The sequence below is a fragment of the Manis javanica genome, chromosome 17, assembly GCF_040802235.1.
Source record: "Manis javanica isolate MJ-LG chromosome 17, MJ_LKY, whole genome shotgun sequence".
Taxonomy (NCBI): domain Eukaryota; kingdom Metazoa; phylum Chordata; class Mammalia; order Pholidota; family Manidae; genus Manis; species Manis javanica.
In genome coordinates, this window is record NC_133172.1 from 7671387 (window position 1) to 7780953 (window position 109567).

General features: G+C 46.9%; 4 protein-coding genes and 1 long non-coding RNA gene across 6 annotated transcripts; 1 reads left to right on the forward strand and 4 right to left on the reverse strand.

Annotated features, from left to right (window-relative positions):
- The first annotated feature begins 3456 nt into the window (after positions 1–3456).
- BSPH1 (binder of sperm protein homolog 1) lies at positions 3457–37224 on the forward strand. Its single transcript, XM_073225976.1, has 8 exons — positions 3457–3564; positions 9524–9544; positions 10514–10543; positions 15756–15887; positions 30378–30410; positions 32519–32659; positions 32911–33058; positions 37070–37224. The coding sequence occupies exons 1-8, from the start codon at positions 3492–3494 to the stop codon at positions 37074–37076; spliced, it is 585 nt and encodes a 194-aa protein (XP_073082077.1). The 5' UTR covers positions 3457–3491; the 3' UTR covers positions 37077–37224.
- Positions 37225–47813: 10589 nt separating this feature from the next.
- TPRX2 (tetrapeptide repeat homeobox 2) lies at positions 47814–49745 on the reverse strand. The gene is made up of 3 exons (XM_073226369.1): positions 49721–49745; positions 48996–49162; positions 47814–48497 (listed from the first exon to the last, which is right to left on the reverse strand). Exons 1-3 carry the CDS (start codon positions 49743–49745, stop codon positions 47814–47816), a joined length of 876 nt encoding a protein of 291 aa, XP_073082470.1.
- A 7915-nt stretch (positions 49746–57660) lies between these two features.
- CRX (cone-rod homeobox) lies at positions 57661–64861 on the reverse strand. Of its 2 annotated transcripts, none has more exons than XM_037005845.2 (3): positions 64762–64861; positions 63900–64051; positions 57661–60555 (listed from the first exon to the last, which is right to left on the reverse strand). In XM_037005845.2, the coding sequence occupies exons 1-3, from the start codon at positions 64859–64861 to the stop codon at positions 59929–59931; spliced, it is 879 nt and encodes a 292-aa protein (XP_036861740.1). In that variant the 3' UTR covers positions 57661–59928. The 2 variants fall into 2 exon arrangements, with proteins under 2 accessions (XP_036861740.1, XP_036861739.1); XM_037005844.2 differs by having other exon boundaries at positions 63900–64096.
- A 26505-nt stretch (positions 64862–91366) lies between these two features.
- On the reverse strand, positions 91367–95530 carry SELENOW (selenoprotein W). The gene is made up of 6 exons (XM_017640862.3): positions 95361–95530; positions 93920–93944; positions 93786–93839; positions 93550–93624; positions 93353–93451; positions 91367–91696 (listed from the first exon to the last, which is right to left on the reverse strand). Exons 1-5 carry the CDS (start codon positions 95405–95407, stop codon positions 93371–93373), a joined length of 282 nt encoding a protein of 93 aa, XP_017496351.1. The 5' UTR covers positions 95408–95530; the 3' UTR covers positions 91367–91696; positions 93353–93370.
- Positions 95531–97240: 1710 nt separating this feature from the next.
- On the reverse strand, positions 97241–98638 carry LOC140847091 (uncharacterized). The gene is made up of 3 exons (XR_012126744.1): positions 98147–98638; positions 97882–98053; positions 97241–97617 (listed from the first exon to the last, which is right to left on the reverse strand). It is a non-coding gene; the product is annotated as an uncharacterized lncRNA (long non-coding RNA).
- Between the last annotated feature and the right edge of the window lie 10929 nt (positions 98639–109567).

Here is a 109567-nt window from a genome sequence, read left to right on the forward strand (position 1 = left end):
GATTATCTGGGGATTGGCTCCACCGGTTTGTTCCCAAACTATCTGTAGACAGACTGCTCCCCAAAGGAGGGCTTTCTGTAAGTGGTCCCCACCAGGGGCAGTGCAGGTGGGTTACTAGCCCGATGGCTGATGATGCGCCCCTGTGAGTTCATGCGTATCCACGGGGCCCTTAAAGTTCAATCAGGTGCTTGTTAACGGAGTCTTGCGGGGGCCCGGGGTCATGGGTAGGAACGTTAAGGACAAAGACGGAGGTGTCCCTGAATATTCAACTGCAAGGAAGCAGACAGGTTTCAGCTGACCAATGAGAGACAGAGACCCCTGGAGTCTCGAGGGGAGAGGGGGGGGCGGGAGAACCAAAACTAGCCTCTGAAACACACCGTCTGGTTTTGCCTAATTTTTAGATTATATGCTACCGTTCTGAAAAACGTTTAAGAAGCCCAGGAGTCTTCTTGGCACCTTCAGGATGGACACCACGGGGATTTACCAAATGGTACTGTTGACCCCAAACTGGACTCCTTGGGTTACAGATGGGGAAACTGAGGCACAGACGGGCTTCGGGACTTGCTGGAAGCCATACGGCAGATTGGTGGGGAGAGTGGGGCTTGAGGCCGTGCGTCTTGGCTCTCATTTCATCGTCGCTCTCATTTCACGGGTTTGGCTGTTGGCAGACGAAGAGGCCCGGAGGTCTTTGTCTTCTCCCCTGGCAGCCTCCTCCCCACTGACTTCTTTGTCTCTGTCCCTGTCCCCGCCTTCCTCTAGCTTGTGATTCACCCCCCTTTCTCGGTCTCTCTTACAGCCTCTTTCTTCAACCCCCCGCCTCTCTCTCTGCCCACCCCTTATTTTAAATAGGAATGTATATTGGAGTCACTGGAAGCTTTTAAGACTACAATCTCCCAGGCCCCAGCCCAGACCTTGGCGTTTGTATTTTTTTAAGCAGCTTTATTGTCGGTCCCTCGCTGCTTCTGACCCCTAGATAAGAGGGGAGACACGATGAGATATTGAAGATCTGAAAGGACCAGCCAGGGGGCTCGGGGTGTAACAGCTCAAGAGTGGTGCTGAGAGGGCACCCCTCATATTTATTGATCAAAGAATTGTACACAACAATGATCTAAGGGTGACTTAATACATAATGTATAACTAATCATAACTTGCTGTTCAACAGCCTCGAGTCTCATGGAGCGTAACGCTCTCAAAAACCTTTGGAACAACGTAAAAGCAGTCGCGTCATGGAAATGAGATTCCAGTTAAGGGAACTTGCATACATCGAGCGTTACAGAAAAACCAGTCAGAGCAATTGAATCATATATCACAGCTGATCATTGCTCTCCAGGCCCACCAGGCCCCCACTTTATGGAGGTGTAATCGGACGTGTCTACTGTACACACGTGGACGAATTTGCAGATACGCATGTACCATGAAACCACCGCCACAGTCCAGGTAACCGGCGTGCCCATCGCCTCCAAAAGCTCCCTCTGCGCCTTTGTTTTTGCTTTTGTGTTTGTTTTAGTCTGTGTGTGTGTGTGTAAGAACGCACCGTGAGCCCTCCCCTCTTGACACACTTGTCACACACAGTAGAGTATTGCTAACTAGAGCTTATTCCTTCTGCATGGCTGAAAGCTCACACATGCGGAACGCTGTAGAGAACCCCATCTCTGCGTTAGAATCACAGACATAAAGGGGGCCGCGAGTCCTCCTGGGAAGTCTTCCCAGCCCCATACGCTTCCACACAGAAATGAGTCACCGTCCTCTTTGCTAGAACCCAGACAGGGTTCTTATTTCAGAAAACCTTCCCTTCTCACTTACGGTGGCAACTTCATGAGGACAAGGGCTGTCTCTCTTTTCCCAAGCTTCCCACACACTGACCGACGACAGGGAAGTCCAGGTTTGATGTGCATGACTCTGATGGGGACAGTAGTGGCTGCCACTGGCACATCTAAGGCAGGACAGAAGACTTTCGGGGCCCAGGGCAGGTGGAGGCAAAGCACCTTCCCTGGAAAGCTTCCTGCCTCCTTCTGTGGTCACAGAATTTTCCTCGATCCCTTGGTTTGGGCTGTGAAGGGGAGACACCGACCCAGCACCTGGCCAGCCCCTCATCCACCGCAATGCGTGTGATCCCTAACAAGCCCTGTAAGGCAGTCACTGTTACCTCTGTTTTAGAGAGGAGCAACTGAGGGCTTGTTTCAGAGAGCACAGTGACCTGCCCGAGCTCACGCAGCTGGTCGCTGAGACCCGAGCTATGAGCCTGGAAGTCCTGACTGCAGTTTCGGTGCATTTCCCATCTTCCCGACCAGGAAAGAGGACGTGGATGCTCTGAGGTTCAGAGAGAATAGGTGTTTGCAGTATTTAAAGCTGACTTGGCACTAAAACCAAGGAATTCCTGCACATCGTAGGAAAGAGGCACAGAGCCCAGCAGAAACACAGGCAGAGGAAACGGACGGACGGTGAATGCTGAGGGGTCGACTTCACCGAGAAAGGAAGAGTTGCTCAGTGGCATTGTTACAGAAAACCGGAAAACCTGGACTGGATTGCTGGCGGAAGAACCGAGCGGCACCGGGAGGTCTTGGAGGGCGGAGGTTTATTTCATGCTGGCGGGCTCGGAGGAGAGTAACCTCCAAAGGCCTGAGCCCCGAGTACAGCAGGCCATGTCTTTTATACATTCACTACAAAGCTAAGCGGGGAGTCAGCACCCAGAAACCATTGCAGGAGGAGGTATTAGGTCACTATAGATGAATTCAGGATGCTAGTTATATTTTAACCCATTTCTGTAAAGGTCACCCGGTACCGTATTATAAACTAATGGCTTCCATGACTATGATTAACAAGCTGTTCCACACCCCTGAGTCCCGGTGGTGGGGTGGGGGGGAATATGCAGCTACATTGTCTCAATCCCGAGCACCTAAGCATCTTGAGATTCCTGTATGTTTCTGGAAGCCTTAACAGAAACTTTGTTTCCTTGACTTTCTTAAGCTTTCCTGGCTTCCTACCAAACCTGGAGCGGGGGAGGGGCCTGAGAACTTTCTGTATATTTCCTTATCAGCATTAGTGTTCAGAGAAGTGTAATTTGAACAAAAGCAAGGAATCCTCTGACATGATTAAAATTTGGTTTCAGTCTTGTTACTTTGCTAAAGTTTGTATTCAACTTTGACCTTGGCCCGTGGGCAGCCAGCCCTACTGCCTCATCCACTATCTTTCCTGGAAGCCCCAGATGCTTGTTTGAGCTGTGATTTTTTGTGATCATCTAGGCTGTTTTCATTTTAATATGCATAGAAGACATTTTTTTATGCCTCACAATATCAGTAATGTTAACAAGGTATGTTTTCAAGTGCATTTTAATATGTTACTATTCACCTTTAAATATGAGTTGCATTCTAGATGTAATTGGCAAGTGAAGGAGGGAGGAGGGGAGAGAGGGGCGGGGACAGGGAGCAGACAGTGGCGTGGCTATAAAACCCGGGATGAGCTGGTCGACCGCCTGTGCCTGGAAGGAGAGCATGGCGCTGCCCACAGGGCTTCTTCTGGTTTGGGCCTGCTGGCTTCCCAGTGTCTTTGGCCACTGGTATGAAGGTGAGGAGCAATGAGACTGTCTGGGTTGGGCGTTTCAAAACCGAGTCTTGCACGTCCACTGCCTTATGCAATCAAATCTGAGACACCACGGAGAACTAGGGTCACCCCGATTTCATGTGCCTGAGGAAAGAAAAACATACTTTCTCTGTTTTTCCAAGTATTTCCATTTAATAGATGTAAGCTGTGGATTGGCTTTTTAAAACAAAAAATATGAAGGTTCGGGTAAAACAGAGGAGTAGGAATGCAAATAGGAAAATTCTATTGACGGAAGTCGTGGCCCGTGGTGCCTGGGTGGTGTCCCCTCACTTTACACGCCTTACAGAGAGGCTTTGAAAGTGGAACTGAGTTTTGGAAAGCCCATTTTATTCCTTTGCCAAAATCATGTTGCCTTCAACGATTAGAAAGTGACAATATAAGACAGGATTTCATTATGGAGGCATTTCTGCCAGGTTTGATGAGGGTTGCATACAGTTGTGAAGACAATTTTTTATGGAATAGGCAAAAAAAACCCCAATAATCTTGCTTGTGCTACTGTCAAGTGTCCTTCAGGCCACCTCTACATGGAAAACTAAACCAAGCGCAGTGGTTTTTTTTGAAATCCATGTTTTTTAAAAAAGAAAAAGGGAAGGATGCTCCCAGTGTAACTATGACCACTGCTTTCTTATCTGTTAAAAATCTCTATTTTACACTTATTGAAAAATAACACTTCTGACTCAGACAAGATTTTGTATGAGTCATCATTGGGTACATACGTCAAAAAGACAGTGCAAGTCAAGAAGCTGGTTTAGATGATCCTAAAATTTCTCCACTTTGAGGGTCTGGCCTCCTGAATCACACACGTCATGTTTTTCCATATAACATTATCTCGTGCTGTGCAGTCTCAGCGATCCCAGCATTTCTCAGTCCCGGCGCGCAAAGGACTTAACACCCGCTGGTCCCAGGCACGTCCCCTGGGCTGTACTATGCAGCGCTGGTCTACATCTGGGCCTTTGGAACTGCTGCTTATTCGCGCTATCTCTATCCTCTCTCACGAGTATCTGCTCCCCTGAGGTTAAAAGGCCCCCTTGTGGTCTCAGGGAGTTTGGTCTGAGCCACGGATGTGCACGTGAGTTCTGATGCCGGCCTTTTGAATATCGTGGTATTCCATGTGGGCAATAAGAACCACGTCCCCGTAGCAGCCTGGCCTGCAGATAAGGAGCCGTCAAGACGAAGGAGCATTCTGTCTTTGGACGCATCCGAACATGGGTGGCATTGCATTTCAGCGTTTTAGAAGCGAGGAGATGGTAGGTTTCAGCTCCTGCTGGGTGCACAGGCTGCGGAGCGCAAAGGGCAGGAGTGTCTCCGCGGTGACTTCCACTGCCCGGGCTGGCGGGAAGACAGAGGAAACAGACCATTAGCAACGCATGCTAAACCGCCCGGACGCCTGGCGGGGGAGCGGAGAGAGACTGAGCTCGCAGCAGGGCTTCACAGAGGGCTGGCTGAGCGATCTTGTTCCAGCACTGGCCGTTTGCCATGCACAAAATGTGCTTTCTCCACTATTACAAGCTGCTGGGGCGTATTCAGGGATCACAGGACAGTGGGGTCCCCCTAGAGGGGGCAATCCAGGCAGGAGCCCCTGGCAGTGTGCACCCAAATTTTGGGGTCATCTGTTCCCTTTGACCATTTCGGCCTCCTGAGGGATAGGACTGATCCTTAAATTTCAGCAAAAGCGTGTGCTAAAATGTGACCCTTGCATGACAAAAGCCTTCATGACTTTATGGGGGTGAGGGAGAATGACCGCCCAGAGCTCGCTGAGGGCTGAGGGCTCCTCCTACCTTCTCTGTCCCACCCCCCTTCCGGGCAGGGGCTCAGAAGTGCCTTCTCCCTGGGGAGGCTCCAAGGCCAGCCTCCTCTGTGACCTCCGGCGAGGCTCTGCCTCCCTCCTGCTCCGAGTTCCCACATCTGAAACAGGAGAAGAGCGCTTCCTGCCGCCCCCCAGGGTCGCCTGCGTGGAGGGCAGAACAGGCCGTTCTCAGTACGCTATGGCAGCACTTGTGTCACAGGTACCGTTGCAGCTGTTAGGGAGGCACGGACCGGCCAGGACTCGGCGGTGAATATTCACAGACTGAGTTTGACTCTTGCGGATTCCTCTCAGCACAAGGTCCCACAGGTCTGTCTATGTTGTCGCCTATTATTTCCTTGTCTTTTAAGGCTGACTAATAAATACCCCATTATATGCATACACCACATTTGCTCTGTCCATTCATCTGTCCGTGGACGTGAAGGCGGTTTGGCTTGGCTATCGCGATTAATGCTGCGACGGACTGGGGTTCGGGTTTCTCTTTGAGACCCTGGTTTCAATGCTTTTGGACAACTATCCAGACTTGGGTTGCTAGACGGCGTGGTAGTTCTACTTTCAGCCTTTTGAGGGACCTGTCTACTGTCTCCCATACAGGCTGTACGAATGTACGAATTCACACTCCCACCGCGAGCACTCCGTGATTCTTGGCTGTTGTCATTCGGTCAGGGGTTTCTTTTTTAAATGTTTAAAACTTTTGTATTATGGAAACATTCCCACAGACTCAAAAGAATTGTCTCACGCCCCCCCCCTGGGGGTGGCAGAAAGAAAATCTAGGGTTCAGCAGAGAAGGATGTTAAGAGGAACACTCAGGTTATAATTTCATAGCCCAGGTGAGAGTGGGATATGTTTGTCTCATGCTGACTTTGCATTTCTTCCTAAGGCTGAATAATATTCGACTGTATGGCTCGATCATGTTTTGCTGATCCATTCATCCACTGATGGACATTTTGGTTGTTTCCACCCTTTGCCTATTGTGAATAATGCTGCTATGAACATGGGCGTACAAATACCTGTTGGGCTGGCTGTTTTCAATTCTTTGGGGTGTAGACCCAGAAGCAGAAGTCATTAGGATTTTTTAAAGCTCAGCTGGTGATTCTAATATGCAGCAAGGTTTATGAATGACCACACCGGTCCATCATGGAGATTCACTGAATAATGGGACTAAGGAATAAGTTTTCATTCCAAGCCACCACCGCAGCCAGGAATATTTAGCTGAAATGGAAACTTGTGGAATGAATAAACATGAACAAATAACAAAATAACCCATTATACACAATTATAATATATAATTACAACTATAGAATGTATAGGTATACTAAATAAAAACATAATTAATTCCTAATTGTCCTTAATAAACAGAATATAGACATAACAAATGCAAAATTAAAGCCGTTGCTCCTTTAGGTATTGTTACAAATTTTATAATATACAAAACTTATGAACTCATCTCAAATACAGCCTCTGCTGAATGTTAATGCTTTCATGGTAATGAAGGATAAAAGCAATTTACATTATAATATGCCTGTGTTCTCTGAACCAAACATGACATTTGTAAATTGATTTGTTGGTAAATTATGCTTCTCTATCTTACATAATTTTAATGTATATTAAGCAGTGTCTTGTCAGTGGGTTTCAGCCCCAGGCAAGTTCACTATGGATTCAGTGAGACAACAACGGAAGGGGGAGAAAGGGTTTATTGCCCAACTTGTTCTCCCAGGATAGGTCCAGCACTAGAATTACATCTGCATCCAACATGCAGGTCTGTAATCCCCCTTCCTCTCTGCCTCCACCCAGAGCCCTGGGCAGAGCTCTTTATATATAGTGACTCAGTCAGTAATAGCTTGTTGCCTACGGGCGTGGAGGCTGCAGCCTAGCAGCAGGCCAGTTACCGCATCAAGTAGTTAAGGTTCCGGCGCATCTCATGCTGTTTGGGAAAAATCAGACTTTTCATTCTGTATTTATTCTGAAATTCATTCTATGTTATATTTCACTATAAAATTATGACAATTTTTAAAGATTTAATGAAATTAACTTGATAACAAATATTTCCTGTTTGATTATAAGTATGTGCTGATTTGACATTAAATCATCTTTCCGTAAAATCACTTCATCAGAAACCATGCAAAATGACAAAACAAGAAAAGCTGAAGGTCTAGGAGGTGGGGGGATGAGTATGACAGGCTTAGAGGCCCAAGAAGGAAAATGGTTGAGAAGTGCAACTTTAAGGAAACAAGGAAAGCCGTCAGGCAATTTCTTCCACTCCAGGAATATTAAAATACTCTCCCTGGGGAGGATTTGACATCCTAAGGCCCTCTCCCATTTCCCAGGTGAGCAAAGTGAGGGAAACTACGTGGTAAGGGCTTGGGCCGGTGCTGGGGCTTGGGCCGTTATATGCACTGAATCATCTCCTCCAAGGGGGACTCATATTGAATTGCCAGATCCACTCAGTGATATTACAGAGTCAATTCTGAATCTTTGTTCTCTCCTCTGCAAGGTGATGAAAGTAACACTTGTGTCACAACATTGTTCTGATGCATTAAATAAAATATAGTGCTCTGCACGTAGATGATGCTCAATGCACTTGCATTCCTGACATACCCCAGTGGCATCACCTTTATTTTTTCCTCCTAGAGAGAGGAATTTCCATTTGGAAAGTGACAACTCCAAAGGTATGAATTTCTAATAGTAGAATTCAGGTGTGAGTGAGAAGTGGTGACATAAATTAAAAACGTATAGTGTTACATTATCAGACACACCACCAAGCTCTCCCTGAAGACTGGCCTGAATCTTACTAAGACTAAAGTGGTGAAATGATGGGGCACTGAAGATAGTTCAGTAGTTCTGTAGTGTTGATAACAATAGTGGTTATAAGCTCCTAAGTGCTTTTTTTTTTGTTCTAAGTATTTCCTATGCATAATACATCTGCTCCTCATAACAACCCCATGGAATAGGTACACTTATTGCCCTCATTTTATAGAAAAGAATCTGGGCACAGAGGGGCTGAGTCATTACCCAAAGTCACACAGCTAGCTAGTGACAACTGGGATTTGAACTAAAATTCCTAAGAAAGTGTATTTCTGTAGCCACATCTCTGCACTGTCAATTTATATTCTAATATGTGTCCTACTGGAATCCCTCCTACTTGGAAGTACAGAAAAAGTAAATCATTTCTTATTGCTTTCTTTATGTTATGTTTCCCACTCCCAGAAAAAGAATTTTTTGTTCATGTTTTTTGCAGGGTGCCTGTTCGAACTATACAAACAAATAGGTACTCATTGAGATCTGGCCTGTGTTCTGATCTTAGAGAAGAGCAGTTGAAGAGCTGGGAACAATGGACAATCCACTTATTATCAAATGTCTCAGCACTTTCTTTGAGATTTCTTGTAACTTCAATATTTGCTAGATACCAAAGTTTCCTAAACTTGGATGCTGGAGCAACTCTTAGTGGAAATAAGTTCTCTATGGTTTTTGAAAATCTACTGCAAACTTGAATGAGTCGTCCATCTGGTCAGGGAGAAAATAGTAATGATTATTATAAGGAGAGAAATCCTTATCATTGCAATAAAATTTGTTACCATATGCTAAACACTTGCTATGTGCTGTATACCGTGCAGAGCCCTGATACGTGTTTTCATATAATCCTCACAACAAATCTATGAAGTCGAACTGCAAAGACTCTTCTTTAACAGACACTGAAAGTAATTTGATCTCATTTTTAAAGCCAAGGACAGTTAAGGAAATCTTTGCTTCAAATTGTACCTTCCAGATAGTACCAAAAAGAAATCGAATAAACCCAAACAGAAGGGAATGGTGAAATAAAACACATTTTCCCTACTATACTGTGGTTTACTTTGTAGGAAAGTGTGGAAAAAGTAAATCCCTTGCTTGAATTTTTTGTGTTTGTTCTAAAGATTATTTTAATTGTTCCTGTGCATTAACCGTATTTGGAAAATACAGTCAAAGCAAAAGGAAAAACTAGCAATCACACCACTGAAAATGAGCATGAAGATGGATCACCTTCAAAATATTACTATTCTTACTAGAATCAAATTTGGTTAAACATTTTCTTTTAAAAGCTAAACCTAGTAAAACATATTTGTTCAAAATTGTGTCTTTCAGGTGAAAAGCCACCAACTGTAGGTAGGTGGATCAAAATTCTTTTGTTAGAGTTTCTTTTTAAATTTTGCAATAAAATGTGAAGCTGTACATCTTTTCTTGGTAAGGAATCGTATTTTTCACGAAAAACTACTATTTATGTCCTCGTATATAAGATAAATTCCATGCTAAAAAATAGTTATGGAAAAAGAAGAGAGCAATCTTAACGTTACTGCTGATTTTACTGTTCATTTTTTTGAATGATCAAATATTTCATTACATTCAGCTTCATAATTTTTTTTGCAAAAATCGAGTCTTATAAAGCACAATGAAATACAAAATGCCTTTTGTCACCTAAAGATGAAGTACAAATGTTTCCCTATCTATTTATATGCTCATCTTTGTTAATGCCTGTGTGATATTATAAGCTGTATTTTATTTTTAAATTCCCTTACTGACTGATACTTTTGGGCTATCCGTAACCATGCTAAAATGAACATTCTTAACCCAAATGTCATTTCAACTGAAACCAGGAAAACACGAACTTGTTTATTGTGACCAACACTGCTTAACATTATTGGACGGTGGGGGAAGGGGGTCCTAGCATTTGTAATATGGCAAAAAAGAAATAATCCATAAGCCTACAGAAAGTAACAAGCAAGATTCTGTTGTGATTATATACTTTAAAAACCCTAGGAAAACTACTAAAGATTACAAGTTTTAATAAAAGCATCTGGCTATGTGGCTAGATATAAGGTAGACACACAAGTCAATACTTTTTCTCTATACCCATAAGAACAAACTAGACATTGAAGGGAGGGAAATCATTCTCTTTTACGTCAATGACAAAAAACACTTTGGAGTTAAATCAACAAGAAATGTGCAGGACTTAAAGTAAGTGACATCATATTAAAGAATATAAAGCACGCTCTAAAAAATAGATCATGCCATGTTCTTGGTTAGAAGACATAAGAATAATGAAAATAAATGTCAGCTTTAAATTTTATTTTTCAGAAACTGTAACTCATTTTCCAGAAGTCAAAGGTAAGTTGATCCAAAAACTTTCACTACTAAAGTGCATTTTCTTTTAATTTTATAAAAATGGGGAAATTGGTGGGGTTTTTTCCTGGTAAAAAAAAATTTTTTTTCCTTTCATAAAATTGAATATATGTAACTTATAAACAGTTGAAGAAAAATGAGAACTAGAAGTCACCCTGAACTTTCTTTGGCACTGCATGAGTTTGCGTTTTAATTTCTGCCAATATAATAGAGAACACCTGATTTTAAAATTCATATAGAAAAATGTCCAATAGTAATTAGAAATATTATGAACAAAAATAGTGCTTGGGTGGAGAAACACCTTGTATTATCAGGCATTTTAAAAAAGCACAAATACAGTAATATAAATAGCATGGTATCAGCCTAGAAATCATCAAAAAATAATAATAACTAATATTTTCTGATGTTTGCTGCCTCCTGACATTGCTCATTTTATCACCACCTATCTTACCTCTCCAGTAATTTCAAGAAACTTCACAGAAAATACAGACGGGATCCCAGGATATGTTAGAATCTAATATATAGTTTTAAATGTGTGACTAGTTTATTTTATCATCAATTTGTTGTTTTTGGTTATCTACCTGGAAGAAAATTAAGGTGCACTCCCCTCTTGCATCCTATATGAAACTAAATCCCTGTTTAATCAAATTTTAAATGTAAAAGACACAAATCACTTAAGAAGAAAATGTAGGAAAATACAGGCATGCCCTAAGGACCAGGGGATCTTTTAAAGCAAGATAGGAATTACCTGTTTTTTTTTTTTTTTTTTTTTTGAGAGGGCATCTCTCATATTTATTGATCAAATGGTTGTTAACAACAATAAAATTCAGTATAGGGGGGTCAATGCTCAATGTACAATCATTAATCCATCTCAAGCCTAATTCTCGTCAGTCTCCAATCTTCTGAAGCATAACGAACAAGTTCTTACATGGTGAACGAATTCTTACAGAGTGAATAAATTCTTACATGGTGAACAGTACAAGGGCAGTCATCACAGAAACTTTCGGTTTTGATCATGCAATATGACCTATAAACCATCAGGTCAAATATGAATATTCATTTGATTTTTGTACTTGATTTATATGTTGATCCCACATTTCTCCTATTATTATTATTATTTTTATTTTTAATAAAATGCTGAAGTGGTAGGTAGATGCAAGATAAAGGTAGAAAACATAGTTTAGTGCTGTAAGAAGGCAAATGTAGATGATCAGATGATCAGGTGTGTGCCTATGGACTAAGTATTAATCCAGGCTAGACAAGGGCAGCAAGACATCCACGGATGCAGAAGATTTCTCTCAAAGCAGGGGGGGTGAGGTTCTGAGCCTCACCTCTGTTGATCCCCAAATTCTCACCTGATGGCCCCCCTGCGACTGTGCCTGTCTTAGGTTGTTCCTCCCTTGAGGAATCTTACCCGTCTCTGGCTAACCAGTCATCTTCCGGGGCCATACAGGGAAATGTAAAGTTGGTAAGTGAGAGAGAAGCCATATTGTTTGCAAAGGTTAGCTTTTTACTTCTTTGCAGATTTATGCACTGTGGCTTCTATGCCCAGCACTTGTCTCGAGGTATCTTTACCACCTGGAGGAATTATGATACTCGGTAAATTCGATATGAGGCACGAATTCTATTTAAAGTTTGTAATTAGGAAGGAAGAAGAAAAGCTATAGATGTAGCATATGAAGGAAACTTGGGAGGATTGATTATTTCTTTGACATATCTTCTTGTATAGTACCTTAAGTATGTATAGGTTTTAAACTACTAACTAATTTGCACACACATATTGACATAATAGGAATACGGTGACATAAACAAAGCAAATCTATAATTACCAGCCATCTCCAGTGAAGCCAAGAAAACCATTTAGGCACCCTAGGCATTTGTGAAAATTTATCTATGATATGATGGATATTTTCCAACTGTACTTGAACCATCAGACAAATTAAAGCAGCCCATTTCTGGGATCTGTTCACATCCCATATGTTCTTTTAACCATAGATAGTCTATAGTCATGAGATTTTGGGGTGCTACAACTTGCACCCCTCCCAACTCCTGGTTGAGTTCCAACAGTACAGATCCGGTCAGATTCGTTGTCTCACTGTATGCACATGCCAGCCTAGACATCTCCCTCCTCCTTCTTATGGCAAGTCCAGGAGATGGTGGGCTGGATGCAGCCACAACCGCAGCATCGTCCGGATCCCTGTGGAGGCTTTTTGATGATCATCCCCCGGCACGAGTCCTCCAGAGAGTGCTGATGCCGGAAGCTCCTCCTCATATCGTATCTTAGTTCATTTTCTGGGTATCCAAGCTAGGCCTTGATCTTCTGCATAGAAACAAAGAGACCCTTTGCCCACACTTTGACATGCCCTCTATACCACTGTGCAGAACTCATTGGAGGTCAGCACACAGTAACTGCTTTTTTTTTTTTTTTTTAATTAAGAGAAAGGAATATTATCAGAAAAGAGTACCTCCATAGCTGATCATCTGACACCCTTTAAGTGATCAACATTAAGGATATTTAAAGCATGCGTTGATCTTTGATTTACCAATAGTTTTATCCTGTTAAGGAGTAATCCCCCTTTTCTTTCTTTCTTTCTTTTTTTTTTTTTTTAAATTTTTAATCTACACTTACCTGAAGAATACTATGTTTACTATGCTCTCCCCTATATCAGGTCCCCCCTAACAACCACATTACGGTTACTGTCCATCAGCTTAGCAAAATGTTGTAGAGTCACTACTTGTCCTCTCTGTGTTGTGCAGCCCACCCTCCCCTTTCTCCCTCCCCCCCATGCATGCTAATCTTAATACCCCCCTTCTTCTTCCCCCCCCTTATCCCTCCCTGCCCACCCATCCTCCCCAGTTCCTTTCCCTTTGGTACCTGTTAGTCCATTTTTGGGTTCTGTAATTCTGCTGCTGTTTTGTTCCTTCAGTTTTTCCTTTGTTCCTATACTCCTCAGATGAGTGAAATCATTTGGTATTTCTCTTTCTCCGCTTGGCTTATTTCACTGAGCATAATACTCTCCAGCTCCATCCATGTTGCTGCAAATGGATGGATTTTTCCACTTCTTATGGCTGAGTAGTATTCCATTGTGTATATGTACCACATCTTCTTTATCCATTCATCTACAGATGGACATTTAGGTTGCTTCCAATTCTTGGCTATTGTAAATAGTGCTGCGATAAACATAGGAGTGCATCTGTCTTTCTCAAACTTGATTGCTGCGTTCTTAGGGTAAATTCCTAGGAGTGGAATTCCTGGGTCAAATGGTAGGTCTGTTTTGAGCATTTTGATGCACCTCCATACTGCTTTCCACAATGGTTGAACTAATTTACATTCCCACCAGCAGTGTAGGAGGGTTCCCCTTTCTCCACAGCCTCGCCAACATTTGTTGTTGTTTGTCTTTTGGATGGCAGCTATCCTTACTGGTGTGAGGTGATACCTCATTGTAGTTTTAATTTGCATTTCTCTGATAATTAGCGATGTGGAGCATCTTTTCATGTGTCTCTTGGCCATCTGTATTTCTTTTTTGGAGAACTGTCTGTTCAGTTCCTCTGCCCATTTTTTAATTGGGTTATTTGTTTTTTGTTTGTTGAGGCGTGTGAGCTCTTTATATATTCTGGACGTCAAGCCTTTATCAGATCTGTCATTTTCAAATATATTCTCCCATACTGTAGGGTTCCTTTTTGTTCTATTGATGGTGTCTTTCGCTGTACAGAAGCTTTTCAGCTTAATGTAGTCCCACTTGCTCATTTTTGCTGTTGTTTTCCTTGCCCGGGGAGATATGTTCAAGAAGAGATCACTCATGTTTATGTCTAAGAGGTTTTTGCCTATGTTTTTTTCCAAGAGTTTAATGGTTTCGTGACTTACATTCAGGTCTTTGATCCATTTTGAGTTTACCTTTGTATATGGGGTTAGACAATGGTCCAGTTTCATTCTCCTACATGTAGCTGTCCAGTTTTGCCAGCACCATCTGTTGAAGAGACTGTCATTTTGCCATTGTATGTCCATGGCTCCTTTATCAAATATTAATTGACCATATATGTTTGGGTTAATTTCTGGGGTCTCTAATCTGTTCCACTGGTCTGTGGCTCTGTTCTTGTGCCAGTACCAAATTGTCTTGATTACTATGGCTTTGTAGTAGAGCTTGAAGTTGGGGAGTGAGATCCCCCCTACTTTATTCTTCTTTTTCAGGATTGCTTTGGCTATTCGGGGTCTTTGGTGTTTCCATATGAATTTTTGAGGAATTACCTGTTTTAAAGGCAAACATTTAAAACTATAAATGCTTCATGCTGGTGAAAATTCATGTAAAAGTACATTGGTGGGAAAGATGAATTGCTCCTGTCCTTTGAGAAAGTAGTCCCCATTGATGTTAAAAATTTGTATACATTTTAACCTAATAACCTTGCTTTGGAGATTCCATTGTATAAAAACAAATGTTTCAGTGCGTAATGATTTAATATATGAAATGTTTTCTGCAGCTTTATTTACAGAGGGAAAAATCTGAATATTGGAAAGAGTAAATAAATTGTGGCAAAATCCATATCACAGACTATGAATCAGCAGTAGAAATGAGTTAGAGCTTCAAAAGTTAAAAGGAGGTGTGAAAAGGATCTCTGTGTTGTGTTAAGTTAGAAACTCAAGTATGGATATAAAGTATGATTCATTTTTGGATGGAGCAAAAATGTGTCTATGTGTGTCCATGTAATATGCATAGTTATACATACGTTATATGGTTCTATATATGTTGGATGGATGAATATATATATGTGCATATGGGCATGGAAAAAGTTTGGAAAGATACAAACTTATATACGTTGTGTGTATGTGTGTGTGTGTGCACACGCATGTGTGTATGTGTGTATGATTGTAAAAACCAGTGAAGAAAAAGGAAGCAGGGGTATTGTTTAATAGGTAAGTGCCCACATTCATGTTTCTTAAATTTAGGGTAGATTTCTGGAACTGGAAACAAATGTTAAGAAAAATGCCAAAAGTGCTTATGCCATGGAGAAAAGGGGGGCCTGGAGTAGGGGTTTAAACAAAAACCTTTATGAGTAGAGGCCCAAAGCTGTGGTAATATGTGACTCAATAATATTCAGTAGAACCCCAGACAGTGGCTTTGGCGTGGACCTGCCTGTGGGACGTAGGGAACACCCCAACTAACGCTCCCAGAGCCCCGTGAAGCCTTTTTGTTTTCTCTAGGTGCCAAGTGCTTCTTTCCATTCCACTACAGAAATGGGATTTTCTATGACTGCGTCAAATTCAAGGCTAAAGACAAGTGGTGCTCCTTAAACGAGACTTACCAGGGATACTGGAAGTATTGCTCTGAGGAAGGTGCGTGTCTTGTCTCTGAACACCTCCACCTGGTGCTCTTGGTCGTTGGGGCTGAGGTTTGGTGAGACCTGCAAGAGGGTTCTGGAAAGGGACTCCACAGTCAATTAAGTTGTGAAAATACGGTATGCACAGCCCTCTGACAGTATTTAGATCACGTGGCGCCAAAGATAGGTTGCAAATGCTTCGACCACAGTACCTTGAAAAGAAGCCTTGTAGCCGAACTTCAATCCCCGATACTGTTTCCACATGCTTTTGGTAGAACAGCGCAGAGCAGATGGTGCTGGAGGGGACGTGTGTGCGCGCCTGTGCGCGTCAGGGCGACGAGAAGGTACCAGTCAGACTCCTTATTCTGATTGCTTCTTTCTTCTCTGTAGACTTTGCAAAATGTGTATTTCCCTTCTGGTTCAGACGCATGATCTACTGGGAATGTACTGAAGACGGGAATGTGTTTGGGAGAAAGTGGTGTTCACTGACCCAGAATTTTAACAAGGAAAAGGTCTGGAGATATTGCAGTTGATGGTGAGACTTATCGGGGAGAGGACGCAGAGGTTTAATCATGTTCCTGGGAAGGTATCTTTTCTTTTGGGAAAGGAGGACCCTCATTACAAGGGTTTTTTCTGCGCTAGGAATTGAAGGTGATCTGGCTGTGAGTAACTTGGAGTTTTGATTATGGGTTACAGGTTATACAGGGGTTTTGCTGTGGAAACCGATAGTGTAGCCTCAGCATTTTTATTTGCTGACTCGGGAACATGAGGCCCTTTAAAGAAGAAGCGTGTGGACCTTGGGTGGTGGTGATGTGTCAGGTAGTTTTACCGACTTGACAAATGCCTCGATCACTCTGGTGGGGGGAGCCAGTCACAGGGGAGGCCATGGGGGTCGGAGGGCAGGGAATAGGTGGGAGCTCTCTATGTCTTCTGCTCATTTTGCTGTGAACCTAAAATAAAGTCTGTTTTTAAATGCACTACTGTAATTAAGAATTCTTTTTAAAACAGAAAAAATAAGTGATGGCTGAGGTGGGGTCTGAAGTAGGAATACAGGTGTTGGCAGGAGAGTGGTAGAGGGGGGCTCAGAGCAGCTCAGACATGCACCACTAAGGTGGGCTAGGGTGATGGGGCTGCCGGGAGCTGGGCACGAGGTGCCGCATAGGGCATTTATCTACCGTGGCGTCATAGGTCTCTGGAGCCATTCAGAAAATAAGCGAGTTTCATGTCTCCACAATTATAGGTTACTGAGCCCTTAGGACAGATACCATGCTGTGTGACTTCCACACGTCACTATTAACCTTTATAACAACCTTATGAGGTAGATATTATTGTCACCTTTTTCAGAAACCATGAATCAAATCGATTAACTTGCTTGCAGAGATACATGGCCATGAGACTTCTATAATATGCAAAGGTAATAAGATAAAAAGCTAAACATAGAATTGCCATGTAACCCAGAAATTTCACTCCTAGGCATATGCCCAAATGAATAGAAAGGAAAAACTTGAACAAATACTTCCAATGCCACTGAATTGTACACTTAAAAATGGCTAAAATGGCAAAATTATTATATGTATCCCCATAATTTTTTTTTAATTATAAGGAAAGAAAGGTAATAACATAATGACAGTGGAAAAGTTGGCATTTCTGCCTCCATGGTGTATTTGTCTTCTTTTCTGCTTCAAACTTTTGGGCCAAAAGGGGAAAAGATGTAGGGGAGAACTTCTCAGCCCTGCAGCCCTGCCCATAGGCTTGTTAATCATTAGAAAGTATTTTTGCAGTCTGAGATTTCTGCAAGTAACCCCTTACCCAAAGCTTTCTTCCTCCAAAAGATAGGGAAATACGTATGAAAATAAAGGATTGCCCTGCGAAATAGTTACAGGAACATGGTGACCATGCCTAGGTTGGTGAGAGTCAGTCACCCAAGGACGTGGAGTTCTCAGCTCTCATCAGACCCTCTCTGGAGCCCACATGCCTGCAGCCTTCAGTCACCCCTGAATCTGTTCCCCGTTCAGCTCCCCCTTTCCCTAGCATTAAAGCCTGCAATCAACCCTATATTAAAATGGTGCTGTAGGACATTAGTCTGCCACCTTCTTGGTCTGCTGGCTTTGAAAATAAAGTCACTTTCCTTGTCCCAGCACCTGGTCTCTTGACTGCTTGGTATGCTGGGCAGTGAGTGGCCCAAGCTTGGACGCGGTAACTCTGAGAGTTGTAAAGTTGAATCCTATCCTGGGATGCAGAAATTATACCTATCAGAAAATGGTGCATCTCACTCACAGGCACATGCTCATGTATTTATTAATCATCCTTTACCACAATAAGGATTATTTATTTATTGGGATCTCATTTATTAGTTTTCCATTAACTTGCACGCACATCCACATAGTATGGATTCTCATTTGCTTCAACACCATAGCAAAATGTAGATACCTTGAAAGATTTCCCTACTCCTTCCAGGCCATCCTTCCATGTGATTTATTGTTCCTGTCTGTAGTCTTCTCTCTGACAACTGAAAAGAAACATACGAAATGCCCCACCTGGGAGCAGCCTTCACCCTGAGGAATGAATGACCCCTTAGCTGATTTTCTGATTTCCACGCAATGGCTGGCCTTTCACTCAGGGCTACTGTCCTGTGATTGGTCCACAGACCCTTCACTTTCCCCTTCCATCCTACTCCCGAACCTTTGCATGAGCAAGAGATTGCATGAGAGGAAAGATTATGTACTGGAAACCTACTATATCCAAGGCGGGGTAACTACTGTGCTCCATACTTGGTCTCATTGACTCCTCAGAGCAAGCTTGCGAGTTTGGTACCATCCCCCTTTAATGGAAGACGAAATCAAGGCTCTGCAGAAATCACGTTAAGTAACTTGCATAAGGCCTTGTAACTCACACTAGAAAGGGCCTGGTGAGAGTCCTCTCTATGCTCGTTTTTCTTCCCTATCACTTCCACAGTCCCAGAGCAGCGGTGGGTTTGTGTCCCTCTTCCTCTGACCTGCTGTGTCATTCCCAGTGATTGTCCCTCAGAGGGAAACATATTTTTTAATTAAAAATGACAGTCCTTGATTAATTTTCAGAGTGTCATCTGTTCAGATACTTCCTTAGAATAGATCTGTTCACTTTTTGCAAGTGTTGTAGGAGCCATTTTTGAGATAAGTCTGATTTTTTTTCTTTGATCTATTCCTGTTTAAGAATTCAGGATCCTAAGAAAATATCAAAGTCCTTCCATAATGCAATTTACCTCCAAGGGTCAAACAAATCACCCAGATATTCCTGATGTAAGGGCCCAGGAGAAGCAGCTGGCTACATTTTCAATCAGCTACTGGACCGGCTAATGCAAATCTATATCCAACCGACACCCATTATTCTAAGGTACATTTAGGCTTTTATAAGCCTGAAACAGATTATTTCAATATCAAAAGCCTAAACAGCTCCTGGCATATGCAAAATAGTTCACAACCTCTACCTTCAAACCCATCCAGAGTAAGTCAGAAAATGCTGAGTGGTGCTTTTCGAATCTGAGTCATGATTATCAATTTGATGGGGCACGACCAACATTGTTTCAATTAAAAATGCTGCAGAATTGGACAGAAAACCACAAAGTATAGCATGTGTGTCTCTTTTCTAAGACTTGGGGGTTGATTTTATAAATAGATACCGATGCCTACAGACAGATACACAAATTAATAGGTCAATACAGGAAGGTTGCTGGGAGACTAGATCTTGAAAGTTCTCATCAGAGGAAAAAAAATTTTGTAACTTTTTATGGTGATACATGGTGACCGGACTTATTGTAGCGATCATTTCACAGTGTATACAAGCGTTGAATCATTACACTGTATACCCGAAACTAATACAATATTGTATGTCGATTACAACTCAATACAAAGGTATATGTATATATGTGCCACATCACATTTTAAAATGTATTCTTACAGTAGATCATAGTAAAAAAAAACGTTTGGAAACACTGTGGACCCAGAAGGCTCATCTTAATTTTCATGGAGAATAGGAGATCTTCTAAAAGGAAGGTTTGTAACAGGAAAAGTTTGGCATCTGCCTTCACACTGTATTTGTCTCCTTTGCTGTCTTAACCTTTGGGCCAGAAGAGGACAAAAGGGGGAGGGTTTCTGCTCAGCCCTGCAGCCCTGCCCACAGGCTTGTCAGTCATCAGAAAAAAGTTTTGCAGTCTGAGATTTCTGCAAACAGCCCCTTACCTAAAGCTTGCCTCCTCCAAGAGATGGGAAATGGGCATGAAAATAAGGATCGCCCTGCCAAATAGTTACAGGAACATGGCGACCATGCCTAGGTTGGTGAGAGTCAGTCACCCAAAGACGCGGAGTTCTCAGCTCTCCTCAGACCCTCTCTGGAGCCCACGTGTCTGCAGCCCTCAGTCACCCCTGAATCTGCTCCCTGTTCTGCTCCCCCTTTCCCTAGTTAAGAGCTTGCAATCAACCCTACGTTAAAATGGAGCTGTAGGACATTAGTCCGCCACCTTCTTGGTCTGCTGGCTTTCCGAATAAAGTTGCTTTCCTTGTCCCAGCACCTGGTCTCTTATTGGCATGCGTGCAGCGAATGACATGAGCTTGGACTCAGTAACAGGTTTTTGACTTGTCTTTCTAGTCTTTGAACACTGGAAGAAAGGATTGTCTTCAAAGTGGGCTTAATTATCTCAAAGGAAATGGGCAGAACCTACTGTGACTGAGACCTTGTGGTGGCAATGAACGCTTAAGCACAAAGTGATCACGGTTATTATACCAGGCAACAGGTAGTGGTTGGCCCTGAGAGACATCTGGTGGTGATAAATTGGTCATAGGCTTTTTCAGAAATAAAATCCACTGCTTGTTAAAGACTTTGACTGCCTGGAAGATCTAAAGGGCCAGACTTGCACCACCATGCTGGAGTCACATATCTTTTAGCTAATTTCCAGGCATGAGTCAGTTCACAGTCAGTGCCCCTCGAATGGAGGGGAACATGGATAACCATGACCAGACGCTGCTGGAACCCCACAGGCAGACAACGGGACGCCTTCCTGGTCGGCTTCCCCGAAGAGGCAGCGTGTTCAGGGAACCGGGAAAGGGAAATACACACATTTTCACGGGGTACTGAATACGGGTCTTGAGTGAAGGTTAATTTTCAAGGACTCAGAATATCACTGAGATTCAGTAATTGAGCGTGGAAGATCGTAGGAAAATGAGGTAGAGACCTGATTTAAGTTCACTTCTCTTCTGATTCAGTGTGATACCAAACGCTCTCTGTGATGATTTTCCAAGGTCCTGGGAGTATTAAAGTTTGAATCAATATTTCCAGAAACGTATACTATTCACCTGGGTTCCCTGACGGGTGGAATATCGGCCATTACGTAGGGGAAGCGTCACACTGCACGCCATCGCAGCTAGTCTCCTGCTAGAATGGTATATTCAAAGAAACATTCCCCTGGGAGCCCTAGAGATGAGTGGCACCAAAACAGACTGGAAAGGTTGTTGTTTTACAACCCTATTCATCTCTCTAAACAGGCAGCAACAAAGCCACTAGAGCTTAAAGAGTGGCCATGATTGATTGCACGTCAATCAAGCGGTGACACCTCCTGTAGCTGCTCTTCTAATTTCATCTCGCTACTGGAGACACTAGTTCTAGGTGAGCAGCTACTTAGAGAACATTGTTACACGGGCACATCTACAGCAAAGGTCAGTAAATACAGAGGAGCTGGCCAGCCACATAACCAGCTTCAACTGTATTGCTGTGAAAAATGGACTTCGGTAAACAGTCCTGGAACATATTGCACTTCGTAGGACTGGAAGAGCCTCTTGTGGTGGGATCATTCTATACAGCTGACGTCCCCCTGGGGCACTTAATATCTCCTGTGAAGTACCACAAAGACATTCCCAGTTCTGTGGGTGCCCGTGTTTAACACACCCGTGCAAAATTTTGTGCAGGATACTGTTGAACGCTCTGAAGCTATCAGCAGTTCAAAGAACACTAACGTACTTGCGAATGTCAAATCACATCAAAATGGAAAATTGAAAAAAGCAACCTTTAGAAAATGTCTGCTTCTTCAGGTCCATCGGTCTATGTGTCTGTCTTCATGTCAGTATCACACTGTTTTGATTACTGTAGCTTTGTAGTAAGGTTTCAAATCAGGAAGTATGAGACCTTCAACTTGTCCTTTTTCAAGACTGTTTTGGTTCTTTAGGGTCCCTTGAGATGCCATATGAATTTCAGGATGTTTTTTTCTATTTCTGCAAAAAATATGGAACTTGGGGAGAGATTGCATTGACTCTGTAAGTCATTTGGGGTCATATTGACATCCTAGCATTATTAAGTCTTCCAGTCCATGAACACAGGATATCATTCCATTTATTGGTGTCATATTTAATTTCTCCCAGCAACAATTTTTAGTTGTTAGTGTACACGTCTTTCACCTTCTTGGTTAAATTTATTCCTAAGTATTTTATTCTTTTTGATGCAGCTGTAAATGGGATCATGTTCTTAATTTCCTTTTCAGATTGTTCATTACTAGGGTATAGAAATGCAACCGAATGTCATGTGTTGTATTCTGCAACTTTGCGGAATTCACTTATTAGTTCTAACTGGTGTGTGTGTGTGTGTGTGTGTGTGTGTGTGTGTGTGTGTGTGTGTGTGTGATTTTTAGAGTTTATACATAGAAGATCATGTTGTTTATGGCCAAAGATAATTTTACTTCTTTGCTTCCAACTTGGATGCCTTTAACTTCTTTCTCTTACGTAATTGTTCTAGCTAGGATTTCCACTACTGTGTTGAACAGAAGCAGAGAAAGAGACATCTTTGTCTTGTTCCTGATCTTAAGGGAAAAGTTTTCAGTCTTTATTATTTGTGTATGATGTTAGCAGTGAGTCTGGCACTAACCCTAAGTTGAATATGTTCTGGTCAAATTTCAGGTTTAACTTTCCTTGCTCAGAATGAATAGTGATTCTGAGATTCTAGAACCAATATTCAACTAAGGTATCAAAATGTGTTCATGAGGTCATCATACATGTAAGACACAAACCCGGTCAGAATGATTAACTATGTTAATGTTTGCTCAATTTTGGTTATAAATTTGTGGAAATGAATTTTATTCTAGCAATATTTTGTGATTTTACATTGCAGGTCTGTTGATTTGGAACCATTAGCAGAGAGTAAAGCAATTCAACACTTATTTAAATTTCCTCCTTTGAGATCCTATGAATAAATAGACTGTGGGAAAAGGCGATCTGTACCACCGCTCATCCCTCCTCCCCTTCCTTCCTCTGCTCCTCCCATCCTTCCTGTTTCTGCAAAAAGTAAGCAGATGCACGGTTATTTACTATATATCCTCTTTTGCAGATTGCTTATTGCAAAGAAAGATCATTTTGCTTCTCCAATTTGTGTGCTTCTGATTGAGTTGTCTAATCGCATAGGATTCATGCCTCGGACAGAAGGGTAGATAGCAGCAGAGGTGTAGTGACCATTCCTGCCACATTCCTAATCTTAATAGAGAAAGCTCCAAATGTGCCCCAAACTTCTCTTGGTTGGAGAAAGTTTACTCTGTCCCATATTCATCAAGGCCTCATTTTCAAAGTATTGCCTGAGTTTTAAATCTTTAATATTGTTTATTTGTATACTTATTGCATGAATAACTTCCTGGATGAATATAGAACTTTTTGTTCCCAGTTTACCAGAGTTTTTTGAAAATGCCGCAATATTGTTGTCTTGCTCTGCAGCTGCTCTCGAGAAGTTTGAGGCCAGCCTGATCATCCTGCTCTTTTAAATTATTTGCTCTTTGTTGCTTTGTGTCTCTGAGGATATGTTCTTTACCGTGAGAATCTAGTAAACATACTACCAAAGATCCAGAAGTTATTAGGTCCCGGTAAAATTTCCCAGGTAATTGGTGAGTTCTTTTAATATGTAGATTCAGGGCTTCTTTTATTTTTGCATATTTTTTATTGATTATAGCTTCAAATACTACTTTTCTTCCTTGGTTTTGTTCTATGGTACATGTTCTATGCCTGTCTTTCATTCCAGTCAGTCAGTTATCCCTTTCATATCTTCATCTTCCATTCATTCTCGTGGTTGCCTTTCTGAAATGTCCCTCCTGGAGTCTGCACTTAGATCTGTTCTCCCTTGGACACATTTTAATTTGGTCTTCGTTTTGGGTATGACTTTTTAATTTTTTAGCCATCTCCTGCTTGAGCTCGTTGTTACCTGTTTTTTAAAACATATTTTGGTACTTGAACACGGCTCACTTCTACGCACTTCGGGACCGGCCTGAGGGTTTAGACGGTTTCTAGGATTCTAGCTCAAGGGCGCCCTCTGCTGTCTCTGCGGTGAAGGGCGGTTTAGCTCACAGCTGGCTTTTTGTTAGCGAGGACGCATGCGCAGTGGCGCCATCGGGTAGCGATCATCACCACGTAAAGTATTAAATCAGGTTGAGAGGGAGACAGAGCTACGGGGAGTCACTACTTTAGAAAGAGACGAAGAAATCCCTTTCTAAGCAGACGACATGGAACCACAGAGCTCTGAAGAAAGGGAGGGAGGGGGTCGTGCCTGAGAGAGCACTGTGGGGTGTTCAAGAAATAGAGGAGAGGCTGCTTGGCTTGAGTGAGGAATGGGGAGGGTCAGAGGTCAGATCGAGTAGGGGCCTTGGCGCTTTTTCCAAGAGTCACAAAAGACTATGGGATTCTCATCCAATCAGCAACATGCTCTCGCTCTAGCAACCACGCGGAAATAATGAAGGGGAGGCAGAGATAGGAAGCAGGGAGACAGGTTAGCAGCTGTCGGGGTGCGCTAGGAGAAAGATGGTGCTTTAGAGAGATGGCGTCAGCAGAAGTGGGGAGTGGCTGGATTCAGGATATATTTCAGTGGTCCAGTCCATGGGACTGGCTGGCAGGTGGGGTGGGAGAGGAATCAAGGAGGACTCCGGTGTGACGCAGGCATCCAGGAGCATGGCTGTGCCATTTATACTGAGATGGGACCACAGGATGGGAAGCTTGGTAGGGAAAATGAAGACTATTTCGATGATCCCAATTTTATGGATGAGAGAAATGAGATTGAAATAGGTTAAGCCAGTTGCCCAGAGTTTCATGGTGAGAAAGTGGTGGACATTAAAGTCAAAGCCAGGCGCTTCTGACCTTACGAGAAGCTCACCCACTTTCTCTTCCACGCCTCTCTGTACGCTGGTGAATCCCATCTCTAGGTCATCTTGAAACTCCCAACTCCATGCGAGCTACAGGTCAAAAGTCTACATGTGGTTCTGGTTCCACTTGTCCAAGATTTGAGATGGCCTTTGACTCTCGTTTCATGCCCATGATCTCAGACTTGCCTGTGGTATAAATGAGGCTGAAACCAACAGTCTCATTTTGCAGAGATAAATCAGGGTGCTATGGACTGACTCCAAAACGCCCCCTAAAATTCATATGTTGATGGCCCAAACGTGACTGTATTTGGGGATAGGGCCTATAAGGAGGTAACAGTGTTCGGTGACGTCATGAGAATGGGACCTTAATCCAATAGAGCTGGTGTCCCTATACGAAGAAGCCCCAGAGATCTCTGTCGTGCACACACCGTGTGAGCATGTAGCAAGAAGCTGGCTACGAGCCAGGAAGAGACCCGCACCAGAAATAAAATTTTCTGGCACCTTGAACATGGACTTGAAGCCTTCAGAACTGTGAGAAAGTAAATGTCTGTCGTTTGAGCACCCCGCCTCCCCCCCCCCCCCGGTCTGTAGTATTTTGGGATGGCAGCCCTAGCTCATAGACTGGGTTTCAAGAAGATTCTGTATCTTCTCTATTCCTCACGTCTTAAAAGCAATGACTACTACTGAAGATTGAATGTCTGCTGTTCACCTTGCGCCGCGCATCTCTGGGAGATGTAGCTCATGTCCCCAGTGAGTAACTGGAAAATCCGGGACTTGAGAGTTAATCTGTCTGGTGTGAATGCCTGTGTATTTTCCACTGGTTCTAGAGCTGGCATTGCAAGTAGTAGACATTGTGAATCCAAATGCAGTGTATCTATCTCTTCATCTTTGCAGAAGACAAGACAGTAAGACAGCCTCACTTAAACCCCTCTCTGCTACAATCACTGGTGATTTCTACTTCCCTGTGATTAGCAGCATTCACGTGGAAGCTCTAGAATCTAAGCCCAGCCCTGCCATTTGGTGGGTGTAAGACATTGCTCGGTTTTTCTTTCATCCTCATCCCAACTGTTGGCTGGATACCAACTTTGGTACTAAAAAACACTATATCACAGTTGACTGAGTGTCTTGGGGCCTAACGACTATTTCATCTGAGCCAGAAAGGACTAACGGGTTCTCTCTGATGTCGACTTGGGCCCCCCTGGAGGGCAGAGTGTTCTGAGTCCTGCTCAGAGTGTCCTGGCCATGCCTTTAGGGTGTGCGGTGGGGTGAATCTCCAGAACGTGCCTCACCAGCTCTGCACAGACTTATCACCACTTCCATAACCTCATGAACAGTCAGGAATATATACGTCCCATTATCTTTAGGAGACGTTACAAGTAGAACTAAGAGAATTATTTTAATGAAGTTCACCAAAATAAAGAGAAATCTGTCCAAGTTGAAGGTGCACTATCTTCCCTAATAAATAACAAAAGCTCAAATATCTGCCACAAACATGAGTGTGTTAAATAAGAGATGTGGAAAACTGGCCTCACATTTCTGTTGGTCTTGTTGCTATGTGTCCTGGTCGGTGATAGTTATTGGAATCTGTGGTGTGACGGAAAATAATTACCTGGAGTTGGCAGAAAAGAAGGAGGGGAGGGAGGAGGGATGGAAGGAAGGGCGGGAGAAAGAAAATCCCCTGGGCTCTCAGATTGGATGCATGTAGCCCAAATATTTCAGAGGTCTGTCTGCAGGCTCCAGATGCAAACATAGCCTTCCGGGGTCACTCAGCTAGCAAGTGTCAGAAACAAAGGAAGTTCTGTCTTTGGGGCCAGTAGACAGTAAGAGATGAACCTGCGAGTCTGAAGAGACCGGCTTCTGGGAAGCCTCTTCACCTAAGACCTCGCTCACAGTGGGTGGGGGGAGGCCCAGAAGGCTGGGCGTCTGGCTGCCTGGAGGGAATCTGTGCTCTTCCACTTCTGCATGAGCTACGGGCAGACCTTGACAGATGACTTTTTTGTCCCTTGGAACCTCAGTTTCCCCAGCTGTCGAACCGGGGACATGACTCCCACGTCCTGAGGTTGTGTGAGGCTTCTCTCAGCTCTGGCGTGGCGGGCAATGCTTACTGCTGATTGACAGATGACCTCTATCTGCAGACAGGCCAGAGGCTGCGTTGAACACAAGGGCAAGCAGCAAAAGCAGAGCCTGGGTGCTGACAGGAGACACGGCTTCCTTGCTTTAGTCAAAGTTCCTCCATTTCTCTTGTTTTCCATTTTCTCATCTCTGCTGGGAGAAGGCAGGTGGGTTTCTAACCAGCGCCTGGACCCTGTGTGTTTGCAAATGGGCCACAAGGGAAGTAATGTCTGAAAAGATCTCAGCACAGACTGGGTTGAGGGCTGGGTCAATTCCCTCCCTCCCCAACTGTCAGGATGCCTGGTCTGCAGGATGGCTGGGGGTCCACTAGGACCCACATCTCGTCTTTATCGGTCCTCACTTTCCAACCTTTCCTCTCGCTCATAAAGTGTTCCTTCCCCTTGTGCTCCCCACGTCTCTCCAGGGATGGTGGACGGGAAAGGCACTGTCAAGTGGGCCAAGAACGCACATGGGAACTGGAATTAAGATCTGTCCTTTCCACAGATTGCTGAACACGGGTGCCATGTTTGGCCTTTCTGAACCTTACTTAACCAAGAGTCTCAAACTGGTTTTGCCTTTCTCGCTGGTCTTTTGTTTTCAGAAAAGCATCAAGGGAGTAAACGATATGAAAGCTACATTAGCAAACGTCGGACTCCCCTAGAGGGGGGCTTGCATCAGCTCAGGCGGCCGGCCCCACCCCTGTGTTTCAGCAGGCCTGGGGTGAGGCCTACGAATTTGCATTTCTAACAAGTTTTCAGGTGGGGGTGATGGCGCTGGTCCAGGGACCAACACTTTGAGAACGCTGCTGTGGAACATTCTAAGATAGAGCTTCCTAATTTTTCTCTGCTCTCTTGACGTTCAGGGCGTGGGAGAAAATGCTGTGGAGTAAGTCTGACGCTCATCTGAGAGCAGGTAGAGTAGGACGGGCAGAAATCGGAGAGTATAAAATCAGAGGCAACGCTTGCTGGCGTGCAGGCCACCTGCAGGTGATCGGAGGTAATGAAAACCCGGGCAGGTTGCGTGTCCCTCCTTCTCTGCCTGTCTGGGCTGAAAGCAGGTGAGGTGGCCGGCGGGGGACGGAGCGGAGGCAGGGAGACCCAGGAGGCAGTGGGTTTGGGTGAGATAGGCAGGAAACAGATTCGATCCATTGTCCAAAATATCTGTTCAGTACAGCATAACGCTGGGGGAAGAGGAAGGGACTGGGAGAGTCCCCGGTTCAAATCCGGATTCTTCCTCTCGCTGGTTGGGTGATCACGGGCAAGACACTGACTCTCTTGAAGCCTCAGCCTTCTTATCTATAGAATGGTAATAATCTTTAAGGAAGAGGCAGCTTGGAAATCCCGCCATAGGCAACAAGGTAGACTGGGGGACATTAGGCCAAGTGAAACACGCCAGTCACAGAAGGACGCAGACCACGTGATTCCGCTATGTGAAGCACCTAAAATAGTCAAACTCGTAGGCACAGAGAATGGTGGCTGCCCGGGGCTGGGGAGAAGGGAGATGGGGAGTTGCTGTTCAATGGGTATAAAGTTTCAGGCACACAGGATCCGTAAGCTCTGGGGTCTGCTGTCCACCTTCGTGCCCGTAGCTAGCAGTGCTATCTTGGGCACTGTCTTGCCAATGGGTTTCAGCCCCAGGCAAGTTCGCTATGGATTCAATGTGACCAAAGAAACTGACAGCAATACGTTCTTTGGGGTGAAAGGGTTTATTACCCGGCTTGTTCTCCCGGCAGTAGGTCGGGCACTAGCGTCTCTGCCCCCACCCAGGGCACTGGGCCGAGCTCTCTATATAGCACAATAATAGCTTATTGCCTAAAGGTGTGGAAGCGGTAGGCTAGCAACAGGCCAGTTACATCATCAGGTGGGTTAAGTTCAGTGAGGATCCTGGCCACAGGCATTTAAAAATGTGTTTGGAAGGTAGATCTAATGTGAAGTATTTTTACCACAATAGAAAGAAGAGAGAGAGGAAGCTTGTTATGTATTATTTTGGAAAGCTCTCCACGATCTTTTATTTTTTTTGAGGAAGCAAAGTTCAAAATAAATCGAGTGTAGTCTAGGCTATCCTTTGTAAAAAAGTTATGAACACATGCCCTGGAATATTCATAAACTATCTCCACAGGTTTCACAAGAATTGGGACATCGGCTACCTGTGGGAAGGGGGACTGATGGGTGGCTGGGGTCAGCGATGCCTGGGAGGACTTTTATAGTTTCCCTTTTGTAACTGCTTGGAAGATTGAACCACGTGACTTATGTCCTCACAAAACGAATTCAACAGAGAGCAAGGGTTACAGTAGAAAAGGCAGGCAACCTCTCCCATCTGTTTATGCCCTGCATCCTGTCCAAGCCTGCCAGGAACACAGGAATTAAACAAGTTGGGTTTATCACCCGCTGGACCCAGGAGACCATATGTCACAGGGACCATGGGCTGACTGAGTAAGAAAGCATCAAAACCCATTCTAGGGTTTGGGCTTGCGCCCTGGCTGGGAGATCTGGGGGGCAGAGGGGGCATTAGGTTAGGGAAGCTGGGGTTCTCTCAGTTGAACACTGTCAGAAATTCTATGCCTGGGTATCTCGACGAATCTCTGGCGGGGAAAGCAGACTAGAACACGGAGAGAGGTGTCAACAGGGAATAAGCAGCAACTCATTTCGGCCAAAGGGAAGGAGGCATCTGGCCCTTTGCAGCACAGGGACTGTGCGTCTGCCTGTGTCCCCACAAAGTTCTCAAGTGGTCCTGCTTCATCTCATTGGCTCACATCTCAGAGCGACCTTGCCTGTGACTCCGTGGTTCCGCCCAGGAGGAGAATGACATGGCCAGCGGTTGGGGTGAGGGGCTCGTGGAGAGGCGCTGGCCTTTGTCTTCTCTTTCTCATAACATGTTAGGCACAGCTGGTTGTCCAGATGAGTTATTTGCCTGAAATGGTGACATGCAGGTAAAAGCTAGGATGTTCCCTCCAGCCCTCAGACGTGTGGGATTTCAACCAATGGACAGAGGTTGGGTGACACTGGACTTGCCCTAACTTACTCAAAGGCCTTTGCAACAGGGAGAGAGCACGCCTGCCTGGATGGGCTTTCTTGAGTAGATGCGAGTGTCCCACCCCCAACTGGAAGCGATCGTAAGTCATCCAAAATGTGATAGCATAGGTTTCCCTGCAACAGGAAAGGAGCTGACTATGTGAACTCAGGGGGCTTTGAGTAGCTGTTAGTCTAGAAATGGAATGATTTTAGAGGTGGTCTAAAGGTTACCCATTTTTTTCTCTTTCAGAACTGATTGCCCATTTACACCATCTGGTTCCAGGTGAGGAGACATCTCTTTATTTGTCAGCATCTCAGATGTAGCCCTGCCCCCAGCCCTTGCAACAGCATCGCACTCCTGAAGTCCCTTGCACTTTCCTGCCATTTACTCTTTCCTTCGCTAGTCCTCTGGTGCAAAAGCCCCCCTGGGGTCATGGCAGCCGAGTCCTGTCTTTCAAAGCCGTTTCAGCCTGCATGCCAAGATCTCCTCTCCTGACCCTCCAGAAAAGTATTCGCTTCTCTGTTGCAACTAAGGTCAGCGTGTGTGTGTTCTATTGTTTGTTTTTTTGTCAGTTTTAACAACCTTCTATGTAGAAGTACAATGTGCATGCCATTAAATTCACCAATTACCATGTCATGATTTTTAGTAATTACAAAGTGGTGGAAACGATGCCACAATCCAATTCTAGGACATTTCCATCACCCAAGAAAGTCCCTTGGGTCCCTTTACTGTCACACCCCCCCCACCCCACCCCTCTTTCCCACCTCCAGGCTCAGCAACTTTCTGTCTGTATAGATGGGTCTTTTCTGGACATTGCATATAAATGGAATCATGCGTGTGATCTTTTGCATCTGTCCTTAAGTTAAAAAGTTAAGCCTGGATCTCATACGGGCTCACCGGAGAAAGCTTTGCCTCAGTGTCTCACTTTGGAAGAGTCGAACCATTTCCACATGCAGACAACTGGTACTCAATTCTAATCTCTAGTGTTCATGAAATTTGGAGTTTCAGGACAGAAATAGAGAGGTGGGCACACTTTGTGGGGAGAGCCAGGCCAGTGAAGGGGACACTTAGTTACAAAAATGTCAATTGGCTTTTTTTTTTAACCAGTTTAATCACCAATTACTTGTTTGGGGGTGGAACCAATATAGCCTAGAGTATATGGTGGGAAGACGTGGCCCATCAGCCCTCTGGGTTTGGGGCCAGAAGGAAGCTATTTTCCAAGCAGTGAACCGTCGGGTTTTTCTCTGTATAGAGACGACATGCCCAGGACCAAAGCTGACCTAGGAGGAGCCTGGTGACAGTCCCCAGTTCATCGAGCTGATGAAAGGACACCATCAGATGTGCTAGTGTTTTTAAATTGTGCACAACATGCCCAGCACAGAGTAAACTACCTGATAGCTCATGACAAAAACAAGTAATAAAAACAAATCAATAAAGAGAATAGTAACAAATAACACTAAGCAATGAAAATTGTTAACCTACAATGTTAAATGGTAACTATTATAACAAATAATATAGTTAAGTAATAAAAGTACTAACCTCGCTGTTAATGAAGAATGCTATAATTATTAAATAAGAAATATGAATAATGTATAGCCACAAATAAGAAGTGATTGCTCGATAATAAAAGCAAATGGCTTATGAAAGGCCGACTAATGCTAAGTTTCTTGCCGGTCCTTATCAGCTGGGACTAGTTGATACGCTGTGGGTCCAGCTTCGAACAAGACACAGGGAGTCATTGCTGACAAATTAAAGACTCTGAGCAAATCATTACCCATTAAATAAAAGAAAAACGAACTTGGAAGGAAGTTCAGTACAAATGGATCTAGCCTAGTCTGGATGTTCAAGAAAGTTCCATGAAGTTTCCTTCACAGGCTGAACGTGGGAGAAGAGTAAATAGGCAAAGGGTGTGTGGCTTCCTGCTGAGCAGAAAAGACCCTGTCTATAAATCCCCAAGGTTGGAAGCATCCAGAAACAAGTGACTTCTGTCATCTAGGCATGGCCCAGTGCTGGGTGGTGACGCACGGCACGGAGGGACATGGATGGCTGTGAGAGGAACTTCAGAGCTAAGGATGAGGCTAGGAGATTACTTTATCCAGGAGAGAGGGAGAAAGACTCCAGAATCTCAGCTGAGGAGTTGGGGACACAGTTGCTAGAAGAACCCCCTGAAAAAGGGGCCAGCAACTCCCATCAGCTTCCAGCTCTGGGCTGAGTCAAGTCTCCTTGGATGGCCAGGTGTACTTTATAGACACAGGAAAGGCAGGTAGTGAGAGCGGGCAGGGGGGGATGTGGGGCGGGTGAGCATGGGGCTGAGGGGGCAATGGGCATTAGTTAGAAAGTCGATTCCCTCTGGAAGCTTGCCCACGGTCAGCCTGTTTCCTCTTTTGCAGAGTTTACGAACAAGTCCTGTGTCTTTCCGTTTATTTATGGTGACATGATTCACTACACCTGCATCTCCGTCCACAGTGATTATGACTGGTGTTCCCTTGACAGGAAATTCCAGGGCAGGTGGCGGTACTGCACAGGGTACGGTAAGTATGGCACGGCTGGGCCGTCTTGCGTGCCTAGGACCCAAGCAGCATTTAAAGCAGCTGACTACAGGGTTTTGGGGTGTCAGAGAGAAATCTGAGGCCAGATCCTGACTCGTCTGCATGTTTTTACCACTTGTGAACAGTTGGGTGTTGGGTGTGGTTGAAAAGCACGAGTCATTAGTTTGGCAATAGTTGATCATAAAATTTTCTATGTTCCTATTTCCCCTCCTTTCTCTTCCCTCTCTCCGCAGACCCCCCCACATGCACCTTCCCTTTCTTCTTCAGAAAAAAGCTCTTTTACAGATGCACCAAGGAAGGTTATATTTTGAATCGGAGTTGGTGTTCCCTGACAAGAAATTATACTCATGATGGAAAATGGAAGCAGTGTTCTCCTCACCAGTAAGTTGTCTGGGGAAGGATGCAGTGGGGATCTTAGAGATCTCTTAAAGTGGGGAACCTTTTGGTTAATGGAAATGGAAGAGTGGGGACTAGATTATCAGGTGATGGCTTAGATCAGGGGTCAGCAAACATTTCGTGTGAAGGGCTCGGCAGTAAGGATTTTAGGCTTCACAGGCCATATGGTCTTTCACGTGCTGAACTCTGCCTTATAGCACCGAGGCAACCACAAGCAATCGAAAAAAAATGAATGTGGCTGTGTTCCAATAAAACTTTATTTGTAGACTCTGAAATTGGAGTCCCATATAATTTTCAGGTATCGCAAAATATCAGTCACCTTTTGATTTTTTTTTTTTTTTTGTCAGCCACTTAAGAATGAGAAAACTGTTAGCTCACGGGCCACACAAAAACAGGTGGTGGGTTGGATCTGGGCTCTAGGCACCACTTTGCTGGCCCCTGGCTTGAATGATCTGTGCTCGGCCACTGGAAAGAAGTTGCGGGAAGGAGAAAAGCATGGTCCAAAACACATCGGAGAGCTGACGTATCTGTATGCACTTGGATTGTAGTGCGGATTTTATTGAGTTTGAAATAGTGTCTTCTTTAACCTTCACGATGACCTCAGGAAGTGATTATAGGTGTCATTATACCCACAGAGAAATGAGGAAACATGAAGGCTCGAGAGGCTAGGCCATGTCCACACCTGGTGTCAAATCCCAACATCTTAATGAGGTTTTGTGTAGAGACCACTTACTAATCGATCAATTAAGTGAACCCCTATGATAGGCTCTGTAACAGCTTTTCCTCTCATTATTTCCCTATCAAAATTGCCATTTCATCGCTGTGGAAATGGACATTGAGAGCCTGGGCACCTTAGCTGCTCAGCTACTAGGAGATGAAGCCCCAAACCTCACCTGGGCTTGGTGGTGGCTACAGTCGGTGTTCATTTCTACCCCGTGACTCTATGGAGTTGTCGAGATTCATGCACCCACTGGTTTGGAAATGCCTTTGGTGCCACTGTCCACAGCGTCAGTGACACACAGATAAAGACCCTCGTGGAGCATCTCATTCAAAACTAGGCTGACTGACTGCTTTTTCCCTGTCTGCACTCTAATAAGTGATTGGTTGACCTTTCTTGTTAGGCTTCCAGAAAAGTCATAGCCCAATTTGGGACCCAGACATTATGCACACTAGGGATCCTACATGTTCCCCCAAGCAATTTTGTTAATTCTTGAATATTCTCTACAGCTCAGCCAATAGTTATTCATTCCCAGGCTGACTTGCAGATTCAGTTCTCGGTAAGACCCCAGGAAAGCTCTGTGATTTCCACACTTGGCTTTTCATCGCCTGTTACTCACCAGCAGCTTCTTTTACCATATAGTAGGGGATCGGTGTGGGACTGCTAGCCATCCGGTCCCATTGTTTGTAGAGCTACTGAGTCCTGGGACTTCTCAAGTTCCCCAGACACTGAGCCAGCTAGCGTATCCCCTCAGCTGGAATGCCAGCCCAGTGCAACTCCAGCGAGAGCTTTCACAGTTGGACCCCTGCCCTGCAGCAGGGGCTGTGCGATCTTCGCCTTCCGCCAGGGATGGGGTCTCCTTGCCATCACAGGTTGGGAGTGATTCAGCTCCAATTCCCATCTTCTGCCTGCTTTCCTAGACCACTCCCAGTTCTTAGACACAAATGTTTCATCGCTCACCCGTCTTTCCACCCTCCTTCCTTTCTTTTTTCACTGCCTTGGCCCAGGAATTTCAAGGCAGCTAATGAAAATAACTAGCTTTGTAATAACAAAGTTGATAGATTAAAAATCAAGGAAAAGGCAGAGTAATATAGCAAGAGGTAAAGTTAGTGCAGTACAGGCTGCATGGTGAGAATGTACAATTGGAGCTGAGCTTCCTAGCAGCCAAGTAAATAGGAATACATGCTTAGTCCCATGAATAACATTGTCCATAATATCAAAAACCTACTCTCAAGAGAAGACTTCCAGAGGGGTTTATCAGTCCCCTTCACAGAAGTTTCCGTTCTATGTGTAAAAATAACTGTCTTCCTACACCCCTGCCACCTTTCTGCTTTGAGAGGCCATACTGGTCGGTGGCTAAAAAATACAACCCCTGGAGCCAAAACATTAATTCACCCTTTACTTCACCTCTCTGAGCCTGCTTTCTTATCTATAAAATGGGCATTTTCTAGATAACCATCCATAACTCTTTATAGTGCTTATGAAGATGGGCATATTAATTGGATATACTTTGTAAGGTGGTCATGAAGTCAATCAAATCAAATCCATTAGATTTTATAAAGCGCTCAGAGCAATGCCTAACACAGAGGAAGGCTAACACCGGTGTCTGCATTTTTCCTTCAGGTCCATCGCCTCTCCCCCTTGCTTTTTCCCCTCCCTCCCTTACTTTCCCAGTTATTTTATATTAAAAGAGTTTTAAGGTAGAGTGCATAGCCATATGAAATGAGGTATTATTAATTAGAAGTAGGAGGAATGCGGCATAGAATGGAGCCTTCCCCGAGACTAATGGCTTAGAAAAGACCACAGGCCCTGCCTATGGGCAGGTGAGCTGGGGCTTCGGTGACCTTTGACTCTCCTTGTCCGCAAAGAGCCGTTCCTTGACCCAGCAATTTCCATTCTATGGGTATGTCCTAAAGAAAGCATTGGACAACTGCAGGAATCTGTATACGTATAAGGAGATGGTCATCACGGTGCCCACGAATGGGCAACCCCCACTCCCAGTTACCCCTGAGTGAGAACAGCACAGTGCGATGGGGGACTGAAGGCGGGCGTGGAGGTGGACATTCGGGGACATGAGACATGTTCACGACATAACGTTATGTTAGAAGACAGACAACTTTAAGACACACAAACATGTTAAAACACTAGCAAGATACCAAAATAAAAATAAAAATAAACAAAACACTAGCAAATAATGATAACATAAATGTTGGAAAAAGCCTTAGACAAGGAAGAGGACATGTCAGTAATGGTCACATTGACACTGGATGGTCGGCCATGTTCACACTCCTGGTGTCTTTTCCTACAGGCTACTGTTTGTAACCATATGCACGCATTGGGTTTTTTTTTTAATACTTATTTTTGATTTGCACAAGTAATACATGAATAAATGCTCATTTAAACATGGAAGCAGCACATGAATATAGAGTAAAATGTTTCTGCTTCCTCCCACACTCCCACTTCCCTTGCTACTTTCTTCCACAGCAGATAAGGCAACTAACAGTTCAAGATGTGCTCTCCAGGTTTATTCTGTGCATTTACAAAAAAAAAAAAAATGTAAGGTCTTTTCAAGAATGAATGAATTATACTATCCCTTCTGTCCTCTGACTTGCTTTACATTATGGAGATTTTTCCATGTGAATGCATGAATCTATCTCACTTTCTTTAAGCTTTTACCTCTTAAAATATGGATATACTGTTCTCTTGTTAAAGTATCATTCGATTGTGTTTAATATTTTGATATTGCCATGACCAATGGGTGCCTTCTACATTAACTTTTAAGTAAGTCCAAGAGTTTTTAATCATTATTATTATTATTATTGTTATTATTATTAGAATAGCTGAGTGAATCACTGGGTCAAAGGATGTGTGCATGGCAAATGTGTGTGCTTGTGTGTCAGATTTTTAACTTAGTCCAAACCATCCTCTGTCATCATGAGATTACCCATTTTTAACAAGTTTCTTAACCTGTTAAGTTTCTTAAACCCTGAAAATCATCAATTTAATAAATTTGTTCAAATAATGGACCACATAACTTGCTTTAAAATAATAAATGAAAACAATCAAAAATGGCATATTGAATTTGGGAGTAAGAAATACATACTTAAACCCTCCTTTCGCCACTGATCCCTACTGCTTCTCCATCCTTCCCCAGCTCTACTCCCACAGTTTTGTTCCTGGGGGTGAACCAGATGTCCCACCAGAGAGGCGACAAGATTGTCCTGTCTTGGCAGGTGACAGCTGTGATACTGTTGCTAACTTCTGTTTTTCTTCTACAGTCTTTAGATGAGTCTTGGTGCTCTTGAAGGGACAGAATTTATACGATTCATCAGCTGCCTTCAAAATATATCCTTTCCGTGATCATTCTGACCAATAAAGATGTTGACCATTTATCTGTCTTCCACATGGATGAGTCCCTTTCTTGAAAAAAGTCACAGCCGCGCTCAATGGCGATCAATGCAATGCCGACCTTGGTGGGGTGAAAACCAATAGGGCGTTTGAGGGGAAGAACTTGAATTTAAATCAGAACCCTGATGAATTGCTGACAGTATAATCTTTGGTAAATTAACTAAATTCCCAGAGAAACTCGTACAATCATGTATTACATCCTACAATTTTTAAAGTATGATATAAACTAAAAATTCAGGATATGCAATTAGCCATTTTATAGTGAACAATTCAGTGGTATTGAGCGCATTCACAATGTTGTACAATCACCACCTCTACTTAATTCCAGAACATTCTCGTCATCCCAGATGGAAACCCTGTCTCCTTTAAGCCATCACTCCCCAATCCCTCATCCTCCCTGCCCCTGGAAACCACTAATATTCTTCCTGTCTCTATGGATTGGCCTGTTCTGTATGTTTCCTGTAAATGGAATCACACAATGTGACCTTTCATGTCTGGCTCTTTCACTTAACGCCATGTTTATAAGTTTCATCCACATGGTAGCATGGATCATTATCTTCTTTCTTTTTATGGCCAAGTAATATTCCATGCTGTGGATATACTAATTTTGTTTATCCATTAATATGTATACGTCATGAAGCACATATGTCATGTGTGTAGAGCTAGGCAAATTTTCACAAACTAAACTCTCCGTGTACCTGAAAACCATATTAAGAAACAGATCATGTCTAACTCTGCTCCATGCCCCCTTCCGGGTCCTTAACCGAGGGTAGCCTCTAGCCTCATTTCTGACAGCATAAATTAGCTCTGTGTCTTTTCATATTTCATATAAATACCCTTGTGTCTGGCTTCTGTCACTTAGTATTATGTGCATCAGATTCATCCACATTATTGGGTGTAGATGGAGACCCTTCTTTCATGGTGCTGCATGATTTTCCTCTGTGTGAATGCACCGCAAGTGATGTATCCATGGTACGCTTGATAATCATTAGGGTGGTCTTCATCTGGGAACATTACAGGCAGCAACGTTCTAGTACATGTCTCTGGTGAAGGTAGGTACTAAGGATTGCTGAGTCCACAGGCTGTAATACATCCACATTTAGTAGTTGCTGGCAAACCCTTGGACCCTGGAACAAAGCAGGTGACTCAGGATTTAGCATATCAACCTGTGCCCCTGGGCCTGGACCCGTGACCCAGTCAAAGTCATGATTCTTCTACCTGGTGGTGGAGGTGAGGGAAGACTTTCCTGTGGCTTAGCTAAACTGTTGGGAGGTCAAATGGAGATGCTTACACCTCATTTCCCACCGTGACGTGAAAGCCACGTGCAGCAGGAGAGAATGAAGTGGACAGATCTTCCTCCAGCTCTCTGGAATTCAGTTCATCTTTCCTTTGCGTATTAGAGCCAATAAAGTCTCCCTTCCTGCTCAAGCTAATTCTGTGAGTTACATCCGAGATGTCTCATTCCCAGCCTTCTTAGTCCAAGAATAAGGAGATGCATTCTGAGAAAGCAGGCTCACACCTGCAGCTGACTCGCTGACTGGGGTCCCAGCCATAGACTCGGGAACAACTCCGGAGCTCGGAGGGCTTGACTGCAGCCCCTTCTGACTCTGGTCCTGCCACGAGCCCCATATGCCAAGAGACCAGGGAGGCGCCCCGCCCACCCGTGGACCAGGCAACAGGCATATAGACCTGGGAACCAGCTGGTCTGGCACACGGTCTGGGGGCCCTAGGAGGACCATGAACCAATCACCCCCAGACAAGAGAGCCTTTGTGGAGTCCAGAAGGCCAGCAGGGAAGTTCCTGCACACCGCCGAAGCAAAATATAACAGCAAAATAAATGAAGATAGAATAAACATGAGTTTGGACACATTGGAGAGGAAAGAAGAATATCCTGGTGGTGCCTGCATCGCCCTGACCCCAAGGCGGCACAGCTGAGTGACAAGGAGAACTTCTCTCCCATAATGTCCCCTACGAGGGCAGGTGAGGACACGGGAGTGGGCGCCCAGCTTCCCCGCAGGGAGGCCCATCACTCTCTCACCCCGTCCCAGGCACTGAATCATGAGCTGCAGGGCTTCCAGGGGCAGCTGGGAGAAGAGCAGCCAGGATTCTGGGCAGAACGTATGAAGGGAGGCAGAGCCCGTGGACTGCAGCAGGGACCCACAGGACCCCTCCCTCGCCTCTGCCCCGAGCCGGCCCACCACGCCCCCGGCGCTGGTGCGTCTCACCCACACACACCCAACCTGTGGCCAAGCCCTGTGCACACTCCCAAAAGCAGCAAGAGCAGGCTATTGCAGACAGCTTGTGAACAGGCCCAGAAAGCCAGGCCAACCAGGCTGCCCGCGAGAGGCTGCCCTTGGGAAAGCAGCTGAGAGGCTTGTCAGCACCTCCCTGACGTAATCAGGAGAGGCTGCCTCTGCAGAAGCAAGCAAGGATGCAGCGCAGGCTTCAAAGTTCTGCCGCAGTAGGGAGTGGGAAGCACGCAGCAGGTGTACCCACGGAAGGCCCGAGAAAGCCTCAGAATCCCTAACAGGACTCCCCCAGGGTGTTTCTCTCCTGGTGAGTCAGTGAAGACTAGAGGAGGTGACTGCTGCTTCAAATGTATAGAGGGCAACAGGAAACCTCAGGAACCGTGAAAAATCAAGGAGATGTGACACCACCGAAAAACACATGAATTCTCCAGTACCAACCCGAAAGGTGGGGAGATCGTTAGCAGTGTAAAACAGACTGTTACATCTATAAGATGTTCTCTGTAACTTTCATGGCAACCCCAAAGCAAAACCTACAGTAGTTACACAAAAAAAGTAAAGAGAAGGGAATCAAAGCGTATCACTAAGAAATCATCAGGTCATAAAGGAAGACAACAAGAGGGGGGCAAAGAAACGTGGGAACTATAAAGCATACAGAAAACAACTCATTAGATGGTATTAGTAGTTGTTAGCTAGTCGTGATTAGTCCAAATGTAAATGGGTTAAATTCTTCAAGCAAAAGGCATAGATTCACTGAATGGGTTAAAACAAGATCCAACCATATGCTGCCCACAAGAGACTTACTTTAGCTTCAAGGACACACACAGACTCAAAGCAAAGGGATGGAGAAAGATATTCCATGAGTGGAAACCAAAAGACAGCGGTAGCTATACTTACATCAGACAAAATAGACTAACAAGAGAGAAAGGCAAAAACAGAAATAAGCAACTGGGACTACATCTAACTAAAAAGCTTCTGCAGAGCAGAGGATAGAGCAAAATGGAAAAGTAACCTACAAAATGGGAGAAAAGTTTTGCAAACCTTATTATCTGATACGCTAATATCCAAAATATATAAGGAGCTCACACAACCCAAGAGCAAAAAAAAAAAAAAAGAGCAAACCAATTTAAAAACGAGCAAAGAATCTGAACAGACACTTTTCCAAAGAAGACAGACAGATGGCCAACAGGTACATGAAAAGGTGTTCAACATCCCTAACCACCAGGGAAATGCAAATCTAAACCACAGTGAGATATCACCTCATATCAGTGAAAATGACTTGTATAAAAAAGACGAGCGATAAGAAATGTTGGTGAGGATGTGGAGAAAAGGGAACCCTCATACACTCCTGGTGGGAATATAAATTGGTATCACCACTATAGAAAATGGTATGAGTGTTCCTCAAAAAATTAAAAATAGAACTACCATCCCACTTCTGAGTATATATTTGAAGGAAATGACATCACTAAGAGATATCTTCACCCTTGTTCACTGCAGCATTATCCACCATAGCCAACGTAACAAGTTAAGTATCCATCAATGTATGAATGGATAAAGCTGTGACATGCACACACACAAACATACAGACACAGTAGAATATTATTTGGAATATTATGTGGAATCTAAAAAATCCAAACTTAAAGAAACAGAGTAGAATGGTGGTTGCCAGAGACTGGGCAAGAGAGAAATGGGAGACTTTGGTCAAAGGCTACAGACTTCCAGTTACAAGACGAATACGTCTGGGAATGTAAATGTACAGCATGGTGATTATAGTTAACAATATTGTATCATAAACTCAAACGTTGCTAAGAGAATAGATCTGATAGCCAAAAAGAAAGGTTATCATGTGAGGTGACAGATATTAACTAACCCTATGGAGGTAATCATTTTGCAATACGTGTGTATTAAATCATGTTGTACACCTTAAACTTACACAATGTTAGTTCAATCATATCTCAATAAAGCTGGGGGGGAAAAGCTTTTCAAGGAAGAATTATGCCTAAAGCAAGTTGGCGTATCGAACATAAATAAGTTCATAGCTTTCTGGAGAAACATGCTTTCTCATGTCTGCTATTCTGCTGTGCAAAGAAGTGGACTTGTGTTGAGCAGCAAAGAAGCAGAGACAAAGCCAATGAACAGTGATGAACAGAAGTGGATTTAAGTTCATCATAACAAAAAGAGAATCCTAACAATCACAGCTCCCTTGGAAACACTAGAATCCAAGCAGCACACACGCCTTTTGAAAAAATGGGGAAGAAACAAAGGAAAATAACCTCCAACAATTAGCAACGCAAGCACAAAAAGGATACCAGAGGGGAGAAATAATGAAGGAGAAAACAAAATTGAAAGGCTGTAAGATCACATGTGTTCATGATAACAGTATGTTGAAATAGGTTTGATGCCTGATTCAAGACAAACATTGAAAACCATTTCAAAAGAACAAAATCACATTACATTTTGTTTGCAAAAGTCAAAATGTTGAAAAGGAGCAGGATGGGATGGGGGCACAGGATGCAGTTGTGGCAGGCAGCAGAGGATTATGGGAAAATCCTTGTGAGACAGCCCCGGTCCCTGATCACTGGGAGATTCACACAGCCACTACCCAGTGCTGCAGATGGGAATCTCTGTAAATTTGGTAGAACAATAACAAATTATCCTTTTAGCTTCCCAAACTGGATAGTACTCTATGTATTGATGAGAGCTGTGTGAATACCCTTAAGCTTAATGAGGTAGGGAGCAGACTTTGATACGTTGCTTTCTCTCTCAGATGCCTGGACGTTCTGTTCAAAGCAGAGATGGAACTCTAGCTGCCAGTACCATTAAATGGCCTGTCCCTGGTGCCCTGGAGGCAGAGGGTGACCTCAGGGCTTCTCTCCATTCCACCCACTCGCAGCTCAAACGCTGGCACTCACCTCAGCTTCTGCAGTAGGAATGTCTGCAGATTCTGGGGTGAGGCTGTTGGCATGACAAGCTATGCAGAAGTCTCCGTGTTTCTTTCCGAGGCAACAGTTTTGTGTATGTGGCTAGAGGATCATATAGAATGGAAGTTCTGAATCCTGTGCTGAGTACTTACTGTTTCTGGAGTTTGTTCTCCCTTCCTGGCATCTCAAACAGCCTAGACTCCTAAGATAGCCACACCAGACAGGTGAGACTCAGGGATGTGATGTAGCTTCAGCTTCGGGGATGACAGGCATAGCCCCAGAAGCAGCAGGGTAGCGTGCCGTCCGAGAGCACCGTATTCATTTCCTGGGGCTGCCGTAACACAGCGCAACAAACTCCGTGGCTTAAACAACAGAAGTGTATTCTCTCTCAGTTCTGGAAGCTGGAAGTCCAAAATCAAGGTGTTGGCAAGAACACACCCCTCTGACGGCTCCAGGGGAGGAACTGCCTTGTCTCGTCCAGCTTCAGGTGGCCGCAGGTGTTCCCAGACTGGCGGCTGCACCCCTCCAATCTCTGTCTCCATCTTTTTGGGGCCCTCTCCTCGGTGTGTCCTCCTCTTCTGTCTCTTATAAGGACATTTGTCATTGGCTTTAGAGCTCATCGGGTAGGCTGGGGGTGTCACATCTTGAGATCCTTAACTTCATTACAACTGCAAAGACCCTTTTTCCAAGTAAGGGCACGTTCACAGCTCCCAGAGGTGAGGACATGGGACATGGATTCTCTTCGGGGCCACCAGTCAACCCACCGCAAGCACAGAGGATTCTGGAAAGAAACTGCGTGGGTTCTCATCACAGCTCTGCCACTTAACAGTTACATGACTTGGTCAAACTCTTAACCACTCTGAACTCCCATTTCTCTACCTTTAAAATACGGATAACAATAGTTCCTGAATAACTGTAAGCATTTGTAAACCAGCAAACTTGGTTGTTTCTTTTCTCGCTCGTGCCTGATTTTATACACTTGACTTTGGTTCCTATTTGGATTCATTTCTTGGACATGGTCCAGTGAAATTTCACATCATTCTACATGAATATTTTCTTCTAAGGTCTCATGGTTGTATGCTTTATGATTAGATCTATGATCCATTTTGAATTAATTTTTGTATAAGGTGTGAAGGTTAGGTCCAAGTTCATTTTTAACAGCACCATTTATTGAAAGGAATAGCCTTTCTCCATTTTCGTTTGGTTTTGTACCTTTGTCCAGAATTGATTCATGACCCAGGGGTTAGGCAGAGTTCTTAGTCATGACATCAAAAGCATGAGCCATAAAAGAAAAATGATAAATCAGACTTCATTAAAAAAGGTTTGAAGTTTTGCTTTACAAAAGACCCTGTTAAGAGAATGAAAAGATGACCTACAGTTGAGAGAAAATATTTGTAAATAACCTATCTGGCAAAGGACTTGTTCCAGAATACATCAGCATATAGAAAGAACTCTGAAGTCTCAGCAGTAAGAAAACAAACAGATTTTTTTTTTTTAATGAACAAAAGATTTGAACTAACACTTCCCCAAAGAGAATAAAAGGGGACAGGAGACGTTGAGCATCATTAGTTCCCTAGGGAAATAGGAATAAAACTACAATAAGACACCTGTACATGCCTATAAGAATGACTAAAAGAAAAAACACTAACATTACCTAGTGCTGGAAAGAATGGTAGCAACTGAATCTCTTATACACTGATGTATATTAGCCTGAGTCTGTCTGGGCTGCTATAACAAAACGCGTTGATGGGGCAACATATAAACACACCAGAAATTTATTCCTCAGAGTTCTGGAGGCTGAAAGTCTGAGGTCAGAGTGCCAGCACGGCCGGGTAAGGGACCTCTTCCCAGTGACACACTTCTGCTTGTATAGGACAGGGTGGAAGTTGGGGAGTGGGGTGGGCACTAGCCCTCTGGGGCCCCTTTTCTAAAGGTCCTAATCCCATTCCTGGGGACCCCACCCTCATGGCTTAATCACCTCACAGAGGCCCTGCCTCCTAATACCATCACCCTGGGTTTTAGGTTTGCAAGCATAAAAACTTGAGAGGGACTCACACTGAGACCACAGGCCTGGGAGAAATGCAAAATTGTAAGTCACTCTGAAAACCAGTAAGAAGTTCTATACTCTTTATAAATTAAGTCTCAAAGCAACATTTGTGCATCTGGTGTCCTTTGCTCATCATGACGCTCTTGAGATTTGCGCTCACCGACAGGTGAATGCACGGAGGCTGATTTTATCCATTGTGTTGTTGATTGGCATGTGGAAAGTTTCTAATTTGGGTTTATAATCCTTAATGCACCTTCTAATGTGTCTTTTGCAAGTGTCTGGGTGCGCTTCTCTGCTGGGAACACTCCCAGGGCTGGAATTGCTGGATCATAAGACGTGCGTGTGATGGGATTTAATAGCTTCTGCCGACTGTTTTCCAAGGGCGTTCTTCCGATTTAAATTCCCACCAGCCATGGTTCCAACTCCTTGCCAAATTAGTGTTCTCTAACGGTTTGGCTTTAGCTTGAAATTATACCGACAGAAACAAATAAAATGTTACCTCCGTGTGTTTTCAAGAACTTCTTGAATGTGGAGCGCTTCCCCTATCCCACCCTAGAGCCCCAGGAATGGGGTGTTGGTGCCCCCTGGTGGTCACAAGGCATCACAACAGACAGGCACACAACCGGTCTCTTGTCAGTCCTGTGGGGCCCCCAGAATGAGCCGCATCTTTGATCTGACCCAACTGTGCCTCTACGCACATTATTTACTGTTACAGGTTTTAAACGACAATACTTTAGGATTATTTCCTGTTAGGCGTTTTATTTAGAGAAACGTCAGAGTCCAACAAAATGGTTTAATTCTTTTTTCACAAACAAAATTACCGGCAGCTACTGTATTCATTTACTATACAAACAAGGATGACCATTAAAAATCTTTCTTTTTATGGCACTTGATTTCTTAAGATGAGTTTTGGCGACAGGGGCAATCAGATACAGCGATTTTGAATTTTCTTTTTGTGAAATAAAGTCTTTGTCTGGTCTTAGCAATGACAGCAAAAATCGGCTCCCCATTCTCCATCTCCAAGTGCTCCACATTCAAGGGGAGAAAAGCAGGGAAAAGACAGAGGAACATTACATTTGCTTCCATTAGTATAACGTACAGCTCAAACCTAACCGATCGAAAACACTGATTTGGTAAGCAGCCAGAACCGTGTAATGGATACATCTACTACTCCTCGGCAGAGATTTGACTGAGAGCAGACCTCAGGCCCTGTACACCGGATTCCCTTGGGAGCTTTAAAACGCACTGGTGCCCGGGCCCTGCCTCCAGAAACGCTGTTTAATTGGCCTGGGATAAGAAAATGTTAAAACTCCCAGGTGACTCCGGTGGGTGGCAAAGTTCGAGAGCTGTGATTTACAGCAGCGGTTCTCAAAGCGTGGTTCCTGGACCAGCAGCATCATTTGGGAACTTTGCAAGGTCTCAGGTCCTACCCGAATGCATGGAATCAGAAACCACGGACCTGGAATGAAGAGGGGTGTCTAAACCAAGAGGACTCTCTGAGGTGAGCTTCCTGCAGGCGCCTGGAAGACCCTGGTGGACCTGGGAGTTCAGGGCAGCTCGGTAACTTGTCTGGAATGGGGGGCTCCTGTGAGCAGACTCCAGGTGAAGGCAGGTGAGGTGGACAAAAGCAACTCTTTTCATATTTATCAGTCTTTTTCTTACATAAACTGTACCTGAGTCTAAAAGCTTTACTTTCTCCCCAGTAAAACACTTAGTAGATTCTTGTCTTTACCACTGATGCCATGGATACCCACGGACCTACGAAGATCACCATGAAAACCACCAAAGATGATAGATCACTGTGGCTCACAGGGAGCACCACGAGTCCCAGCAGATCCGCAGGCTGATCACAGCCATGACTGAGGGTGCCACCATTCTTTTTCCTACCGGTGAGAAGTTCTTGCTCTGGCACAACTCTGACGAACACAGATATAGGGAAGTTCCAAGATCTGCCTTCAGAGGTTACAACCTCCCTCCTTGAGCTGAGTGGGAAGTCCAGATGCTTCCTCTGGGGGTGGGCAGGACACAGCCTGGGATTGTGAGGTGAGGTGGGGTACAGCCTGAGAGAGCTTCCTAGGAGATGGTAAAGATTCCTGGACTCAGAAGGGAGTGAGGTTCTGGGACTGAGATGGAGAAGGCAGAAGCATGTGCTCCTTAATCCATTCACTTCCTATCCAGCCACTCATGGCAAAGCAGACGTCTCCATTCATTAAAGCATTAATCCATTTTCCATTGGTTGATGGACCTTTGGTGCCTGGAGATCCCCAGGGACACCACCACTTTCTGGCCAGGGTGTGAGTTTTAATCTTATCTGCCCCCACCCACCCCCAGGATGCCCCAGGGTCTCACGACCTGAGCTCCTCTCCTGGGATAGACAGAAAATTAGATTGCCAGCAGTGCCAGGGGCCCCCTGGGGTGAGGGTTCAGTGTTTTGTGTGCCCCAGCACCTCCCAAATCTCATCTGATTCTCTCTCTGCTCAGCTGAGGCTGGCCTGGCCTAAGAGGATTGGAGACCTTGCTAAGGGGGAGCAGGACAGGGTCAGAGAGCTGACTGTGAGGGACCCAGGGGCGATGGCAGTTACAGCGGGGTGGCAGGGAAGCGGGCGCCGGGGAGACAGCTTTCAGGGGCTCTGGGACCACGCTGGGTTGGTGTGGAATACCAAAGGAGGCGATACTTCTTCTGCAGGAAACTGTTTACAAGGTGACTGTGGACTTTATTAATTTTCAAATTATCCAGCCCAAAGCAACGTCCAGTTGGTTATCAAAATGAAGAGAATTCAACATGCAGGACAATTAAGTTTAAATATAAAATGTAAAATACCATCTAAAATGTCAGGCAATAAAGTACTACAAATAAACCTACACGCACGTGTACTTAAAAACTGTATGGTTGAATAATACTGTGGGGAGAGACTTGGTAGTAACAGCCAGATGAAGGAGTAAATAGGTCATATACTTAGATTGGGAAGCTCCATATTGTAAAGTCATCTGTCAGTCAATCCAAAAACCACTTATGTATTCAATGCAGATTCAATCTGATTCCCCGCAAGGCCGGTCAGGGTCCTTTAGGAAGCTCTCAGGAGCATCCGCTAAGCGACGCATATGCCACAAACAGCGAGTCCGTCGCTAGAGGCAGGAACCCACAGAAACACCCACGTGCGCCTGAAATGTCGCGCGGGGACGTTGGAGCAGCGAGACGCGGGAGGCCGCACAGGGCACACAGCCCGCCACCTCCGCGGGGTGGACTAATGCAGGCGCTTCTCGCTGCCCGGGGGGGAACCAGCTGCGAAGACCCCGCTGCCACCGCCTCCCAGCAAACGTGGGGGCCACGCCAAGGCCGACCACAGCCCAATGAGCCCTGCCCTGCGGGATCTGCAGGACGTTTTCAGGACAGTTTCCCTTATAAATCCAGTAACGTCTTGGGGTCGGAGTCCTCATCCTCACAGTAATCTCCCTCTGGGTACCGGGACACCACGGACGAGGGGGGTCCCTTGAAAGAGTCCGGTAGTGAGAGGAGCGGGTTGAAATCCGCTACGCGCGCGGGATCTGGTGAAAAGGCCGAGGCGTAGGGGTCGTGCACCCAGGCCGGGACTGGGGCCTGAGCTGGTGCAGCGGGGACCTCGTCCTGGGCTCCTGGTGCTGGGAATCCCCAGGCCGTGCCTGGAGCTGGGACTGGTGCTGGCGCAGAGGGGACGTTCTCCTGGGCACCCTGCCTGGGGGCCCACCAAGCTGGGGCCTGAACTGGGACTGGGCCCGGGGCAGCGAGGACCTCCTCTTGGGCACGCTGCTCGGGAGCCCACCAGGCTGGGGCCTGAGCTGGGGCTGGGGCTCGGGCAGTGACCCACCAGGCTGGGCCGGGACAGGACACTCTGGGCTCTGATGCTGAGAGGAGTCTCGCGAGGCTGGGCACAGCGGGGCTGCCTAAACCTGGGTGGGCCCCTGGGAGCGCGGGACCTGCAAGAACAGGGACGGGCACAGGGTGGGGGGCTCCTGGGTCCCTGGGTGCAGCGCTGAGTCCCCGGCCTCGCCGCCTGGGCAGTCCCTGCAATCTTGAGTATTTGGCCCTGTGGTTCTTGAACCACACCTGGGGACAGAGGACAGGAAGTAGCCGTTAAAGGGGCAGCGCCACATGCCTGTCTGCCCCAGGGGTGAGGCTCCTCGGTGACAAGGGCGGGCCTTACACCTCCGCCTGCACCCCCCAGAACATGCACCTCCAGGAGGCCCACAGGACACAGATGCAGAGGGCAAGAGGGGCAGGGCTTGGCACCCAAGAGCCCGGAGACCATGAAAGGGTCTGCCCAAGAGGCTCCCTGGGTTCATAGAGGCTCTGGGGCCTGGGGCTGGGACACCCCGTGGACCGTGGGTCTGGGCGAGATGGTGTTGGCCCGTTTGTACAGCACAGGGTTGCGGTGGACTCGAGGTCCAGTGGCTGGGTGCACTTGGGGTCCCTTTGCTGGCTGTGTGATCCAGGACAGAGGACGGGAGGTGGCCCAGGGCCCCGCATGCGGTAAGTGCGCCTGCCCAGCGGGTCTTGGGATGACGGGGCTGGGGTGGGGGAGGGGGTCTGGGAACTGGGTCTGACCTGCACTTGCTGCTCCCGCAGGTTGAGCCTGGCTGCCAGGGCCTCGCGCTCCACGTAGGTGGGGTACTGGTTCATCTGGAAGCGTTTCTCCAGCTCCTGCTGCTGCTCTTTGCTGTAAACAGTTCGCTCCTGCCGCTGTCTCGGAGGCCTTGATGACAGTGCGGAGCCTGGCCAAGGCGGAGACGGGTCAGACCCAGACAGCCCCCAGCCTGCCAAGGACAGGGCCCTTGTGAGCATTTGGGGGCTCAGGCCTAAGGGCGGGAGGCACCGCTGCGGCTGAGTGTGGTCTGCGGATCAGGCCCTGGCTGTCCACCTCCCAGCCCCAGCCATGGCCCATCTGGGCCTCATTCGGACCCATCTTTGCAATGGGCCTGGTAACAGCGCCTGTGTTATCATCACAGGGCCCTCGCGGGGAGGGCAGACCGGGCCGGGCCCTCCTCGGGCTCACGCAGGCTGGAGCAAGGTAGGCCCCTGCCTCACTTGCATCCCTGCCCCCATCTAAGCGCCAAAGCCACCCAGACACCAGCAGGCGCCCACCCTGGGCCACGCCCTCTGCCCAGCTTGTCCTGACAACGGAATTCCACTCTCCGAGCCCTGCTAAGTCCTCTCCACACCTGGGGCAGGAAGCCCTCCCAGACAGTGGGCCCTTCTCTGGATGCCAGGCCCCAGGACCCCACCCTGACAAACCAGCCACTGGCCCTGCCCCTCTGGCAACCCAGACTCACCCCCGAAGGACCCGGGCTCTTGCATCCTTCTCGCCACTCAGCTCCCTGCGTTTGAGGCTGGGTGCACAGGGCCTGAGGCTTAAATCTCACCTGGATGCCGCGCCCACCCAGTACCGCCCTAAGGGTCCTGGGATCCTCCCTCTCCCGGCCCCAGCCCCACCCCCTGGAGGCGGAGTCGCGGTGATTGGTTAATTTTTCATTATTGAGCAGCTACTGCGCTGGGGCCCTGCTGTGGGGGCGAGAAACCTCGAGGGAACCCAGGCTCCATCCAGTCCATCCCCCACCTCGGGGCGTGGGCTCAGCCCGGAGGAACCCAGCGTTGCCCGGTGTAGGGTACCCATCTCAGGAATCGGCCCCTCCAGCCCGCCAGCCGGTGCCTAGGCCTCATCCTATCCCTTCCAGCTCCTGGAACACCTTCCCACCGTCCTGGCGGCCACCAGCCTCTCCTGCCTGGACCACCCAGCAGCCGCCTCCCCGCGCCCCCGAGGCCTCCCTGGTCCCTCCATCCATTCTCCAAGGTGCCACGGATCCCGGCCTGGGGAGTGCTCAGCCGCCTGGCCCCGACGGTGCTGTGGTGTCCGTGCTGGTACCTGCGGGCGCAGGTGGACAAGCTAGCTGCCCGTTTCCCTTTGCGGTGGATGAACGGGTGGGCTCTCTGGGCCGGACTCCGGGACTTGGGTCGCAGGATCCAGCCCCTCCCAGCTGCATAGACTTGGTCTGAGCATCAGCCTGGGCTGCTGCCTTGGATAAGGTCTGCTGGGCACTGGGGTCAGGGGTCTCCACCCACAATGCTCATTCCCCGGGGACTTTGTTAAAGTTAGTGCAAGATGAACATTAAGTGGGTGATCCAATCCAAAATGAAACAGCCAGGAGATTTTGTCATTAGAGCTTTTCCTGTCTCTCTGGAACTGCCACTTAGTGTCTCATGGTGGCATCTGCCATAGCTGGAAGTTTATCCATCTCTCTGGCAGCATTCTGCCCTAACTGGACATTTTTTCTGCTTCTTGGGAAGCTGGGAGGTCTGGTCTCTAGGACAGTGAAGGCTCTGCTGTCAACAAGGGGTAATCTAGCAATTTCCTTGGTCTAGAAGCTGTGACTAGTGGCCACCTCCTGTCTGACTTATTCAAAGAAATGCAGGGAACATTTTGCTGATTAGACTGTCAAAGACTGAGAAGGGGGACCATGCCTGGGATTGGAAGGTGAGGGGATGGCGATTTGACCTCACCATGCTTTGGGAGTGTAGGCTGGTTTTTGAGACAGGCTTGGTGATATCTAGCATTGGCCCTCAGCCACGGTCACCAGAAAGACACCAGTAGTTGAGCAAATTTGGGTTTACCATCTCATGGCAATGAGGGGGACGCACACCAGAGAAATCAGAGAAGGGTCTCAGGTACGAGGGTATCGGAAATGACCTACATAGTATTTGGGCTTGCAAGAGACCATTTTGGGGAAGGTTCAAAGAAAAGTCACTTTTATGCCTAAACAACTGAAATCAGGGACTCAGACAAATACTTGTACCCCCGTACTCAGAGCAGCAATAGTCACAATAGACAAATGCAAGGGCCCATTGATTGGCTGAACGAAGATACAAATTGTGGTACATCCATAGGACAGAGTATTATTTAGCTTGAAAAAGAAGGAGGTTCTGATACATAGAGCAACACGGATGAACTTCAAGAGCATGATGCTAAATGAAGTAAGCCAGACAAAAGAGAAGGCATGTTGCCCGATTCCCCTTATATGAAATTTCTAGAATAGGCAAATTCATAGATAGCAAGTGGATACCAGGGCCTGGGGGGAGGAGGCAATGAGGGGAGAGGGTTTCATGGGGACAGAGCTGCAGTTCTGCTAAATGAAAGAAGTCCTCAGGACCGTGGTGACCGTTGCTCAACACTGTGAATGTCCTTAATGCCACTGAACTGCATACTTAAAAGTAGTTTAAATGGTTACTTTTATATTCTGTATATTTTAACCACAGTGTTCAAAAAAGAAGAGTGGTTTTGCTCTGGGTTTTATGATGTCAGGAAATGGAGGTAATTCTGTGTTTGAGTAACTTATCTAGCAAGTGAGCAGGGGCCACAGCCCAGGTGGGGGCTGGAGCCGGGACTGGTATAGAAAGTGTCACTCAAGCTAGTCTGAATGAGGAACATTGGTCTTTCGTGGTTTGGACAAGGTGTGTCTCTTAGTGATGAAACGTGATTACCGACAGGTCACTTGAGCACAATCAGAGACTGACCTTGGTCCGGTTGGGCTGTGTGCGAATATTTATATTCAGCAGGAGGGCCCCAAGGCTTGGCTGTGAGTGTTGGGCCGGCTCCCAGCTAGCTGAAGCTGCTTTTCTATTCCTTTTTGTATTTAGCAAACTCCCTTGAACTCCATGCGCCAATGTCTGAGCAGTCGGGGATCCCTGGAGGACCCTATCATTTTCTGCTGCCTGACCTTGGACAGAGACATCCTCCCCAGCTGGGCCTTGTTTACCCGCCCACACGATGGGATTATACATCCTGCCCCAGCACGTGCCTGGGAGCTCTCAGGCCCACAGCCCGGAAGAGAGACTGACGCAGCATCTGGAAGAGCCCACCCCTGGCCCTACAGGTTTATGCCCGGGGGCAAAGGCAGTGGTTTCTCCCAGGCTTGCTTCCACTCTGCAGGACTAGCAGGACAAACAGTATCGCCCGGAAAACCAGCCCCCACGGAAGCACCTCACGTTGTCTAAGCCAGCGATTTTCAGATTCTAGTGGGCATCGCATTCCCTTGGGAGGGCTTGTTAAAACCCAGATTACTGGACCTTTCTCCAGTTTTCACTTCAACAGCTCTGGGGGGTGGAGCCGAAAAATGCGCATTTCTAACAACTTCCCAGAAGCTCCTGCTGTTGCTGAATTTGAATCAGGGACCAAGCTTTTTTTTTTTTTTAAGTATAGTTGATCTACTATATTATATTGGTTTCAAGTACGCAACACAATGATTCAACAGTTACACACTACTTAACTCCTCACCCCCGCTAGGGCAGTTACTTTCCGTCAACGTAACCAGGTGTTACAGATTCACTGGCCGCATCTACAGGCTGCAATTCCAACCCCCTGACCAATTTATATTATGATAGCGATCACACTTTGAGAAACATGGCTGTAAGCGGACAGCTTCCCTCACCCACCTCGTCCGCCACCCCTGGCCTTCGTCCTGGAGTCTGGCTTGTTTCAGGGACAAGAAGAGTCTGGGAAGGCAGACAGGGAAGGACAGAGGAGTGAACCGGGGCCAGATCTCGGGGGGGCCTGGGAGGAAGCCTGAGGTTACTCCCAGGAAACAGACAGAAAGACGCAGAGACAGGGAGACAGATGTGAGAAATGGAAGCAAACAAAAAATATAAGATAGAGGGAGGCAGAGAAAAAGAGAAATTTACACATTTTTCTTTTATGCCAGGCACGGTTCTAAGTGTGTCGTAATTGTGAACTGGGGTCTTTGCTGGCTGTACCCCTACCCTGAGTCCCTCCCTCTGCCATGACCGACTGTCTGTCTTGCGCCCTCTCTCCTCCCAGTTGGGTGGACAGGGCACTCTTCTCTAACCTGCAGAAGAATCTTGTGACTCTTCATTCCATAAAAATTCTCTGTTTGTGACTTCCAATATTTTCCTTCCTGTTCCCAAAGTATCCAGTTTCCAAATTCAGTATAGTGCATGATCATGTATCCTGTCCGTCCATCCATCCACACATCTTCCCGTTATTTACCCCCTTGCCTATCTATATCCCAGCTGGTTCTGAGAGCAGATGGTTCTTGAGCCAAACTTCAGGAGCAAAACAGAGAGGCCAGGAAGTGTAGAAACTTGCAAAGAGGACGTGGATACACCCACAGGCATAGCCTGCGCCTAGGGGGACGCAAAGCTGCTAGGAGAGGGGGTCCGGTGGAGAGTGACTGTGGGTCTGGGAGAATTATGATGGCTTCATCGCCCACAGTGCAGTGATGAATGAAGCCAGTGTGTATTAAAGGAAATAAGGTCTATTCTCTTTTCAGAAAATTGGTTCCTTTTTTCTGATCTCTGGACCACATTCTCTTCCTTCTGGGAATAAGGCTCCTTTTTCCCAAGTTCCTCTGAGTCTCAGTGGACTCCATGGGAAAGAACCCCTTTTCCATCAACTGCTCTGGGCTTTAGGCTTTCTCTGAAAAGTGTCTCCCCTGCAGCCCACCTGTCTGGGCTTCCTTTTGTCCTAGGAAATGGGTTTCAGTCTCAATAGAATGGAAACATTTTTTTTTTTAATGTTTCGCTGAATTAGAACATTGGTTGAGAAAATGCACACATCAGCGAGTTATCACAAAGAGAACACACCTCTGTCCACCTCCCAGAGTGGGTGAGAAATAGAATATTCCCAGCAATACAAAGTTCCTTTATGGCGGCTCCCAGTTTTGACCAAAGATAACTGCTCTCCTGTCTTCTGATACCACAGATTCGTTTTGCCTGTGCTTTTGAACTTGACATGCATAGAATCATCAAATACGTCCTCCTTTGTGTTTGCTTTTTTTCGTTCATCAGTGTTTGCAACAGCCACCCCTGTTGCCTGTAGCCATTTTCTGCTTATGCCTTCTGATGTCTGCGTAGTTTTCCATTACACAGTAGAGCACCATTAATTTATGCATTCACGCATCAGCACCATTAATTTATGCATTGAGTTGGTTCCAGTTTTGTGTTATTACAACAATAATACACACATGTTCATTTCTGTTGGTATATTTTTAGAAGTGGAATCTCCCAGCCACAGAGGAAGCATCTGCTCAAATTTAGCAGATAATGTTTAATAGATTTCCAAAGTGATTTTGCCATTTTATATGTCCAGTGACTCTGCATGGTTACTAAAACTTAGCATTGTCTTTTATTTTAGTCATGCTAATGGGTTTGTAGCGGAAGATCATGTGGCTTTATTTTATATTTTCCTGGTGGCCAGTGAAGTTGAACACCTTTCCATTCATTACAGTCCACTTTAATCTTTATGTGTTATAGTTTTCTGCCAAGAGATCGTCCACAGATTTGTCACTTTCCCTAATTCATGTTATTGTAAATTGTACCTATTTTTAAAAAACTAATTTCCTAGTTGTTTGTGACTAGAATATACAAAAATAATCAGTTTTTGTTATGCTGACTTGTACCCAGTGACACTGTGAAATTCTTGTATTCACTAGAAATGATCATTTGTATATTCTGTTGGGTTTTTCAACCTAAACAGTCATGTCACCTGTAAATAATGAGAGTTTTCTTTTTTTCTAAATCATCATGCCTTTGTTTCCTTTTCTTTCCTGATTGCATCTGTAGTTCCTTATTGCACAGACCTTCAGTACAGTGTTGGAGAGAAGTGGTATGACTCTCATTCCCAGTAACAGAGGAAAGCTGTCAACATTTCAACTTTAAACGTGTCTTCTATACAGTTCCTTTGCTGATACCTTGGAATTCACTTCTCTTCCTTGTTTCTAAGAGCTTGTTATTCTTCATCAAAAATGGATTTTAAGTTTTATCAGATGCTTCCCCTGAATATCCTGAGATGATAGGATCTCATTATACCATTAATGTGGCAAATGACATTCCTCGGTTTTTGAATATGAAACTATCCTTGCATTCCTGGAATAAAATTCAACAGGGCAGAATATATTGTCATTTCCTTATCTATGCTGGATTTGCTTTGATCATATTCTGTCTGGGATTTTGATATCTAAATTTGTGATCTATAATTTTCCTTTACTTCAATGTTCTCACCAGGTTTTTTATATCAAAGTTATGCAGCCATCATGAAATAAAAGGAAAATTGTTCTCTTTCTTTCAATTCTCTGGAAGTTTGCCTAAGATTGACATAATTTCTTTCTTGATTGTTATGTGGAATTTGTTGGCAAAGTCAAATGAGCATGGGGTGTTCTTTGTGTGAAAATTGTAAATTATGGATTACTCTTCTTTAATAGGACTATTTATATTTTCTATGGTATGTTGTATTTTGGTAAGCTTTGGTAAGTTGTATTTTGCTAGGAATGTGTCATCTACATCTTCAAGTTTCTTGGTGAAAAATTGTTCATAATAACCTCTTATGTTCATTAACATCTTTAATGAAGGATTTTTGGTAATGTCCTCTTTTTCATTTTTGATGTTGGTAATTTCTCTCTTTTTCTCTTGGCAAATGTTTTTGGAGGTTATTGATTTATTAGTCTTTAACAAAACAGCTGTATCTGTTGTTTTTTTCTGTTGAATTTTATCTTATCAATTTCTGCTCTCATCTCTATTATTTCTTCTTTCATTTCTAACGTCAAGGATGGTTGATTTTATAGTCTTCTTATTTGATATCTGGTATACCATTTAATGACTATGAGCAAATGTATGCCGATATACATTTGACACCTTAGAAGCAATGGACAAATTGCTTGAGAAACACAATTTTCTGACACTGACATATGAAGAAATTTAAAAATATGTAAATTAAGTAAATGCACAAATAAAATTGAGTGCACAATTGACCTTCTACCAAAGAACTCCAAGCCCACCTGCTTCACTGGTGAATTCCACCATATACGTGAGGAAGAAGTAACGCCACGCACAGTCTCCCGGCAGGCATCTGTCTCATCTTCTCTCCCAGCCTCATCTCCTCCACGCTTTGTTCTTCCTCCTTGGAGTGCGTTTTCCTCTCTGTTTCCCCAACCTGCGACCCTAGATCCCCCCCCCATCTCCTCCGTGCTCTGAGGGGGCTGAGAACATCATCTCTGAAGTTGTGAAGAGGAGGCGGGGGGCTGCAGCCCTTGCCCGCCGGGAGCCTCGGGGCCAGTCCAGTCCTGTCCCCGAGCCTCTGGGGGACACCGGGAAGCTAGAGGCACCGGGAAGCCTGGCATCCGGATCTGTTTGCCTTGGGAAAGTTACTTAACCCGTCCTGATCTATAAAGTAGGGGAGATGGGGGTGTCCCTGCCTCATTCAGCTGTCATGTCATGGGAAGAAAACCGTAAGGACGCTGCCTAGCAGCGCCCAGCACATTGCAATTGCTCAATAAGGTGTTTTAGCTGTGATTTTATCTTATTGTGTGACCCGGGCATGATTTCACATGGAGGGGAGAAGGGAGAGAGAGGGCGTCAGTTAGTTAAAACTCCGTCCTCTCCATCCAGTCCCCGCCCCCGTGGGTCATGAGCCCGAACCTAATCCCTGCTAATTCCCCTGCCCTTCTGCTGAGGCCGGACCATGGTAAGAAGATTGGAGCATTTGCTAAATTAGTCCCAGTCAGGGACAGAGGGGCGCAGGCTGGGGGGAAGGGGGGCAGGAGAGAGGAAGGAAAGAGAGAGAGAGAGAGAGAGAGGAGAGAGGAGAGAGGAGAGAAATACTCACACCTGAGTTTAGACAGAGGAAGGAAGAGACAGGGAAGGAGAGAAGCCGGAGGGAAAAGCGGGACCAAAAATGTTGGGAGGAGGACGTGCCAAGAGGGTGCAACGAAATGCACACGAATCCCAGTTCTACCTCCTCCTAGTTGTGGGACCTTGGGCAAGTCACCTGGCCTCCCTTTGCCTCGATTTTCTCATCTGTGAAGTGGGGATAAGAATGGCAAATCTCTGGGTGGGTGGTTTTGAGAATGAAGAGTTAGGACTGGCTTTCCCCAGCGTCTGCCCAACAGTACCTGCTCTGTAAATTTTTCTCTTTTCTTTTCCTTCCTATTTGTTCAGGCCTAATTTATGTAGTGCCGTGCGTCACTGAGGCGGGATGAGAGGGGGACTTTGAGGCCCAGCAAGGTCACACAGGGGGCTGGCTGGCGCCTTTGTCCCTGTGTGATTGGCTCTAGGGAAATAGCCAGGACAGGAGGGTGACCAGAAGGGGAAAGTGCAGGGACCCCCGCCCCCAGAGACAGAGGGAAGGGACAGAGCAACCCCTGCTTCGACCTGCCCAGCTTACCGCCCCCATGAAAATGTAAAAAAATCACCCCGACTTTCAGCTGGATGCAACATTTTAATGGTGTTCGCTCTGTGGGTGGCCAAGGACTGGGACCTGGGGTTCCGGCGAGTAGGAAAGGGACACGGAATAAAGGGCCTCATTTCCTTCTGTCCCCATTTCTCTTGCCGTTCTTCCTGGCTATGGAAAGTGGACCCACCGACATCCCCAGTTCGGGAGGCAGCCCAGGAGGAGGAGGCTGGAACCTCCCAAAACAGATTCAATCGCTCATTCCATCCAGCTCCTAGAGAAGTCCTGGATCACCTGGGCTGGGGTCTCCTCAAGTCCCACCCCTACTGGCCCGGATGGCAGCCCCCCGCCTGTTACCCGCCACCGCCCTCCTTCAGGCCGGGTCAGGACCCCCTCGTCAAGCTGCCTTGGGATAGTTTGCTTGGGACACAATCCTCCTGGGTGAAGGGGGTCCTTGGTGGGGCCGGGAGAGGTTCTCATTTACCCCTGAGACCCCAGCCTCCAGCGCAGAGCGTGGGAGTCTCTGCCCCTGAGTAACTGACCCTGTCACCTGCTCCCAGCTGCACGGATCCAGAGCACGGGGGCACCTCCTCCTCGCCCCTCCTCCAGCCCCCACCCGGCTTCTGCCGTCCTCCTCTGTTTATCCTTTGTGCCTTGCACTGGACTCTGAGGCCCTAGGGGTCCAATGCCCCAGAACCCAGCATGAGTCAGGGCAGACAGATGGTCAGGAGGCGTGCTGAGTGAACCGTCTTCGTGGACTCTTGTGATCGTGTGCCCCTGGAGGGACCAAGTCCTGTGGGCCTCTCCCAGCCTGGGCCCAGAAAGTCATCTCACGCCTCCAGCCCCACCTCTCATGGGGCCTTGCTCCCGACATCCCTTGCCACACTGGGGCCCAGGGCCAGCTTGTGCCCGCTCACACGCACAGATGGCATCACTTCCCAACTGCGCCTTCAGTGACATAGGATTGGTGCCTTGAAATCAGACTCAGCAGGAATATTTACACCACAGAAATTGGCAAACCCGACACATCGCAGCTTTTCCTCTTTGGAGAAGCCGTTGTTAAAATACACCAGCATGCCATGGTCTTCCCATCCCCCTTCTTTCCCCCAGGCCTTGTGATACCCACCAGTGGAAAGTGCATGGCTCCTGCTTCCCCCAGACAAAAATGAAAGGAGATTCCCAGTGAGGAGGCAGAGGCCAGAGCAGCAAGCTCCCAAGAGTACCAGAATGCCTAAATCCTCTTAAAATTCTCACAAGGCTGGTCTCTGTTGCTGTGGCTCAGGTTTTGTTGAAAGAATCTGGTACTGCCCAGACAGACTTCCTCTGGCCCAGCTCTGTTGTCCCATCCCAAAATCAAAACTGGAAACAAACAATCTAAAAAAGGGATTGTACACTTCAGTGCAGGTTTCCTCTAAATCCAGCGCTCTGCCTACCCTGCGCTTCTCGTATATTTACAGGTGGGAAGCCTGTCCACCACCTCTTCTCTTGGAAATACCCAGAGCTATAGCTGGTGCACCCCAGACAATGTTTGAGTGAAATTCATCTTTAGAAAATCCTAAACAAAGGGAAAAATATAGTAGACATGAAAAGGGAATTTGCCTTCCATTCTCCTACCAAATATGCCCATTTCCCATGTCCAAATGAATGCATGGGTGAATGATGAAGTGTCTAAGATGAAACACAAGAAAGGCATATATATCAAACAGCCCCTTAACCGTACCGCATAAACCTGACATTTGTGGCATCTTAAAAATTGCCCTATGGATGTTTTAATTTACCTGTGCAGCTGGCCTAAGGTTCCGCAATGGGGCTTCTTCAAGTCTGTCTTTGGAACTTCTAGAAGGATCTCTAGCCATGTGCTAAAAAAGCTTCCCAAATCGAAAGTAAGGAGTTGAGCCTCCCTCCCTGATCGCTCAAGGGCATGTTGATGCCGACCTGAACATTACCCCAGATCAACTGCAACTTTGGTTTCATTTCATCTCAGGACAAATTCTCAACACCGGTGTCTGGGGTCTGGGACTTATGATCTAAAATGCCGATTAGAATCCGTGTGAGATGGTGTTGGGGTGGAGAGAGAATCCCCAAGACCCGCTGGGCTGCCCCGGGAGAGGGAGAGGCTTCTCTTCCAGGCAGGAGGGGGTGGGCTTTGCTGAGCGTAGCTGCATTTGCAGCTTCAGAGGCCACAACCTTTGGAAGGATGGCTCGCGGTTCTTACTCTCTCAGGGATGCTGTTCCAGCGCAGGTTTAGACAACCCACAGGAAGGAAGATTTAGACAAGAGATGCAGAGAGATGGAGGGGAGTGTCTTCTACAAGATCTGAAACTTCCAGGCACTCTGATCCTTGCAGTCCAGAGGATCCATGGGGTTGTAGGTGAATTTCCAGGTGCCTGTGGGGTCCTTGAATTCCAGGCTGTCCAGGGGGCTGTAGGTACCATAGCTCTGGCCTGACAGGGAGGTGGGGGACTGGGCCAGGGAGGGTCCCACGGAAGGGCCAGAGAGGGGGCTGAGAGCCGGGCCCCCCAGCTGGGGCACCATGGGAGAAAGGTAGGGGTCCAGGCCACTGAAGAAGGAGCCAGGGGGCCCGTAGGCTGAGGGGGAAGAGCAGAAAGCAGAGGTGGAGCCATAGGTCATGGCAAAGGGCGCTGAGGTCAGAGAAGGCCCTGAGGCCACCAGCCCAGCCCGCTGGGCCTCAGGCAAAGGAGACTCTGAGGCTGGACTCCAAATGGACACTGTGGCTAGTGCTGCCGGGGGCGAGACTGAGGGGCCGGGTAAAGGGGGGCTGTAGGAATCTGAGATGCCCAGGGGCTCTGGACAGATGTCTGTGGAGGATCTTGGAGGTGTGCCCGCCTTCCTCTTGGCAGGACGAGCCTTGGCTTGGGCCCCTGCGGGCTGCCTCTGCTGTCGACATTTAGCCCTGCGGTTCTTGAACCAAACCTGAGAGGTAAGAGGGGAGATTGGGGTGGGTAAGTGGGGAGGAAAGCCCAGGAGAGCCCTCAAGGGGCCCAGTGATGACGGTACTTATTGGCAAGACACACCAGAGTCACACCTCTCCACTTTGCAATCAGTTATGGGGCACTCCATCCACCATCCACCCACCCATCCATCATCCATCCATCATCAATCCCTCCCTCTATTCATCCACCCATACATCCATCCATCCCTCTATTCGTCCATCCACTCATCCATCCACCCATCCATCATCCATCCATCCACCCATCCATCCATTCACCCATCCATCCATCCATCCATCCATCCATCCATCATCCATCCATCCATCCACCCATCCATCCATCCATCATCCAACCATCCACCCATCCATCCATTCAGCCATCCATCCATCCATCCATCCATCCATCCATCATCCATCCATCCATCCACCCATCCATCCATCCATCATCCAACCATCCACCCATCCATCATCCATCCATCATCAATCCCTCCCTTTATTCATCCACCCATACATCTATCCATCCCTCTATTCGTCCATCTACCCATCCACCCATCCATCCATCTATCCACCCATCTATCATCCAACCATCCACCCATCCATCCCTCTATTCGTCCATCCACTCATCCATCCACCCATCCATCCATCCATCCATCCATCCATCCTTCCATCCATCCATCCATCCATCCATCCATCCATCATCCATCCATCCATCCTTCCATCCATCCATCCATCCATCATCCACCCATCCATCCATCCTTCCATCCATCCATCCATCCATCCATCCATCCATCCATCATCCACCCATCCACCCATCCATCCATCCATCATCCAACCATCCACCCATCCATCATCCATCCATCATCAATCCCTCCCTTTATTCATCCACCCATACATCTATCCATCCCTCTATTCGTCCATCTACCCATCCACCCATCCATCCATCTATCCACCCATCTATCATCCAATCATCCACCCATCCATCACTCTATTCGTCCATCCACTCATCCATCCACCCATCCATCCATCCATCCATCCATGCATCCTTCCATCCATCCATCCATCCATCATCCACCCATCCATCCATCCTTCCATCCATCCATCCATCCATCCACCCATCCATCCATCCATCCATCCATCCATCCACCCATCGATCATCCACCCATCCATCCATCCATCCATCCATGCACCCATTCATCATCCACCCATCCATCCATCATCCATCCATCCATCCACCCATCCATCCATCCATCATCCACCCATCCACCCATCCATCCCTCCATCATCCAACCATCCACCCATCCATCATCCATCCATCATCAACCCCTCCCTTTATTCATCCACCCATACATCTATCCATCCCTCTATTCGTCCATCTACCCATCCACCCATCCATCCATCTATCCACCCATCTATCATCCAACCATCCACCCATCCATCCCTCTATTCGTCCATCCACTCATCCATCCACCCATCCATCCATCCATCCATCCATCCATCCTTCCATCCATCCATCCATCCATCATCCACCCATCCATCCATCCTTCCATCCATCCATCCATCCATCCATCCACCCATCCATCCATGCATCCATCCATCCATCCACCCATCCATCATCCACCCATCCATCCATCCATCCATCCATCCATCCACCCATCCATCATCCACCCATCCATCCATCATCCATCCATCCATCCACCCATCCATCCATCCATCATCCACCCATCCACCCATCCATCCATCCATCATCCAACCATCCACCCATCCATCATCCATCCATCATCAACCCCTCCCTTTATTCATCCACCCATACATCTATCCATCCCTCTATTCGTCCATCTACCCATCCACCCATCCATCCATCTATCCACCCATCTATCATCCAACCATCCACCCATCCATCCCTCTATTCGTCCATCCACTCATCCATCCACCCATCCATCCATCCATCCTTCCATCCATCCATCCATCCATCATCCACCCATCCATCCATCCTTCCATCCATCCATCCATCCATCCATCCTTCCATCCATCCATCCATCCATCCACCCATCCATCCATCCATCCATCCATCCATCCACCCATCCATCATCCACCCATCCATCCATCCATCCATCCATCCACCCATCCATCATCCACCCATCCATCCACCCATCCATCCATCCATCCTTCCATCCATCCATCCATCCATCCATCCATCCACCCATCCATCATCCATCCATCCATCCATACATCCACCCATCCATCATCCATCCATCATCAATCCCTCCCTCTATTCATCCACCCATACATCCATCCATCCCTCTATTCATCCATCCATCCATCCATCATCCACCCATCATCCACCCATCCATCCATCCATCCATCCATCTATCCATCCATCCATCATCCACCCATCCACCCATCCATTCATCCATCATCCAACCATCCACCCATCCATCATCCAACCATCCACCCATCCATCATCCATCCATCATCAATCCCTCCCTCTATTAATCCACCCATACATCTGTCCATCCCTCTGTTCGTCCATCTGCCCATCCACCCATCCATCCATCTATCCACCCATCTATCATCCAACCATCCACCCATCCATCATCCACCCATCCATCCCTCTATTCGTCCATCCACTCATCCATCCACCCATCCATCATCCATCCATCATCAATCCCTCCCTCTATTCATCCACCCATACATTGATCCATCCCTCTATTCGTCCATCATCCATCCATCCACCCATCCATCATTCAACCATCCAGTCATCCCTCTAGTCATCCACCCATCCATCTATCCAATCAGTTAATAAGCATGTATTAACCATCTTCTACTACTTTGGGGACACCTCAGTGGAGTTGACATTCTAGTTGAGGTAGATTATAAATAAACAGTAAGAAAGTAAATCACATGGTATTTTAGAAACTGATAAATACTATGGAAGAACCAGTTGTGCAGCATAAGGAGCACAGTACAGTAGGGGTGGCTTTAATTGCAAATGGCAGCGGCATAAATCTCACTGCTGGACAAGGTGACTTGATTGGTTGAAAGACTTGAACAAAGTGACAGGGACCAAACGGTCCAGGTAGAGTGCAAAGGTCCTGAGGCAGGAATGTGCTTGATGGGCATGTTAGAGGCAATGCCAGTGCTCAGTGTGGCTGGAGTGGAGTGAGAAGGGGCAAGAGTAGTGAGAGGAGGGCCAGTGAAATGACAGGGGTGAGGGCTTGCTAGGGAGGGCCCCTCACGACTTTGGCTGTTACTCTGAGACCTCTCTCTCCTCCCTTTACTCCGGGTCCCGGGAAGGGCCAGAATGGGCCCAGGGACCAGAACACCCCACCTGAACCCTGGACTCGGGCAGATTGATCTTCAGAGCCACCTCCTCGCGGGCATACACATCCGGGTACTGGGTCTTGGTGAACAGGGCCTCCAGCTCCTCCAGCTGGCTTCGCGTGAAGGTGGTCCGTTCCCGCCGCTGCTTTCTTGGGGCACCTGGGGTGGAGGGGCAGGAGGAGGAGACCCTCAGGCGGCCTGGACCTCCCCTTCTCTTTGTCTGCTGGTAGGAGGCCCCGAGGTTGTATGGGCCACCGAGAAGCCCTTTCTGGGTGTTTGTCTGCCGGGACTAAGGGTACACTTCTCCCCTGACCTTCCAGATCTCATTCTCATAGGCCTGCTAGACCCCCTGGGAACAGGATCCCTCTTTGCCTGTCATTTTGGGGCTCATGCCTCAACCCAAGGAGAACTGGCTTTAGCCCTGCAAGGAAGCATGGGTTTGATTTTCACCCCATCTACAATCTCTTAAGCCCTGAGACTCATTCAGCTGGAACATGACATTGTGGATATTCGACCATTTCCAGCCTATAGACATGGCAGGTCCACAATGTTCAGCTTAATGAGAAGAGGGAAACAGCTAAGGACATAACGCACAAAAACCGAGGGCTCACGGCTCTTGGCAATAAAGCACTGCTGACAGATGGAAATTCCTCTCATTTCCCCTCTCCTCTGCTCCATAGGGAACCAGTATCCTAAATTTCTATGACTGTCCATATGTGTCCCCTGCATCCTGAGTGACATGGGGACACTGTTGTGCCCTTGCAGGGGAACACATAGGGCTGGTGACATCCCACTGTAAGCGGCCACCTTCCTGAGGGCAGGGGACCGGAGGGTGGGCCAGCCTGGGGCAGCAGTAGGTCTGTACTCACTCGGGTAGGACACAGCCTGGTGCATCAGATCCATACTGGGGCCACTTAGGGCCAAGGCGTTGACGGAATAGTGGGGCCCTGGGTTCATATAAGCCATCATGATCTTCGGGAGCCCTGGGGGCCCAGGTCAGTGGGCCTGCAAGAGAGGGGGGGTCACTCAAACACTCCCCAGTTACCAGGTGATGATGGGCAGCTCAAGTTCAAATCTTGCTTCAGTCTCTTCTTAAGTATGTGACCTTGGGCGATTATCTCATCTCTCTACCTCAGTTTCCCCACCTATAAAACGGTCCTCTGTTGAAGGTCATCAAAGGCTCACCAAGACTCTCTGTAAAGCAAGAGCTGGAGCTGTGGACACCCTAAGTGGAAGCTCTGATTCCTACCCTATGCTTTAAAAAAATCCAATCCCGTCACTTCTCTCTCCAAGATCTTCCCTTCCTACAACCCCAGAAAAAATGTTCGGCCTCACACAGAATCACAGAGAGTGGGACAACCAGCTGTCCCGTCCTGCCTGGGCTGGAGAGGTTTTCTAGAGATGTGGGACTTTCAGCACCCGAATCTCAAGAGTCCCAGACAAACCAGGATGGTTGACCACCCGGAGGGAGCGTCACATTAAAATGACAGTGAGGGATTATCTTCCAGGACCACGTCTGACCCATCAGGTTGGCAAAGATAAAAGAGGTTTGATGACTCCAGCACTGACTGGCCTTGGTGTAGAGAACCGGGCAGTCCCGTGTCTGGCTGAGAGCCGGGTGGAGTGGAACGAACCGGAAACCATCAGCAAAGTAAGGCCATCCTTCCTTTCTCCCAGCAATCGGTCTTCAAGTGCGTCAGTTGCCTCGTCGGCAAATGGGAATGAAAATAACATTTATATCTTCAGGTTGTGTGAGGGTTAAATGCACTGACGTGTTTCACCTGACACGCAGTAAGTGCCAGGCCGCCGTGGGAGGGGTCACTGCTGTCATCTACAAGCAGATGTTTGCATGGACTTTACACCAGGATTTTTAATGCAGCGTATTTATAATCACCAAAATGTGGAAGCAGCCTGTACATACAGCCAAAGGGAGTAATAAGTAAAGAATATAAGTTAAGGAAATTATGTTAAATAGATTGTGGCTCATGCGTGCAAGGGGCTATTATAAAGTCATTAGACAGTGTAAGGTTGTTCTCTATGAACTGATTTTAAAAGACTTCTAGTATACAGTTAAGAAAAATTATCCTAAAAATGACAAGCAGACAAAAAGATGACAGGGTGTCATTTCCAGGTCGTCCTGGAAACCTTGTCCAACACACGCACCCGAGGACTATTTCATTGTCTAGGGGACTGTACCTTTGCTCGGTTTACTATTCACTACTGACGAGGGTCCAGACTCTGACAAGGTGAATGGCAGCTTCTAGAAGTTTGCTTGCAAATGATTTCTCTCTGGTAGGAAAGCTACCCTCAGAGGTTACCTTTCTGTGGCCTTGTCGGACTTGAACCCATCTTGCATGTCACCTGGCACATGTTTTTGGCACACCTTTCCTGAATCACCGTATAACCTCCGCTCCTTGAATTCTCCTCTGAAACAGCTGGTTCCCTAATTTAACGACTTCTGTAAATCTGTGTTTATTATATATATATCTGATAGTCAGGTGTTTAAAACATTTTTAAGTACATGTTAATAATAGGAGTGTGTGTGTCTGTACTAGATATCATATATTATCAAATAATGTGTAATAGATAATGTACTAATACTTTATATATGTATATGAAATGTATATTAATATATAGTATATGATATATAACATCAGTTATATATTATATATATTAAAAGGAAATAAATACGGTGCTGAGCAGTGTGTATAGCATGCTACCATTTGTGATTTTTAAAACATGGCAGCTATTATATATCATAAATATATTATTACATATATATGTCATATATATATATATATATACACACACACACACACACACACACACATTGTATGCTAGTCTGGGCATAGACTGTTCCAGGAAGGACACAAGACACTAGTGAAAGTGACTGCCCCTGGGAAGGGGTGCGCTATCCCCACCTCGATTTTACACTTTGAATTATTCTTTAACCATATGCATGTGTAAACTTTCCAAAAACAAAACAATAAAATCTAAAAAGCAAACAAACAAAAAAACATGAGAACCTTTGCAGGGCTCCCTGTTGCCCTCAGGTAACCCACTAGCCTCTCTGGGTATTTGCATGAGCTGTTCCCTCCGCCAGGAATGCCTATCCTCTGTCTGAAGCCGTCTGTCACCGGCCAACTCCTCTCCTCCTCCAGGTTTCAGCTCAAACATAACTTCCCAAGGGAGCCATTCCACACCCTCAACTGGTCACATACATGAACATGCGTGCACACACGCGCACACTCACCTTACACACAAGCACACAGACTCGCCTACACACCGCTGGCGCACACACCTACATGCAGGTGTGCACTTTGTCCTGTCCTTCAGAACATCACGTGTATTAAACATGACATATTTATAAGTTTACTTGTCTGTCTGCCCCAGCTCTGCCAGCGACCTGCGTGCACAGACTGGGTATATTCAGACCCTGCTGTGTCCCCAGCTCCCCCAATAAATATTTGAGAAAGCAGCAAATGAATAAAAGCATGCCTTTTATTTTAGCTCCCATTTCCTTCCTTCTCTCACTGACCTGTGCTCAGTGGAGGACACTGTTCTACTCGTTGTAAACGGAAGCTCCACCGTCCATTCTATGGATATTTTTGAGTGTCTCCCACCCTCCAGGAGTTCAGATGTAGGAGGAAATAAGACACACAGCATCTCTGTTCTCATGGGATTGAACTTCTAGGTTCCAGGCAGAGAAACTGACAGAGACCAAGGAAGGGAATTCTTTATCAAATCAAAATGCTTCCAGAGAGCTCCAAGAATTCCGAGGAAAGCTAAACGGGGCCATATGATCGTGATGAGAGTGAGGGGAGAGGGAGGCCTCTCATTTAGAGGGATGGGGCGGGAAGGCCTCTCTGGAAGGAGGTGACTCTGGAACTGAACAGTGCCCGGGATGATCTCGGGGCAGAGGGGTCCAAGCCAAGGGAACAGCAGATGCAGCGGCCTGTGGGATGGAATCATGTTGTCTTGTTGGAGGAGAAGCTACGTGTCAGTGGAGCTGGAGCAGAGTGACCAAGGTGGAAAGTGGACTAACTCATAAGGACCTGATAAGAAGGTCAGGGGGAGGCTCAGCGCTGATAATAATAACAAAAGCAAAACAACTTCAAATCCTAAGCATCTATTGGCCTCCAGGTAGCCCCCAACAATCTCCGCCTTGGTATTCACACCATCGTGTGGTCCCCTCCCAATGAGCAGGGCTGCCGTGTGCAACCAATAGGATATAGCAGAAATGACAGTGTGACTTCCGAGGCAGGCACTGACCCGCTCTGGGGGAAGCCGGCTGCCCCGTCACAGGGGCGCTCAAGCAGTCCTGTGGAGAGAGCTATGTGCTGAGGAGCTGAGGCCTCCTGCCATCAGCCAGGAGACCGAGCCACCTTGGGGGTTGATTCTGAAGATTCAGTCAAGCCTTCAAGCATCTGCTTCCCTGGTCGACCTCTGACTGTAGCAGCCTGAGACACCCTGAGCCAGCATAATCCAGTGGAACTGTCCCTGGGGTCCTGTCCCTCAAGAGATAACTAATACACAGCCTTCTCTAAGCAGGACGTCATCAAGTCCTCAGCACAACCTCAGAAGGCAGACACTGAATTACAGACGAGAACACTTTCCGGCTCAGGCACCGTTACTTGCCCTGAGTCACACCAGGCCGTCAGCGGGGGCCCAGGATTCTGACCCTGGAGAATTCCTGCAGGCCCTGACCTCCCAGCCCCCAGCCTGGGTTCCCTCTGTCTCTCCCTCTTCTCCAAAAAGTAGTGATGTGTCACCCGAACCTCTGGAGACAGTGCAAACAGGGACACTTGTGGACCTGCCCCACGAGGGACAATTTGCTGGACCTGGAACAAAACCACCCCCATCCATTGCCTTTGCCATCAACTCTGTACCAAGCTACCCGGCTCAAGGTTGGCCTTCCAGAAAAGCCTAGAATGCTGTCACAGGGATGATCCCATCCTATGGAATGGGAATCTGAGGCTGGGCAGGAGGACCGTGCTGCCCAGGATCAAGCAGCTCATAATGATAATAAACTCCAGGGCTGAGGGTTTGCCCACAACTCAGACATCTGATAAATGCTTCCTGGACAAGACACTAGCAAAACAAAATAACAACAAAAATAATAGCAGACACCCACTGAACCCTTCTCTGTGTTTGGCGACAAGTCGAGGCAGCTGATGATAATCAGGACGTCAGGACCTCTGCCCTCCGCACGGGATCAATGTGTCCCGTCCCAAGGGGCACAGACAACAGCTACAGTGTCCACCTTTGGTCAAGAATTTACAATGAGCTAAAGCCACCCTATTTCATCCTGCCGGCTGAATTTCAGGACAATGAGGCTATGGACCACCATCCCCACCCTGGGGACCAACCTATGGGGCCTGAAGCTGGTGCCTGGGGCTCCTGACATCCAGATTCCCAGCGGAGCAGGTGCTGGACAGGAGAGGCCTGAAGGCTTACACCCACCTTGCAGGGACTCGTGGAAAGGACCCCACCCATACAGAAACCTGGCCTGGGGGCCGGGGAGGAAGGTGCTGCCCCAGGCAACACCAGGCCCCGAGCCTGCACCGTCCTGGCCACGGAGCTACGCAGCCTCTCAGGGCGTCACCACATCCCCACGGAGTTCAGAGCCCATTTCCCAGATCACAAAATTGGGGCTGAGAGAGGTGTCATCAATTCCCGACATTGCACAAGGGGTGAGTGGCACAGCCAGACCCAGAACCCAGGTATCTCAGGCCCCAGAGCCCTGACCTTAACCCCCAGGTCTGCCTGGGGTCACCCGGAGCAGCATGAGACCGGCTCTGTCCCCTGGCTCTTTGCAGGCCAGGCCTGTGACACAGGCTTCCCGTGGCTCGTCTGACAGGATCATCGCAGCAACTGATCATCCTGCCCACTTCGCAGATGAGGAAACTGAGGCCCAGAGGGGTCCTGTGAATGGCCCAAGGCCGCAGGCGAGTAAAGGGCAGGCTTTGAGCCCAGACTCACACGGCTCCATGTCAGCCCTTGGCAAGAACTCCCTGCCGCCAGCTCAGCCACAAGCAGGGCCTGTCTTTGTGGAAACTGAGACCCCAGGTGGCCCCACCATCTGGTGGAACGAGCAGCAGGGTGTACTGGCCCTGGGGAGGAAACTGGGTGTACTGGGATGTGGGGAAAACTGAGCCTCTGGGGCAGTGAGGTCCCCTAGGAATCATCTCACCAGCACTGTGGCTTCCGGATCGGGGACTCCCAGCTGGGCATTCCCCGGGGCATCCCCACAGCCTGCCCTCACACCGCCCTCTGCAGCCACAGAGCTGGGGCCCCCTGGGTGTGTGTCTTCCTTCGACTCTGTTTCTGTCATTCAACATCCACTCAACAAATATTTAGGCATCCAATCACGCCAGGCACTGGAGGAAATCAAGGGCAAGCTGTGGATAAACACCCAAATCAAAAGAAAGTTTGCAGCGGTGGTAAGTTTAAAGACAGCACCACAGGCTGGTGTGCTCAGGAGTTGCCTTCCAACTGGAGTGAGAAGCCCCAGCCCTGGAAGGCCGGAGAGTGTCCCGTGTCACCTCACCAACCAGCCACCCTTGAGTCCTCCCTGCCCAGGGCCCCCACCCTCGCAGCCTCCCCCTCAGGGGCAGCCTGGCCGGTGTCCCCAAGAATGAGGATGGAAGCTCTGATTAGTCAGCAGACAACACACACCCCTTGTTATCCCCTGTGCCAGACACTGAAAACACAGCTATGAATAAAACGAACCCAACTGCTGGCCCTGTTGTCCCCTCTCCCGCTGCGCCCTCCTCTGCCCCCTCTGCCACTCCCTGCAGCCGCTCACCTTCCTGGAAGGAGGGACTGGGCTCTCCGGGTGGCCGGGTCCTGGTCAAGCCGTCAGATGCAGAGGCTGAAGGAAATGCGTCCCCTCACATGGGCAGATTTTAAGGCCAGCTGGCAGTGATGTCATGTGCGGTGGCCTGGATCTTGGAGGGTAATCCTGGCCCGGGTGGGGCACTGACTGGGTACCAGGAGGTGACATTGGCTGGGAGGGGGAGGGACACCCATCTGCCTAATCCCCTCCTCTGCCCCTCTGACATCTTGGCAATTAGGGCTGATGGGGAAGGGGGACCCCACCGCCTGCCTGTGACCAGGAGCCCCCACTCCTGAGGGAAGTTCTTGTGTAGGTCTAACTGGTGTCCCTCCCGTTTTGGCTGTTGTCCCGTCAAAGAGGAAGGAGAGGGCCAACTAATTCATCCCTGCACTGCCTCTCTGGCCACCTTCTGCCTCGGTTTCCCCCTTTCTCTTTCTTTGCCTCCACCTCACTCAGGGCTCTGACCTGTCCATCCCCCCTAGACATCAGCGTCTCCTACTTCCTCTCCCCGCTGCCGGCTCACACTCCCCAGCCACGCCACCGGGCCTTGTCTGGGGTGTCCTCTGCAGTTTCTCTTTTCCTTTAGCCACAGGCTGTGCCACTTCTGTCCGTCTGCCCGTGCACCCCTCATGCCACCCTGTTGCTCTCTGTCCCTGGCTTTCTTGGTTTACCTGTATCTCTGTCTTGCTCTCTTCTGTTCTCTATCTCATTCTCTGTGTCTCTTTGTGTCTCTCTGTGACTGTGTTCTGGTTTTGGCGGCTGTGCCCCTGTCACTGTCCCCCTGCCTCGCCCTTTGAGCCTTGCTTTCTTTCCCCCTAGTTTGCCCTTTGTTTCTGGCTCTCTCCCCATCTCAGTGCCTTTCTTGTTCTGTGCCTGTGTCCTTGTCTCTGTCTCCCTCTGTGCTTCCTCCCCTCTGTCCCTCTCTGTGTGTCTTTCTGTCTGGATATGAGTATCTCCCTGAGCTCCTGGTCCCACGTGGGTCTGTTCTACTTCCCCATGTGTCCAAACATGCACACACATCGGGCACACACACACATGCGTGAGATCGTGGTAATCCTGCCTTGCGGCTGGGTCATTGTGTCTTACCATAAGGGGCTCTTTCTTTCTCCATTACCCACACCCACCCCAGCCCCAAACCTCCTGCCAAGAGAGATTAAGGCCAGCAGCCTGACTGGAGCATCAAGGCAAGTCTCATTAGCTTGAAGAGCCAGGGATGACAGGGAGAGAGGGAGGGGCCACCTGACAATTTGTCGACCAGTTAGGAAGCTACCGATGGGACAATCCAGTCCTGTAACAGGTTCTGCTGGCCCAGTTCAGCAGGCAGAAGGAAGAGAGAAGAGGCCCTAACCGGCCCACTGGAGAAAGTACCAGCTACCCTATATCATCTCCTCCTGGAACAATTTGCTCTCGGGCTCTGAATCCCCCCAGGGTGGGAGGCTGTGGAGAGGTGGGTTTCAGAAGGTCATGCATATGGCCCTGGGGTCAATTAAGAAGAAGTCTAAATCCAGGCCTTTTCTCTTTTGAGCTGAATCCCGTGGGGCAAGTTGCTTTCTTTCTCATCTTTACCCCCTGACTCAAGAGGAAACCTTTGCCTGCAGCCCTGCCTTTCCCCTTTTTTCCTCACCTCCCATATCCAATCATCCATAAATCCTGTCATCTCTTCTTTCAGATAATCATCCTGCAGAAAACAACAAAACACAGCTGATAGAAATTGAAGACCCAAGTCAATAGTGAAATATACCATGTTCATGGATTGGAAGACTCAATACTGTTAAGATGTCCATTCTTCTCAAACTGATCTTTCAATTCACTGCTTGCTCAATCAAAACTTCATAAGGATGTTTTGTAGAAACTGACACACAGATTCAAAAATCTATATGGAAATTCAAAAGATCTAGAATAGTCAAAACAATCTTGAAAACAAAAAGGGTTGGAGAACTTATCCTACCAAAACTTTATGGTCAATTGATTTCTTACAGAAGTGCTACAGCAAGTCAACAGGGAAATCTTTTCAATACATCATGCTTGAACAACTGGATATCCACATGAAAAAATAGAAAAAAAAAAAGAAAAAGAATTATAATCTCTCCCTCACACAATACGTAAAAGTTAATTTGAGATCGATCATAGTCCTAAAGGTAAAAAATAAAAGTATAATGCATTCAAGGAAAAAAAATTTTTTTTCTGGAACTGAGAGTAGGCAAAGATTTCTTAGGAGACAGAAAGTAACAACCATGAAATAGAAAATTGATAAATTAGATTTGCTCAAAATGGGAAAATTCTGCTCTTCAGAAAATATCACTAAGTTAAAGAAAAATGCTGGCCACAGTCTGTTGGAACGTATTTGCAAAATATAGCTGGCAGAGACCTTATATCCAGAACAAATAAGACTCCTTCAACTCCATAAAAATAGCTGGAAGATACAATTCATAAAAGACATACAAGTGGCCAGTAAGCTCACATAAAAACACTCAACAATATTTGTCATTAAAGAAATACAACAAGATACATTACATGCCCACCAAAATGGTTACGATGAAAAGACCGATGCCACAAATGTTGGTGAGGTCATGGAGCAACTGGAATTCTCAAACCCTGCTAGTGGGGACATAATGGTGCAACCAGTTTAGACTGGCTGTTTTCTATAGAGCTGAACTATTTTAATCTTGTAAATTGATCCAGTGATTCCACTCCTAGGTGTTTATCCAAGGGAAATGAACATATATGTCCATAATAAGACATGTACTGAACATTCATAGCAGTTTTTTCATTCTAGTCCCTAGTATGGGACAACTCAAATGTCTATCAAGCTGTAATAGACTGTGACACAGCCACAGTGGAATACTACTAGCAATTAAAAAAGGAAAAAAAGGAATAGTCTACTGCATATACAACGTTATAGATGTTTCACAGAACATTATGGTAAGTGAAGCCAGACACAAAGAGTGTATACTGTATGTGAGATTGTGATTTATAACAAGAAATGTATCTTTGGCCTTAGTCCTGTTCCTGGCACAGAGCCCCTAAAACCTTTGGAATTTCCTGTGATGAGAGCAATAAAGGTGTCTTCGGTTATATCAGTGAGATGACGTTTGGAAAGCCCCTAAGTGACCTAAAGGTGGGCTGGTGATTGGAGGGTTGGAATTTTCAGTGCCCTGCAGTGCCTTCCACCCAACCTCCCAGGAGGGGGGAAGAGCTAGAAATTGAGATTTAATTACCAGTGGCCACGAATTTAATCAATCATGCATGTGTAATGAAGCCTCCATAAAAACCTAAAAGGATGGGGTTCAGAGAGGTTCTAGATCGGTGAGTCAGAGCACATCTACATGCCAGGAGGGTGGTGCACCCTAAACTGCACAGAGACAAAAACTCCTATGTCTGAGACCCTTCTGGACCTCACCCTGTATATCTCTGCAACTGGCTCTTCATTTGTTTCCTTTAATACCCTTTTATAATAAGCTGGTAATCTAGTAAGTGAATGTTTCCCTGAGTTCTGTGAGCTGCTCTAGCAAATTAGTCAAACCTAAGGAGGCGGTCATAGGAACTTCTAATTTACAACCAGCTGGTCAGACGCCCAGGTGACAACCAGGACTTGCAACTGGCATTTGAAGGCAGGGACTGTCCTGTGGGACTGAGCCCTTAACCTGCAGGGTCTGATGCTATCTCCACATAGCTAGTGTCAGAACTAAGTTAGTTGCTTGGTGGTGATGGAGACCACACGTCCGACTAGAGAGTCCTAAAGTTCAAGAATAAAAAAGAATGTCTTAAAATCAGAAAATGGTAGCCTGGGTCTGGGGGGGAATGGAAAAGTGGGAGTGACTGCTTCATGGATATAGGGTTTCTTTCTGGGTTGATTAAAATGTTCTGGAATTAGGTAGTGGTGATGGCTGCAGAACCTCGTGAACGTACTAACCACCACTAAACAGTAGACTTTAAGATGCTGAATTTTATGATATAGAGCTCGATGTCAATATTTTTAAAAATCAGGAAAGTAATTGCACAGAGTGGAGAGGGAGAACGGATGGCGAGGTGGCACGCGGGAACTTCCCGGGCGGGCCGAATGCCCTGTATCTTCATAGGCATGGTGACTACCCAAGAGAAGCATTTGTCAAAATCCACCAACTGATCCCTGAAGCTATATGCATCTTACTGTACATAAATCGTAGCTAATTTTTGTAAAAAAAATCACTAAAGATTATTGGAGGGAAATATCACTCCCAATCTACCCTTTTTTCACCACCTGGACTGCCTGCAATTGAGCCCGGGTCACCTGCAGGGGGCGGATCTCCCAGGAGACGGCAGAAGTCTCTTTCCCACTCTCACTGCCCCCGACCCCCACCCCAATCAATCCGGGAGCTTCTCTTCCTAAGGGAAGATCAGAGCATTCATTCCTCCCACAGTTGGAAGAAAATCCACCCTGTGCCCATCTCTACGTGATAGGGCCCCTCTCCCCTTCTGTCCCCAAAACGAGTCCAGGGCAGGGAAGGAGCCCGGAAGAGAGGGGGTCCCACCAGGCAGGCTCCTGGAGCAGCTGGGGGCGAACAGCATGAGAGAGACAGAGACACCGGGGGAGGTCCAAGGGCTGAGAGACCGAGTGAGACAGGGGAGCTGCCAAGTGGGAATGAATATTCATCGGCTCACTGGCTGGAGGACCAGCACAGAGAGGTTCATGTGAAAGAATCCCATCCAGGGCCAGCAAGAGGGGGTGTGGTTAGACCGTGGGTGGCCTCAGGGTGTAGGCGATATGGGGGGACCCCGGGAAAGGGTTGCTGATGACTTTCGCTCTGGGCTTTACCACAAGATTGGGGCTCCTCACCCCTGCACCCCCTGGGCCCCCTAACACAGTCACACTGTCTTATTCTCTGCAAAACTCGATCAGCTCCTTGTCGCTTGTCGGCCCTTTCAGAGGCAGGGAGGCTGGGGCCTTGTCTGCCTTGTCCTCCGCTGTCTGCCCAGTGCCTGAAACCATCCGGACATAAGCAGGAGCTCCATAAATGCAGAGAGATGGAAGAAGGTGGGACAGACACAGGCGGACAGCACGCGCAGCGGAGAGGGGCGGTGTGGTCTTGCCAAAGGACCCGGGGCGGCCGCAGCAGGAAAGAGCGGGCCACACTGCGGGGCTGCCCGGTCTTGCTGCCGAGCTGACAAGTTCAGGATCTAACTGTCCCATGAATCCAGGTTTTTCCCACGTCCCATGGTGGAAGTGGGGGCACCCAGCCCTGGCCCTTGTCCCCACTGGACAGGGGATGAACGGCTGCAGAGAAAGGACATCCCAGCTGAGCTGGGGAGCGGGGTCTTGCCAAGGGCTGACGTGGAGCCACGTGAGTCTGGGCTCAAAGCCTGCCCTTTACTCACCTGCGGCCTTGGGCTATTCACGGGGCCCCTCTGGGCCTCAGTTTCCTCATCTGCGAAGTGGGCAGGATGACCAGTTGTCGCGATGATCCTGTCAGACGAGCCACGGGAAGCCTGTGTCACAGGCCTGGCCTGCAAAGAGCCAGGGGACAGAGCCAGTCTCATGCTGCTCCGGGTGACCCCAGGCAGACCTGGGGGTCAAGGTCAGGGCTCTGGGGCCTGAGATACCTGGGTTCTGGGTCTGGCTGTGCCACTCACCCCTTGTGCAATGTCGGGAATTGATGAAACCTCTCTCAGCCCCAGTTTCGTGATCTGGGAAATGGGCATCTGAACTCCGTGGGGATGTGGTGATGCCCTGAGAGGCCACGTAGCTCAGTGACCACGACAGTGCAGGCTCGGGGGCAGGTGCCGGCTCGGCTTTGGCTCTGCCGCTGACATGAGGGGCAGGACTGGGGGTGACTGTACTTCCCTGAGCCTCGGTGCCTCCTCTGTGAAATGGTGATGAAACTGGGCCCCACCTCATGGGAAGTTCTTGCTGGGTTGCTGTCCTGAGCCCCCGGTGCAGTGTCTGAGCAGCTGGGGATCCCAGCTGGAGGCCCTGGTGTTGTTCAGGGCAGCACCTTCCTCCCCGGCCCCCAGGCTGGTTTTCCCCACCCACGGAGTGGGGGTATCTCCACGAGTCCCGGCAAGGTGGGTGTGAGCCTACAGGCCTCCCCTGTCCCAGCACCTGCTCAGCTGGGAATCTGGACACGTGGCTGTAAACATCAGGAGCCCAGAGCACCAGCCTTGGGCGCCACAGGTTGGTCCCGAGGGTGGGGATGGTGGTCCACAGCCTTTGAGATAATGCAGCCTCATTGTTCTGAAATTCACATGGGTTGCAGAAGACTTAACTGGGCATTTCCAAAGTGAAGACAGTAAATGACTGATCAATACATGACATAGGGCTGGGTCGCATCAGCCATCAGGCCAACAGACATTAAAACCTCGCAGGGATACCTCCATGTCCCACCGGGATGGCTAAATGAAAGACTGACCATACCACGTGCTGACAAGGGTGTGGGGCAATCGGGACCTTCACGCGCATCTGGTGAGCGCGTAATGCACTACAGCCCCTCTAGAAAATCATTGGGTGGTACTTTTAGAAGTTGAATGTGTGCCTATTATACAACCCAGCAATTTCTTTCCTTGGCATGTACCCAACAGAAATGTGTTCTTATGTGAAGGGAGAGGGGTAGGAAATCAGGATATAGGTTCATGATGAATTTCAAAACAATGTCAGCACCCTTCTAAATCCTTCTAGTGTTGTTTCCTGGACAGGCAGGGAGTGTGTCGCTCTGCGGCTGCCCCTTCTCTCTGCTCCCTGGCCTCGTCCCCTCTGCCGCCCCCCTGTGGCCATCCTGACCCCTGAGCCCCGCCAACCCTCGTCACCACCAGAGCCAGTGCTCTGACCCTGTCCTGGCCGGATTTAGCAAATGCTCCAATCCTCTTAGGCCAGGCCAGCCTCAGCAAAATATATGGAGAATTAGCAGGGATTCAGGAAGACATGTGGCCAACTATGGCCGGGGCGGGGGTGGGGGGGGAGGGTGCGCACCTGCCAGGGTATAAGGCTCCTCCTGCCCATCAGAAAGCCCCTGGTAGGATGTACATGGAAAAGCTCACTGAGGAGACCCCCACAAGGAGAATGGGAGGACATAGACGGCAGAGAAGGTAGTGGTGAGGGGGCAGGAAGAAGGGGAGACTGATACACAAGAATTTCTGGCTTTCGAAACCAGAACAGGCAGGGTCCCCCAGCATGCGTCACTTCCCATGTGACAGCAGCTGTCCTTTATGTGCTAATATCCTTACAAAAGGTCCTTTAGGGCCAGCAGCCTAATCCCTTGCCTACAGGAGGTCACACAAAACATCAGAGGGTTCAAGCGCCTTTCCGAGAAGACCGACAGCTCTGAGCTGAGTGTGCGCCAGGCTGCCCAGCTGGACCCCCCAACCCCTCTGATCTAGCGTGTTGTGCTGAGCCCAGCTTCTTGGACTATCCAGAGAAGGACATGTGGACAGCCGGACATCCATCAGACTTTGGGTAACAGCCACACCTCTACACATGTAGGTGCGAATTACATGGAGTGTGCCAGCTACAAGATTAGCACAGGGCCTGATCTACTGGAAGCTCTCAGTAAACGGGCCGTCTCACTAGCTGCCTTTTGGACGACTCCCCACCCACCATATCTCTTACCTCCTCTGAGTCACCCATTTCCTCCTCTGGTCTCTTTCCCTCCCTCCCTTCAGTCCCTGGGCTCCTTCCCAGCAGGTCACCTCCTTGCCCTCGCCCCGAGTCAGACGCACCACCTGCCGCCACCCTCTCCGGCCAGGTCAGGTCAGCATCTGCAGAATCTCAGCCAGGTCAGAGAAGAGTCGAAGGGGCATCGTGGCAGGTGATGGCACAGGCATTCTCAAGCCCCGTGTCACATCTTCTCACACCTCCTTGGTGGCTGTTAGACCTCAGTTGCTGCAGTGGGTGCCCCTGGGGACCCTGGGGTCCCCCCCCCCCGACACAGACCCTAGGAGATGCTCTTGGAAGAGGAGAAGGTGCAGAATCTCCTCTCCTGACTTACCAGCGATGACTTGGGCAATGGATGGAACACTTTTCAGACAGACATACTTGGTTGTGTTCACGTTTTTAATAAAAAATTGAGTGTATTTGTCTCCCCACTCATTGAATTGCATACATTCAATACATACTGCTTTTCGTATGTCCACGGTGAAGCATTTCATATTCATGTTTTCATTGTGTATCACAGACACTGGCTTTAAAGTGCCTAAGTGGCTCCGAGTCATTCAATAAGCTTTTTGTTTTCCAAGTTGCCTTTTCCTTAAATAAACGATTTGACTTTCAAACAATTTTTTTTTAACCCTCCATTTTTTTGTTCTCTTTTGGCTGCATTAGTTCTGCACCTCGATTCCTTCTCTGGAAAGGGATGAAATGGAAATTGACTTTTTTTTTTGTATTCATTTTCTTTTGTACATTTGAAATTTGCTGCCATAGAAGTGGTTTTTTTAAATCTTTACAAAACTGTCTTGGATTGTGTAAAACCATAATACTTGTAGTTCACATAGGAAAACCTTGTGGAATACACACACACACACAAATTACTGGAACTAATATGAATTTTGCAAGGTCCCAGGATGCAAAATCAATAAACAAAAAATTAATTGTGTTTCTGTATCGTAGCAATGAAAAATTGGAAGAGGATATTTTTTAAATGGTACTGTTTATAATAGCATTAAAAAACATAAATGCAGTTTAAACCCTGACAGTTTTGGGGGGTTTGTTTGTTTGTTTGTTGTTGTCTTGTTTTGTAATGTAAGTGCCTGACTTAAGCTCTGACTATGGGGATATCCACTCCCACTATCTTGAGTAAATACAATGCCAGCCGCAGAACTAAAGAGCCGGGCCACCTCCGCGAACTGAGGTTCTTTAGAGAGTTGGTTGGTTTCCATAACTGACCGTTTGAGCCAATTGTTTTTTTTCTTTCCTGCACTTTAAATTCCCTCTCTTATGTTTTAGATTCACTAATAAAGAGTAAGCCTTTAAAACCCTAGGCCCCCACCCTCAACCCCAGTCAAAGCAGAATCCCAGGTCTGTCTCTGCCACAACCCCACTGGGGAGCCAGGTCCTGTAAGTAATACATTTCCCAGTTAAGTAAGCAATAAACATTTATTTTTTCAAAGTTTCCCGATGGCTATGGTGAAGGACATCTTGCAGTCATAACAATCACAAGAGCTTGTCCACCCATTGGTTATTGATAGGCTGAGGCTGGCACAAAATAACAAAATCCCTAGGGATAAACCTATTAAAAGATGTGCAAGACATCTATAATTAGCAAAACATTACTGACAGAATTAAAAGAAGACCTCCATATACAGAAGGACAGCCATCCCATGTTCATGGATATTCTCACCAAATCCACCTAGTCAATGCAATCCCAATAAAAATCCCAGCAAGACTTTTTGAAGAAATTGACAAGATGATCCTAAAATTAGATGGAAATGCAGAAGATATCTAAAATAGCAACAACAAAAAAATTGGAGAACTTGAACTATCGAATTTCAACATTTATTATAAAACTGCAGCAGCTATGAAGGTGGGCTACAGGAGTGTCATCAAATAGATCAGTGGAGCAAAAGAGAATATCCAGGACTAAATATTCATATGTAATCAACTTACTTTGCACAAGGCATCATGTCAATTCAGTGTGGGGAGAGGCCATAACAAAAGTTACTGAAATAATTGCATATTTATGTGTGGGAGAAAATGAACTGTGGTGCCTACCTCACTCCAAAGGAAAAGTTAGAACCAGGAAGTTTCTGGAAGAATCCATGGAAGAATATTTTCACAACCTTGAATGAGCAAAATTCTGAGACCAGGCACAAAAAGCACTAAACATAAAAAGGAAAAATGACAGATTGGACTTTGTCACCATTTAAAATTTTTGTTTCGCAAAAGACACCATTAAGAATATTAATAAAGACTGTTATTGGAACAAACTTGGAAAACACATTTACAGTGCATATATCTGTCAAAGAAGTCATATCTAGGATATATTTTTTTAAATCCTATGCGTATCAACAATAAAAAGACAAACTACCTCACTTTGAAAAATGAGCAAAGAGACTTGAAGAGACCTCATAAAAAGATGTGCAAAAGTTCAATAAGCACCTTACTTCATTGATCATCAGGGACATGCATATTAAAACCAAAATAAGCACCAAATCACATCCACAAGAATGGTTAAAATCAGAAAAGCTGACAATCCCAAGTGTTGACAAGGATGTGGAGCAACCAGGGCTCCTGTGAATTACCAGTCAGTGCAAATGGCGTTAACTTTAGTTAACTTTGGAAAACCATTTGGCAGTTTCTTATAATGTTAAACATGACTTAACCATATGACCCAGAAATTCTTCTACTAGTATTTATACAAGGGAAATGAAAACAACAAATGTTCACAGAAAGATTCGCACAATAATGTTCATAGAAGCTTTATACATAATAGACCAAAGTGGAAACAGGCCAAGGGACTGGATAAACGAATTATGGAACATCCATATGAGGGGACGCCACTCAGCAGTAGAAAGGGGTCACGATCATAGGGAGGAATCACTCTCACTATACCGAGTAAAAGAAGCCAGACACCAGAGATTATACACTGCGCGATTTCATTTATATGAAATTCTAGAAGAGGCAAAACAAATCTATTGTAGAAAGCATATCAGTGGTTGATGGGAGTTGGGGGAAGGGGGAGCAAAAAGGACTTCAACAATGTCCCAGAGAAGTTTTGGGGTAATGGGTGCTGATATCATCACTGCACACACTTATCAAGTCAGTTATACTCAACACTTAAGACCTATGCATTTTACTTAGCATAAATTAAATATCAACTTAAAGAGTTTAAGGGAGGATCTTTTAGAACTGTGAGTTTTCAATATGAAGGATTTGAGGGTGAAAGGAGGGCTTTGGGAAAGAGTAAATGAGCCAAATCATATAAATCTTAACCAAGCTTGAGCATAGTAAGTGCTCAACAAATGGTAGCTGCCATTATGATGGCTGATAATTATATCACATAAAGAATTGTCTTGGCCCGTTTCTCTGTCTCTGTCTCAGTCCCTCTGTCTGTTGCATCCCTTCACGGTCTTCTTGTCTGGAAGTCTCCATCTGCCTCTCATCTCTTCCGAGGTTCCCATCTCCTTCCTCAACCACCTCCTCTTTCCCCTTCCTCATTTTGGACTCTTATCTCTGGTTCTTAGTATCTCTCACCCTGAGTCTCTGTGGTATAGAGTAGCTCAGAGCTGGAGCACCTCGTGGCAGCACCAGGCATCTGCTGTGTGGCCTAAGGCAGGACTCTACACCTTGCTGAGCCTCAGCAGTCTCAGCTGTAGGAACTTCCTTTGAAAGAGCACATCATGGGAAGGAGGAGAAACAAGTAACTATAGGAGAGACACCTGACAGACGCTGCTTTGGCCAGGGGATAGAGTACATATCCATGACCCGATATTATGAAAATGGCACTTTCCTTCTGGGGCCTCCCGCCCCAAAACCCATAACCCCAGTCTGATCATGAGAAGCGCATCAGGCAATTCCTAACAGAGGAGCCTCCTGCAAAATACCGGACCAGTACTACTCAAAACCGTCAAGGGCGCATCCAAAACGAGGGAATTCTGAGCAACCGCCGCAGCCCGAGGAGGCTGAGGCACATGGTGACTGAATGTGAGGTGGGGCCCCAGGTGGGATTCTGGGACAGAGAAAGGACCTGAAGGAACGGCTAAGGAAATCTGAATAAACTAAGGGCTTTAGTGAATAACAGTCCATCAGTATTGGTTCATTAACCATAACAAACATACCACACTAATTTGAGATGTTAATAACAGGAAATCCGGTGCAAGGCAAATGGAAACTCTCTGTACTATCTTCTCAGTTTTTCTGTAAACCTGAAATCTTCCTAAAAAATAAGTCTACTTTGGAAAAAACTGAAATGATTAAGTGAAGGTGTAAAAGGTTGCATGGGAGAACTGTATGCTTTTCTTTCAACTCCTACTGTTTCAGGCCTACACGCATGAAGCCCACTTCTCGGCACCATGACTGGCACGGACTGCTTAACACTCCAGACGATGTTTCTTCTGTCTCTCAGTTACTCCATGCCCCCCTTTCTCACACCCTCTTCATTTATGCCGTATCTTATTTTCTTTTTTAATTACCCAGCTGGCGATCATGTAAATACTGTTACTTGTCACAGCCAGGGAGCACATTGCCTCTTTCCACACCTCCCTCTCCGCATCTCAGGTGGGAGCACCCTTCACCCCTCTGTCTCTATCTCCCTGGCTTCCACTTCTTCTGCCACACTCCCGAGGCCATCCTGGCCCCTGGCACCTCCCACAGCTGGCACTGTGACTCTGTCCTGGTCCCATTTAAGCAAATACTCCAATCCTCTTAGGCCAGACCAGCCTTGGCCAAGCAGAGAGAGAATTAGATCAGATTTGGGGGTGGGGGCCGGGGGGACACATGACAAGTCACGGAGTGGGAGGAAGTGGGCAGATCTAACGGGTGACAGCCCTGGGGGCTACCAGGAGATAACAGAAGCTCCTCCTGCCTATCTGCCAGAGCCTGGTAGGGACAGAGACAGAAGCACACTGAAGCGTCAGACGCAGAGAGGGGAGATGGGGGGCAGAGACCCTGAAAAGATGAGTATCTCCCACCCACCCATGGCCGGGCAGTGCTGGGCATCTTGACCGCTGAGGGCTGGGGGATTTTGTTATCCCTCACCTAGATTTCTAGGGGCACAGATTATTGTCTCTAAATATAATTTCCCTCTGAGAGTAACCTGAGGTTTTTTTTTGGTTTTTTTTTTTGGCCAAAAGGCTGACTCCAGGTCTGAGGCAGGAAAAATCCAGGCAAGCCTGGAACATCCTGCAGAGATTGTGGGGTTCTTCTGCCCGAGGACTCGGGGGCCAAGGTGACGACACCAAGGTGGGGAAATGGGAGCTTCAAAAGCAGAGTGTCTGTGATGTATTGAAAGAAGTCAAAGACATTTTAAAAAAAACAATGGGTTCACAATGATCCTCAAAAAGAAAGGGAAAAAAAAAAAACTAGGGAAAGTTGTGAAGGCTAAATTCAGGAGAGTCATCTAGGCTTCCTGCTTCTCCTGTGGACTTTGTGACTCACTGTAAACACACAGCTAAATCTCTTCCTTGTACAAGAGCCACAACCCAAAACTGAAGACAGAATGATCACCTCGGGAAGCTCTTTTTGCATCTCCTGTGAAATAAGGGGTCTAGACCAGTGCTGCCCAGTAGAATTTTCTGGAATGACAGAAATAGTCTATATCTGCACTGTCCAGTAGCCACTGGCCATAGGTGGCTATTGGGCACTCGAAATGTGGCATTGCGATTGAGGAACTGAATTTTCTATTTCAGATTATTTTAATTAACTTAGCTAGCTGCGTAGCTAGTGGCTCCCATGTTGGACTGTGCGGGTCAGACAGTCACCATCCATGGGTATTAAAACCATCAGGCCTGCGGTTCCCAGTCCTGGATGCACATTGGAATGACCTGGGGCAGGGGTAGGGCTTTAAAAACAGAGATGCTCACAGATGTTCACAGCAGCTTTATTCACAATTGCCAAACTTGGAAGCAGCCAGGATGCCCTTCAGTAGGCAAATGGACAAACTGCGGTTCGTCCAGACAATGGGATACGAAGCACTAAACAGAATCGAGCCATCAAGCCATAAAAAAGACACGGAGGAAGCTTCATCGCATATTACTAAGTTAAACAAGCCCTTTGGAAAAGGTTACATGCATGATTCCAGCTAGATGACATTCTGGAAAAGGCAAAACTGTGGAGACAGTAAAAAAAGATCAGAGGTTGCCAGAGGTTAGTGGGGATGGATGAACAGGTGGGGCGCGGGGGGCGTTGAGGGCAGGGAAACACGCTGATGACGCCGCAATAACGGACACATGTCATTACATACTTGTCCCAACCCACAGGATGCACACCACCAAGAGTGAACCCTAATGTCAGTTCTGGACTCTGGGTGATAATGAGGTGTCAGGGCACCTTCACTGATTAAAACAAACGTACCACCCTGGTGGGGGATGTTAATGGGGGAGGCTGTGCACAAGTTGGGGTAGGAGGTGTACAAGGACGCTCTCCACCTGCTGCTCAATGTTGCCGTGAACCTAAAACTACTCTTGAAAAATAAAAAGGGACCCCGCCCCTATACCTGGTGGTCTGAATTAATTACCCTGGGGTGTGACCTGAACATTGAGAGTCTTTAAATCTCTCCACAGGTGATTGCAGTGTGCAGCCAAGGTTAAGAACCACTGCGTTTAGGTGCGGAGGTAATGGTGAGCTTTGCCACCAAGAGAGGGCAACAGCCTTTGAAGACAGGCATTTCTAAACATACAGAATAAAATAAGAATGAAACCAAGGAATTTTATAATGAAAACATACTCAAGGAACATACGCACAAAACACAATGCCTCCGTCTTGTTTGGGGTTGTACTCAAACTGATTTTAAGAGACCTCTCTGTGATAATCAGGGAAACTCAAAAGTGGACCAGGGATTATGGGATATGCAGGAATTATTGCTAATTTCCTTAGATACAGTAATGGCCTTGTAGCCATAAAAAGTAAAAATTAACCCAGAGAATGGAAAACAGGTGTTTAAGCAAAGCTCGTACACAAATGCTCACAGCAGCACTATTCACAATAGCCAAACGGTGGAAACTGCCCAGACATCCATCAGCTAATCGATGGATGAACAAAAAGTAGATCCATAAAATGAAATATAATACTTCCATAAAAATGAGTGAATTTCTAAAACATTCATCCAGCTACGACATGAAAACATCATGCCGAGTGAAAGAAGCCAGACACAACATACCATATATTGCATGATTCCATTTATCTAAAATATCCAGAAGACGCACATCTATGTAGACAGAAAGTGGATTCGTGGTTGCCAGGGTCTGGCGGCACGTGGGAAAGAGGAGCAGATGCTTGATGGGTACAGAGATTCTTTTTGGAGTGATGGAATGTTCTGGAACTAGAAAGTGGCGATAGTTGCACAGTATTAGGAATGTCCTAAATGTCACTGAATCAACTGTACATTTTAAGATGGTTAAAATGGTCAAAAGCAGATTAGTCGGAGAGTGAGTAGTGGTGGCTCACAGCTGGGGGTGGAGGGGTGCTAAAGGGTACGGGAGCCTCTCTTTGTGGTGATGAAAATGCCTTAAAATTGACTATGGTGATGGCTGCATATACCTGTATAGCAAAACCACTAAACTCTACACTTTAAATGAGTGAGTTGTATGATATGTGAATTTTATCTCTATAAAGCTCTTTGTAAAAGTACCATTTCTGAGGCTGTAACTTTGTCTACTAGAGAGAGAAAAATATTGATGGATGAGATGTATTTTTCCCTCTTCTATACTTTCTTGAAAAGTGTCACGTCACCAAGCCAAAAATGGTGATTCCCTCAACTACACTAAATCCCAGTAACCAAAGTGATTCCAGCGGGATGCTCCAGAGACCCAAGGTGTTCTGGGAGGCTGCAGTTCTCACGTTAGCCACGTGGTGTCGCTGTTGGAAAGCAGTCACTGTCTGAGGGCCAGGCCCCAGTTGACGTTCTGGCTGAATTCTTTCCTTGGAGGTGTGAATTGCCTTAGTTAAGCCAAAATGGGATCATGGCACTTTCTCTTTCTTCTCCATGCATAAGGTAAAATTAAAATAAAAGGACCATGGTAGATATTTCTAGTGCTCACCAATTTTTCAGGATCTTCTTCCCTTCTTTAAACTGGTCCCCTGCCCGGTTCCATAGGTGGCCGGGGAGGGGCAGGGCCATGTGACTGTTCTGGCCAATGGGCTGTGAGAGAGGCGATATACGTCACTTCCTGCCTGACACCTTTAAGGGCGTGGCTCTGATTCTCGATGCTCCTTCCCAGTCATGTGGACTAAGGATGCTGCAGATCCAGGCGCAGCATAGGAGTCTCCGTCAGGCCAGACTGGCACTGCCCAATCAGATAACCAGTTACCACATGTCACATGCATTTGAATGTAAATCTAAATAAAGAATAAAACATTCAGTTTCTCAGGCATGTCATCACATTTTAAGCACTCAGCAGCACCACTATATGGCCAGTGACTATAATGTTGGGCAGAGCAGATATAGAAAAAGTCATCATCACAGAAAATTCCACAGGACATTGCTGTTTTATATGGCTAAACAGGTGCAGAGAGAACAAGTGCCCTGGAGAGGGTTCTCCATGTGTTAACCCACTGAGATTCGGATTTCGGGTTTGTTTATTTCCACTGAACCCAGTCTAGCTGGACCCACCAGATTTCTTCCCTCAGAAAAGGACTTAAAAATCTCATCATGTAAGTTCTCAACCGGTGGCGTAACGCTGAACCAGAGCTGAGAGCTGAAGATAACACCATGCAAACCCCAGTATGAGCTGAGCTGGTAAATGAGGCTAAGGTCAAGGTCCGTCAGGTCTTAGTTGCTCACTGGTGTCTCTCTGTGGTTTGCCTCTACCTGGCTTAGAACTAAACTGCCCAACAAATGTTTTAATAAGAAAACAGAATCATTAGGAACAAAGAAAGACGAGAAGGGCTTGTTTCTTGTTGCAATTATTAATGGCTATCTAGAGGCTTTTCCCAGATGTCACTGGTATAGATCCGTGGAATACAGGCAGTCTCATGGGTCATCAGCATTTGATTTAGGGGAGGATCTATTTCATTTCTGTCCTCCTAGAATGAGCAGCTCAAGGTTTGCAAGTTCACCAGGTTAGAACTGTATTTGATTTGAGGCAAGAGGCTATCAGGAATTACAAAAACACTGAGGGTTCTTTGGCCGTGAGGCAATCCAATGGTCTTCGTGTGACCTGCTGCTGTGGAGGTTACAGAATACCATTGCCGCTGACTCAGCATTTCCACTCCTAGGTATGTGTCCAAAGGAACTGAGAACAGGTGTTCAAAGACATGCTCACCAATGTTCACAGAAGCATGTCACAATAGCCAAAAAAGTAGAAACAACCTAAATGTCTATCAACTGGTGAAAGGATAAATAAAAGGTAGGGCCGCCATTCAGTAGAGTATTATTCAGCCATAAAAATGACTGAGGCACTAAGTCATGTTTTCTACCTTTATCTTGCATCTACCTACCACTTCAGCATTTTATTAAAAAAAGAATAATAAGGGAGAAATGTGGGATTCACATATAAATCAAGTATAAAAATCAAATGAATAATTGTATCTGACTTGATTGTTTATAGTTCATGATGCGTGATCAAAACTGAAAGTTTCTGTGATATGACTGCCCTTGTACTATTCACCATGGAAGAACTTATTCACTACGTAAGAACTTGTTCACCATGTAAGAACTTGTTCGTTATGCTTCAGAAGAGTGGAGACTGTTGAGAATTAGGCTTGGGGTTGATTAATGATTGTGCATTGCGTCCCCTATACAGAATTTTATTGTTGTTAACAACCATTTGATTAATAAATATGAGAGATGCCCTCTCAAAAAAAAAAATCCAAGGGGTACCATTCCCAGAGAATACAATGTGAATTATACAACTTAGGGACCCTGAGTCAGTAAAGTAGAGGTCTAAACTCTACCACCTAACAACTACCAACTGTATCATCTTAATCAAGTTATTGGATCACATATTAAAGTCTCAGGTACCTCACCAGTAAAATGGGATTAATAAGCAACATCTCTCATAGGACTGTTATGAGGATTAAATGAAATAATGTGTAAGTGTATGCATGCACACATATGTAATTGGTTCAGTACCTTTCTTTAGTGAGATGTGTTTTGATGATGACGACGAATCTATATTCTAATCCTGCTCCACTTTCAGATCATTTACTATCTGTAACAAATGTGATTTATTGAGAATATTCAACAAAATTATATATGCAAAACACTTAGAGCCAGGTATAAAAAAGGACTATAATAGTAGCTATAATGATGATTCCTGACCATCCCCTATACCCATCCCCATTCATTCTTCCTTTCTTTTCTATACACACAAACACATGCACATACACTTACTATAAAATTCCATGAGAATAAACTAAAATTGATAGCACAACCCAAAGCCATATCAAAATGTATATTCTAAAAATAATGCATCCTCAATATGATTCACCTAGACTATTGTTAATATCTTCCCCTTCTAATCCTATCTATAAAATATTGCCAAAAGCAAATTTCAATAAATCACTATTTAGCTCAGAAGACTTCACTGACAAAATAGTCAAAACTTCTTTGCCTTAAATGGTCTTCCACGATCTTAACACATGCACATTTTAAACTCCTCTACCACTGCTCCCCTTAAAACACAAAAAAAGATTTGTCCTGTGTATATGCTCAGCATTTTGCTCAATTGCTTAAGGAATATTATCTTCTTCCCCCCAATATCTTCTAAGTCCTACTTAGTATCAATAATCTTTTCAACTCAACAAATCAATTTGAAGAAGTCATTCTGCAGGCAACTTACAGTAATAAAGACTAATGACAGTCATACTCTTAAAAAAAATGAATCAGGCACTGTTACATGCTACATGGATGAAACTTGAACACACTATTCTGAGTGGAAGAACCCAGACAGAAAAGGCCACATGTTGTATGATTCCAGTTAAGCCTGGGCGAGTCCATAGAGTCAGAAGGCAGATTAGTGACTGCTCAGTGCTGATTGGTGGAGGGGTGCTAATGGGTATGGGAGCTTCTTTGTGGTGATGATAATGCCCTAAAATTGACCATGGTGATGGCTGCATACCTGTGGATATAGTAAAGCCACTGAACTGTATGCATGGAGTGAATTGTATGGCATGTGAATTACATCGTAACAAAGTTTTTTTTTTTAGTATCATTTCTGAGTCTGACTTTTCCCAGTTCTCAGCCACTTTTCCTCTTCATGCACTGACCCGCCTCCCCCAGGCCTGGTTTCAGAGCCCCCAACTTAGAAGCCTCGGGGCTGAGACTTTGCGTCTGGATGCTTCCTTGTGGGTCTAGAGGATTTCCTCTCCTCACCCACATGCCCCGATGGCCAGGCTCAAATACTCTGACAGGGAGCTGAGGTATGATTAGGCCTGACCTATTTGCCCCAACATTTCCCGGAGTTTTTCTCACAGGATCGTTAGAGCTCCCAGTTCGCCAGGCTGCGCTTACAGTCAGAGCTGTCAAAACAGAAATAAGTAAAGGCCTCCTGTTTGGAGGCCTTTTATATACCAGAGAATTTTATACAAATGAAATTTTGTTCATGTGTTTTCATGATCTGAATCGACTTTTTCAGCATAGATGTCAGATATAAATGAACCACACTGACATCTGAAATATCTATTCCTAATTTTGAATTATCTTTATTACAGAGCTACCAGGACCTACCCTTTATTAAACAGATTAACAAGGAAGTTTTTAAAACTTTCCTGATTCATCCACATCTTCAGGGCCCCTATCATCATCCACAATCAGCTGGGATAGACGTCAAAATGGAATTCTTGGAAAACAAACAGGAGAGGTCAGTTTGTTCAGAAGCAGGCCAACAGTGACCAGACTTACTAAAAATAGTAAGTGGGCCTGGGCCTGTGAGACGTCTGGCCACTTCCCACCAATGGAATATCAACATGGTAGCTGGTGTCGCCTGAGACGATTCCAGCGCAGCAACGGAAGGTGTCCGAGCTCCCCATCCTCAGATGGGCGGCTCTCGCAGCTGACCCAGAGGCAGCACAATGTGTCTGCCGCCAACTCTGGTCGTGAAGCTTCAGCAGCGATGACACTCCCTCATCTTGCTAGGGGGAGCTAATCAAACCCAACCAATTCCTAATTTGGGTTTAGCTGTCATGTGCTAAAGCCTCTGCTCGAGACCCAAGTCCCCTTGACTGGCTTCAACCCCGTGACTTACTTCCGCAGCAGATGGACTGTTAGGAGTGACACACACAAAAGCCTGGAAAGAGTGCGCTCTTACCACCGCGGGGTCATGCCCACCAAGCCTGGTGCCCAGGGAGTGGTTGTGCACATGCCAGGGCTCCTACCCAGGGAGCCACGCTCTGGCAACTGGGGTATCTCGGGGCACTTCTAGCCCACTAGTGGACCCACAGCCCACCTGATGCGGAGGGAGAGCCACAGGCCCCGGCGCTCTCCATAGGAGCGGCGTCCCATGGGCCCTCCAGTTCAGGTGGACACCCTCATCTCCATCTCCTGGACCACGGACTGTTAACTGTGGTTAGATTGGGCCTTTGAGGAGGTAGTTAAAACAAAGCCCTAATGCAATCTGGCTGGCATCCTTCTCGCGGGGGGAAATTTGAACACCCACAGGTCACCAGCGTTGCTCATGCAGAGTGGACCCTACAGACTCACCAAGATGCCACCTGCAAGTCACCCAGAAGCCTCCAAAGAAACCAAACCTGTGCACACCTTGTCTAGGCCTTCCAGCCTCCAGCACTGAGGACTGGTCTGCTGTGTGGGCCACAGCAGTGATGTTATGACCACCCCAGTAACCTAACACAGGCGTCTAACAATTTGGGGCCATCGCAAGATTTGAGCAAAGCATCTTTTGAGTCTGGGTCTCATTTAAATTAGCATCAGTGCTTCCTCATCGACACAATCCCAGAGCTGCTATCAAGTGCCTGCTGATGAGCAAGACTCCTGGCTCAGGGGCGCTCAGCGCCTGGTTGCTGATTCCCGGGGCTGAGATGTGGGGAGGAGGTTCCAGAGGTCAAACACACACGCAGACACAGATACATCCAGTATTTATTGAGTCGTGAACCGCTGCAAACATTGCCGAAATCTGAGGCTCACTCATCCGGATCCCTCTTGGCTCCCCAGGGGGATGGCAAAAGGTGTGGCAGAGGAAGGGGCAGGTCCAGAGTGCAAAGCTAGACTCCGGGGGCCACACACACACCCCCACATCACCCCACACACACAGACAAAGACCAGGGATGTCGGTATGTGCCCCGCCCGGCGGCTGCGAGAACATCAGGGAAAGACCAGGCGTCAGTGAGACATTTCAGTCCTTCCTGTCATGAAGCGTCTGCCGACCGGGGCCGGACCAAGGTCACTGGACTGTGCAGAGAGAAGAGGTGGGAGCAGGCTCAGCTGCCGAGGAAAGAGGCCGGGTTGGGAGCCCGGGACATGGGGAGAGAGATGGGGAAACTGCAGCCCCATGGAGAAACCGAGGAAGATGGCATGCCGATAAGGTGAGAAATATGGGCAGCTGGGGAGATGCTGCTGGGTGGCATGGACCCCATGGAACACCTGCGCACAGGCCCGTGGGAACCTGTTTCCAGAGAAGCTGTCGACCGAAGGGGTTTCTCTATGTCCCAGACAGACCTCTTTGCTAGTCACCCACTGGCTAGTTATCTATGGTGCAAGAGGACTCACCCTACCCAACACAGGCCTGCCTCACCCCCAGCTCCTGGGAATGCCTGCCTGGAAGAGCATCTTGGTTTACCTGGGGCCTTGGGCCACACTGGCTAGTCTATGCTACGGTGTAACTAGGGTGGGGACCTGGGGCCATGCATCAGCAGCTCTCAACTTCTGGAGGGGCTACAAAGGTCAGCCACACAAGTTAGGCATGCTTATGTGACCAAACCCCAATAAAACCCCTGGACACCAAGGCTCAGGTGAGCTTCCCTGGTCAGTGATACGCTGTGCGTGCTGTCACTCCTGACCTGGGAGAATAAGCGCCATCTGCCTGAACCCCGAGGGAGACGCCTGGAAGCTGGCACCTGGCCTCCCCTGGACCCTGCCCGTGCCTCCTTCCCTTTGCTGACTTCAAGCTCTATCCTCTGTAATAAACTCTAACCATGGGTATAAATGGTTGTAAAAGCAAATCGAGCCTGAAGGTGATCTCGGGGACCACTGAAATTGTACTCACAAAACACACCAACGAGAACCATTCCTCCCCCTCTCTCTGGTATTCATTCCCGTTTTTTTCTCATGCTGGATGAAATCATCTATTGATGGACCTCTCCAGACTCCAAGTAAAACAACTCACGTAAACACCTTTGAGTAACTGCCAATTTGGAAGTGGCAAATGGCACGTTTATGCAGGGGGTGTGCTTCATTTAAGCCTTCAAGTATTCAAATCCTGCCAGGGTGGCCCCCACCCTCCCCTCCTTACAGCAAAAGCCCACAATTTATTCAGCTCCTGCAACTCTGGAATTATCCAATTCTTGATTTTCTGTTTTTTAAATGGGGGAGACTCACTTCATTTCAGACCTGTCCATGAGGCAAGACATTATTTGTATGTTTGTACTGCACTAACTCAATTTTGCAAGTCCCAGCTCACATTGAGTGGGACCTCTCTATACGGAACTGAGTTGAAAACATCTTGAGAACCAGTTTTCTGATGCAGAGCATTCTGGGGGCAGGTCCTTGGGTGCACAGTATACTGAGATGAGATACTCGGTTCTAGAACGCCCTTGTGGGGGTCGGCACTCAGGTTTAGAGGGTGGCAGGGGTGCTTCTAGGTTCTGAAGTATCAGAAGCCAGAACTTGGCTCTGGACTGCTCTAGCACAGGTTAGGTTTGGAACTACACTGGAACATACTGGCTTGGAAATTAGAAATCAGGTCAGAAGATGCTGAAAAGCAATTATACCACCCAGAGAATACAGAAATTGCTACTTGTCCTAGGCTGTGTCAGGCTGGAGACTGGACTTAGGTTTGGAGTACATCAGAAATGACAAACTAGTGCTCAGGAGCTGGGACCCCCTCACCTCTGCCTTCAGGGCGCATTAGCCTTGAGCCAAGGCGGCTTTGATGGCCGCCACCAGCTTCAGGAACTTGCTCTCCGTGTCCACATAGCCATCGCCTTTCTGGGGGTGGGAGGATGAGACAAGGGGTGAGCTGGGACCAAGATACCACCTCCACCCCAACTCCCCACTAGCCCAAAAACGAGGTGGGGCAGAAATACCTTCTTGGAGTGAACCAACTTCCCTGCTACCATCACTTCAAAGAAGCCCGTGGCCTGAGGAGTCCCCTCGCCGCACTGCGGAGGACAGAAGGACGCCGGAGGGCCTGAGATGCCTGAGATACCCGCCCCTTCCCAGGGGATGGAGAGCATGGCCGACCCAAATCACGCCCACTGCCACCCAGGTCTGAGGGCAGACGCGACCCAAGCCTGATTACTTCCCTGTCCCCAAGACTCACGATGTCCAGGCACCCAGGAAACTCATCTTCTAACTTCTTCTTGAGCTGAAGATACTAAAAAAGAGGTGGAGGTGTCAACAGGGGCCACCTCTCGCCCCTCCCTGGGACACCCCTGGGCCAGCCACTTGGCTTACCTTGGACTTGTAGCCTCAAGCGCCACTGGTAGGAGAGTCCAGGAGAGAGCGTCCCGGGGAGAAGAGACAGTAGGGATCCGGGCAGGGGCAGGGGAGAGAGAATGGAGGGGCACAGGGTGAGGGGGGTGGAACCAGAGATTATAAGGACACAGAGGACAAAACCGAAAGGGGACAAACGCCGTCAAGAGAGAAGATACAGGGTTAGTTGGAAAGCCACACAGAGACAGGGAGGCAAGGACACGGAGCATGGACACCCATACAAGGAAAACGCACAGAGCCAGGGGGACAGAAAAGGGGGTGACAAGAAGAGACCCCAAGTATGAGACCGAGGACAGAGGGAGGGAAAAGGAGAAAACTGGTTAGAATAATAACTCCAGAAAGAGCGGCATGCCGTCACTCCTGGGGCCCAAGGCCCTCCCAGTTCTGAGAACCAAATCCAAACGCCTCCTCAACCCCCACGGGAGGCTATTTTGGGACTGGATCCTGGTCACAGGCCTCCTGGGGCGAGGGGGGGCTCGCAATGTCACTCCACTCTCTGCCTGCCCGAGCAGGCCGGGGCATTCTAAAGCACCCACACTGATCTGAGCCTTTCAAAACCCCTGGCTTCCGCCCTGGGCTTCTCAGACACCACAGCCAGCAGATCCAGATTCAAGCAGCCTCCACCATCTGCAGTGTGGACCTCGAGCTACTGACCTGCCTCCACCCCAGTCGCAGCCTCGGTTTCCTCACCTGTAAGGTGGAGCAAAAATTCCCTCCCTCAAGGGCTTCCTAGGAGGAGAAACGCACTGGCCGCGTAATTATTAAGCCCCTACTGTGCCTATGCGTGCCACCACAGGCCTAGGCGGCAGCGGGGACAGAACGGTCACCAAGATAAAAAAATCTCTGCCGACCTGGGACTTTTTCCTCCCAGCAGGGGAACTGGATCAAACGCGTTCAGAACCAACACAGCACTCCAGCCCGTAAGATCGCTCTCTCCCCCTCTACAGATGGGGAAACTGAGGCCAGAAAAGGAGCGGCGTTATCAGCCGCAAGGCATCTGTACATTCAACTCCCTTCCAAAAGCACGCCGGAACATTCTCGAACCTGCTCGTCGGGCTGTCCCCGCCCCGCAGTTGTTCACCGCACGGGAGGAGGGGCCCTCTGAGGGACGGAAGCTTCTCTCCGGCCCAAGCGGACCCCACCAGCCCCGCATGCTGAGCCCCGGGGTCGGCGTCCAACAGGCCGCACGTCTTCCCCAGCTCTGCGCTCTACTCCCGAGTCGTCTGAATGTCACCGAAACAGGAGGGGGCCGCGCCCTCTACGTTCGCCCTGTCTCACGCCCACCCCACCCACACAGGAGCCCCTCTTCTCGCGGAGGGTCCCCGGGGTGCGGCCCCAGCGCCCCGCGCCGTCGGGACAGGGGACGGGGTCCGTGGCGCGGGCCTGGGGCAGCCGGGCTTACCAGTAAACGACGCGGACGGCGAGAGCCATGACTCGGGAGCGCAGCATCCGCGAAAGCGCGGACGCCGTGGAGGCTCGGGGGGCAGCGCGCAGTATGCGCCCGCGGGCCGCGCGCACGGAGACTGGGCCCGGCGCTCGGCGGCGCGAACCAACGCCGGGGGGACGGAGGGCGGGCAGGCCGCACCGCGGGGCCCGAGGGGCCCTGGGCCCGCCGCTCGGGACTCCACGCCGGCCTCGTCCTCTCGCCCCGTGGCTAGGGGCCGGGCGCGCCTCGGCAGCCGGGGTGCCGGCAGAAGGGCCGCGAGTCGCCTGCCGGGTCCCCCCTCCGGGCCGGAATGGTGCGGCCCGCGGGGCGGGGCTTCCCGGCGGCAGGCCCGGGTTGGAAGCGGAATTGCAGGCGAGGGTGCGGTTTGAAAAAGCGGCTCTGAGGCGGGGGAGCCAGGAGAGACGAGGGAAATGGATCCGAAAGGATTCGGGGTGGACGCGGGGGCCAGGGGTTCGTAGAAAGTGCTGGAAGCTGGCTTCTCGTTGAGGCGCAGCCGCGTCTCTTTAAGCCTCAGTTTTCCCGTCTGGAAGATGGGCGTAATCGCCTTCAGAGACCGTAGACCCGTTTAACAAAGACGTACTGTACACCCTGCAGCCCGGGTTCTGAGGTTACAGCGATGAAAAAATGGCCAAAAGTCCTTTACCCTGTGGGAGTGAGCTGGGAGGAGAGGAGGTGGGGACAAGGGGTATGACGCAACATGAACAGAGCCCTTCCCTTATGGGGTTGATGCGCGTGTAAAATGAGTTCGTACATGTTGAAGGAACGAGCACGCTGGCACATGGGTCCACCTCAGTAATGGTGAACGCGTCGAGGGCTTCCTGCCCCCAGCTTCTGCCCTCGCCCCCTGGGTCTTGGTTCACCTGCTCTAACCGTGCGCTAACGCCTTCGGGGCGTCTCCATCCTCGGGCATCCCTTAGCTGAAACCCTGTCTCAGGGCAGGTGAAGACCAGCTTCAAGTCCCACCCCACCTCTGCTGGGGGCGGTATGACCTCTGATCCCGCTGGTCCTGGAAGGGCGTGATGCGCTTGCGACGCAGAGCACCTGACACGGGGCTGTGTGTGGTCACTGTCCCCACCTCCGCCTCATCTTCACACGGCTTCTTCCTGTGTGTGCCTCTGTGTCCAAATTTCCCCACTTGCTAGGGACTGGCAGTCATGTCGGATTAGGGCCCACCCTCCTCCAGCGGGACCTCTTCCTAACCGATTTACTCTGCAGAACGCGATTTCCAAATAAGGCCACATTCGGAGGTACTGAGGGTGAGGATTTCAACATAAGAATTTAGGGGAGGGGACATAATTCAACCTAGAGCAAATCATTCAGTTACCTGATGCTTGCGGTCTGTTCTACAACTCCTGTGGGTTGTAGATGAGTAACAGCAGTGCAAAATAGTTCTTCTCTACAGAAATGTGAGTGAATTCTGTCTCCTTGGAGGGGCAACTTTGCTTTAGTCTATTTGAGCTGCTCTAACAAAACAGCATGGACTGACTAGCTTAGAAACAACACAAATGTATTGCTCACAGTTCTGGAGGCTGGAAGTCTGAGATTAAAGTGCCTACATGGTCAGGGGACAGCCCTTTTGCTTCATAACCTTTTCACTGTGTCCTCACATGGTGGAAGGGACTAGGAAGCTCTCTGGGGTCCTTTTTATAAGGACGCTAGTCCCATTCATGAGGGCTCCACCCTCATGACCTAATCACCTCCTAATACCATCATCTTTGGAGGTGAGGATTTCAACATGAATTCTGGGCGGACACAAACTGTCTTACCAGTGGGTTTCAGCCCCAGACAAGTTTACTATGTATTCAATGAGACCAAAGAAATGACAGTGGAACTTTCTTGGGGTGAAAGCGTTTACACGCAACTTTATTCCCAAGGTGGCAGGTCAATCACTAGAATCCTGTCCACTCAGAGGGAGTCTGCATGCAGCAAACCAGTCTCTGCCTCTGGGCCTCTCTGCCCGGCAGCCGTCTCAGTCTCTGTCCTCGGTTCTGCTCTCCTGCAGCCATGCTACCCTGTAGCGCAGGTCACTGGGCGGGGCTCTTTATATGGAGTCAATAACAACGTATCATCCACACCTGTGGAGGGAGCTAGCCCAGCAGGGCCAGGTGACAAGCCTGGTCATAGGAATCTTCAGTTTATCCACACATTCAGACGAAAGGACCTCCCCAAATGGTTTGCCTCCATTTGAACATTTGTTTTCAGGATTCCTGATCTGTAAGTATATCGTAATGATTCTCCTTTGACCTGGTTGTAACACCTCACCGATGTTAAGTCAAATCTTTAACACGTGTTCACTTTTAGATCTGGTATGAGTCATGATTTTCCCTTTTTTTCCGAAAATCATCTTGTAACAATACCGTCCTCGAGGAAGTCCTCCTTGGCTCCTCGGACTGGGCTGGGCTGGGGTCCCCCTGAGCCACCCTCCACTGCCCCAACCACCCTGCTCTGCTGGGGTCTGGTGCCCCCACTGACTTGCCCAGCAGACCCAGCGAGTGGCCACGCACAGGGCAGAAGCTTAGAGGATGTTCTGTTGACTAGGCTGAGGGCTCAGAACTTGCCAGAACTTGCCAGGAGCCTCAAGTGAAGAGACACACGCCCCTTCCGGCACTGAGAACAAAGGGGTCTCTGTTGCCTAGAAGTGGGAGAGGCTGGAGGAATAAGTAATTATTCTTGGGCTGGAAATCTCTCTCTGTCTCATAAACACACGCACAAACACACACACCAAGGGTGCTTGCTCTCACCTGGGTACACAACTGCACATCCAGGAAAGGCACAGCCCAGCCAGAGACAACACAACAGCACATACCTCTGTTCTGCCACATAAAGAGCCCCTGCAACAGCCCGGGCGGCATCTCCCCACCACATCGGCAGGTGGGGAACAAGACGGCAGCCACCCCTCCCGGCCGCGTGGTGGGAGACCCCAGCATATCCCACACACAGGAGAGTAACGCACACATATCCACCTAGGGACATGACAGTCACCCCAGGATCCAGCTCCCTGGGACACAGAGACAAAGCACACACTACCGAATTTGGTCACAGTTCTTGATATACAACAGCACAGCTGCAGGCCTAGACAAGACCATTAATGCTGACTGGTGTGTTCCCCAACACACAGCAACACAAGTCCATCTGCAAAGAGACACAGTAACGCTGGCATACACCCTCATGCAGGGACAGTCACACAGTGAGACTGTGCAGCCGCACTGCTTCACTTGGAAGCAGACGTTGGCACGCAACAGCAGAGCTACGTGTGCACACGCGCACACACACACACTCTACATTAACACAATAACCCAGGCACACCCCCACACAAACTCGCTTGGCACATTTGGACATGGCCCCCATAGCACGACAACACATGCAGAGCCACACAATGCCTCTGACACACACATACTGAGACGCTGCCGCCCAGTTACACAGCGCATGGACTCCCTCCCACAGCCACACAGTGGGCCCTGCCTAGGGCCAGGGCACACGCAGTAAGCAGATGTGGTCCCTGAATCCTGGGGCTCGTGGGATGATCTGAGAGATGGACACAGGAAAACATACATAACTATGTATTTGTGAGGGCGTAGGGACTGTTGGGGAGAAAAAGAAAGAAAGCCGGGAAGGGTGGTGGGGAGTGTTGGGGTGGGGAGGTTGTAAATAGACCAGGGAAAGCAGCTATATTATTCATAAGAGTAGCCAGCACTTAAAGAGTCATGAACTATGATTAGCCCATTTTATGGGTGGGCAAACTAAGGCACTTGCCTGCGGTCACATAAAGCCCAGAGCGTGGCTTTGAACCCGGCTGTCTGGCTGTGAAGCCTGCACGTTGAGCCACCTTCCTATGGGCAACATGGAGAAAGGTGGGGGCAGACTGGTTGGGGCGGGGAGGTGTCAGGAACCCAGAATGTTCCGAGGGCTGAAGCAGGCCTGGACTTCTGAGAGGCCAGGAGGCCCAGTCTCTCCTCATCCCCGTCCCAGGGAAGATGCTGCACTGGGGCTCTGTGTCCAATCTGGTGCCCTGGAGGGTAACAGGGCCCTTCCTGCTCTTGAATATCTTCAGCACGTGGGCACAGGTGAGGTGTGCCTCCCTGAAGCTGTGGCCCCTCGCACCCCCCACCCTAGGGGGACGGGACCCTGAGCCCCTGCAGACTGAGCCTGTCTGGGGAGGACTGTCTCCACCATTCATGGGACCAGCCTGTGCAAAGACCCATTTTTTACTGGGTTACTTCTCTTCTAAATTACTAAGTTCTTTACATATTCTGGATACAAGCTCCTTCGTTAGATATGTTTGGCAAACATTTTCCCAGTCTGTGGCTTGCCTTTTCATTTTTCCAAGTGTCTTTTGAAGGGCAAAAGATTTTCATTTTGATGAAATACAATATATTTTTTCTTTGATTATACATCATACTTTTTGTGTGTATCAACGTCAGTAGGGCGGCTAAGATGTCCTCTTATGTTTTCTTAAGTGTTACAGTTTTAGCGCTGGTTTTAGCTCTTCCGTTTTAGTTCTTAGGGTTTTTTTTTCCTTATCCGGCTTCTCTTTCAAATCAATCACTGACGCTTGGCCTCTAGGAGATCAAGATTAGCCTGCAGGCATCAGGGGAGGAAGAGAGGTTGGTGTGAAGATTACAGTTAATTTAGCAGATTCAGGCCTACTATCCTTAGAAAGGCCCGTTGGCCAGGTTGCCCCTTGCCTTTTGCATCAGGGAAATTGGCTGATAAACATTTCCTTCCCCTAATACAAAACTTCCCTAAATGATAAGGAGGCTCACTGTGCCTGGGCTGTTTGTACAAAACAGTATGGTTTACGCTGACACCTGCTGTCCTGGAAGTCTGGAATTTGGGTCCATGCTAGACAGAGTGTGCCTGTGGGACCAGGCCCCTCAAAACCCCGTGGGTCCTGAGTCTCTAATGGGCTTCCCTAGGCAGGAACATCACACACCCCTGCTGCAGTTTGTCACTGAGGCAGCCTGCTCTGTGTGACCCCTCCCGAGAAGGTCCCAGCATCAGGACGCTGTGCGCGGATTCCTCCAGACTTCGCCCTTTCTATGTCACCATACTAAACCCACTATATAATGACTCCCGTGGGGCCTTCTAGCAAATCCCAGAACACGGGGGTGGCTTTGGGACCCTGGCACACCTGGTCACTCCGACCGGACCCCAAGGGGAGGCGGGAGGAAGAATATGGAAGAAATCATTAAAGCACAAAGCATCCCACACTGTTCTGTTCTGTTTGGGCTTCAGGGGGCTGAAGGAAATCACTCTCTGAAGTGAAACTTCTACTGGGCTAGACAGGGAGAGAATGGGCACTTTCCACGGGCTTGGAGCTGTAATGCAAATGCATGTTCCCACGTCCTAAGTTCAAGATTTTTACATGCAACCCGGGGTTCCAGGTTTTTACATGCAACTGCGTATGTGATACATGCTTTGGGGCAACCACCCCAGACCCGAGTCCCTCCTCCCCATTTCTGGGACCCTCCTTCTTCCCTGTCTCAAAATGGAAACTCCAAAAACTGGAAAAAGAAGAACAAATGAGGCCTAAAGTCAGCAGAAGGAGGGACATAATAAAGATCAGAGAAGAAATAAACAAAATTGAGAAGAATAAAACAATAGCAAAAATCAACGAAACCAAGAGCTGGTTCTTTGAGAAAATAAACAAAATAGATAAGCCTCTAGCCCAACTTATTAAGAGAAAAAGAGAGTCAACACAAATCAACATAATCAGAAATGAGAATGGAAAAATCACGACAGACTCCACAGAAATACAAAGAATTATTAAAGACTACTATGAAAACCTATATGCCAACAAGCTGGAAAACCTAGAAGAAATGGACAACTTCCTAGAAAAATACAACCTCCCAAGACTGACCAAGGAAGAAACACAAAAGTTAAACAAACCAATTACAAGCAAAGAAATTGAAACAGTAATCAAAAAACTACCCAAGAACAAAACCCCGGGGCCGGACGGATTTACCTCGGAATTTTATCAGACACACAGAGAAGACATAATACCCATTCTCCTTAAAGTGTTCCACAAAATAGAAGAAGAGGGAATACTCCCAAACTCATTCTATGAAGCCAACATCACCCTAATACCAAAACCAGGAAAAGACCCCACCAAAAAAGAAAATTACAGACCAATATCCCTGATGAATGTAGATGCAAAAATACTCAATAAAATATTAGCAAACAGAATTCAACAGTATATCAAAAGGATCATACACCATGACCAAGTGGGGTTCATCCCAGGGATGCAAGGATGGTACAACATTCGAAAATCCATCAACATCATCCACCACATCAACAAAAAGAAAGACAAAAACCACATGATCATCTCCATAGATGCTGAAAAAGCATTTGACAAAATTCAACATCCATTCATGATAAAAACTCTCAGCAAAATGGGAATAGAGGGCAAGTACCTCAACATAATAAAGGCCATATATGATAAACCCACAGCCAGCATTATACTGAACAGCGAGAAGCTGAAAGCATTTCCACTGAGATCGGGAACCAGACAGGGATGCCCACTCTCCCCACTGTTATTTAACATAGTACTGGAGGTCCTAGCCACGGCAATCAGACAAAACAAAGAAATACAAGGAATCCAGATTGGTAAAGAAGAAGTTAAACTGTCACTATTTGCAGATGATATGATACTGTACATAAAAAACCCTAAAGACTCCACTCCAAAACTACTAGAACTGATATCGGAATACAGCAAAGTTGCAGGATACAAAATCAACACACAGAAATCTGTAGCTTTCCTATACACTAACAACGAATCAATAGAAAGAGAAATCAGGAAAACAATTCCATTCACCATTGCATCAAAAAGAATAAAATACCTAGGAATAAACCTAACCAAGGAAGTGAAAGACTTATACTCTGAAAACTACAAGTCACTCTTAAGAGAAATTAAAGGGGACACTAATAAATGGAAACTCATCCCATGCTCATGGCTAGGAAGAATTAATATCGTCAAAATGGCCATCCTGCCCAAAGCAATATACAGATTTGATGCAATCCCTCTCAAATTACCAGCAACATTCTTCAATGAATTGGAACAAATAATTCAAAAATTCATATGGAAACACCAAAGACCCCGAATAGCCAAAGCAATCCTGAAAAAGAAGAATAAAGTAGGGGGGATCTCACTCCCCAACTTCAAGCTCTACTACAAAGCCATAGTAATCAAGACAATTTGGTACTGGCACAAGAACAGAGCCACAGACCAGTGGAACAGATTAGAGACCCCAGAAATTAACCCAAACATATATGGTCAATTAATATTTGATAAAGGAGCCATGGACATACAATGGCAAAATGACAGTCTCTTCAACAGATGGTGCTGGCAAAACTGGACAGCTACATGTAGGAGAATGAAACTGGACCATTGTCTAACCCCATATACAAAGGTAAACTCAAAATGGATCAAAGACCTGAATGTAAGGCATGAAACCATTAAACTCTTGGAAAAAAACATAGGCAAAAACCTCTTAGACATAAACATGAGTGATCTCTTCTTGAACATATCTCCCCGGGCAAGGAAAACAACAGCAAAAATGAGCAAGTGGGACTACATTAAGCTGAAAAGCTTCTGTACAGCGAAAGACACCATCAATAGAACAAAAAGGAACCCTACAGTATGGGAGAATATATTTGAAAATGACAGATCCGATAAAGGCTTGACGTCCAGAATATATAAAGAGCTCACACGCCTCAACAAACAAAAAACAAATAACCCAATTAAAAAATGGGCAGAGGAACTGAACAGACAGTTCTCCAAAAAAGAAATACAGATGGCCAAGAGACACATGAAAAGATGCTCCACATCGCTAATTATCAGAGAAATGCAAATTAAAACTACAATGAGGTATCACCTCACACCAGTAAGGATAGCTGCCATCCAAAAGACAAACAACAACAAATGTTGGCGAGGCTGTGGAGAAAGGGGAACCCTCCTACACTGCTGGTGGGAATGTAAATTAGTTCAACCATTGTGGAAAGCAGTTTGGAGGTTCATCAAAATGCTCAAAACAGACCTACCTTTTGACCCAGGAATCCCACTCCTAGGAATTTACCCTAAGAACGCAGCAATCAAGTTTGAGAAAGACAGATGCACCCCTATGTTTATCGCAGCACTATTTACAATAGCCAAGAATTGGAAGCAACCTAAATGTCCATCGGTAGATGAATGGATAAAGAAGATGTGGTACATATACACAATGGAATACTACTCAGCCATAAGAAGTGGAAAAATCCAACCATTTGCAGCAACATGGATGGAGCTGGAGAGTATTATGCTCAGTGAAATAAGCCAAGCGGAGAAAGAGAAATACCAAATGATGTCACTCATCTGAGGAGTATAGGAACAAAGGAAAAACTGAAGGAACAAAACAGCAGTGAAGTTACAGAACCCAAAAATGGACTAACAGGTACCAAAGGGAAAGGAACTGGGGAGGATGGGTGGGCAGGGAGGGATAAGGGGGGGGAAGAAAAAGGGGGTTATTAAGATTAGCATGCATGGGGGGGAGGGAGCAAGGGGAGGGTGGGCTGCACAACACAGAGAGGACAAGTAGTGACTCTACAACATTTTGCTAAGCTGATGGACAGTAACCGTAATGTGGTTGTTAGGGGGGACCTGATATAGGGGAGAGCATAGTAAACATAGTATTCTTCATGTAAGTGTAGATTAAAAATTAAAAAAAAAAAAAAAAAGAAAGAAAGAAAGAAAGAAAGAAGGAAAAGGGGGATTACTCCTTAACAGGATAAAACTATTGGTAAATCAAAGATCAACGCATGCTTTAAATATCCTTAATGTTGATCACTTAAAGGGTGTCAGATGATCAGCTATGGAGGTACTCTTTTCTGATAATATTCCTTTCTCTTAATTTAAAAAAAAAAAAAAAAAGCAGTTACTGTGTGCTGACCTCCAATGAGTTCTGCACAGTGGTATAGAGGGCATGTCAAAGTGTGGGCAAAGGGTCTGTTTGTTTCTATGCAGGAGATCAAGGCCTAGCTTGGATACCCAGAAAATGAACTAAGATACGATATGAGGAGGAGCTTCCGGCATCAGCACTCTCTGGAGGACTCGTGCGGGGGGATGATCATCAAAAAGCCTCCACAGGGATTCGGACGATGCTGCGGTTGTGGCTGCATCCAGCCCACCATCTCCTGGACTTGCCATAAGAATGAGGAGGGAGATGTCTAGGCTGGCATGTGCATACAGTGAGACAACGAATTTGACCGGATCTGTACTGTTGGAACTCAACCAGGAGTTGGGAGGGGTGCAAGTTGTAGCACCCCAAAATCTCATGACTATAGACTATCTATGGTTAAAAGAACATATGGGATGTGAACAGATCCCAGAAATGGGCTGCTTTAATTTGTCTGATGGTTCAAGTACAGTTGGACAATATCCATCATATCATAGATAAATTTTCACAAATGCCTAGGGTGCCTAAATGGTTTTCTTGGCTTCACTGGAGATGGATGGTAATTATAGATTTGCTTTGTTTATGTCACCGTATTCCTATTATGTTAATATATGTGTGCAAATTAGTTAGTAGTTTAAAACCTATACATACTTAAGGTACTATACAAGAAGATATGTCAAAGAAATAATCAATCCTCCCAAGTTTCCTTCGTATGCTACATCTATAGCTTTTCTTCTTCCTTCCTAATTACAACCCTTAAATAGAATTCGTGCCTCATATCGAATTTACCGAGTATCATAATTCCTCCAGGTGGTAAAGATACCTTGAGACAAGTGCTGGGCATAGAAGCCACAGGGCATAAATCTGCAAAGAAGTAAAAAGCTAACCTTTGCAAACAATATGGCTTCTCTCTCACTTACCAACTTTACATTTCCCTGTATGGCCCTGGAAGATGACTGGTTAGCCAGAGACGGGTAAGATTCCTCAAGGGAGGAACAACCTAAGACAGGCACAGTCGCAGGGGGGCCATCAGGTGAGAATTTGGGGATCAACAGAGGTGAGGCTCAGAACCTCACCCCCCCTGCTTTGAGAGAAATCTTCTGCATCCGTGGATGTCTTGATGCCCTTGTCTAGCCTGGATTAATACTTAGTCCATAGGCACACACCTGATCATCTGATCATCTACATTTGCCTTCTTACAGCACTAAACTATGTTTTCTACCTTTATCTTGCATCTACCTACCACTTCAGCATTTTATTAAAAATAAAAATAATAATAATAGTAGGAGAAATGGGGGATCAACATATAGATCAAGTACAAAAATCAAACGAATATTCATATTTGACCTGATTGTTTATAGGTCATATTGCATGATCAAAACCGAAAGTTTCTGTGATGACTGCCCTTGTACTGTTCACCATGTAAGAATTTATTCACTATGTAAGAATTCGTTCACCATGTAAGAACTTGTTCGTTATGCTTCAGAAGATTGGAGACTGACAAGAATTAGGCTTGAGATGGATTAATGATTGTACATTGAGCGTTGACCCCCCTATACTGAATTTTATTGTTGTTAACAACCATTTGATCAATAAATATGAGAGATGCCCTCTCAAAAAAAAAAAAAAAAAAAAAAATGGAAACTCCAGACCAGGCGAAAAACCTTGGGGCCCATCGGCTTTTTTCTTTTTCCTTATACATTAGCCAGTTATGGTGGCTTTACTTTCAAAAACTATCCTGGATGTACTCACCGCTCTCCACTTCCCCCTGCCAGCCCCTCTGCTGGGACTCAAGGATCCTGCCTGGCCCTGGGACCCCACAGTCTGTTCCCTGCACAGCCGCCAGGGAGTGCCCATCCCCAGTGATGGCAGCTCAAGCCCTCCCCCTAGAACCCTCCATGGCTCCCTGCTCCCCCAGGGACCAACCGTAAGTCCTCACTATGGAACACAAGGGTTCTAGCTCCACCGTAACCCTCTGATGTCACCCTCTCCTCACTCTGCTCCAGCTACACTGGCCTCTGCTCTTGCCAGTACAAATCTGACACACCACTTCCTCTGAGTTTTGGGGGTTTTCTTTTCTTTTAAATTAAGGTAGAGTTTGCATAACATAAAATTAGCCATCTTATGGCCAACAGACACATGAAAAGATGCTCCACATCGCTTGTCATCAGGGAAATGCAAATTAAAACCACAATGAGATATCACCTCACACCAGTAAGGATCGCCACCATCCAAAAGACAAACAACAACAAATGTTGGCAAGGTTGCAGAGAAACAGGAACCCTCCTGCACTGCTGGTGGGAATGTAAATTAGTTCAACCATTGTGGAAAGCAGTATGGAGGTTCCTCAAAAAGCTCAAAATAGAAATACGATTTGACCCAGGAATTCCACTTCTAGGAATTTACCCTAAGAATGCAGCACTCCAGTTTGAAAAAGACAGATTCACCCCTGTGTTTATCGCAGCACTATTTACAATAGCCAAGAAATGGAAGCAACCTAAGTGTCCATCAGTAGATGAATGGATAAAGAAAATGTGGTATATGTACACAATTGAATATCATTCAGCCATAAGAAGAAAACAAATCCTACCATTTGCAACAACATGGATGGAGCTAGAGGGTATTATGCTCAGTGAAATAAACCAGACAGAGAAAGACAAGTACCAAATGATTTCACTCATATGTAGAGTATAAGAACAAAGGAAAACTGAAGGAACAAAACAGCAGCAGACTCACAGAACCCAAGAAGGGACTAATGGTTACCAAAGGGAAAGGAACTGGGCAGGAGGGGTGGGAAGGGAGGGATAAGGGCAGGGAAAAAGAAAGGGGGCCTTACGATTAGGATGTATAATGTGGGGGGGCGCATAGAGAGAGGGCTGTGCAACACAGAGAAGATAAGTAGTGACTCTACAGCATCTTACTACTCTGATGGACAGTGACTGTAATGGGGTTTGTGGGGGGGACTTGGTGAAGGGGGGAGTCTAGTAACCATAATGTTCTTCATGTAACTGTAGATTAATGTTAATAAAATGAATTTTTAAAAAAACATAACTACCATACCACACAAAAAAAATTAGCCATCTTAGAGTGCACGATTCAGTAGCATTTAGTACATCCACAAAGCTTCTTCCTAATTTTTAAAATGGTCCTGAGCCATCATTTTTATAGGAAATTATGGTGATGGGAGATGGGAGCTGTGTTTTCATTGTGGTAAAATGCACATAAGCTAAAATGTGACATGAGGGGCATTTATTACAGTCACAATGTTGTGCAAACAGTACGTCTTTCTAGTTCCAAGATATTTTCATCCCCAAAGGAGGCCCACACCTGTTAGCAGTCACTCCCCACTTCCCTCCTCCTCCTCCATCCCCCAGCTCCTGGCAACTATCAAGCTGCTTTCTGGCTCTATGAATTCGCCTATTCTAGACATTTCACATAAATGGAATCTTACAATAATGTGTCTGATTTAGCACAATGTTTTTTCAGGTTCATCTGTGATGGGACACATACCCACCTCAAAGATTTTGCATTTACTGTTCCCTCTGCCTGGAACACTTTTCCCACAGGGTCCTCCCCTATCGTCCTGCAGATCTTTGCTCAAATGTCACTTCTTCCCCAACACTGTTTAAAATTGCAGCCCCTCCCCAGTCCTCTGTACCCCCTTTTCCTCATGGCACTCACACCCTTGGCGTTCTCTGTGTCTTTGTTTATTATGATTTTTTGATGTTGTTCACTGCTTCCCCAACTACAATGTGTGCTCCACGTTTTTCTGTTTTGTCCTCCTCCCTGGGATGTGCCCAGCATATAAAGTGCTGAGTGGTACATAGCAGGCACTCAGTAAATACTGAACAGCTAAATGCATCTTTAAGAAAATATTTAGTAACTTTGTAGTTGAGTCACTTGTATCCATGGTTATAATTGTGAACATCATTAACTTTCATAAAAAGCACCTTTAAAACATGTCATTCACTTTAATGTTTACAAATATTCAAAACAATTGAATTGTGTAAAAACCGTCTGTGAAACAGGAAAGCCAGCTAAAGCATTTGTTAGCACTGGGATTCTTATCTTTCTCTCCCTGAGAAAATTCTTATCTTTTTCTAGGCAAGTACCAGGCACTCAGAATTCAGGCAAGCTGCATGGGGTGGGGTGAGTTAATTTTCTTTCTGACCTGCCCCGCTGATAAGAAACAATTGGCATCCTTAAAGGGACAGGCATATTTCAGATTTTAAATGTTTTAAAGTAGGGCTTAAGGGTTCATCTTCCACTGGGGGCAGATTTGTCCCAAGTCCCAGCGAGTCGCTGTCAGTCTTCTATTTACATGGGGGCATGCTGTGCCACCTACACAGGTGCAAACAGTAGGAGGCAGGGATCCGGAGTGACCTATTCTGGTGAATATGGTACCTGAAGGTGCTAGGGCAAGTTTTTGAGTGTGGGCTACACCAAGGAATAGGGGAGCCTGGGCACAGTCAGTGGTACTGGTGACATGGGTATTTACTCAAATGTCACCTCCTCGGTGAGGCCTTCCTTGACTGTCCTTTTTTCTTTTTTTTTATTTTACCCAGTAAAGTGCACAGATCTCAAGCGTGCAGCTTGGTGAATTTTTCGTATGTATAACACCATTTAACCACCTTCCAGATCAAGATACAGGTCATCTCTGTTTCCCAGGAAGTTCTTGCATGCATCAGTTTCCCCACAAAGGTCACCACTGTCCTGACCTGTCACCATACATTCGTTTGGCCTCTTCTAGGACTGCATATAAATGGAGTCACGCAGCACGCACACTCTGTCTGGAGGCATGGATAAGGGGATGGGCTGATAGATGGATATGAGGCAGGCAGGGGCAGACCAAAAGGGTGTCCATTTTGGAAGGAACCTCATATTGGGATGCACACTTAATTTGAAAACACATTCTTAGAAAAGTTTCTCAGAGAAGGGATTAATTAATATATTATAAAAGTACTATTATACAATTAGTCACCTATAGATTAGACTAGCACCTGATCAAACCCGAGTGTTAGGTTGACTTGTGACAATTTATTAATATTCTTTTTTCCTGAAAGCCTCTCTGTTCTAGGGCATCAAAAAAAACCTTTTGACTAACAGACTGCGATTATAAATTGACATCTGTTAAACATGAAAGTAGTGCCTCACCCAGAGACTACTGGCTTGACATCAAGATCAATCACTGTCATGCCTCCGATCCCCTGGACCTTTATAGACCCCACACCA

Excerpts from the sequence above, each read along its gene's own strand:
- BSPH1 (XM_073225976.1), top strand. The coding sequence starts at position 3,492 with ATGGCGCTGCCCACAGGGCTTCTTCTGGTTTGGGCCTGCTGGCTTCCC. Across the intron at positions 3,565-9,523 it reads CTTTGGCCACTGGTATGAAG|GTGAAAAGCCACCAACTGTA; the intron begins GTGAGGAGCAAT and ends TGTGTCTTTCAG. Across the intron at positions 9,545-10,513 it reads TGAAAAGCCACCAACTGTAG|AAACTGTAACTCATTTTCCA; the intron begins GTAGGTGGATCA and ends TTTATTTTTCAG.
- TPRX2 (XM_073226369.1), bottom strand. The coding sequence starts at position 49,745 with ATGCAAGAGCCCGGGTCCTTCGGGG. Across the intron at positions 49,163-49,720 it reads AGAGCCCGGGTCCTTCGGGG|GCTCCGCACTGTCATCAAGG; the intron begins GTGAGTCTGGGT and ends CGCCTTGGCCAG. Across the intron at positions 48,498-48,995 it reads TGCGGGAGCAGCAAGTGCAG|GTGTGGTTCAAGAACCACAG; the intron begins GTCAGACCCAGT and ends CTCTGTCCCCAG.
- CRX (XM_037005844.2), bottom strand. The coding sequence starts at position 64,861 with ATGATGGCTTATATGAACCCAGGGCCCCACTATTCCGTCAACGCCTTG. Across the intron at positions 64,097-64,761 it reads CCAGGCTGTGTCCTACCCGA|GTCCAGGCCGCCTGAGGGTC; the intron begins GTGAGTACAGAC and ends AGAGAAGGGGAG. Across the intron at positions 60,556-63,899 it reads TGCCCGAGTCCAGGGTTCAG|GTTTGGTTCAAGAACCGCAG; the intron begins GTGGGGTGTTCT and ends CTTACCTCTCAG.